Source organism: Durio zibethinus, chromosome 26 (genome assembly GCF_047325235.1).
Source record: "Durio zibethinus cultivar Kanyao isolate XHJ-2024 chromosome 26, ASM4732523v1, whole genome shotgun sequence".
NCBI classification, from domain to species: Eukaryota; Viridiplantae; Streptophyta; class Magnoliopsida; order Malvales; family Malvaceae; genus Durio; species Durio zibethinus.
The window spans coordinates 15147250-15269171 of NC_143187.1; the positions used below are offsets into that span (position 1 = coordinate 15147250).

Sequence of the window (121922 nt, forward strand, 5' to 3'; positions counted from 1 at the left end):
TGATGTGCAGGCCAATGGACTACTATGCTCTTATACCAAAATTATGAAAATATCCCTTTTCCTATAGTTATTTGCTAAATATTCTCTTATGAAATTACCAAAATACTATTTTCATTATATGATAAGAAGTTAACATGTGTCCAAATTAACTATTATATCATTATATCATAATTGCGAAATCCCTACTCTTATAATTTTTTTAATAAATGATCCCTATGAAATTACCAAAATATATTTTCTATTATATGATAATAAATTGACATGGAGACAAATGGACTATTATGCCCTTATACCAACATTACGAAAATGGCCTAATCTATAATTATTTACTAAATAATCCATTATGAAATTACTAACATATCCTTTCCATTATAAGATAAGAAGTTTATATGTGGGCAAATGGACAATTTTGCCCGCATACCATAGTTGCTAAACTATCCCTTCTCGCATAATTATTTACTTAATAAACGCTTATGAAATTATCAAAATCCTATTTCCATTATATGATAAGAAGTTAACATATGTCTAAATTGACTATAATGTCCTCATATCATATTTATGAAAATATCCCTTCTCTTATAATTATTTACTAAATAATCCCTATGAAATTACCAAAATACCTTTTTCCATTATATGATAAGAAATTGACATGTGACCAAATGAACTATTATGTCATAACACCTTAATTACGAAATTACCTCTTCTTTTATAATTATTTACCAAATAATCCTTTATGAAATTACCAAAATACCTTTTTCCATTATATGATAAGAAATTGACATGTGACCAAATGAACTATTATGTCATAACACCTTAATTACAAAATTACCCCTTCTTTTATAATTATTTACCAAATAATCCTTTATGAAATTACCAAAATATCATTTCCATTTTATGATAACAAATTGACATGTGGTTAAACCGTAATTACAAAAATACCATTTATCTTATAATTATTTACTAAATAATCCATATGAAATTACCAAGATACACTTTGCATTATATGATAAGAAATTGACATGTGGCCAAATGGACTAGTATGCCTTCGTACCATAATTACGAAAATAACATTTGTTTTATAATTATTTACTAAATAATCTCTAAAAATTATCAAAATATTCTTTCCATTATATGATAAGAAATTCATATGTGGCCAAACATATTGTTATATCTTAATAGCATAATTACGAAATTACTCCCTTTTTTATAACTATTTACTAAATAATCTCATATGAAATTACCAAAATACCCTTTTCATTTTATTATAAGAAGTTGACATGTGGCCAAATTAATTATTATGTCTTTATATCATAATTACGAAAATACCCCTTCTCTTATAATTATTTACTAAATAATCCCTTATGAAATTATCAAAATACCTAAAATTACCAAAATACCTTTTCCATTATATGATTAGAAATTGACATGTAGCCAAATGGATTATTATTCCTTCATATGATAATTATGAAAATATTCTTTCTCTTATAATAATTACTAAATAATCCCTTACTAAATTACCAAAAATACCCTTTCCATTATATGATAAAAAGTTTATATATGGCCAAATGGAATATTTTGCCCTCATACCATAATTACGAAAATATCCATTTGCTTATAATTATATACTAAATAATCTCTTATGAAATTATCAAAACGCCATTTCTATTATATGATAAGAAATTAAAGTGCAGCCAGATGGACTATTATGTCTATGTACCAAAATTGCAAAAATGCATTTATCTTGTAATTATTTACTAAATATTCCCTTATAAAATTACCAAAATAACTTTTTCATTATATGATAACAAATATACATGTGGCCAAATGGACTATTATTCTCTCATACCATAATTATGAAAATACCCTTCTTTTATTATTATTACTAAATAATCCAATAGGAAATTACCAAAATGCCTTTCCATTGTATGATAAGAAATTGACATGTGCTCAAATTGACAATTAAAGCCTAAAACCATAATTACGAAAATACCCATTCTATTATAAATATTTACTATGTAATCCCTTGTGAAATTAGGAAAATACAGTTTCCATTATATGGTAAGAAATTGATATGTGATAAAATGAACTATTATGCCATCATATTATAATTACGAAAATATCCCTTCTTTTATAATTATTTACTGAATAATTCCTCAAGAAATTACTAAATTGCCTTTTCCATTATATTACAAGAAATTGACATGTAGCCAAATTTACTATTACTCTTTCACATCATAATTACGAAAATGCCCTATCTCTAATAACTATTTACTATATAATCCCTTATAAAATTATCAAAATACCTTTTTCATTAGATGCTCAGAAATTCACTTGTGCTGAAATTGATTATTATTCTCTCATACCATAATAGGGAAATACCATTTTTCTTATAATTATTTCTAAATAATCCCTAATGAAATTACCAAAATACCCTTTTCATTATATGATAAGAAATTAACATGTAGCCAAATGGATTGTTATGTCCTTATACCAAAATGACGAAAATGCCCTTATCTTATAATTATTTGCCAAAAAATCCCTTATGAAATTATCAAAATACCTTATCCACTATGTGATATGAAGTTTATATGTGGGTAGATGGACAATTTTGGCCTCATACGATAATTACAAAACTCTCCCTTCTTTTATAATTATTTACTAAATAATCTCTTAAAAAATTATCAAAATACTATTTCCATTGTATGATAAAAAGTTAACATGTGTCCAAATTAACTATTTATGTTCTCATATTATAATTACAGAAATACCTCTTCTTTTATAAATATTTACTAAATATTCCTCGAAGAAATTATGAAAATGCCCCTTCCATTATACTATAAGAAATTGATAAGTAACCAAATTTACTATTACGTCCTTAAACAATAATTACAAAAATATCCCTCATCTTATAATTATTACTAAATAATCCCTTATTAAATTATTGAATCACCATTTCCATTATATGATAAGAAGTCTATATGTGACCATATGAAAAATTATGCCCTCATACCATAATTAGGAAAACACTCATTCTCTTATAATTATTTACTAAATAATCCCATATAAAATTATGAAAATACCTTCTCTATTATGTTATAAGAAATTCACATTTTGAAAAATGGACCGTTATGCCTTTATCCCATAATTACTAAAAAAGGCCTTATCTTATAATTATTTACTAAATAATCCCTTATGAAATACCAAAATAACTTTTTCCATTAAATAATAAGAAATATACATTTGGCCAAATGGACTATTATTTTCTCATACTATAATTACATAAATATCCTTTTTTATTATTATTACTAAATAATCACATAGGATATTAGCAAAATGGCCTTTCTATTATACAATACGATATTGACATGTGGTCAAATTGATAAGTACACCTTAATATCATAATTACAAAGTAACCATTTTGTTATAATTATATACTAAATAATCCCTTATGAAATTAAGAAAATACACTTTCCATTATATGATAAGAAATTGACGTGAAGTAAAGTGGAGTAGTTTGCCTTTATACCATAATCACGAAAATACCCTTTCTCTTATAATTATTTACCAAATAATCCCTCATGAATTACTAAAATACCTTTTTCATTATATGATAAGAAATTGACATGTGGCCAATTTTTTTGTTATTCCTTCATATCATAATTATGAAATGCACCTTCTCTTATAATTATTTATTATATAATTCCTTATGAAATTACCAAAATACCATTTCATTATATGATAAGAAATTGCATGTGCCCAAATGAACTATTATTCCCTCATGCCATAATTAGGAAAATACCTCTTCTTTTATAATTCCTTTTAAATAATCTCATATTAAATTATCAAAATACCCTTTCTATTATATGATAATAAGTTTACATGTGGCCAAATGGACTATTTGCTCCTATACCATAGTTACAAAAATACTATTTTCATTATAATTGTTTACTAAATAATCCATATGAAATTACCAAACTACCCTTTCTATTATAAGATAAGAAATTAACATGCGACCAGATGGACTATTATGTCGTTATACCAAAATTATGAAAATACCCATATCTTATTATTATTTACTAAATAATCCCTTATTAAATTTCTAAAATACCCTTTCCATTATATGATATTAAGTTTATATGTGGGCAAATGGACAATTTTGCCCCCATACCATAATTACTAAACAATCCCTTTTTTTATAATTATTTACTAAATAATCCTTTATAAAATTACCAAAATAGACTTTCCATTATATGATAAGAAGCTAATATGTGGCCAAATTAACTATTACGCCATCATATCATAATTACGAAAATACCTTTTCTCTTATAATTATTTACTAAATAATTGCTTATAAAATTACCAAAATACCTTTTCCATTATATGATTAGAAATTGACATGTGGCCAAATGGACTATTATTTGCTCATACCATAATTATGAAAATATCCCTTCTTTTATAATTATTACTAAAAATCCCTTAATAAATTACTAAAAATACTCTTTCCATTATGTAATAAGAAGTTTATATGTGGACAAATGGAATATTTTGCCCTTACACAATAATTAAAAAAATACCCTTTCATTTACAATTATTTACTAATAATTCCCTATGAAATTACCAAAATACTATTTAAATTATATTATAAGAAGTTAACCTGTGTCTAAATTAATTATCATGTTCTTATATCATAATTATGAAAATACATTTTCTCTTATAATTATTTACTAAATAATTTTCATAAAATTACCAAAATACCTTTTCCATTATATGACAAAAAATTGATAGGCAGACAGATAGACTATTCTGCCCTTATACCAAAAATTACAAAAATACCCTCTTTTTATAATTATTACTAAATAATCCCTTATGAAATTATCAAAATACCATTTTCATTATATGATAAGAAGTTAACATGAGTCCAAATTGACTATTATCTCTTCATTTCCTAATTACAAAAATACCCCTTCCTTTATAATTATTTCCATTATATGATAATAAATTACCATGTGGCCAAATGGACTAATATAATTACGAAAATACCATTTGTCTTATAATTATTTACTAAACAATCCCTCATGAAATTATCAAAATACACTTTCCATTATATGATACAAAGTTAACATGTGACCAAATTAACTAATATGCCCTCATATCATAATTATGAAAATACCCCTTTTCTTATAATTATTTACCAAATAATCTCCTCTAAAATTACCATAATACCTTTTCCATTATATGATTAGAAAGTGACATGTGGCCAAATGGACTGTTATTCACTCATACCATAATTACGAAAATATCTTTTTTTTTATAATTGTTACAAAATAATCCCTTATTAAATTACCAAAATATTATTTCCATTATATGATAAGAAGTTAACATGTGTCCAAATTGACCATTATGTACTCATATCCTAATTGTGAAACCCCTTCTCTTATAATTATATATGAAATAATTCATATGAAATAACCAAAATACCCTTTTATTATATGATAAAAAAATTGACATGTAGGTAGATGGAATATTATGCCATTATATCAAAATTATGAAAATGCCCTTATCTTATGATTATTTACGAAATAATCCTTTATGAAATTTCTAAAATACCCTTTCCATTATATGATACTAAGTTTATGTGTGGGCAAATGAACAATTTTGCCCCCATACCATAATTACTAAACTATCCCTTCTCTTATAATTATTTACTAAATAATCTTTTATGAAATTACCCAAATAGACTTTCCATTATATGATAAGAAGTTAACATGTGGCCAAATTAACAATTATGGCCCATATCATAATTACAAAATATCCCTTCTCTTATAATTATTTACTTAATAATAACCTATAAAACTATCAAAATACCATTTCCATTATATGATTAGAAATTGACATGTTGCCAAATGGACTATTATTCTATCATACCATAATTACAAAAATATCCCTTCTCTTATAATTATTACTAAATAATCCCTTAATAAATTACCAAAAATACTCTTTCCATTATGTTATAAGAAGTTTATATGTGGACAAATGGAATATTTTAGCATTATACAATAATTATGAAAATACCCTTTCGCTTATAATTATTTACAAGTAATTCCCTATAAAATTACCAAAATACTATTTTCATTATATGATTGTAGACACTGAATTTTGTCCGAAACATTTTTAACATGATTAACTATGACTCATTTACAAACATGGGCTAGAACCATTAATATAGGACCATTACTTAAACTATTTAGGAGGTCCATTTACAACCCATAAAGAGCTCACAAATCCATTTGGAGACCTAAAATCAACTCGGGTCAAATCCAATCAAACTTGGTCAATAAAGTTAAAATTAGTCAAACAGTCAAAATTGCACAAAACTTAGTCAAAATGGATAGAAGCCATGTTAATTCTCAAAATTCGTAACCTGGTTGGAATCAATATGGTTTAAAGTTAAAATTAGTGATTTTTAAAACATTAAAAAGTTTTATAGCACTTAGGGAATTACAAAATTACTAAAATACTCTTTAAGGGTATTTTTATAACTTGGCCTTTCCGAGGTCAAATTTTCATGAAACTTTCCAAATCTTAATTTCATAATATTTCATGATTTTTGGTGCATTTGAAATCACAGGAATACCCCAGGATGTGTGAAATTACCAAAATACCCTTTATGGGTATTTTCATAATTTGGCCTTCCCGAGAATGGATTTTCATGAAACTTTTTAGATTTTAATTTTATAATATTTCTTGATTTTTTGTCATTTAAAATTCCTAAAATGAGCACGGGAACATTAATTTCTAAGAAAATGGCTTAAATATTGCAAACTTTGTACTAAGGGTAAATAGTCTTTTCATTTAGTTTAGGGGCTATAAAAATCCAACCTTTACAGTGAATAATGTGGACCATTAGATATTGAATCTTGATCTAATGGCTAAAGATTGTTCCTTGAAAAAAAAGGAAGGAACTTTGGCCATTGGATGAGATTTGATTCAAAGGCCTATTTTTAATCTTTTAAAGATATTTTGGTGGATTTTTTCTTTACAACTTTTGCCAAAAGAAAAAGGAAGTTTTTGGACTTTAAGGAGAGTAGCCAAAAACCAAATAAAAGAAAGGGGTGTAGGATTAGTGGAAAGGAAGGTAAGCAAGAAGGGAAGTCATGTTTTTGGAAGAAATTAGTAAAAAATGTGACCTTTTTTTCTTTTCTAGCTTGATCTCAAACATGCGAATACTATAAAAAAATTATGCACTTTCTCTTTGCTCATATGGTTTCACATAAAAATGGAAAACTTTCTTTAAGTTTCGGTGAGCTTTTACCAAATGATAGGAAAAGGTAGAGTTCATAGTTTTTTAAAAAGCTTTAGTTTAGGTTCATGGTGTGGAGATTTAAAGTTCTTTCTTTTGGCCTATACTCCTTTGGTTTACTATGAAATGAAGCTCCTTTAAAAAGTTTTTCTTTTTCTTCTTTTAAAGCCTTTTTTGTTTGTTTTTATATGACAATGGCATGTAGAACCTTAAAGCTTCATCTTCATTTCCATATTGATGTTTCTCATTGCTTGTGATATTTTGCAAGAGTTTAAAGTCCCAATATGATCTTGGTTTTTTTTTTCATCTTAGCTATTATTTATAAGAAAGTTGAAACTTTTAAAACTTTTTCCTATTTACTAGTGGATTAGTATAGGAAATGTGTCATCATTTTTTTTTTTTTTGGGAAAATGCAGCCATGCTTTGTAAATATTGAAAGCCAAAATGTGGGGACTAGGGGGATAAAGCAATTGGATTTTATGTTTCCTCTTTGGTCCTGACATGAATAATAAAAAGTAGAATACTATTTTAGAAAATTGCTTTAGTTGGAATTTTGTGACAAATAAAATTTTATAAAAATATAAGGCTTAAAGTTTGTTTCCAACAAAGTTTATTTCTATGTATGTTTGATTTTAATCATACTCATGCAATTTTTATAATTGTTTAAATTTAATTGTAAGTTTAATTTCATGCATTGTTTCTTATTGTTTGGATTCGCATGCTCATTTTAATTTAAGCTTTTGAATTTAAATCCATGTTTGATATTTTTATTTTTCATGCACTTTAAAGTTGTTAATAATAATAATAATAATAATAATAATAATAATAATAATAAAATAATGATTTTAAAGAAAAAAGAAATATATACGAAATATGTAAGAATACAAAAATTATTTCTTAAGAAGAATTATAAAAATGAGCTTGTTTCGAAAGTCTGCTTAGATGTTAGAGATTTTTAAAGAAGTTCATAAATTTTTAAACTTACCCAAAACCCTAAACTTGTTTTAAATTTCTAAGGATTTGCATGAAAACTTTTTTGAAGTAATTTGTTCTCGAATGCCACATAGATGATGGGATATTTAAGAAATTTTATTTCATTAAGAATTTTCATACATTTCCACAACTCAAAATAAATTCATTTTGTTAAAACCATGATTATAAAAATACAAAATAATAAAAAAATAGGATGGGATTTTATATATAAAAATTCATGCTCAAACTTTGCCTAGATGTTGGAGAGTTTAGGTAGTCTCTTTATATTTGAAAATCTAATTCTTAAATTTATAATTTATCATCATCTGTATAACTTTTTTTTTAAGAATAATGTGTACATTCATGATTCATATATGTTTGTTAATATTAATTATATATTTTTTTTACTACATTAAAAAGTTTTCTTAAAAATTTTTAGTTTTGAACAAATAAAATTAAAATAGCATTTTGTAAAGTATAATTGTTAGTACTCTGCTTAGATATTGAAGAGTCATCAATAATTATCATTTACAAAGATTGTTATTTTTTTATTTTAGAAGAAATGTTATGATAAATCTTAAATGGAAAGACTATATTTGAATTCTACATTTATGTCAGAGACTTTGAAGGTATTTTTTTTAATTTGAAGATTTTCATAATATTCCTAAATAAAGATTTTTAAAACTAATTTTATTTCTTAAAAACAAAGGGAATTGTAATTAAATTTCATATAAAAACCATTTTTGTTTAAAATTACAAATAGTGCATAATTAATTGGTACTAATTCTATGGGTGTTGTTAGGGTGATAATCTTTCCCCACCATAATCGACTCCTGAACCTGATTCTATTTTCGTAGATCAAAATTATCTTTTTGCTAAACTCATTGTTTTTATTCAAACTAAAAAAATTTTTTGGTGGCCAATCATACTCTAAAAAAGATTGTGATGACTCCTTGTATTTTTCACGATTTTAAATTTTTATGTCTAACGATTGAGTCTCCGGACTGATATGTTATGACAATGATAAAAAATTAACATGTGTCCAAATTGACTATCATGCCCTCATATTATAATTATGAAAATATTCCTTCTCTTATAATTATTTACTAAAAAATCCTTATAAAATTACCAAAATACCATTTCCATTATATGATAAGAAATTGATGTGCTAGCAGATAGACTATATTATGCCCTTATATAAAAATTATGAAAATACCCTTCTTTTTATAATTATTACTAAATAATCCCTTATAAAATTATTAAAATATCATTTTTATTATATGATAAGAAGTTAACATGAGTCCAACTTGACTATTATCTCCTTATATTATAATTACGAAAATACCTTTTCTCTTATAATTATTTACTAAATAATCTCTTATGAAATTATGAAAATACCATTTTCATTATATGATAAGAAACTGATATATGGCCAACTAGACTATTAGGTCCTAATAATGTAATTATGAAATTAGCCTTTCTTTTATAACTATTTACCAAATAATCCCTTACGAAATTATCAAAATACCCTTTATATTATATGATAGGAAATTGACATATGACCAAATGGACTAGTATGCCCTCATACCATAATTATGAAAATACCCTTTGTCTTATAATTACTTAATAATCCTTTATGAAATTACCAAAATACATTTCCATTATATAATAAGAAGTTAAAATGTGACCAAATTAACTATTATGCATTCACATCATAATTATGAAAGTACCCTTTCGCTTATAATTATTTACCAAATATCTCTTATGTAATTACCAAAATACCCCTTCCATTATATGATTAGAAATTGACATGTGGCCAAATGGACTATTATTAACTCATACTATAATTACAAAACATCCCTTCTCTGATAATTATTACAAAATAATCCCTTATTAAATTATAAAAAATACCATTTCTATTATATGATAAGAAGTTTATATGTAGCCAAATGGAATATTTTTCCCTTATACTATAATTATGAAAATACCAATTCACTTACAATTATTTATTAAATAATCTCTTATAAAATTACCAAAATACCTTTTTCATTATATGATAAGAAATTGACGTACGACAAGATGGACTATTATGTCCTTATACTAAAATTACGAAAATGCACTTATAATTATTTACTAAATAATCCTTTATGGAATTATCAAAATACCCTTTCCATTATATAATATTAAGTTTATATGTGGGCAAATGGACAATTTTGCCTTCATACCATAATTACAAAACTATCCCTTCTCATATAATTATTTACTTAATAATCACTTATGAAATTACCAAAATACTATTTTCATTATATGATAAGAAATTAACATGTGCCTAAATTGACTATCACGTCCTCATATCATAATTACAAAAATACCCCTTTTTAATTTTTACTAAATAATCCCGATGAAATTTCCAAAAATCTATTTCCATTATATGATAAAAAATTGACGTGCAGGTTGATGGACTATTATGTCTTTATACCAAAATTACAAAAGTACCCCTTCTCTTATAATTATTACTAAATAATCCTTTATTAAATTACCAAAATACTATTTCCATTATAAGATACAAAAGTTAATAGGAGTCCAAATTGACTATAATGTCTTCATATCTTAGTTACAGAAATACCTCTTCTCTTATAATTATTTACTAAATAATCCCTTTTGAAATTATTAAAATGGCCTTTCCATTATATAATAAGAAATTGACTTGTGACTAAATTGATTATTACATCATCAAACAATAATTAAAAAAATGTCCCTTCTCATATAATTATTACTAAATAATCTTTTATTAAATTACCAAAATACCTTTTCCATTATATAACAAGAAATTTGTATGTTGCTGAAGGGATAATTATGCTTTCATACCATAATTACAAAAATACTCATTTTCTTATAGTTGCTTACTAAATAATCCCACATGAAATTATGAAAATATCATTTCCATTATATGATAAAAAATTGACATGTAGCCAAATTAACAATTACGCCATCATATTATAATTACAAAAATACTCATTTTCTTATAATTTTTTACTAAATAATCCTTCAAGAAATTACTAAAATGTCATTTCCATTATATGATAAGAAATTTATATAAAGGCAAAAGGAATATTATGCCCTTATATCATAGTTACAAAAATACCGTGTCTCTTATAATTATTTACTAAATAATCTCCCAAGAAATTACTAAAATGCCCTTTTCATTATATGATAAAAAATTGACATATGACCAAATGGACTATTATGCCCTTATCCGATAATTATGAAAGTGCCCATACTGTGTAATTATTTACTAAATAATCCCTTATGAAATCACCAAAATATCCTTTCCATTATATGATTAGAAATTGACATGTGGTCCAATGGACATAATTACGAAAATATCCCTTTTTTATAATTATTACTAAATAATTCCTTATTAAATTACTAAAAATACTCATTCCATAATATGATAAGAAGTTTATATGTGGCCAAATGGAATATTTTGTCCTCATACTATAATTATGAAAATACCCCTTTGCTTATAATTATTTACTAAATAATCTCCTATAAAATTATCAAAATACCTTTTTTATTATATGATAAGAAATTGACATGCAAGCAGATGGACTATTATGTCCAAAAATGCACTTATCTTGTAATTATTTATGAAATATTTCCTTATAAAATTACCAAAATACCTTTGGCATTATATAATAAAAAATATACATATAGCCAAATGGACTATTATTCTCTTATACCATAATTATGAAAATACCTTTCTTTTATTATTTTTATTACATAATCATATAAGAAATTACCAGAATGCTCTTTCCATTATTTAATAAGAAATTGATACGTGGTCAAATTGACTATTAAAGTCTAAAATCATAATTACAAAAATACCCACTTTGTTATAATTATTTACTAAATAATCCCCTATAAAATTAGGACAATACACATTCCATTATATGATAAGAAATTAACATGTGGTAAAATGGATTATTATGCCCTCATACCATAATTATGAAGATACCCCTTCCTTTATAATTATTTACTAAGTAATCTCTCATTAAATTACTAAAATGCCTTTTCCATTATATTATAAGAAATTTACACATGACCAAATTGACTGTTATAGCTTTATACCATAATTATGAAAATACCTATCTCTAATATTTATTTACTATATTGTCACCTATGAAATTACCAAAATACCCTTTCCATTATATGATAAGAAGTTGACATGTGCCTAAATTGTCTATTATTCCTTTATATCATAATTATGGAGATACCCTTTCTTTTAAATTATTACTAAATAATCTCTTATTAAATTACCAAAATACATTTTCCATTATATGATGAGAAGTTTGCATATGGCCAAATGGATTATTTTGCCGTCAAACTATAATTATGAAAATACCCCTTTATTATAATTATTTACTAAATAATCTTCTATGAAATTACTAAAATACCTTTTCTAATATGATAAGAACTAGCGAGCGGCTAGATGGACTTTTATGTCCTTATACCAAAATTATGAAAATACCCTATCCATTATATGATATGAAGTTTATATGTGGGCAAATGGGCAATTTTGCTATCATACGATAAGTACAAAACTATCCCTCTTCTTATAATTATTTACTAAATAATCCCATATGAAATTATCAAAATACTATTTCCATTATTGATAAGAAGTTAACATGTGTTTGCATTAACTACTACGTCCTCATATCATAATTATTGATTAAATAATCCCTATGAAATTACCAAAATACACGTTCCATTATATGATAAGAAATTAACATGTGGGCAAATGGACTATTATGCCTTTATACCAAAATTACAAAAATGCCCCCATCTTATAATAATTTACTAAATAATTCCTTATGAAATTACAAATACACCCTTTACATTATAAGATAAAAAATCTATATGTGGGCAAATGGACAATTTTGCCTTCATACCATAGTTACTAAACTATCCCTTATGAAATTACCAAAATACTATTTCCATTATATGATAAGAAATTAACATTTCACCAAATAGACTGTTATGTCCTAATACCATAATTATGAAATTACCTGTTCTTTTATAATTACTTAGCAAATAATCCCCTATGAAACTACCAAAATACCCATTCCATTATATGATAAAAAATTGACATATGGTCGAATGGACTAGTATGCCCTTACACCATAATTATGAAAATACCCTTTGTCTTATTATTATTTACTAAATCAACCTTTATGAAATTACCAAAATACACTTTCCATTATATGATAAGATGGTAACATGTGGCCCAATTAACTATTATCCCCCCATATCATAATTATAAAAATACAGATTCTCTTATAATTATTTACTAATTAATCCCTTATGAAATTACAAAAGTACAGTTTCCATTATATGTTAAGAAATTAACATGTGGCCAAATGGACTATGATGCCCTCATACCATTATTTGAGGGGAAAATGACGTGTCCAAATGTACTATTATGCCCTTATATTATAATTACAAAAATACTCCTTCCTTTATAAATATTTACTAAATAATCCCTAAAAATTATCAAAATACCATTTTCATTATACAATAAGAAATTGACATATGGCCAAATTGATAATTATGATGTTATATTATAATTACAAAAATACCAATTTTCTTTTAATTATATACAAAATAATCCCATAAGAAATTATCAAAATACCCTTTTCATTATATGTTAAGAAATTGACATGTGGTCAAATGGAATATTATGCCCTCATACCATAATTACTAAAATACCTTTTTTCTTATAATTATTTACTAAACAATCTCCTACAAAATTTTCAAAATGCCCTTTTCTTTATATGATAAGAAATTGACATGTGTCCAAATGGACTATTATATTCTCATATCATAATTACAAAAATACCCCTTTTCTTATTTTTGTTTACTAAATACTTCTTTATGAAATTAGTAAAATACCCTTTCCATTATCTAATAAGAAGTTAACATGTGGCTAAATTGAATATTTGCCCTCATACCATAATTACGATAATACCCCTTATCTTAAAAATATGTATTAAATAATCAGCTATGAAATTACCAAAATGCCATTTCCATTATATAATAAAAAATTTACATGTGGCCAAATAGACTATTATGCCCTTATACCTTTTCCATTATTTGATAAGAAATTTACATTTAGCCTAATGGACTATTATTTCTTCGTACTATAATTACCATATTACCTATCTCTTATAATTATTTACTAAATAATGCCCTATGAAATTCCCAAAATGCTTTCTATTATGTGATAGGAAATTGACATGTGGCTAAATTAAACAATTACGCCATCATATTATAATTACAAAATATTCATTTTTTTAATTATTTACTAAATAATCTTTTAAGAAATTACTAAAATGCCTTTTCCATTATTTACTAAATACTCATTTTCTTTTAATTATTTACTAAATAATCCTTTAAGAAATTACTAAAATGCCTTTTCCATTATATAATAAGAAATTTACTTAAAGGTAAAAGGAAAATTATGCCCTTATATCATAGTTACGAAAATACCTTGTCTTTTATAATTATTTACTAAATAATCCCCGAAGAATTGTTAAAATGCCCTTTCCATTATTTGATAAGAAATTGATTTGTGGCCAAATGGACTATTATGCCATCATACCATAATTACAAAGATACCTCTTCTCTTATGATTATTTACTAAACACTTCCTCTTAAAATTACTAAAATGACTGTCCAATTATATCATAAGAAATTAACATGTGGTCAATTGGACTATTATACCTTCATATTATAATTACGAAAATAGCCATTCTCTTATAATTATTTACTAAATAATTCCTTATAAAATTACCAAAACACCCTTCCCAATAGATAATAAGAAATTGACATGCGGCCAAATGACTATTATATCCTCATACCTTAATTACGAAAATACGCCTTCTAATCCCTTATGAAATTTTCAAAATATACATTTCATTATATGATACGAAATTGACATGTTGCCAAATGGACTATTATGGTCTCATATCATAATTACGAAGACACCCTTCTCTTATAATTGCTTACTAAGTAATCTCTTAAGAGATTTTCAAAATGACCTTTCCATTATATGATAAAAAATTGACATGTGACCAAATTGACTATCATGCCCTCATACCATAATTACTAAAATACCCTTTGTCTTATAATTATTTGCTAAATAATCTCTTAATGAAATTACCAAAATACCTTTTTCAATATATGATAAGAAATTGACATGTAGCCAGATGGACTATTATGCCCTCATAGCATTATTACAAAATTACTTGTTCTTTTATAGTTATATACTAAATAATCTTCTATGAAATTACCAAAATACACTTTCCATTATATGATAAGAAGTTAACATGTGGCCAAATTATCTATTACGCCCTCATATCGCAATTACGAAAATACTTTTCATCATATAATTATTTACTAAATAATTTTCTATGAAATTTTCAAAGTACCTTTTCCATTATATGATTAGAAAATTGACATGTTGCAAAATTGAGATGTTTCTATTATATCTCTTCTCTTATAATTATTACTAAATAATCATTTATTACATTACCAAAATGCCCTATGCATTATATGATAAGAAGCATATATATGGAGAAATAGACTATTTTACCAACATACCATAATTACGAAAATACCCTTTCCATTATAATTATTTACTATATAATCTTTTATGAAAATTACCAAAATACCCTTACCATTATATGATAAGATATTAATGTGCGACCAAATGGACTATTATGCCCTTATACTAGAATTACAAAAATGCCCTTATCTTATAATTATTTACAAAATAATCCCTTATGAAATTACCAAAATACCCTTTCCATTATATTATAAAAAGTTTATATGAGGGCAAATGGATAATTTTGCCCTCATACCATAATTATGAAATAATCTCTTATAATTATTTGCTAAATAATCCCTTATGAAATTATAAAAATACCCTTTCCATTATATGATAAAAAATTAACATGTGACCAAATGGATAGTTATTCCATCATACTATAATTATCAAAATACCCTTCTCTTATAATTACTTACTAAATAATCTCTCTATGAAATTGCCAAAATGCCATTTCCATTTTCTAATAAAAAAATTGACATGGAGCCAAATGGACTATTATGCCTTTATGCCATAATTACAAAAATGCCCCTTTTCTTACAATTATTTACTAAATAATCCCTGAGGAAATTACCAAAGTGCCATTTTCATTAAGTGAAAAAAATTACATGTAGTCAAATTGACAATTATGCCTTCATATTATAATTACAAAATACCCCTTTTTATAATTATTTACTAAATAATCTCTCAAAAAATTACTAAAGTGCCATTTCCATTATATGATAAGAAATTTACATAAGATCAAAAGGACTATTAGGCCTTATATCATAATTATGAAAATACCCCTTCTCTTATAATTTTTTACTAAATAATCCCTTTAGAAATTATCAAGATGCCCTTTCCATTATACAATAAGAAAGTGACATATGGCCAAATTAACAATTATGTTTTCATATCATAATTATGAAAATAGCCATTTTCTTATAATTATTTACTAAATAATCCCCTATAAAATTACCAAAATACCCTTTCCATTAAACGATAAGAAATTGACATGTGGCCAAATGGATAATTATTCACTTATACCATAATTATGAAAATACCCTTCTCCTATAATTATTTAATAAATAATCCACTATGAAATTAGTAAAATGCCTCTTTTGTAATATAATAAGAACTTGACAAGTAGCCAAGTAGACTATTATACCCTGATGCTATAATTATGAAATAATTTCTCTTTTAATTATTTACTAAATAATCCTATAAGAAAATACCAAAATATCCTTCCCCTTATATGATCAAAATTTGACATCTGTTCAAACTGACAATTACATTGTCATATCAGATTTATGAAAATACTCTTTTTGTTATAATTATTTACTAAATAATCCCCTATGCAATTAAGAAAATACCCTTTCCATTATATGATAAGAAATTGATAAGTGATAAAATGGACTATTATGCCCTCATACCATAATTATGAAAATACCCTTTTTGTTATAATTATTTACTTAATAATCCCTCACGAAATAACTAAAATGCCTTTTCAATTATATGATAAAAAATTGTCATGTGGCCAAATTGATTATTATGTCCTCATATCTTATTTACGAAAATACCTTTTCTCCTATAATTATTTACTAAATAATCCTCTGTGAAATTACCAAAATACTTTAGCCATTATATGGTAAGAAACTAACATGTAGTCAAATAGACTATTATTCTTTCATACCATAATTAGGAAAATATCCCTTCTTTTATAATTATTTACTAAATAATCCACCATGAAATTACCAAAATACCTTTTCCATTATATGATATACATTAAAAGAATCATTTACAAAATTACAAAACTGCCCACCCTATTAATTGATGGGAAAGTGACATGCGACCAAATGTACTATTATGCCCTTATATCATAATTACAAAATTACCCCTTCTCTTATAATTATTTATGAAATAATCCCTAGGAATTAACATGTGGCCAAATGGACTATGATGCCTTTATACCATAATTAAAGACATACCTTCTCTTATAATTATTTACTAAATAGCTCCTTATGAAATTGTCAAAATACCCCTTCCATTAATGAAAAGGGCATTTTGCTAATTTAATATGGAATTATTTAGTAAATAATTATAAGAGAAAAGGTATTGTAACAATTATGGTATGATGGCATTATAATGCATTTGGTGACATGTCAATTTCTTACCATATAATAGAAAGGGCATTTTGGAAATTTCATAGACAATTCTTTAGTAAATAATTATAAGACAAGGGGTATTTTAGTAATTATAGTATAAGGGCATAATAGTCAATTTGGCCACATGTTAATTTTCGTAGGGGATTATTTAGTAAATAATCATAAGAGAAGGGGTATTTCATAATTATGATATTAGCCCATAATTGTGAATTTAGCCACATATCAATTTCTAATCATATAATGGAAAGGTCATTTTTGTAATTTTATCAGGGACTATTTATAAAAAAAATTCTAAGAGAAGGGGTATTTTCATAATAATGGTGTGAGGGTATAATAGTAAATTTGGCCAAATGTCAATATCTTATCATATAATGGAAATGGTATTTTCATAATTTCATAAAAGATTAATTAGTAAATAATTACAAGAGAACGGGTATAATTTCCTAATTATGTTATAAGGGTATAATAATCAATGTGACCATATGTAAGTTTCTTATCATATAATGGAAAGGGTGTTTTTGTAATTTCATATAAGATTATTTAGTAAATAATTATAAGAGAAGGGGTATTTTAATAATTATGGTATGAGGGCATTATAATACATTTGGCAACATGTTAATTTCTTATCATATAATGGAAAAGGTATTTTGGTAATTTTATAGGTGATTATATAGAAAATAATTATAAGAGAATGGGTGTTTTCATAATAATGTTATGAGGGCATGATAGTCCTTTTGGCCATATGTCAATTTATCATATACTGGAAAGTAAATTTTGCTAATTTCATAAGGGATCATTTAGTAAATAATTATAAAAGTAGGGATATTTTTGTAATTATGGTATGACGACATAGTAGTCAATTTAGCTACATGTCAATTTCTTATCATATAATTATAAGAGAAGGGGTATTTTCATAATTATGGTATGAGAGCATAATAGTCAATTTGACCACATGTCAGTTTCTAACCATATAATGGAAAGGGTATTTTCATAATTTCATTGGAAATTATTTAGTAAATAATTATAAGAGAAGAAGTGCTTTAGTAGTTATGGTTTGAAGGCATTATAATCCATTTGGTGACATGTCAATTTCTTATCATATTATAGAAAAGGCATCTTAGTCATTTTTATAGGCGATTATTTAAAAAATAATTATAAGAGAAGTGGTATTTTTGTAATTATGGTATAAGGGCATAATACTCCATTCGGCCATATGTCAACTTCTTATCATATACTAAAAAAGTTATTTTGCTAATTTCATATGGGATTATCAATTTGAACACATGTTAATTTCTTATTATAAAATGGAAAAGGCATTTTAGTAATTTTTTGAGGGTTTATTTAGAAAATAATTATAAGAGAAGAGGTATTTTTGTAATCATGCTATGAGAGTATAATAGTCCACCTAGCCACATGTTGATTTCTTATCATATACTGGAAAGGAAATTTCACTAATTTCAAAGGGATTATTTAGTAAATAATTATAAGATAAAGGGTATTTTTGTAATTATGTTTTGAGGGCATAATAGTCAATTTGGCCACATGTCAATATCTTATCATACAATGGAAAAGGTATTTTCCTAATTTCATAAGAGATTAATTAGTAAATAATTATAAGAGAATGGGTATAATTTCGTACTTATGTTATAAGGGCATAATAGCCAATTTCACCATATGTAAGATTCTTATCATATAATGAAAGGGGTATTTATGTAATTTCATATGAGATTATTTAATAAATAATTATAAGAGAAGGAGTATTTTAATTATTATGGTATGAGGGCATTATAATACATTTTATCATATAATGGAAAAGGCATTTAGGTAATTTTATAAGTGATTATTTAGAAAATAATTATAAGAGAATTGTTATTTTTGTAATTATGGTATGGGGGCATAATAGTCCCTTTGACCACATGTCAATTTTTTATTATATATTGGAAAGTAAATTTCACTAATTTCCTAAAGGATTATTTAGTAAATAATTATAAAAGTAAGGATATTTTTATAATTATGGTATGACGGCATAATGGTTAATTTAATCGCATCTCAATTTTTTATCATATAATTATAAGAAAAAGGGTATTTTTGTAATTATGGTATGAGAGCATAATAGTTAATCTGACCCTATGTCAGTTTCTAACCAATAAGGGAAAGGGTATTTTTGTAATTTCATAAAAGATTATTTAGTAAATAATTATAAGAGAAGAGGTGTTTTAATAATTATGGTTTGAGGGCATTATAATCCATTTGGCCACATGTCAATTTCTTATCATATAATAGAAAAGGTATTTTAGTCATTTTCATAGGTGATTATTTAGAAAAAAAAATTATAAAAGAAGTGGTATTTTTGTAATTATGGTATGAGGGCATAATACTCCATTTGGCCATATGTCAACTTCTTATCACTTTCTGGAAAGGTTATTTTGCTAATTTCATAGGGGATTATCCATTTGACCACATGTTAATTTCTTTTATATAATGCAATAGGCATTTTAGTAAATTGTTGAGGGCTTATTTAGAAATAATTATAAGAGAAAGGGTATTTTCATAATTTTGCTATGAAGGTATAATAGTCCATTGGCCACATGTCAATTTTTTATCATATGATGAAAGGGAAATTTTGCTAATTTCATAGAGGATTATTTAGTAAATAATTATAAGAGAAGGGTATTTTTGTAATTATGGTATGGAGGCATAATAGTCAATATGGCCACATGTCAATATCTTATCATACAATGGAAAAGGTATTTTCATAATTTCATAAGAGATTAATTAGCAAATAATTACATGAGAACGGGTATAATTTCATAATTATGTTATAAGGGCATAATAGTTAATTTGACCATATGTAAGTTTCTTATCATATAATGGGAAGGGTATTTTTCTAATTTCATATGAGATTATTTAGTAAATAATTATAAGAGAAAGGGTGTTTTAATGATTATGGTATAAGGGCATTATAATACATTTGGCCATATGTCAATTTCTTATCATATAATAGAAAAGGCATTTTGGAAATTTTATAGGTGATTATTTATAAAATAATTATAAGAGAAGAGGTATTTTTATAATTATGGTATGGGGGCATAATAGTCCCTTTGGCCAGATATCAATTTCTTATCATATACTAGAAAGTAAATTTTGCTAATTCAATGGGAATTATTTAGTAAATAATTATAAGAGATGGGGTATTTTCATAACTATGGCATAAGGACATAATAGTCAATTTGGCCACATGTCAATTTCTTATCATTGAATGAAAATGGAATTTTCATAATTTCATAGGAGACTATTTAGTAAATAATTATATTAAAAAGGGTAATTTTCTAATTATGGTATGATGGGATAATAGTCAATTTGGCAATATGTCAATTTCCTATCATCTAATGGAAAGAAAATTTTCATAATTTCATAGGAGATTATTTAGTAAATAATTATAAAGAAAGGTATATTTTCATAATTATGGTGTGGCAGTATAATAGTCAATTTGACAACATGTCATTTTCTTACCATATAATGGAAGGCTATTTTCATAAATTCATAGGAAATTATTTAGTAAATAATTATAAAAGAAAGGGTATTTTCATAATTATGGTATGCTGGCATAATAGTCCATTTGGTCACACGTCAATTCTTACCATATACTGGAATGGGAATTTCGTAAATTTCATAAAGGATTATTTAGTAAATAATTATAAGCGAATGGGTATTTTCATAATTATGGTATGACAACATAATAGTCAATTTGACCATATATCAATTTCTTATCATATAATGGAAAGGGAATTTTTATAATTTCATAAGAGATTATTTTGTAAATAATTATAAGAGAATGGGCATATTCTTATAATTAGGATATGAAGGTATAATAGATAATTTAACAACATGTCATTCTCTTATCATATAATGTAAAGGGTATTTTCATAATTTCATAAGAAATTATTTAATAAATAATTATAAGAGAAGAGGTATTTTCATAATTATGGTATAAGGAGATAATAGTCCACTTAGCTAAATGTATATTTCTTACCATATAATGGAAATGGCATTTTAGTAAATTCATAAGAGATCATTTAGTAAATAATTATACGAGAAGAGGTATTTTCATAATTATGTTAAGAATGCATGATAGTTAATTTGGCTAGATGTCAAATTTTTATCATATAATGGAAATGGCATTTAGTTAATTTCATAAGGGATTATTTAGTAACTAATTATAAGACATAGGATATTGTCATAGTTAGGTTATAAGGGAATAATAGTCCATTTGGCTACATGTTAATTTCTTATCATACAATGGAAAGGTCATTTTGGTGGTTTCCTAGGGCACTATTTAGTATATAATTATAAGAGAATGGGTATTTTCGTAATTTTGGTATGGTAGCATAATAGTCAATTTGGTCGCATGTCATTTTCTTATTTTATAATGAAAGGCTTTTTTTTGTAATTTTGCAAAGGGTTATTTTGTAAATAATTATAAGAGAATAGGTTATTTTGTAATTATGGTATGATAGCATGATAGTCAATTTGACCACATGTCAGTTTCTAATCATATAATGGAAAGGGTAATTTTGTAATTTCATATGAGATTATTTAGTAAATAATTATAAGAAAAGAGGTATTTTAATAATTATGGTATGAGGGCATTATAATCCATTCGGCCACATGTCAATTTCTTATCATAAATGGACAAGGTATTTTAGTAATTTTCATAAGCGATTATTTAGAAAATAATTATAAGAGAATGGGTATTTTTGTAATTATGGTATAGGACATAATACTCCATTTGGCCATATGTCAATTTCTTATCATATACTGGAATGGTTATTTTGCTAATTTCATAGGGGATTATCCATTTGACCACATTTTAATTTCTTATGATATAATGGAAAATGAGTTTTAATAAATTTTTAGGGCTTATTTAGAAAATAATTATAAAAGAAGGGGTATTTTTGAAATTATGGTATGAGGACATAATAGTCCATTTGATCACATGTCAATTTCTTATCATATATTGGAACGGGAATTTCGCTAACTTCATAGGGGATTATTTAGTATATAATTATAAGATAAGGGTATTTTTGTAGTTTTGGTATGACGGCATAATAACAATTTGGCCACATGTTGATTTTTTATCTATGAATGGAAATGGAATTTTCATAATTTCAAAAGACATTATTTAGAAAATAATTATAAAAGAAGAGGTATTTTTGTAATTATGGTATGACGGCATAATAGTCAATTAGGCCACATGTCAATTTCTCATCAGACAATGGAAAAAGAATTTTCATAATTTAACAGGAGATTTTTTAGTCAATAATTATAAAAAAAGGATATATTTTCATAATTATGGTATGCGGGTATAATAGTCAATTTGGCAACATGTTATTTTCTTATCATATAATGGAAAGGGTATTTTCATAATTTCATAGGAAATTATTTAGTAAAAATTATAAGAGAAAGGGTATTTTCATAATTATGTTATACAAGCATAATAGTCCATGTGGCCACATGTTAATTATTATCATATACTAGAAAAGGAATTTCGCTAATTTCATAAGGGATTTTTTAGTAAATAATTATAAGAGAATGGGTATTTTTGTAATTATGGTATAACAGTATAATAGTCAATTTGGCCACGTGTCAATTTATTATTATATAATGGAAAGGGAATTTTCGTAATTTCATAAGAGATTATTTAATAAATAATTATAAGAGAAAGGATATATTTCATAATTACGGTATGAGGGTATAATAGTCAATTTAATGACATCATTCTCGTATCATATAATGGAAAGGGTATTTTCCTAATTTCATAGGAAATTATTTATTAAATAATTATAAGAGAAGGGGTATTTTCATAATTATGGTGCGCAGGCATAATGTCCATTTGGCCACATGTCAATTTCTTATCATCTAACAGAAAAGGCATTTTGGTAATTTAATATGCGATTATTTAGTAAGGAATTATAAAAGAAGGGGTATTTTTGTAGTTATGGTATGAGAGGATAATTGTCCACTTAGCCACATGTTAATTTGTTACCATATAATGGAAAGGGCATTTTAGTAATTTTTAAAAATATTATTTAGTAAATAATTATAAGAGAAAGGATATTTTCATAATTATGTTAAAGAGGGCATAATAGTCAATTTGGCCATATGTCAATTTTTTATCATATAATTGAAAGAGTATTTTGGTAATTTCTTAGGAGATTATTTAGTAAATAATTTTAAAAGATAGGATATTTTCATAGTTATGCTATAAAGGAGTAATAATCCATTTGGTTGCATGTCAATTATTATCATATAATGGAAATGTCACTTTGGTAATTTCTTAAGGCACTATTTAGTAAATAATTATAAGAGAAATGGTATTTTTGTAATTATGGTATTAAGGCATTATAGTTAATTTGGTGACATGTCAATTTCTTATCATATAATGGGTAAAAAATTTTGGTAATGTCTTAGGGGATTATTTAGTAAGTAACTATAAGAGAAGAGCTATTTTCATAATTATGCTATGAAGGCATAATAGTCCATTTGACCATATGCCAATTTCTTATCACATAATGGAAAATGCATTTTAGTAATTTCTTAAGGGCTTATTTAATAGATAATTGTAAGAGAAAGGGTATTTTCATAATTTTGGTATGAAGGCATTATAGTCATTTTGGCCACATGTTAATTTCTTATCTTATAATGGAAAGGGTATTTTTTTAATTTCATATTGGATTCTTTAGTAAATAATTATAAGAGAACATGTATTTTAATAATTATGGTATAAGGACATAATAATCCATTTGGCCACATGTTAATTTCTTATTATATAATGGTATGAGGGTATAATTGTAATGCCTCCAATCCCACACTAGAAGAATGAGCGGATATGGTATGATATATATGTAGAGATCTAAACTTAAACACTTGTGAGGCACCTTTTGTGGGTCAAAATCGTGAGACCTTTGGGTCCAAGAGTACAATACCTCACAGGTTGGGTGCAGATCTCCACAAATAGTATCAGAGTGATCACTAGTTAACGGGAACTAAGTGCTACTTCGTGAAAGCCACTAAGTACTACACGGTGGGGCCATGGGAGTCACTAAGTGCTACACCATGGGGAGCCACCTCTAAAATTCCAAAGTCTGGTGTGATCTTGATCCTATGGTTAGACTTGGCTTGATAGGGATGTCAAGCTTTAAAGGTGGGAAGATTGTAACGCCTCAATCCCATATTGAAAGAATGTGTGGATATGGTATGATATAGATTTAGAGATCTAAACCCAAAATCTGTAAAGCACCTTTTGTAAGAGAAAACTATGAGACTTTTGGATCAAAGTGGACAATACCTCGTAGCTTGGGTGCGAATCTCTACAATAATAGTCCATATGCCCACATGTCAATTTCTTATCATATACTAGAAAGGGAATTTTGCTAATTTCATAGGGGATTATTTAGTAAATAATTATAAGAGAAGGAGTATTTTCATAGTTATGGTATGATGGCATAATAGTCAATTTGGCCACATGTCAATTTTTTATCAAATAATCAAAGGGTATTTTTATAATTTCATAGGTATTTATTTAGTAAATAATTATAAGATAATAGGTATTTTCATAATTATGGTATGAGAACATAATAGTCAATTTGACCACTTGTCAGTTTATTACCATAAAATGGAAAGTGTATTTTATAATTTCATAAGAAATTATTTAGTAAATAATTATAAGAAAAGGGGTACAATTTTGCAATTATGGTATAAGGGCATAATAATCAATTAGACAACATTTCCATTTCTTAGCATATATGGAAAGGTCATTTTGGTAATTTTTTAAGAGATTATATGGTAAATAATAATAAGAGAAAAGGTATTTTCATAATTATAGTATGAGGGCATAATAGTCCATTTGGCCACAAGTCAATTTCTTATCATATAATGGAAAGGACATTTTGATAATTTCATTGGTGACTATTTAGTAAATAATTATAAGAGAAAGGGTATCTTGGTAATTATGGTATAAGGGTAAAATAGTCAATTTGATAACATGTTAACTTCTTATCATATAATGGAAATGGTATTTTTGTAAAATAATTATAAGGGAGCGAGTATTTTCGTAATTATACTATGAGGGCATAATAGCCCATTTGCCCACATGTCAATTTCTTATTATATATTGGAAAAAGATTTTTTGGTAATTTTGTAAGGTATTATTTAGTAAATAATTATATAAGAAGGGATATTTTTGATATATCGTATGATGGCATAATAGTCAATTTGGCCTCATGTCAATTTGTTATCATATAATGGAAAAAGCTTTTTGGTAATTTCATAAGGATTTTTTAGTAAATAATTATAAGAAAATGGGCATTTTCATAATTATTTCTTATAATTATGGTATGAGGGCATAATTTAGTTTTGGCAACATGTCAATTTCATATTATACAACAGAAAAGGTATTTTTGTAATTTCATATGTGATTATTTGGTAAATAATTATAAAAGAATGGGTATTTTCATAATTATGGCATAAGGGCACAATACTCAATTTAGCCACATGTTAACTTCTTATTATATAATGGAAAAGGTATTTTGATAATTTATAAAGGATTATTTAGTAAATAATTATAAGACAAGTATTTTCATAACTATGGTAGGAGGGCCTAATAGTTCGTTTGGCCACATGTCATTTTTTTATTATACATTAGGAAAGGTATTTTGGTAATTTCATAGGGAATTATTTAATACATAATTACAAGAGAATGTGTGTTTTCATAATTATGGTATGAGGGCATAATAGCCAATTTGACATCATGTCAATTTCTTATCATATAATGGAAATGGTATTTTGGTAATTTCATAAGGGATTATTTAATAAATAATCATAAGAGAAAGGGTATTTTCATAATTATGATATTAGGGCATAAGTGTGAATTTGGCCATATGTCAATTTCTTATCATGTAATGGAAAAGGCATTTTCATAATTTTTTTCAGGGATTATTTACTAGATAATTCTAAGAGAATGGGGTTTTTTGTAATTATGGTATGAGGGCATAATAGTCAATTTGGCCACTTATCAATATATTATTGTACAATGGAAAGCGAATTTTGATAATTTCTTAAAGGATTATTTAGTAAATAATTATAAAAGAAGGAGAATTTTCATAATTATGGTATAAAGGCATAATAGTCCATTTGGCCACATGTTAATTTCTTATCATATAATGGAAAAGGCATTTTAATATTTCGTATGAGACTATTTAGTAAATAATTATAAGAGAAAGGGCATTTTCCTAATTATTGTATGAGGGCAGAATAGTCATTTGGCCACATGTTAACTTTTTATCATATAATTGAAAAGATATGTTGGTAATTTCATAGGGGATTATTTAGTAAATAACTATAAGAGAATGAGTATTTTCGTAATTATGGTATGAGGCCTTAATAGTCCATTTGGCCACATGTGAACTTCTTATCATATATTAGAAAGGGCATTTTGATAGTTACACAAGTGACTATTTAGTAAATAATTATATGAGAAAGGTTATTTTCGTAATTATCATATAAGGGCATAATAGTCAACTTGGCTTCGTGTCAATTTCCCATCATATAATGGAAATGGCGTTTTGATAATTTCGTGAGGGATTATTTAGTAGATAATGGAAATGGCATTTTGATAATGGAAAAGGCATTTTGATAAGAGAATGGGTATTTTCATAATGATGGTATGAGGGCGTAATAGTCGTTTTAGCCACATGTCAATTTTTTATCATATAACAGAAAAGGTATTTTGGCAATTTTATATGCGATTATTTGGTAAATAATTATAAAAGATTGAGTATTTTTGTAATTATAGTATAAGGGCAAAATTAAAGTCAATTTAGCCACATATTAACTTATTATGTAATGGAAAAGGTATTTGGATAATTTCATATGGGATTATTTAGTAAATTATTATAAGACACGTATTTTTGTAATTATGGTATGAAGACATAATAGTCCATCTGGCTACATGTCAATTTCTTATCATATATTGGAAAAGGTATTTTGGTAATTTCAAAGAGCATTAGTTAGTAAATAATTATAAGAGAAGGGATATTTTCATAATTATGGTATGAGGACATAATAGTCAATTTGGGCATATGTTAATTTCTTATCATATATTGGAAAGGGTATTTTGGTAATTTAATAGGCGATTATTTAGTAAAGAGCTATAAGAGAATGGTATTTTCATAATTATGGTATGAGGGGATAATAATTCACTTGTCTACATCTCAATTTCTTACCATATAATGGAAAGGGCATTTTAGTAATTTCATAAGTGATTATTTAGTAAATAATTATAAGGGAAGGGGTATTTTCATATTTATCGTAAGAGGGCATAATAGTTGATTTGGTCGTATATCAATTTCTTATCATATATTGGAAAAGACATTTTGGTAATTTCATAGGAAATTATTTAGTAAATAATTAAAAGAGATATAGTATTTTCATACTTATTTTATAAGGGAAAAATAGTCCATTTGGCTACATGTCAATTTCTTATGACATAATGAAAAGGTCATTTTGGTAATTTCCTAGATGACTATTTAGCAAATTGTTATAAAACAAGTGGTTTTTTCATAATTATGGTATGAGGGCATAATAGTCAAGTTGGCCACATGTCAATTTCTTATCATATAATAGAAAGGGAATTTTGTTAATTTCTTAGGGGATTATTTAGTAAATAATTATAAGAGAAAGGGTATTTTCATAATTATGGTATGACAACATAATAGTTTATTTGACCATATGTCAATTTCTTATCATATAATTGAAAAGGTGTTTTAATAATTTTTGTAAAGGCTTCTTTAGTATATAATTATAAGAAAAAAAGTATTTTCGTAATTCTAGTATAAAGGCATAATAGTCAAAAAAAGTATTTTCGTAATTCTAGTATAAAGGCATAATAGTCAATTCGACCACATGTTAATTTTTTATCATACAATGGAAAAGGTATTTTCATAATTTTATAAAAGATTATTTACCAAATAATTATAAGATAAGGGGTGCATTTTTGTAATTATGGTATGAAGGCATAAAAGTAAATTGGATAACATGTCCATTTCTTATCATATAATGGAAAGGGCATTTTGGTAATTTCATATAATTATTTATTAAATAATTATATGAGAAATGGTAATTTAATAATTATCGTATGAGGGCATAATAGCCAATTTGGCCTCACGTCAATTTCTTATCATATAATGGATAGGGTATTTTGGTAATTTCATATAGGATTATTTAGTAAATAATTATAAGAGAAGCGGTATTTTCATAATTATGATATTAGGGAGAATAATCAATTTGGCCATACATCAATTTCTTAATGGAAAGGGCTTTTTGGGAAATTCATGAGGAATTTTTTAGTAAATAATTATAATAGAAAGGGTATTTTTGTAATTATGGTATGAGGGCATAATAGCCAATTTGACCTCATGTCAATTTCTTATCATATAATGGAAATGGTATTTTGGTAATTTCATACGAGATTATTTAGTAAATAATTATAAGAGAAGGGGTATTTTCTTAGTTATGATATTAGGGCATAATAGTCAATTTGGCCACATATCAATTTATTATCATATAATGAAAAGGGCATTTTGGTAATTTTCTCAAGGATTATTTACTAAATAATTAGAAGGGAATGGGTATTTTTGTAAGTATGGTATGAGAACATAATAGTCAATTTGGCCACATGTAAATTCTTATCATACAATGGAAACGAAATTTTGGTAGTTTCTTAGGGGATTATTTAGAAATAGTTGTAAAAGAAGGGGAATTTTAATAATTATGGTATGAAGGCATAAAAGTCATTTTGGCCACATGTCAATTTCTTATCATGTAATGGAAAAGGCATTTTCATATTTCATAAGCAACTATTTAGTAAATAACTATAAGAGATAAGGTATTTTACTAATTATTGTATGAAGGTAGAATAGTAAATTTGGCCACATGCTAACTTGTTATCATATAATGGAAAAGGTATTTTGGTAAATTCATAAGGATTTTTTAGTAAATAATTATAATAGAATGAGTATTTTTGCAATTATAGTATGAGGGCATAATAGTCCATTTGCCCACATGTAAATTTCTTATCATATATTGGAAAGGGTATTTTGGTAGTTTCATAGGAGATTATTTAGTAAATAATTATAAGTCAATGGATATTTTAATAGTTATGGTGTGAGTGTATAATAGTCGTTTTGGTCACATGTCAATTTCTTATCATATAGCAGAAAATGGCATTTTGGGAATTTCATATGCGATTATTTGGTAAATGATTGTCTTTTCCTAATTATGGCATAAGGGCACAATAGTCTATTTAGCCACATGTTAACTTCTTATTATATAATGGAAAATGTATTTTTATAATTATATAAGGAATTATTTAAATAAGTATAAGACAATTATTTTCGTAATTATGGTATGAGCGCATAGTAGCCCATTTTGCCATATGTCAATTTCTTATTATATATTGGAAATGTTATTTTGATCATTTCATAGGGGGGATTATTTAGTAAATAATTATAAGAAAAGGGTATTTTCATAATTATGGTATGAGAGCATAATACCTAATTTGGCCTCATGTCAATTTCTTATCATATAATGGAAAGAGTATTTTGGTAATTTCATAAAGGATTATTTAGTAAATAATTATAAGAGAAAGGGTATCTTCATAATTATGATATTAAGGCATAATAGTCAACTTGGTCACATGTCAATTTCTTATCATATAATGGAAAAAGGGCATTTTAATAATTTTTTTTAGAATTATTTACAAAATAATTAGAAGAGGAATGCTATTTTTTTAATTATGGTATGAAAACATAATAGTTAATTTGGCCACATGTCAAATCTTATCATTCAATGGAAAGGGAATTTTGGTAATTTCTTAGGGAATTATTTAGTAAATAATTATAAGAGAAAGCAAATTTTGATAATTATGGAATGAAAGCATAATAGTCAATTTGGCCACATGCAATTTCTTATCATGTAATGGAAAGGGCATTTTCATATTTCATAGATGACTATTTCGTAAATAATTATAAGAGAAAATGTATTTTAGTAATTACTGTATGAAGGTAGAAGAGTCAATTTGACCACATGTTAACTTCTTATCATATAATGGAAAGGGTATCTCGATAAATTCATAAGGGATTATTTAGTAAATAATTATAATAGAATGAGTATTTTCGTAATTATAGTATAAGGGCATAATAGTCCATTTTGCCTACATGTAAATTCTTATCATATATAGGAAAAGGTATTTTGGTAGTTTAATAAGAGATTATTTAGTAAATAATTATAAGTATATAGGTATTTTCATAATTATGGTATGATGGCATAATAGTTGTTTTGGCCATATTAATTTTCTATCATAAAACGGAAAAGGCATTTTGGTAATTTCATATGCGATTATTTGGTAAATAATTATAAATGATTAGGTCTTTTCTTAATTATGGCATAAGGGCAAAATAGTTGATTTAGCCACATATTAACTTCTTATTATATAATGGAAAATGTATTTTGATAATTCTATAAGGAATTATTTAGTAAATAATTATAAGACAAGTATTTTTGTAATTATGGTATGAGAGCATAATAGTCCATTTTGCCGCATGTCAATTTCTTCGAAGATGATTATTTAGAAAATAATTATAAGAGAAGGGTATTTTTGTAGTTATTATATGAGGGCATGATAGTCTCTTTGGTCTCTTGTTAATTTCTTACCATATACTGGAAAAGGAATTTTGCTAATTTTATAGGGCATTATATAGTAAATAATTATAAAATAAAAGGGCATTTTCATAATTATGGTATGATGGCATAATAGTCAATTTGGCCACATGTCAATTTCTTATCCTATAAGAAAAGGGCATTTTGGTAATACCATAGGGGTTAATTTACTAAATAATTACAATAGAAGGGGTATTTTCATAATTATGGTATGAGAACATAATAGTAAATTTGACCACATGTCAGTTTCTTACCATATAATTAAAGGGGTATTTTCATAATTTTAAAGGAGATTATTTAGTAAACAATTATAAGAGAAGGAATATTTTCGTAATTATGGTATGAGGGAATAACAATCAATTTGGCCACATGTAAATTTTTTATCATATAATGAAAAGGCATTTTGGTAGTGTCATAAGGGATAATTTAGTAAATAATTATAAAAGAATAGGTATTTTTGAAATTATGGTATAAGAGCGTAATAGTCAAATTGATCACATGTCAGTTCCTTACTATATAATGGAAGGGGTATTTTCATAATTTCAGAGAAGATTATTTAATAAATAATTATAAGTGAATAGGTATTTTAATAATTATGGTATGAAAGCATTATAATCCATTTGGCCATATGTCAATTTCTTATCATATAATAGAAAAAGCATTTTTGTAATTTTCATAGGTGATTATTTAGAAAATAATTATAAGAGAATGAGTTTTTTCGGTAATTATGGTATGAGGGCATAATACTCCATTTGGCCATATGCCAATTTCTTATCATATACTACAAAGGTTATTTTTCTATTTTCATTAGGGATTATTGAGTAATAATTATAAGAGAATGGGTATTTTAATAATTATGATATAAGGGCATAATAGTCAATTTGATCACATGTCAATTTCTTGTTATATAATAAAAAGAGCATTTTGGTAATTTTGTCAAAGATAATTTTGATAATAATTATAAGAGAAGGTGTATTTTCATAATTATGGTTTGAGGGCATATTAATTTCTTATCATATAATGAGAGGGTATTGTCATAATTTCATTGGAAATTATTTAGCAAATAATTATAAGAGAATAGGTATTTTCATAATTATGGCATACAGGCATAATAGTCTATTTGGCCATATGTCAATTTCTTATTATATAATGGAAATGGCATTTTGGTAACTTAATAAATGATTATTTAGCAAAGAATTATAAAAGAAAGGAGTATTTCCGTAATTACGATACGAAGGGAAAATAGTCTACTTGGCCACATGTCAATTTTTTATAATATAATAGAAACTCCATTTTATTAATTGCATAGGTGATTATTTAGTAAATAATTATAAAAAAATGAGTATTTTTAGAATTATGGTAAGAAGGCATAAAAGTTGATTTAGACACATATCAATTTCTTAACATAATTTTGTAGGGGATTTTTTAATAAATAATTATAACAGATGTATTATTTTCATAGTTATGTTATGAGGAAATAATAGTCCATTTGGCTACATTTCAATTTCTTATCATATAATGGGAATGTCATTTGCAAATTTCCTAGGCGATTATTTTAGTAAATAATTATAAGAGAAAGGGTATTTTCGTTATTACGGTATAAGGGCATAATAGTTAATTTGGCCATATGTCAATTTCTTATCATATAATGGAAATGAAATTTTGGTAATTTCTTAGGGGATTATTTAGTAAATAAAAAGAAGAAAAGGGGTATTTTCATAATTATGATATAAGGGCATAATAGTCTATTTGACCATATTTCAATTTCATATTATATAATGGAAAAAAATGTTTTAGTAATTTCTTGAAGGCTAATTTAGTAAATAATTATAAAAAGGGTATTTTTGTAATTATAGTATAAAGACATAATAGTCAATTTTACCATATGTCTATTTCTTTTCATATAATGGGAAAGGAATTTTCGTAATTTCATAATAGATTATTTAGTAAATAATTATAAGAGATGGGGTATATTTTCATAATTATAGTATGAGGATATAATAATCAATTTTACAATATGTCAATTTCTTATATATAATGGAAAGGGTATTTTCATAATTTAGTAGGAGATTATTTAATAAATAATTATAAGAGAAGTGGTATTTTCATAGTTATGGTATGAGGGCATAATAGTCCATTTGACCACATCTCAATTTCTTATCATATAATGGAAAAGTCGTTTTGGTATTTTCTTATAGGCTTCTTTAATAATGATTATAAGAGAAAAGGTATTTTAGTAATTCTGGTATGAAGGCTTAAAAGTCAGTTTGATCACATGTCAATTTTTTATCATATAATGAAAATGGTATTTTCATAATTTCTTAGGAGTTTATTTAGTAAATAGTCATAAAAAAAGGGTTATAATTTTGTAATTATGGTATAAAGACATAATAGTCAATTGCACAACATGTCCATGTCTTATTATATAATGAAAATGGTATTTTGGTAATTTTTTAGGAGATTATATGGTAAATAATTATAAGAGAAGGGATATTTTTATAATTATGGTTTGATGGCATAATAATCCCTTTCGCCACATGTTAATTTCTTATCATATAATGTTATGAAGGCATAATAGTCAATTTGACAACATGTTAACATTTTATCATATAATGGAAAGGGTATTCTGGTAATTTATAAAGGATTATTTAGTAATGATTATAAGAAAATGAGTATTTTAGTAATTATACTAGGAGGGAATAATGGTCCATTTGCCCACATATCAATTTCTTATCATATATTGAAAATGGTATTTTGATAATTTTATAAGAGATTATTTCATAAATAAGTATACGAGAAGGAAAATTTTCATAATTATCATATGAGGGCATAATAGTTAATTTAGCCTCATGTCTATTTCTTATCATATAATGGAAAAGGCTTTTTGATATTTTCATGAGGGATTTTTAAGTAAATAATTATAAGAGAATAGGTATTTTCATAAATATGGTATGAGGACATAATGGTCATTTTTGTAATTATTTAATAAATTATTATAAGAGATGTGGTATTTTCGTGGTTATGTTATAAGGGAATATTAGTCTATTTGGCTACATGTCAATTTCTTATCATATAATAGAAATGTCATTTTCATAAAATATCGTATGAGGGCATAATAGTCAATTTGGTCCCATGTTTATTTCTTATCATAATGGAAAAGGATTTTTGATAATTTCATAAGGGATTTTTTAATAAATAATTAGAAGAGAATAGGTATTTTCATAATAATGGTATAAAGGCATAATAGTCATTTTTATAATTATTTAATAAATAATTATAAGAAATGTGGCATTTTTGTAGTTATGTTATAAGAGAACAATAGTCTATTTGGCTACATGTCAATTTCTTATCATATAATGGAAATGTCATTTTTGTAATTATGGTATGAGGGCATAATAGTCAATTTGGTCACATGTCAATTTCTTAGTATAGAATGGAAAGGAAATTTTTGTAATTTCTTAGTGGATTATTTAGTAAATAACTATAAGAGAAGGGGTATTTTCATAATTATGTTATGAGGTCATAATGATCGATTTGACCACATGTCAAATTTCTTATCATATAATTGAAAAAGTGTTTTAATAATTTCTTAAGGGCTTCTTTGGTAAATAATTATAAAAGAAGGGATATTTTGGTAATTTTGGTATGAAGGCATAATAATCAATTTGACCACATTTCAATTTTTTATCATATAATGGAAACAATATTTTTGTAATTTCATAAGAGATTGTTAAGTAAATAATTATAAGAGAAGTGTTATATTTTGGTAATAATGGTATGAAGGCATAATAGTCAATTGGACAACATTTAATTTCTTATCATATAATTGAAATAGAATTTTGGTAATTTCTTAGGAGATTATTTAGTAAATAATTATAAACAAAGGGTTATATTCATAAATATGGTATGAGGACATAATAGTCCATTTGATTACGTGTCAATTTCTTATCATATAATTGAAAAGGCATTTTAGGAATTTTTTAAGTGCTTTTTTAGTAAATAGTTATAAGAGAATGTGTATTTTTGTAATTCTGGTATAAAGGCATAATAGTCAATTTGACCACATTTCAATTTCTTATTATAAAATGAAAAAGGGTATTTTTGTAATTTCATAGGACATTATTTAGTAAATAATTATAAAAGAAATGATATATTTCTATAATTATGGTATGAGGGCATAATAGTCAATTGGACAATGTGTCCATTTCTTATCATACAATGAGGGGCATTTTGATAATTTCTTAGGGGATTATATGGTCAATAATTATAAGAGAATATTTTGAAAATTATGGTATGAAGGTGTAATAGTTTAGTTGCCTACATGTCAATTTCTTATCATGTAATAGAATTTGCATTTTGATTATTTTATTGGTGACTATTTAGTAAAAATTAAAAGAGAAATGGTATTTTCGTAATTATTGTATGAGAGTATAATAGTCAATTCGGCCAAATATTAACTTCTTATCATATAATGGGAAAAGTATTTTAGTAATTTCATAAGAGATTATTTAGTAAATATTTATAATAGAATGAGTATTTTCATAACTATACTATGATGCCATAATAGTCTATTTGCCTACGTGTCAATCTCTTATCATATATTGGAAAGGATATTCTGATAATTTTATAAGAGATTATTTAGTAAATAATTATATGAGAAAGGGTATTTTCATAATTATCATGTGATGGCATAATAGTCAACTTGCCCCATGTCAATTTCTCATCATATATTGAAAAGGGCATTTTGATAATTTCATTAGAGATTATTTAATAAATAATTATAAGTGAATGGGTATTTTCATAATTATGGTATGAGGTTATAATAGTCATTTTAGCCACATGTCAATTTTTTATCATGTAACAAAAATGGCATTTTGGTAATTTTATAAACGATTATTTGGTAAATAATTATAAAAGATTGGCTCTTTTCTTAATTATGATATAAGGTCATAATAGTCAATTTAGTCACATGTTAACTTCTTATTATAAAATGAAAAAGATATTTTGATAATTTCATAAAGGATTATTTAGTAAATAATTATAAGACAAGTATTTTTGTAATTATGGTATGAGGGCATAATAATTCATTTGGCTACATGTCAATTTCTTATCATATATTGGAAAAGGTATTTTGGTAATTTCATAGAAGATTATTTAGTAAATAATTATAAGAGAAGGGGTATTTTTGTGATTATGGTATGAGGGTATAATAGTCAATTTGGTCACGTGTTAATTTCTTCTCATTTAATGAAAAAGTAAATAATTATAAAAGAAGGGTTATTTTCGTAATTATGATATTAAGGCTTAATTGTCAATTTGACCTAATGTTAATTTCTTATCGTATAATGAAAAGAGTATTTTCATAATTGCATATGAGAATATTTAGTAAATAATTATAAAAGAAAGGGTATTTTAATAATTATGATATGAAGGTATTATAATACATTTGGCCACATGTCAATTTCTTATCATATAACAGAAGAAGCATTTTGGTAATTTTGTATGTGATTATTTAGAAAATAATTATAAGAGAAAGGGTATTTTCATAATTATGGTATAAAGGCATAGTAATTCATTTGGCCACATGTCGATTTCTTATCATATACTGGAAATGGAATTTCACTATTTTTATAGGAGATTATTTACTAAATAATTCTGAGAGAAGGGGTATTTTTATAATTATGATATGAGGGCATAATAGTCAATTTGGTCATATGTCAATTTTTTATCATACAATGAAAAGGAATTTTGGTAATTTTATAGGAAATAATTTAGTAAATAATTATAAGAGAATGTGTATTTTCATAATTATGGTATAAGAGTATAATAGTAAACTTGGTCATATGTCAATTTCTTATCATATAATGAAAGAGGTAATTGCATAATTTCATAGAAGATTATTCAGCAAATAATCATAAGAGAAGGGGTATTTTCGTAATTATGATATAAGGGAATAATAATCAATTGGGCCACATTTTGGTAATTTTGTAGGAGATAATTACTAAATAATTATAAAAGTATGGGTATTTTTGTAATTTTAGAGGATATTATTTAATAAATAGTTATAAGAGAAGAGGTATTTTAATAATTATGGTATGAGGGCATTATAATCCATTTGGCCAAATGTCAATTTCTTATCATATAATGGAAAAAGCATTTTTGTAATTTTCATAGGTGATTATTTAGAAAATAATTATAAGTGAATGGGTATTTTTATAATTATGGTATGAGGGCATAATACTCCATTTGACTACATGTCAATTTTTTATCATATACTACAAAGGTTATTTTTCTATTTTTATAATGGATTATTAAGCAAAAATTATAAGAGAAATGGTGTCTTCATAATTATGGTATTAGGGCATAATAGTTAATTTGGTCACACATCAATTTCTTATCATATGATGGAAAGGGCATTTTGGTAATTTCATAAGGGATAATTTTGTAAATAATTATAAGAGAATGTGTATTTTCATAATTATGGTCTAAAGGCATATCAATTTCTTACCATATAATGGAGAGGATAATTTTGTGATTTATTAAGAAATTATTAAGTAATTATAAGAGAATGTGTATTTTCGTAATTATGGCATGTGGGCATAATAATCCATTTGGCTACATGTCAATTTCTTATCATATAATGGAAAAAAAGGGTTTTAGTAACTTTATAGGCAATTATTTAGTAAATAATTATAAGAGAAGGGGTCTTTTCGTAATTATGATATGAGGGGGATAATAGTCCACTTGGCCACATATCAATTTTTTATCATATAATGGAAGGCTTGTTTATTAATTTTATATGTGATTATTTAGTCCACTAGGCCACGTGTCAATTTCTTGTCATAAAATGCAAGCACCATTTTAGTATTTTCATAGGTGATTATTTAATAAATAATTATAAGAGAAGGAGTATTTTTATAATTATGGCATAGAGGGCATAATAGTTGATTTAGCTACATATCAATTTCTTAACATATAATGGAAATAACATTTTCATAATTTCATAAAAGATTATTTAGTAAATAATTATGAGAGAGGTAGTATTTTTTTAGTTATGTTGTAAGGGAATAATATTCCATTTAGCTATATGTCAATTTCTTATCAAATAATAAAAATGTCATTTTTGTATTTTTTTAGGCGATTATTCAGTAAATAATTATAAAAGAAGAGGTATTTTCATAATTATGGTATGGGAGTATAATAATCTATTAGACCACATTTCAAGAATTTTTAAATAAACAAGGCTCGTATTTACTTTTCAAAGTAAAAATAAAAATATGTTTTTTTACAATAAAAAATTAATTTTTAAATACCAAAATTAAGACCATTTTCGTTAAAAGTAAAGGACAACACATAATTATTGGTATCATTTTAAATGGACACTGTGAGAGTGTTAATCCTTTCCTATGCGTAACTGACTATTGAACCCAAACTATTTTCGTAGACCCAAAAAAATTATCTTTTTAATAAGTTTTGATTAACTTTAAAATTTTATTAAAATGATAAATTTTAATAGGTGGCCAATCACACCTAGTGAAAAAAGATTGATAGTGACTCCTTTTTGTTTTCAAATTCATCTAGTAGACCCCTAAAACTATTACGACAACTTGATGACTTCACTAGATATATCATTTTTTTTAGAGAGTCAGGCTAAAAAAATTAATTATGTGTTATCCTCAATTTTGATTTAATGGTCTTAATTGATTTTAACTTTAATTTTCATGATTTTGATTTTATTTTTTCAAAATAACAATAGTAATAAAAAATTTTACATGCATTTTATTTAAATTATGTCATTTGTCCATTATTTATTATATATATATATATTATTCTTAACAAATTGTGGGGCATGTAGGATAGAAATTGTGATGTCATTTTCTCTCATACACACGATGACATATTTTTTTTATCATTCATGAGCTCTATATTTGGGCTTCGTCCTTTTTTGGAGGGAGTAAAGTACCTATGCTCTCATGAGGTAATAACTTTTATAATGGCAAGCGAAATACTCTTACTCAAATTGAACCTTTTTTATTTGTAGCCTATGATGGGAGAGGGGTAGGGTGCCTTACTAATCCTGTGCGGACACTAGTGAGGAACAATTTGAACCTTTAGACGAACAAATCTTTACTCAACATATAGTGAACCTTAGAGGACCAGCCTTCGATAGAGCATTATCGACCTTCTTGTAGAAATAACCCAAATATGCATTAAAATTTTGAAAAGAAGAAATAGATAATAAAAGAAAAGCATTTTCTTGAAAAAAAGAAAAAGAAAAATTTCTTTTGACATGTAGTTCATTCATTTGGTGGTTATCCAAAATTTGTATTTTTAGAAAAGGTTTTAAAATAAAATGAAAGATTTTTTTTTAGCATTATCCAACCAAAAAAAAACAAACAAACAAAAATTTTCAAGCAAGAACAAAGGTTTTTCTTGAATTCTTTTTTTATTGGCCAAATAAAAATTAATGAAAAAGAGAAAAATCTTTGAATCAGTTATTTTGTGTAATAAAAAATGTGTGTTCTTGAATTTTTCCTTTTCTTAAAAAAAGAAGAGAAGAACTTTAAGGTTAAATGTTGTTTCATGTTTTGCATTTTCATACATTTTTATCATTTTTAATGGAAATAATAGGATAGTATATACACCCTCGTCCCATTTATCCTAATAGATAGTACGTGCATCACATTTCAAGCATTTTAATAGATAATGCATGTACCATATCTCCTGCACATCATAATAAGATAATATATGCATTCCATCTTATCCACATCAATAGATAGTACATGCATTCCATTTCATGCACATGCATTCTAACTACATCTTAATAGGTAATGCATGCACTCTATCTCATTGCATATTTTAAGGCAATGTCAACCTCATTAAGCCAACATAATATATGCATTTGCATTTCATGTAGACATATCTCATGCACATGATAAGTTAGTGCATTTCATACAAATAGGTGGCATTAGTTATAGGTATATATCCCATCACTCATGTAGTATATTGTTACATTTCATGCATATGGATTCATGAATGGTAAGGTTTTATAGAACAAGCATTGCATCCCTTGCATACACATTCATGGATGATGAAATTTTTATCATTTGGGGCCTGGTACATATGAAAATCTGTTCTCTTAGGCATATTTGCATTTCATGACATTCTTTAGGTGTCATTTTCATATTCATAAGCATGCTTTATGTGCCATATAAGTTAGAAATTGTTTTTGTGGCATTCATTCAATAAAGGTAATAAAATAGAATTTTTTTTTCTAAGTCCCGGAATAAAATGTCTATCATAGTAGGAATCAAAATGGTGAAAATAAGAGATCAATTAGAAGCAAGAATTACTGCATTGGAATTGAATCAAGAGAAATTTTGGCACAAGTTTCTGGAGATGAAACAACAGATTGCTCAACTAATAGAAATGGTTAAAGGTAGTGGTATGGTTAAGTTTGTTGCTCCTTAAGGGTTGATGTCACTTTTGATTCCATTAAATCAAGATCAACTGGCTTTTGTTGGTTCCAGCACTTTTCCTGAGCATACTAAGGCATTAGGTGATTCAAATAGTGATCAAAGTTTGGGTGAGCTCAAGACATGAATGAGTGAATTGGCCACACAAATGACTAAATTCAAAAGTTTGATTTCCAACATAAAGTTACCTGGCTTTGAACAACTCTCACCAACTATCCTAAGTCCAAATTCACACCTAAATCCTTCTCATGATTGCTTTCGACCTCCTTTCTAAGAGCTTAGGATTAGGCCCTCATATTTCATGCAACCTTCGAGAATTCCACACTTGAATTCATGTCCACCACCTCACATTTTACAACTACTTATTTAGCATGCTATCCCATCACCACTTTCTCAACCCAATTTTTGACCTAGAGTTTCTCAATTCACTCTAACACCAGCTATACCACCATTTTTCTAGCAAAGTAACCCAACCATAAAACAGAAAAACTCTTGCACCACCAACACCAAAGGAAAAACCCCTATTAATCCAATACCCATGTCTTACACAGATTTATACCCACTGCTCTAGGAAAACTACCTCATTGCCTTTATCCCTATTGAACCCTTCAAACCAACTTATCCCAAATGGTATAACCCCAATGCCTGATGTGAATACCATTTTGGTGTTATGGGCCATTTTTTGGAAAACTGAACGTCTTTGAAATACAAGGTACAGGGATTGATGAAAGTTGAATATTTGGGTTTTAACGTTGAAATAAAGCTAGTTGTTTATAGGAATCCTTCATCGATCCATGTCAAGATAGTAGGCAATGTTGTAGGCAATAGTAAAGTTGACCAAGACAATGATAAAAAGTAGAAGCTTTAAAGCAAAGGGTTATCCCCACTGGCAATCACAATCAACTTCTTTTGGATTTCTTAGATAAGGCAAGGGGGAGTATAAGCTTGTTCGACACTTTATATCCCTAGTCTTAGGATAGTTCATGATGTGTAAACTTGAAACTTTTGGGAATGAATGAAAAAGTCTCTTGACTTGAATTTCTATGAATTGATGTCTCTGTTTACATTTTATTTTTTAAAATAATGGTACGCCTAAAAGAGCTTGTGAAAAAGAAAGTTGGTTGTAAATATGCTTTCATCAAATTTTTGAGGTGGAAAGAATGTTTATAATAACTTGACTTGATTATATGATGGAATTATAGGATGAAATTTAAGCTCATTCTCAACAATAATAAAATTTAACTTGCCATGCATCATTTGTTTGAATTCATTTTTTTCAATGCCAACTAAGGACAAAGGAATGGTGATTGTAAATATACTTTTGTCAAACCTTTGAAGCAAAAAGATACTTTTGAAAATTTTAATAACAGAATCATTCAATGCATTTTTTACTTTTGGTAATTAATAAAACGTTTAAGGATAACACATCCTAAGAAACAAGTTTAGTTAATTTTGTGCACTTACTTGAGCCTATACCAAAATCTAGAAAATGAAAATGCAAGTAGGATGGATAGAATGGCAAGGGCCCAAGGAAAGATCAAGGAAACAGCTACGAGAATGCAACAAAATATGGATAGATATTTGGCAAAATTAAAATAGATGTTAATAGGTTTGACAAAAAGAAAAGGAATTGTTGAAATACATGGGGTAAGGGAAGAAACAGTTGTTGAAGAACCATCATATCCACCTGGGTTCACATATCCATAGGTTCGAGACCCACATGTTTCACAAGCACATCCAACAACCTATAAACCTTATATTGATGTTTTTGCCAAGTTGCCCCAAATATAGATGAATGCCAATCTAAGGTTTACTCTGAACGACCTTATTATTGTGCCAAATTTGGATAATCTTAAAGAATGTGGGCAACTAAAAAATGTGCTAAATCCATCAAGAGATATGGTGATGAAGAATAAATATGACCTATTGGAAAAGAGACTGAAGGCAATTGAACCCCTTGATGTATATGAAAGTGTTGACGCAACGAACTTAGTTTAGTGCTTGATCTTGTCATTCTGTCAAAATTTGAAGCCTAAGATTTTGAGAAGTATGATGGAACAAAATGCCCCTTAATACATATTACCATATACTGCTAAAAGATGACATGCCACACTCATAATGATAAGTTGTTGATCCATTCTTTTCAAGATAATCTTATCGGGTCTACAGCGAGGTGGTATACCTAGCTAGACTGAAGCAAGATTTACTCTTGGAATAATTTAGCTAGGGCCTTCCTAGCACAATACAAGCATATTGAATATATGGTACTAGATAGGTTGTCTATGTAGAACATGGAGAAAAGGTCAATCGAAACTTTCAAGGAATATGGACACAGATAGAGAGAAATGGTAACTCAAGTACAACCACTCCTATCAAAGAAAGCAATCACTGTTCTATTTGTCAATTCTCTGAATACTCTTTATTATGAAAGAATGATTGGAAATATCTCTAAAAACTTTGCTGATATGGTGATCATCGGGGAAATGATAGAAAATGTAATCAAGAATGATAGGATTAAGTTAAAAGATGCAATTGAGGTTGAAAAGGAAAATACATAAGAAAAGAATGAAAGAGAGGTGTAAATAGTCACACCTGGGAGGCATTTACCTAAGAACTTCATCCCATGCGATCCTTATCCTCTTCATTAACCCTATTTTACTGTCATTGGCAATATATTTGCTAACATTTGGGCTTTTTGGTGAAACCTCATCCTTAGATGACCATTCATAATCTTGTTCCTACACTTGAGTCTACCACCTGACCAATAAAGAACCAAAAAAGACCAAGAAAGGACCAAAAGAAACTTTCAATCCATATTTTTTACCATTTGCCTTTGCTAATAGAAGCCAATACGTCACTCCTGTGCCTTTGAAAACAACACAAAATCCATCGGCAAGGAGTTATAATCCTAATAGCAAGTGTGATTATTATATGGGGGCAATTGGCCACTCGACTAAAAAATGTAGATAGCTAAAGGAAAAGGTTGAGAATTTTATCAAGAATGGTATTCTGACTGCAGAACTAATGGAACAATGGAAGTTGACTCATCCAATTATGAAATGTGAAGAGTTGAAATGTTTCAAGTGTTGAAAGATCAGGATAGGATGATTTTCTTTTAAACCTTTGACTTTTTGTGTATAATATGTGTTCTTAGGAGTTATTCAGATTAATCTTGTTAGAATTTATTTTGGAAGAAATGAATGCTTTGGATTTTTCTATGAAATTTTATTTTTATGCATTTGTTTGAATAAAAGTCTCATATAATTAATTTCCAAAATCATAAAATGAAAAGTGCTTTGCAAAAAATAAAAATAAAAATAAAGAAAAAAAAAGAGAAATTGATTCGCAATTATTTAAGAATAAAGTCCCATATAAGCAATGTTCAAGATCAAAATAAAAACAAAACAAAAATTTTAACAAAATAGGCATTTTCAAAAGGAAATATACATTTTCTAAATCATGAAAATCTTAAAGTTATTAGTGATTACTATTAAAAAATATACTTATCCAACACCTTCACATCTTTCTTTGACCGTTTCTATGCTTCAATCTTTTTAAATAACTTCACTCACTGGTCATAATCCTTTAAGAGGCATGAGTTTCAACTTGCAAACCATGTCATCATTTGATATATTAAGATAATAATATTTTATTAGGCAATGAACAAAAGAGGCTAATTTTGAAAATTCATTGTGAATTTCGAAAACCAAGCAAGATACTCTTTCAAATTTTTAACTAATAATTCAATGTGTGTCAAATTTTGCCAATTATAATTGAACCATCTAAATTCTTTCGATGACCATAGACACGAAAAGTGCTTGAACCTTCTTTTTGTTCTTAAGTAACCTTTGTTTAATGTCTTAAGGCATGTTGACTAAAAGAAGCAAAATTCCTTCTCACCTAAGACAATTTGTTTCATGCGTTAATACCTTTTCCCCTCATTTTACCAAAAATGCCAAATAATTTGGAACCAACATGAGCCTTTTTATAAACTATGTAGTAAATCAGAGATCATTAAGTAACCATGGGCAACAAGAATTGCAATGATTGAATCATGACAACACAAGCCTACAAAAATGAATCGGAAAGGCCTAAGCTTTCCCATGAACAACCAATGGGCAAAGAGAATAAACCAGAAGCAATGGACATGTTGAAGTTTAAAATTTTTTCACAAACAAACCTCATACAACAAACCAGTAAAGATGTAAAGTTTTGCCAAAGTCCAAACATACAAGAACCAAAAAACCATACAAAGGTTGAAGCTTTATGCTTTTACACCTAGGGCACACCTAAGGAGAAAAACAGCAAGCATGAATGATGTTTTTTTTATGAAAAAAAAAAAAGAGCTTTCATGGATAATGGGACAAAACATAACCAAAGCATGTTCGGGCAAAATAGATTTTTAATAGCTCAAACTTCCTTTTTTTTTTAAAAGAAATCCTATTTACTTTTTTATATCCTAGGAAGCTTAGGTTTTCTTAAATAAAACAACCATCTTTTAATGCAACAGCAAGTATCAATCAAGGATGAAGCTTAAAGTTTCCATGTAGAACAAGATAAAACCAAAACCTTTCTCCAAAGGAAAAAAATAAAAATAAAAAGCTACCGTAAATTTTTTTTTAATTTTTTAACAAAACCCTCCCCATTTTGTTTAGCAAGCTCATGTCTTTAATGATTTTTCCACTACATTAAAAGCATGTATACACTATATGGTAAACATCCAAACTTATCATATTGAAAACCTTATATGGAATGCTAGAAAGTTGTTTTATCCTCATAAACCTTATATGGAAGGCATGATGACCATCACATGCATGAAAACAAATAGAACAAAATATAAAAGAGCTACCTTTCTTTATAATATGTCTTCCCAAAGGTAGCAATTTTTTTTTTCCTTTCAGTTAAGCTCTTTCTTTTTTTGACTTTTCTTCCTCTTTTAAAATACCTTTTTTTGTGTCAAGCTTTCTCCTTTCATTTCTTTTTCAACTCCCTTCTCGACCTCTTTTTTTTTTTCTAATTAAAAGAGCCCCCTTTTTAAACTTCAACCCAGTTTCCCTCACCAAGCTTTACCCTTTTATTTTTTCTTCTCCACTAACCTGCCAATGATCCACCATGGCAATGATCCTGTTGCTTTTGTCTACTGTAGGTTTGATTGTCCTCCATCTACTATAATAGCCAACTTGTCTTTAATAAAATGCCTTCTTTTTACTTCTAGGTTTTCCAATCTCACATAAATAAGGAAAGGTCCTTCATAAAATCCCATGCAAAGGATTTTGATATCATTGCTATGGGCCTCCTTCTTCTTTGTTTATTATAAGCCATAATATTGATGTATTTCATAGGCTCTTAAGTGGGCCTTTTTATAGGCTTCAAAAGGGATTTGTTTAAGTCCTTAAAAAGGCCACATTATAGTCTATGTAATGGTCCTAAATTAATGGTTTTGGCCCATATTTGAAAATAAGCCTGGGTCTACAATGTTAACAATGTTTCGAATAAAATTTAATGTCTACAGCTATCCCTTTTTCCATATTTTTTAAAATAAAAAATATTACAAAGACATAGACGACAATTTTGTCCAAATTACGCTTATGAGAGAGAGAGCCTTTTTCCTTTTTTTTTTATTTTTTTTGTTTTTTTGTTGTTTTTGTTTGTTATTTTTATGTTGTTTTTCATTTTTCATCTTTTTTGTTATTTTGTGTTTTTGTGTTTTTTTTTTTACAAACAAATGCTCAACAATTTTTGAAAATAAAAATGATATCATATCCGAAGGTCTTACAAATCTCAAGATCTTTGAATGCTCATCTAATCAGAGGCATTGGAACTTTGAAAATGTAAAATAACTTGCCCAAAGCTCTTTAGAGATTATGCCTGGAGGTTTTATAAATCTCAAAACACGTAAAAGCTCATCTAATCAAAGGCCTTGAAACTTTTGAAAGAAATCTCGTTTGAAAATGGCTCATCCCCAACAAAGGCTTTAGAACTTTAAAAATTTAAAATATCTTGCTCGGAAGTCTTAGAGATTATGCTCGGAGATCTTATAAATCTTAACATCTTTAAATGGTCTTTCTAATTAGAAGCATTGAAACTTTGAAAAATTAAAATATTTGCCTAGAGGTCTTAGAGATTATGCCCAAAGGTTTTAAAAATTATCTTGCATGCTAGCTTAATTAGGCTTAGTTTGATATGGTGCCAACTAATCTGGGCTTAAAGTGCCAGCTGATTTGGGCTTAAAATACTAGCTACACTGCGTTTAGGGTACCAGTTGGACTTAAATATCATCAGGTTCTAACTGATCTGGGCTTAAAATGCTAGCTAATCTAGGCTTAAAGTGCTAGCTAATCTAGGCTTAAAATGCCAGCACCAACTAATCTAGGCTTACAGTGCCAGCTAAACTGGGCTTAAAGTGCCAACTAAACTAGGTCGAAAGTGCCAGCTAATCTGGGTTTTGGATGTTAGCTAATCTGGGCTTAAATCTTGTATCATATCTTATCTTTTTCCATTCATTTTTTTCAACAACCTTTCTCTTTTTTGTAGATCATTTTTCATTCAACTCTTCAAACCTTGTTTACATTTTGGTCTTTTGTTAAACTATTTCTTTTTTCTTATTTCTCTCTCATCTTTTTCATGATAGACTTTCTTATCTTTTTTCCCCCTTTTCTTTGATTTTTTCTTTTTTTTCTCTTTTTTCCATTTTTTTTTATTTCACTACTTACAATATTTCTATTTCCTTTCTTTTCTTTTTTTTTTTTAATATTTACAAAATTGACAAACACAATCATGATACAAATGTCTATTTCTATAAAATGATGTGAATACAAATGCAAGAATGCAAATGCTTGATGTAAACACACGTGACTTTTTCATAATGCAAATGTCAATGTTCCTTTCATGTAAATGCCCCTACAAATACTTTTTCTATAATGTAGATGTGATGATGGAAATCCAAATTGCTTTCTTATGGTGCAAATGCAAATATCTTTTTCATGAAGCACATGCAAGTGATGCAAATAAGAATGTCTTTTTCATTATGAGGATGCGAATGCAAATGTCGTTTTCATGATGCACATGCAAGTGATGTAAATGCACTTTTCTTTCTTTTCTTTTTTTATTTATTTTTAGATCAAATGTTTTTCTTATGATGCATATGCATGTGATGCCAATGCCTTTTTTTTTTAAAAAAAAAAAGATCTCTGTTCAAATTTTCAATATTTACTTTTTACAAAAAATATGATCTCAGTATTCTATACAAAATGCTAAACTAATCTCTAAACTTTTTGAAAGTAATCATAAAATTGCCACACATAAAGTGTTTTCATAAACAATAGGAAAATTTTAAAACACATAACTTTTGAATCTTTTGCAAATCGATGATTACTATTTGGAATGCTTATAGATAGGGTGATTGATAATTCAATTTTTTCACTAGTAGGCATATTTCAAAGAAGGCTCGACAAGGGTTGCAAGGATTTCCCTTGGGCTTACAAAAGAGATAATTTTTCTAAAACACTTTTCTTTTATTTAAAACATGATACTTTAATTTGTGTCAAAACTAATCATTATTTTTTGAAAAAGATTTGGGAAAAGAAAATTGTTGGTTTTTTATTTTCAATCTCTGGTTAAATGCAAAGTCTTTAAAAAGTTTTGCATCGTAACTTTCTATTCTAGATAGAACCTTGGAACTTTAAAATTCTTTTACGGTTTTAAAAGTGGCATTAGCTCTAAACTACCTTTTTTGGATTTTTACCTTAGAGTTATATTTTCTAACAATGATAAACTTGGTAACATCTTGCCAAATAATAGGTATATACAAATTTTCAAGGATATAGCTTTTAATGCAACCATCTTTTAACAAATCAACAAGCATTAATCAAGGATAAAGCTTAAAATTTCCATGTATGACTACATAGGACCAAAACCTTTCTATAAAAAAAATAACTAGCTGTTTTAAAGACTATTTTTATCTTTTTTTACTAAACCCTCCTTATTTTGTTTAGCTGGCTCATGTCCTTAACGTTTTTTCCACTATATTAAAAGCATATATACATTATAATGTAAACATCCAAACTTTTTCATACTAAAAATGCTATATGGCATGCCAAAAAAGTTGTTTTATCCTTCTAAACCTTATATGGAAAACATGATGACCATCACATGTATGAAAACAAATAGAACCAAAAATAAAAGAGTTACCTATCTCCATAGTCTATCTTTCCAAAGGTAGCAACTTTTTTCTTTCCTTTCAACTAAGCTCTTCTCTTTTTTAACCTTTTTTCCTCTCTTAGAATACCTTTGTTTTTCTATGTCAAGCTTTCTCCATTTGTTTCTTTTTTAGCTCCTTCCTCAACCTCATTTTTTTTTTTCTAATCAAAAGAGCCCCCTTTTAAATGTCAACACAGCCTTTTTCACCAATCTTTACCCTTTTGTTTTTTCTTCTCCATTACCCTACCAATGAACCGATTAGCCACTAACCTTATTGCTTTTATTTGTTACAGGTGTAACTATCCTTCTTTTACTACAGTAGCTAGCTTGTCTTTAGTGGATGTCCCCTCTATACCTTTAGGTTTTCCAATCTCACATGAATGAAGAAAGGTCCCTCATAAAATCACATGCAAAAGATTTTGACATCATCCCTGCGGGCTTTTTTTTTATTTATTTATTATAGGCCATAATATTGAAGTATTTCATAGGCTCTTAAGTACATTTTTTTATGGGTTTCAAATAGGCTTTGTTTAAGTCCTTAAAAGGCCATATTATTGGTTTCGACCTATGTTAGAAAATAGGCTTGGGTCCACCATGTTAACAATGGTTTATACAAAATTTGGTGTCTACAGCTATTCCTTTTTGTATATTTCTAAGAGTCAGAAATAATGAAAAGACATAGACAACAATTTTGTCTAAATGATGCTCTTGAGAAAAAGAGAGCCCTTCTCTTCTTTTTTTTTTGTTTGCTATTTTTTTTATTTGTTTTTTGTTGTTTTATTTTTCTTTTTTTGTTATTTTTTTTTGTTTTGTTGTTTTGTTTCTTTATTTTTTTTCTTTTATTTTTTTTTACAAACAAATGCTCAAGAATTTTTGAAAGTAAAATATGAGATCATACCTGAGGTCTTACAAATCTTAGGATCTTTGAATGCTTCTCTAATCAGAGGCATCGAAACTTTGAAAATGTAAAATAACTTACCCTGAGCTCTTTAGAAATTATGTTTAGAGGTCTCATAAATCTTGAAACATGTAAAAAGTTCCTCTAATTAGAGGCCTTGAAACTTTTGAAAGAAATCCCGTCTGAAAATGGCTCTTCCCTAATAGAAGCTTTGAAACTTTAAAAATTTAAAATATCTTGCTTGGAAATCTTAAAAATTATGCCCAAAGATCTTACAAATCTTAACATCTTTGAATGCTCCTCATAATCAGAGGCATTGAAACTTTAAAAATTTAAATATTTTACTCAGAGGTTTTAAAAATTATGCAAGGAGGTCTTAAAAATTATCTTGGGTGCTAGCTTGACTAGGCTTAAAATGCCAGCTAATCTAGGCTTTAATATCATCTGGGTGCTAACTAATCTAAGCTTAAAGTGCAATTAATATGGGCTTAAACTGCCAGGTGACTTGGGCTTAAAGTGCTAGTTAATCTAGGCTTACAGTGCCAACTAATTTGGGCTTAAAGTACCAACTAAACAGGGCTTAAAATGTCAATTAATCTAGGCTTAAAGTGCTAGCTAATCTAGACTTAAAGTGTCAACTAATCTGGGCTTATATTGCTAGCTAATTTAAGCTTAAAGTGCCGACTAAAATGGACTTAAAGTGCCAGCTAATTAGGCCTTGGGTGCTAGCTAGTCTGGGCTTATAGTGCCAGCTAAATTGGGCCAAAAGTGCTAGATAAATTAGGCTTTGGCTACCAACTAATCTAGACTTTTGATGCCAACTAATCTAGACTTAAATCTTATATCATATCTCATCTTTTTCATTTTTTTCAACAACCCCTCCACTTTTTAAAAATTATTTTTCCTTCTACTCTTCAAACCTTGTTGACATTTTGGTCTTTTGTCAAACTATTTCCTTTTTCTTATTTTTTTCTCATTTTTTTTATGATAGACTTCCTTATCTCTTCCCTTTAATTTTTTTGCTATTTTTATTCTTTTTCTCTTTCTTTTTTTTTCTCTTTTTTTTTTCATTTCACTAAAAATATTTTTATTTCCTTTCTTTCCTTTTTTTTAATATTTACAAAATTGACAAACATAATCATGATAAAAATTTCTATTCCTATAGAATGATGCGAATGTGAATGTTTATGTGAATGCAAGAATGCAATTGTTTGGTGCAAATACAAGTGACTTTTTTCACAATGCAAAGGCCAATGTTCTTTTCATGTAAATGCCCTTACAAATACTTTTCTGTGATGCAGATGTGATGATGCAAATGCAAATTGCTTTCTTATGGTGCAAATGCAAATGTCATTTTTTGATGCACATGCAAGTGATGCAAATAAGAATGTATTTTTCATGGTGTAGATACAAATGCAAATGTCTTTTTCATGATGCACATGCGAGTGATGCAAATGTGCTTTCTTTTCTTTATTTTTTTTTCATTTTTAGATCAAATGTCTTTCTCATGATGCATAAGCAAATGATGCAAATGCCTTTTTTTAATTTTTTTTTCTTCTTTGAAAGATCTTTATTCAAATTTTCAATATTTACTTTTTACCAAAAATGATCTTAATAAAGTGTTTCCATTATCAATAAGAAAATTTTAAAACACATAGCTTTTGAATCTCTTACAAATCAATGATTACTATTCGGAATGCTTATAGTGGGGTGATGGCAATTCAAAATTTTCATTAGTAGGCATATTTCAAGGAAGGCTCAATGAAGGTTGCAAGGATTTCTCTTGGGCTTACAAAAAAGATAATTTTTCTAAAACACTTTTCATTTATTTAAAACATGATAGTTCAATGTGTCAAAACTAATCATTATTTTTCAAAAAAGATTTGGGAAGAGAAAACGGTTGGTTTTTATTTTCAGTCTTTGGTGAAATGCAAAGTCTTTAAAAGGTTTCATATCGTGACTTTCTATTCTTGATAGAACATTAGAACTCTAAAATTCTTTTGGAGTTTCAAGATCTAGCTCTAAACTGCCTTTTTTAGGTTTTCACCTTAGAGCTATATTTTCTAATAATGAAGAACATGGTCACATCTTGCCAAATAACAAGTATATATAAATTTTCAAGGACATAGCTTTTAACATAACCATCTTTTAACTTTACAGCAAGCATCGATCAAGGATGAAGCTTAAAGTTTCCATATAGAACAATATAGGACTAAAACCTTTCTCTAAAGGAAAAAAAAAAAACAACAAGCTGCCTTAAAAATTTTTATTTTTTTTTACAAAACCCTCCCCATTTTGTTTTGCAAGCTCACTGCATTAAAACATGCATACACTATATGGCAAAAATCTAAACTCTTTTATACCAAAAACCTTATATGGAATGCTAGAAAGTTGTTTTATCCTCCTAAACCTTATATGGAAGGCATCATGACCATCACATGTGTGAAAACAAATATAACCAAAAATAAAAGAGCTACATTTCTTTGTAGTTTGTCTTTCCAAAGGTAGCAATTTTCTTCTTTCCTTTTAAATAAGCTATTTTCTTTTTTTACATTTCTTCCTCTCTGAAAATACCTTTGTTTTTCTGTGTCAAGCTTTCTTCTTTCATTTCTTTTTCAACTCCTTCCCTATCCTATCTTTTTTTTTCCTTTTTTCTTTTTCTAATCAAAAGAGCTCCCCCTTTTAAACTTCAACCTAGCCTTCCTCACCAAGCTTTACCCTTTTTTTTCTTCTCCATTACCCTACCAATGATTTGACTGGCCACTAACCTTGTTGCTTTTTTCTACTGTAGGTGTGATTATCCTCCTTTTACTACAATAACTTGCTTGTTTTTATCTAGATGTCTCCTCTATGCCTCTGAGTTTTCCAATCTCACATGAATGAGGAAAAGTCCCCCAAAAAATCCCATGCTAAAGATTTTGATAGCATCCCTATGGGCATTCTTCTTCTTTGTATATTATAGGCCATAATGTTGATGTATTTCATGGGCTCTTAAGTGGGCCTTTTATAGGCTTCAAATGGGCTTTGTTTAAGTCCTTAAAAGGGCCACATTGTGGTTTACGTTATGTTCCTATATTAATAGTTCCAACCTATGTTCAAAAATAGGCTTGGGTCGACTGTGTTAATAACAGTCTAAACAAAATTTGGTGTCTACAACTATCATGAACATAACCATCAGTACAACTACAAATCACAACATAATACATCAATCCAAGCAAGCAATAGATAAGAAACAACCAAGGGAAGGTTCAACCAAGCTTTGAAAAAGCATGGGGCAAAACTTCCATGGTGGATTTATGGTTGATTTTTGATTCACCTAACTTCAAACCATATCATTGAATTGGTTGGTTGAATTTATTGAATTATAGATGGAAATATGGAAAAAAACTACAATGGGGAGAGTTGTTTCTTCTTGAAAAATAAAAAATTTAAAAGAAAACTATATGAATTTATATCAAACTTACATGAAAATGCATAGAGGTAAAGAGAGAATTATACCTTCCAAGCTATCTTATATTTTTTTTTCTTTTTTCTTCCCTTTTTGTTGCCTTACACACCACTTTCCTTGCTGCCTTTTCCTTTCTCTCTCCGTTTCCAACCCCTTATGATGAATTTAAAGGCCAAGCAAAGATCTATCAACCTTTTCATCAATTCTCCATCGAATGGCTAGCATAGCCATTCCTTTTCTCTTTAAGCCTAATGATTAAGTAACCACCTTTGACCCTAAGATTTAAACCCTTGAAAGAAAAATGGCTCAGAATGGATACAACACAAAATTGGACCTTTGGTGCAATTGTCTTGAAGGAAAAAGACTATTTTACCATCATTAGTATTTTTAGCCCTTTAGCATGATTTTGTTGAAAGCCTATGCTCCCATCTTTCTTTTATTGATTTTAGTGCACCAAAATTTATGAAATCACAATCTAGAGCTTATCATGAAAAACTAACCTCGAGAATGTCAAATTACGAAAATATTCCTAAATGATATTTTAGTAATTTTAACCCTTCCGAGGTGTGATCCGAGTTTTTGACACATCAAAATTTATGAAATAATATCAAAGTATGATCTGGAGATTTTTATGAAAAACCAACCTCAGGAACGTTAAATTACAAAAATACCATTAAAAGATATTTTGGTAATTTTAATCTTTTTGATGTCTGACCAGGGTTTTTAATGCATCAAAAATTATGAAATAATATCAAAACATGATCTGGAGCTTTTTATGAAAACCAATCTTGAAAAGGTCAAATTATGAAAATACTCCTAAAAGGCATTTTGATAATTTTACCACTTTCGATGTGCCATCATGGCTTTCAATGAATCAAAATCACAATTTTATAAATTTTAAGCCTTAATAATCCTATTTAGTTGTGAGTTCCAAGGGTTTAGTTGAGTTTGACCAAGTTTGACTGATTCTAACTAGGTTTGATTTTGTATGACTACGTTTAACCAAGTTTGACCATGGAGCGTTCGGGTTAATTTGATCTAAAATTTAGTTTTAAGAATTTATCAATCTTAAGGAAATATTAGTCATGAACTGGGTATGACTTTAAAACGTCTCACAATTGGCTAGAACTTACCCAAACAAAATTAAGTGTTTATGATTGCACTAAAATTTTAGTATTTTATCACATGTTTTTAGTGCAATTTCTCTTGATTATTGGCTTATTCCTTGACAAATTTGGCAAAAATACTCCTAAATGCATAAATATTCAATATGTAGGTGAAAATATGAAAAGCAAGAAAATTGGAAGCTTTTGGATCCCTTTTAGAGAAATTTTGTTGCAAAAAGCTATGAAAGGCCAAAACTAGTGTGCTTGTGCTATATTGCTACTTATGGGAGTTTTTCTCATTTCTTTCTTCTATGATTTTTTTAACTCAATTGAACTTAATTTAACTTTATTTCAAGCTTTTAACTCTTATATTTTTCATTTAAAAATGTCCTTCTTTGCTCACTAGTGTTTTGTCATCTTTCTAGTATTTTTACCTATGCTAAAATGGTGACTAGTGCATTAGTGTGGTTTGAAGCCATTTTTCGAATTGAGAATTTTCTAAAATTTTTTAAAATTTTTCATGCATAAATTGGTAACTAATTGGGCTGTATTTCGTTAGAAATTGAAGGTGATATTAGTTACAATTGGCACCAAAAATTGAAAAGCAAGATTCAATGTGAACCGTGAGATGCATTTGGCAAGGTGATCAAGATTTGTGGCACCATTTTGGAGGTACAAAGAAGGATCAAATGTAGCTATTTAGTTGGAAATTTGAAGGCTTCCTAGTGGACATAATGTTGACCTTTTGGAACTTACTAGTTCAAGGGAATAAAGCCTGAAGTGAAGTGAAGCAAGAAGAAGAAAACAAGGAAGCTAAGAATGCAAGTTAGTTGAGTTAGAAGGATCTAGAAAAGGTGGCAACTGAGCTACATTTTTCTTGCATTTTGATTAGTTGAACCTCATGTTTACCTATAAATAGAAGGGACATACCAGCCATTAAGAAACTTTAGCTAGTTTTTACATTTTTTTTAGATTTTTCTTTTCCTTGCATTTACTTTCTTTTTTCTCCAAGTAGTTTCCTCTTTGTTCATTTAGAGAGTTATTTGGAAGAAACTTGCATTTATTTTACTTTTCTTGCCTTTATTTTAAATGTTAAGAACTTTTCAATTAAAGTTCATGATCTTTAAGTTTTCAAGTTTAATTTGATGCATTTCATTTAAATCTCAATTCTATTTGGCAATTCTTGGTTTTAACCTAGCTGTGATTTTTACATTGGATCTTGGTCAAATCTTGCTAGTTTCAATCTTTTTTTTTTTTTTTTTATAAATTCTTAATTCATTGTTCTATAAATCTGGAAAAGATCATAATCAAATTCAATCTACAAATTTCTAGAAAAATCTTTAAAATTTTGATTAGATCCAAAAAGTGAACTAAAGCTTGAGTGACTGATAGCACTTCAAGTGTCTTTTCTCCTAGCTAGGCAATTGGTTTTGCTATCTTCTTACTTTACACTCATTACTTGATCAGTTCACTTGTTAAATTTCATTTTATTGCATTTAAATTCAAGCATTTAAATTTCTTTTTGGCTAGATTTCATTGTAACTTCTCTAAGTTGCTTTTGTATTTGGTTTGTGATCTAGTTCATTGAGCTTGAATTTTGATTGTTATGCAATTTCTTTGTTGATCTAGGTATTAAACTTGTAGATCTATGTTGTTTTAGCTTAGTTTAAGTACATTCCATATAGAGAGTTGTAGTCCAATTTTTTTTTCAAGAATCGGTGTTCCAAATTCAGTTTCTTGCATTCAATTTTGTGTTTCTAGTTGATTTTCATGTTTTTTTTCTATAAATGCTCTTCAATTACCTTTTGTGTTTGCAAATTATAGTTCAACTTCAATTAATTTGTAGTAGTTTAAATCTAAGTTTCTTGTTACACATTCAATTGTTCTATATTGGCACTTGAGTTTTGGTTTTACTTGTTCTTCTTAGGTTTGCAATTTTGCTCCTCTAATTCACTTTAATTACATTTTAATCTTCATTTACATTCTTCTTTTGTAAATTTTCAATTTGTTTGGATCTTTTCTTTAAGAAGTTCTAGATGTTTCTTTTGTTAGAAGTTAGTTAAGGTAGTTATTTTTCAATTATTAGTAGTTATTTTAGTTTGTATGTTTGACTACTATTTTACTTGTTAAATGCTCTTATTATTTTTAGTTCTTTAGTTTAGGATTACATTTAAATAATGTTGAGTTCCATTCAATCTATTTTAGTTACTATTCTTGTTGATTTTTCTACTTTGCTTATTTTACGCATTACAAGTTTACTTTTTGCAAGAATTACATTTTGTTCATTGTTCTATTCTACTTTTCTAGTTAGCCTAGTCTTGTGCCAACTTTTTGATTGAGCCAACTCTAGAGGGAGTGTCAGGATAATAAGTAGTTAGACTAAGAATCTCTTTAGCTAATCCTTGTGGGAACCATATTTAGACTTTCAGTCTTTATTATTGCTTGAATAACCTTTGCACCAGCAAAAATAGTCCAATTACTCTACAACTTTTATTTATTGTCATAATATCACACAATCTAATAAGGAACTATTTTCTATTAAAGACAAAAGACAGTTTTGATCCTTAACTATCATAACAATCTTAGGTATAAAAACCTTTTTCAATAGCATGAGCATTTTTTACAATTTTAGCTTCTATGACATTACTAACTAACTATGTAACCAAAAGCCTTGTACCATTGCATAATCTAGAAGTTTGATTCATGTTTCCAAGAAGCATAATAACATAGTCTATTTTCAAATTAAGTTTATGATTCGAAATGCTTGGAAATGTCAGTGAATTGAGGAATTCAAAGGATAAAACAAATCAACATCTGACATAGAATTTAAAGCTTTTGAAATTGTATCAAAATCTGGAACTAAAGTAAGCATGTGTGCATTGATCAAATCAATTATTTCATTTTATGAAGTGACAAAAGCTCTTTGACTTAAGTAAGACGGATCACCAAAATTAGTCTGAAAGTTGGTATAAATAGTTGTAGAAATAACTTTAATAGGATTGTCGCTTCCAGGAACCAATTAGTCATTTGATATTGTAATCTAAGATGGTTCATCTTTGTCTCCATATGAAACTATTTCAATCTTACCATCACCAATGTCTAACAATCATTTTGCAAAAACTTCAAGTTCAGTTCTAGATTGTTCATTCAAATCATTCATAAGCAACCTTATATTCTTTTCAAGTCTGAAGTTCTTACAATGTTGCTATAAAAAATATCTATTAATTGTAGCATTGATTATATCATTCCATGTTCCAAATTTAATCATAAGTAAGGTTTGTGTAAAATTTCCTCCTAACACCATAGTTAATCCTTTGAAGGGCTTTTAATTTTCATTTGTTGAGTTAACATTCTAGACATTTCTCAAAGATTTATCCAAAGCTTAAAAATAGTTGTTATGTATCATGGTAACTTCATCCCATACAATAAAATTGGTATTCTACATTAATCATGCTAATTGTGTACCTTTCTTAATTTCATATATTGAGTAGTCAGTCACATCTAGAGAAACTCTAAATGTATTCTACATTGTCATGCTAATTATTGACCTTTCTTAATTTCACATATTGAATAGTCAGTCAATCTAGAGAAACTCTAAATTGTTAATAAGCTATTCTACCTCTAGGCAAAAGCCAAGAGGCTATGCTGGATAAAACCATAGTAAGAACAATTTTGCTCACTGACCTTACCCCAGAAATTATTATATTCCACAAATGTCTTCCCAGTTCCCCTATACCCATAGAAAAATATATCTTACCTACATTCCCATCAATGGATAACTTAATTGCTTCATAAACTCACATTTGATCTTTATATACTTGCTTTAATGTCACAGAACATAATTTTTTAATTCAAAGTCTGGAATCACATAATGATCCAGTGAAAAAGCTTACTTCAACATATGTTCTACATCTTTGGATAACAATTTTCAATTTTATTCCCAAAATGCATTTAGATCAACCACATGACAAAATATATACTTGTTGCTTACAATTTCCTAAGTTCATGACTTGTTGCCCTTTACAATGCTTGGGTCAAAACTTCATCACATTTTTTATCGTCTCCCAAAAGGACCAAGCATCTAGCAAGCTTGTTGAAAAGTTGGATACAAAACTGTATTAATAATCCTTAATTATTCATAATTTCTAGGTCCCTTAATGATATTCAATGACATTTTTATTGATTTAATTCAATAATTCTCCCAAAATGATTTTTCTTCATTAAAGCATCAATTAAATGCCGAACTTTGATTCTAAAAATTCTAGATACAATATCCAATTCATCTTCAACTCTTTGTCGAAGAATTAAAGCTAGTGCATTTCGGATCTTATCCCATCTAGCGTTACATGTAAAAGTTATAAATAAATCGAGATAGTCAAAGTACTTGCAAATAGCCATAGCATTTAAGTAATTCTGAAATAAATATTGAGGACTTCCTATGGAAGTTGCTGGCAAAACCACACATTTTCCAACTACATCTGCTTGTTCATCTCATCTTTCCATTGCATCGTTTATCCCTTTGTATATTTTAAATCTCAATTATTTCTAATTTTGTCTGATATATTGAAATATCATTTTTTCAACATTGCAATATGCATCAACAATAAACTACTGGAATAGCCTACCACCTTTCAACAATGTGTTTTGTTGCACAGCCTATTATTGAATAAGATAAACATAGTACTCTTGTATGGTTACTATTTCTTGCTTAATACTATTTTTGTTAATAGACACTATATAAGGGATAGCAAGACTAAAATAATTTTCTCCATAGGTAAATAACAATGGATATTGTATTGCCATAAATAATGGATAAAAATTAAAAGTACGCTTTAAACTTTTAAATTTATACTCCACCACGATATCTTTCTACCTATCAAATTCTTTTATGTCTCCAACAATCAAACCAACAACTTCAAATGCTATAAGAGCATTATAATTCGAGACGCACTCACTTCTACCTCCTACTAACTTCAATTGCATTGGCAAATAATTTAAATTTACAAATCTATCTTAGACCATCCTAAAAGTTTTAACTATTTCATTATTTTCATTAACCATTTTAAGTAAACTATCAACAATTACATTGTCAACATCAATTTTCTCACCATTTTGACTCAAAGCTAACATTTTATTCAACAACTCATCTCTATATCATATATAAAAAGGTGAGTAAACCTTGACTTTTGAACCATAACATGATACAATGAACTAATTCAATGGTGATTCTGTCCACTAATTTTAAAAGCATATAGTTCTTGTGAATTATTAATAGAATCATTGATTTTACCTATATTGAACTAACCGAAACATCGAATTATAACCTCTCATTTTCTCTCTAAATCTTAGCACCCCAACCATAATCTCAGAATGGAGAAATAGGCTAAAAAAAGGTAATTTAACCATACCTTATTTATAATAAAGAGAGAATGTAAGGTGAAATGTGTTTTTAGATATGTCAACTCATTATTTATACCACATATATGCCTTCACAAAAAAAGCAAATATAATTTGGACTTCTAAAACTATAAGATGCATGATATCTTCCTATTAAAGAAATAAAACATACAAACTTAACAATATTATTGGTTTGAATAACAATTCATTTTATGCTATTATGATAATACATTGTTGAAAATCCGATTCACTCACTTAAATGACTTTGGTTAGTGTTTTCAAATAGGTGGCTATTTATGTCATTCATTGGTTCATTGCTAATATCCCATGAACCAGCAAAACTTTAATATAATGCAAAAAAAATTACTTAGCAAAATGAATTAGCAGATAACACATAAGCCAAAAAAAAAAAAGAGAATAGACTAATGGTTAGAAAATATTAATGATGAAATCCACCAAATGATTTGAACAAACTGGTAATAGCTTTAGCACTTTGACCATCCAAAGTACACTCCTAGCATTAGTCAAATTATTTACATTTGTAGTATGGCTACTAGAGCTAACAAAAAAATTACAACCACATAGCCAACCAATAGGTAGACTCAAAGTTTTATAAGCTCTCGAACACTTAAATGAAATAGTGTTCAATTCACCATCAGATCTGACAATTAAATGCAATATTATATGACTTGTATTAATATAATCTATATCAAAAATAGTTTTGTGGGGATTAGACTCAAAAATGAAAAAACCAAACACAACATCACTTTTACTCACAAGATCACCAATAAAAATTATAGTAGGAGAAGAATGATTAAAAACTTGACCCAATAAAATGTTCCCCATATGAAAATTAAACAAACCTTTTCATCGTTGAAATCTATTCGACTTAAGCACAATTAACCTCTTAAGTCTATTCATAGCCCATTAACTTCTAGCATCAACAAAGATAGGAATTTTGTAAAGATCAGATTGAAAAGCTAGCATTCTTGCTAACCTTATAAGTCTCTTTTGCCTCAAATTTTGATCATCCACCATCTAACTTAATGTTAACTCTTCACATAAATAGTTAACAAAAAAAACCTACCTTAAAAATCTATAAAGTAAAAATAAAACAAATCATGTAACAATTGATATCAAACAATCACCATAATGTCTTAATATCAATAAACAATCAAATTTCAATTGATGACATGTTGACATTCTATCTAACATAGTATCCATCAAAGCAATTAAAAGTAAGACATTGAAATTCTACTAGATTGCAATATCTTTGTTTCCTATCAACTTGTGAAACCAAGCTTTAAAACAAAAATATCTAGAATTGTTACAAAGGTAAAACAAGGAAATAAAAGCTCAAATTAAACAATCATAGCAGAGTTCTAAAGTGAAAAACCAATAATATTACAACTTTATCCAATCACATCAAAGAAAACAAAAATGCCAACAAAACATAACTGGTAAAAAAAACATAAACAAGCATTCATAAGGAAAAAACAACATTATAGAAATAAAGTATGAAAACTCAATTTGAATACCTTCAACAACAATTCCTCAGCCAAGAATAAATGAATCAAAACTACAATAGAAAACAAAAGTAGGCAAATATAATGCGTTAAACCTCAACTATTTATCTTTAGTAAAGATTTTTTAGTGAATAATAAACAAACAATTAGTTGATAATTAAAACTACAACTCCTTCCTAAAAAAGACGCAAAACATAAAAAAGAAAAAAAATCAACATGGACAACAAACACAAAATTAGAATTAGCATTAATTCTATGTGCAAGTCTACTTTCGTCAACCCATAAAGGGAAATTGCAATACTTTAAAACAAAAAAAAAAATCAAATCCTTATTGAATCACTTAAAACATAAAGCAATAAGAAAATATAACTTATACAAGAAAAAAACTAATTGGAAGACTTAAACAAAGAGTTAAAATAAAAAAAATGAATATATGCAAATAAAAGCATAAATAAAATAAAAAATATAAAACCTCAGCTATAATTTACTGACCAAGCATTCTTCAGTTCAACATAAAAGGAATAACAATTTTCTAACCAAAAATCTTCCAGCAAACTATAAATGAATTACTTGCTTGAAACCCAAACTACAAAAGTTTGTTACTAAGAATTGTCTAGCAAACCATAGATAAGTAGTTTACTTGAAATCAAAATTACAAAAAAAAAAAAGAAAAAAAAATCAAAAAAATATGACTAGAAATAAAAATAAACATAAATGCATACACAACAATAATATCAAGGTGGACAAAAAGAAAAAAGATAAAGTTGTAACACTCTTACTGAAAACCCTTCAACCACCATTCCCAAAAGCAAATTGGCAACCTGTATTGTAAAAGCTCAACTACCAAGCTATAGAAAATCTTTCAAAAGCAATCTCAAAATGAAATATTCATTACCATGAGAAAACAAAAAAAAAAAAAAAACACATGGATATAAAAAAACCAACACCCTTTATAGAAAACCTTCCAAACACCAACTTTAAAAAACAAATTAACAACCCACATCCTAAAAACTTAGCTTCCAAAAAACAATAAATCTTCCTAATATCATCCCAAAAACAAACATTCAATACTCACTAAAAAACACATAGAAAAAAAAATTGAACATAAAAGTAATAGCCAAGAAAACATCTATGAACACATGGAAAGAAAAAAGCACTCCAATAATACACACAAGAAGCCAATGCATGAAAAAACACAAATGAAAAATAGCAAAAACCAAGCTTTACCACAAGAACCAAATAACCAAAAAAAAAAAAACCCCATAAAAAATAAATAAAGAGTCATCTAAAACAAAAAGAAAAACAAACACTCATCCTATGAAAAAATTGAAAAAAAATGTATCTTTGATTAATGGTAAAACAACAGACAACTAACCTGATATAAAAATAATGCAAGGCAAAAAAGTAGCAAAATATGTTAGAAAAGAAGTTAGACTATAAAACCACAAATTTAACTTTTTGCACAAATTTTGTTTTTCCTCTTTAACCCTTCAATAATTTTTTTATGACATGAATGAATTGTCATAACATCAATGGACAACTTACAACAAACACCTGTAGAGCAATGTTTCTATCCCCAAATATACCATTCAATTTTTTTTTAAGACATAGAATAGCCATTCCCTAAATCAGAGCTTGAAAGAATATAGGGATAATTTTAATTATTTTTATATATAATTAAGGTGTATAATTTAATAAATACATAAAATTAACATAATTAGATTCAAATCAATCTAATAATAATAGTAATAATAATAATTAATAAAGTAAAACATGAAATTATATTAAATGTCAAGAATTTTTATTTAATAAGATTATAAACTAATAGATTAATTTAAAATTTTATTCACTACATTGAAATATACTCAAAATGTAAAATTAAATTAATAAACAATAAAATTAATATAAACTAATATGAATCATTTAACAATTTTTTCTATCTCAATCATAAAAGCATGTCTTTTCCAAATTTTCATCAAACCATTCCATCCAAATTTATCAATCTAAATTAAAATGAATTCTAAAAAATTTTAAATTTTAATCAATGATAATTTAACCCTTTAAATTTACCTAAAAATTTTAAACTATTTTTTATTGGTCAACCCCTAACAAAACTTAACCCTACCAAACTCCCCACCACATAAAAAAATTTGTCATGAACTTAAAACAACATGCCCTCCTCTCTCATGACTCAAACTTCTGTTTTTTTTTCTTTCAACTCTCAATCCCTACATCTTACAATTCTAGCTAACCAGCCATCACCATTAGCCACAACAAGCTTTCCCTTTCCTCAAGCTTCCACTGAAGCCATGACTCCTTTGATTTTTTTTTTTTTTTCAACTTGAACAACCACCAAACCCATGCCCATTGTGTGCTTATGAATGGGTTCTTGAGATTTTGGAGTTTGAAGCAAAAGTTTTCAAGGTCTCATTTCCTCCAAGTCCCATACAAAATCAATTTATAGAAATTTAAACAAAGAAGTAAAGTTTATTTCAAGTTTTTGTTATTAGTTATTTTCAATAATTTTTCCTGATCTTGATTAAGATTTATTTTTCAATGAATTGTTGTAGATATACCATAACCTATGAAATGGGGTTATTTAAACTTTTTTTTAGTGCTTAAATGAGTTACTTTTGTTTTACTTTTTGGTAAAATAACTCTTTTTTTACTCTTAATGTGCTTAATTTGCTATTTTGTAGGAAATCACAAAGAAAAGATTGAATCTTGGTGAATCTTGAAGAATCTTAGAGTTTTTTTTATCAATCTTGGATGATTCATGATCATTTGGAATAATCTTATATTGTTCTTGATGTGCTCTTATTGATACTTGGAAATTTTAAAGTTGGGTTGAGTAGTTTTTGCAATATTTGCTCTACTAAACCTAATGGAGTTAGAATTGATGAATCTTGTTGAAAATTTCATAAAATTCATGCAATGTGTAATTTTCAAGTTAAATGCAAGTCCACAGTAGCTTATGTTGGCATGTATACATAGGATTACTAATGGATGACATGGCAGTAAGTTTTTTCTCATTGACCAAGAGAGATGATTTTGAGACTTAAGTGGTATGATGACATGAAAGTTTTGTCCATACTTCGAAAAGTCCATATCACCTTTAGTTTTCCTATTTCAAGAAAGATTTCTCACTTTGACTTGAAATTTCTACATTGACTAAAAAGAGCACTTGGTTATCCTATTTAGAGTTATTTTTTCTAAATTAACTAGAAAATTTTCGTTTTTAAATTATTGGTAGGATTTGCATGAAGATAGAATAGTACTAGAAAAAGAGTGCAGTAGATGAAGAGAATATATCTCAAAATTATACTTCTTTCTTTTCCAAGAACTCTTCAATTGGAAGCATAAGTCTAAGAGCTAAGAAACTAAAATAAGACCAATTGATTTCAAGATTCAATTCCAATTCAAGAATGGCTAATAATTGCTAAAGTCTAGTCCAAGTTGGAGCTCTTATTCAAGAAAGTTGCCAAAAGTTTAAAAGTAATTACAAGGCATTCTTTTCTATTGAAAAAAACCCTAACCACCACCTACCTATCCTTCTAACTTTATGATTCTCTGTATGCTTATTCTATAAACATGTATCCTTTATTTAGGGAAACATGGAAGTAAGGTTTAAGGTGACAACCCAACCTGAAATAGTTAGCTTTTTTAAGATTTCTTGTTATTTAATTTTCATGTTTTTAAGCTTTCTTTAAGTTATTTTAAGTTTATGCAAATTTCAATTTCAATTTTATTTTAAATTCAAGTTTTGTTTTGTTTTCAATTCAATTTAAGCTTTTTAAAATTTTTATTGTTGCTTTCAATTCAATTCAATTTGCATTTTCTCTATTTAAGTTTAATTTAATAAATTTATGCTTTTAAAGTTCTGTTCTAGATATAATTAAAGGTGAACGATTTCAATACTTAGTTCTTTTTTATATATTTCAATCTCCATAGGAATGATACTATACTCATTCTATATTACTTGTTTCGATTTTGTGCACTTGTAGATTCTCGATCAATTTTTTAGCACTATTGTTGGGGATTAAATAAGAGGAATTAATATTGACATTAACACACCTTTTTGAAAATTTAGAATTTATTGTCTTTTACTAATCTATTTTTATTTTCTTTTATGTCAAGGTTCTGTTCATATGAGGCCGTGAACCATGAAGAATATGCTACACCTTATTTGGAAAATTTCAAGCCTAATGATCATCTAATTGCTTTGAGCCTAGGTGAGCTACTAATGGGTTAAACTTAGATGCCTTTAATGCTCTAGCTTCAGAAGTAGCTATTCTAGCTAATAGGATTAATGCCATTAGTGATAACTATGATCCTAATTTTATCCACATTCATTTTATAACCAATATGATGTTTATTGTGAGGATTATAATAGGGGTGGATGTTTTTATAGTCAACAATCACATTTTTTTCAATCACCTATAATCAAGGTTAAAAGGGTTATCCTTATTACTTATGGGATAAAATAGTCAACAGCAATCCTTTAGCTTAACACTTATGTATAACCTGACTTATCCTACTGAGTCTCCATACCTTCCACCACTATAATATTCTTATCCTACACAATATAAATTACCACTATCCCAATATTCTCCCCTACTTCAAAAAAAGAAACCTTCATTGAATAAGGTGTTAAACCAAATCCTTCAAAACCAGGCCACCTCTATTTTTCAAAACCAAGCCTCCATTAAGAACCTTAAGGTGCAGGTTGGACAATTAGTAAATATCTTTAGCATAAAACTTTAAGAAACCTAACCTAGAGATATCAAATCTAACACTTGATGAAAAGATGAGGAATACTATGGGAATAATAGGTAGAGGAAAATGAAGATGAAAATAGTAAGAAGAAGATGTTAATCCTAAGTGTGGTTAGAGCTATGTAGCAATTTTAGGCAATTTAGGTTTATAATAACTTTAAAGGATGATGGATCAATTAAGAGATGAATTTCAAGAAATGGTTAGCATTAGTCTTGGTCAACCAATTTTTGAGCCTTACCATCCACGCTTACCAATTTCCTAGCCTTGTGAAGATCAAATGCATTAATTGGAATTAAATAGGATAGATAAGCATGTTGATGACGATTTTCTACTTGAAAACTTGCTTGAACCTATAGAAATACCCTTTGTTAAGCCTAGTGAAAAGGATGATGACACATCATGCATTGCACACACTTTGAAAATATCACCCATGAAGAAACCTTTATTTTTAAAGTCCAACCTATACTTTCCATGTGGTACATCTTTTACTAGTACTAAAACCAATGCTAACCTATCTTAGCCCATGTAGTGATATACTTAAAATATTTATAAAGATGGAGAACAAATTAACAACTGTAAAGCACTAGCACCATTTAGTTTTTACTGATTGGAAAGAGGTAAAAAGAAAGAGAATCAAGTGGGTGGATGTTGGTATTAAGTGTGGGGTAATCACTTAACCCCAATGGGAAGTAATCTGGCTATAGACTATAATTAAAGTGCTATTTGAGAGGCAACCCAAGTTCTACTTTTAAATTATTGGTAAGCTTTAATTTTGGTTTTTCTTTTTTTAGGAACATGCATGCTTTGATTTGATTTGTTTTGTTTTTATATAAAAGAAAGTGGAAGGAAGGGAAACTTAAGAAAGCTTGAGACAAGGAAGCTAAACTACAATTTGTTATCTTAAGGAAATGTACAGCAATATGGTGTTTCTACAAAGTTCAAATTCAATCTTAGTGAATTAAAAGAGTATTCTTCATCCTTTAGTGCTTTATTGATTAGTTTTTACAAATTGGGGATAATGTGTGACTTAAGTTGGAGGTGAGAAATTTTGTTCCAAATTTGTTTTAGATTTTCTATTTTGAGGTTAAATTGTCATATTTAGAATCAGTATATTGTGTCATTTAATTATTTTCTCATAACCTAATTATAGAAACTTTGATTGACTCTGAATATAGCTTTTTAGAAAAAAATGAATGTAGTGAAAGCATAATGAGTTTTTGAGTTTGTTTCTTTTTAATTGTGATATATCCAAAATTTTGAGCATTTAGTCTTGATCATTGAGATATATGCATGTTTAGTTCAAGCTTATGTAGATATGGGATTGCATTGATCTTTTAAAGTTATATTCTTTTTTTACAATTTGTTTGATCATCTTTTAAGATGAAACCATAGACTATGCTTAACTAAGGAGATGATTAAGGCTATTTTTGGATCGTTCGAGCCTTTCAAGCTAATCTTTAAATTGTTTATCCTTAATTACCCTTTTTTTAGCCTATTATATATCCTTTCTTTGTTTTTAACCTATATGAATTAGCCACCCTTTGATTATTATCTAACAACCTTACCTGATATGCATATGGATCAATTAATCAAAATATGAGAGTTATGTTACAGCGAGAAGGAAGGGTAGAGTTAAGAAAAAAAGAGGAAAAGAAAGAAAAAGGGTGCAAATTATGAAAAGGCTTAAAAATAGTTTGAAATTAAAAAAAAAAAGTAGTGTGCAAATTCTATTTAAACAAAGAAAAGCTGAAAAAATAGCTTGAAACAAAAGAAAAGAATGATTGGTTTTTTAATGCATACTGATTGAAAATAGCAAGGTATATATGAAAAAGTTTCTATTTGAAATAAAAGAAAGAAAAATCTAAGTTTAAGGGTGTAAAAATCTTTTGAAAGATTTTTCATCAAATAAAAAGATCATAAGTAATGCATGTGTAAGGGTTGTGAACCTAAATTTTCCTTTATCTTACCTTAACCCTAGTTTTACATTACAAGCTTAATAAAGATCTACTAATCTTTAGTTAAGTGTGGCTACATTAGTGGAAAGAGAAGTTGAAAATAAACATATGAAATTTGTTCATGCTTTAAGATGATGTGTTAATTTCATGTTTGTATGACTTTAATTGTATATCTTGCGTTAATATGAGATAGATGGAAATTTGCAATTGAAAAAGAGCTTATTATTGAAAGAGTCTTCTGTTTAATCTACATTTAAGATTTTTTATTAGTTATCTTCATCATGTAATTTTTGAGGGTTTATGAGAATTTGACTATGGGAGTTTATATGATCTCTAGCATTTTTTTTTTTTTTTGGATCTAGTGTAGTTTTATTTTGTTTGAAGACAAGCAAAAGCTTCAAGTTTTGAGGTTTGATATCTCTATGAAATAGAGTTATTTAGACTTGTTTCAGTGCTTAAATGAGTTACTTTTGCTTTGTTTTTGGTAGAATAACCTTTTTTTTACTCCTAATGTGCCTAATTTTATGCTTTGTAGAAAATACTAAAGAAATTGCTTTGTTTTTGGTAAAATAATCTTCTTTTTACTCTTAATGTGCTTAATTTGATGCTTTGAAGAAAATACTAAAGAAAATATTAAATCTTGTTGAACCTTTAAGAATCTTGGAGTTTCTTGATCAATCATGCATGATTCTTGTACATTTGGAGTAATCTTGGTCTATTCTTAATATGCTCTTGTTGATACTTGAAAATCTTGAAGTTAGATTGATGAATCTCTATAATATTTGCTTTACCAAATCTAATGGAGTTATTGATGAGTCTTGTTGAAAATTTCAAAAAATTCATTCAAGAATTGTGTAAAGGATGTTTGGCTATGATTAGGGATATACGTGTAATTTCAAGTTAAATGCAAGTCCATAATAGCTTATATAAATGTGCATGCATAGGATTACTAATGGATGACATGACAGCAAGTCTTTTTTCACTAGACAAGAGAGATGATTTGGAGGCTTATGTGGCATGATGACATGGAAGTTCTGTCCATACTTAGAAATGTCCAAATAACTCTTGGTTTTCCTATCTTAAGAAGGATTTCCCACTTTGATTATGAAATCCTACTTTTACTTGGAATTCCTACTAAGAAGAGCACTTAGTTATCCTACTTAGAGTTGGTTTTCCTAAGTTGACTAGAAAATCCTAGTTTGAATGGGTATTCCTACCAAGGGCAGGATTTGCATGAAAATAGAAGAGTATTATAAAAAAAAGGGGCAACAAATGAGGAGAACATAACTCAGAACTTTACTTTTCTTTTCTTTAAGAACTCTTCAACTAGAAACATAAGTCCAAGAGTTAAAAAACTGATATAAGACCAATTGATTTCAAGAAGAGCACTTGGTTATCCTACTTGGAGTTGGTTTTCCTACGTTGACTAGGAAATCCTAGTTTGAATGGGTATTCCTACCAAAGGTAGGATTTGCATGAAAATAGAATAGTATTATAAAAAAAGGGCAACACATGCGGAGAACACAACTTAGAACTTTACTTTTCTTTTATCTAAGAACTTTTCAACTAGAAACATAAGTCCAAGAGTTAAGAAACTAATATAAGACCAATTGATTGCAAGAACAAAGGCCAATTCAAGAAAGGCTAAAAAGTGCTAACGCCTTATCCAAGTTGGAGTTCTTATTCAAGAAGGCTATCAAGGTTTTAAAAGTAATTACAAATCATTCTTCTCTTAAAGAAAGCCCTAGCCACCACCTACCTATCCTTCTAACTTTAGGATTCTTTGTATTCTTATTCTATAAATAGGTACCATTTGTTTAGAAGAAAATGGAAGTAGTGTTTAGAGTGATAGCCCAACCTAAAGTAATTAGTTTCTTTAAGTTTTCTTGTTCTTTACTTTTCATTTTTTAAGCTTTCTTGAAGTTATTTTAAGTTTATGCTAAGTTCTATTTTAGTTTTATTTTAAATGCAAGTCCTATTTTGTTTTCAATTCAATTTAAGCTTTCTTAAATTTCTATTCTTGCTTTCAATTTAATTCAATTTACGTTTTCTCTCTTTAAGTGCTTTTAATTCAAGCAATTTGTGCTTTTTAAGTTCTGTTCAAGATATAATTAAGGGTAAACAATTTTAATACTTAGTTCTCTTCCATATATTTCAATTTCTCAAGGAAACAATACTCTACTCATTCTATATTACTTTTTTTGATTCTGTGCACTTGTAGATTCTTAATCAATATAAGCTTTCTTTTCTATGTTGAGACTTTTCTTGTTTGATTTATACTAAAATTTAATGCTTGATGATGAAAAAAAATCTACTTTTATATTAACATTTAGACAAAAAAAGGAAAAACAGGCAATTGTGTTTTGTTATTGGCAATTTCATCGTTACAGTGCTATTTTGAGGCTACCAAATCTCATTAAAGACGTGAATTTTGAACACACTTGATTTTGTTGAATAACAATATCAAAAGGGGCTACAACCACAAAATAGGAGCTGCGATACCTTGCAACTGCTTTTTGAATCCCCGATTGATCACCATTACTACCATTCTATGCTTGCCTATATATTCTCATGTTGCTTTCTTAGCCAGCATCTTTGACATTGGATACCATTTCTGTCACCCCTTCCATTATTCCAGATCTATCTAGGATGATTCACTAAAGGCTACTTTGGTTTCAAGATCCCTATTAGGGTTAGGCACACTTGCTTATATAAAGGAAGTTAGTAGTGACTCAGCATCATAAGCCTGGCATTGGCTGTTCTGGTAGCCTTAAGCATGTTGAGTGTGCCCTGAACCAAGGATATAAATAACGATCGTGGTCGCATTTTCAATTGTGTCACGTTTATCATGATTGTGAACAAAACAAATGCTATCATGGTCATTATGTTGATTGTGATCATGAAATTTTTTTAGTTTTGCACAACTTACTATAAAATATAATAATTATAATTATAATCATAAAAAATCTTTATTAATGATTTCTAAAATAGTTTATAACACTCCATAATTTTTTATTTATATGAACAAAATATTATTCACAAAATTTTTATATTATGTTAAAACATTCATAGTGAGAAAAACAATCATTTTTATATCTAAAAATTTTTATAAATACAATTATTAATAATTAACAAGGTAGAACATGTTAAATGTTTTTTATGCCTATGAATTGTTATAATTCACAATGTTATTCATCAAAGATGGCTAATGTTTAAATTTTGGATTAATAATAAACTTTTTAAATATTTATTTAATCATTTAAGAGTATGAATCTGTATAAATATAAAATTTTACTTATTAATGATTTAAACACTATAATTACTTATTTATATAATTTATTTTACCATATTTGTATACATAAAGTGATTAATTTTACATGATTTTTATAGATTATCATTGCCCAAATGTAAGGTAATGGGCTTTTTGAATGTAAAATATCCATTTAATTTAATTGGACATTGAATTTTAAAAAAAAATAGACATTACAAATATAAAGGAATGGGCCCCTTAAGTTTTCATTAGATTATTTTCCTCAAGTTTCACTTCCCAAATCTCCCTTTTCTATTTTCATCTTCCTTTTTGGGTTTAGATTCCTCTTATCTTTTCCCTACCACATTTCCCCCCATTCTCCCTAGTTGCACTAAAATTTTAGCTTTTTTATACTTATTTTTAGTGCAATTTTTCTCATACTTTGGCTTGTTCCTTGGGATTTTTGGCAAAATTATTCCTAATTGCACATTTTTCTCATGTGTAGATAAAAATAGAGAAAATGAGGAATTTTGGTCAATTTGGATACATTTTTGGAGGATTTTTGGTGCAAATTGTGAAAATGACCTAAAGTAGTGTCATTAAGTTACATTGATCATTGAGGGAGTTTTCTTGATATTTTCTTCTATAAGTTTTTGAGCTTATTTCTAGAATTTTTCTAGTGATTTAATGATAAATTTTTTTATTGAATAAATTGAATTCTTGGCAGCCAAAATGAAAAAGAGTGATGCAAGAATAAGCACCTAAGGTAGCAAAGCTTGTAGCATGAAATGTCCATGTGAAGTTAGCGCCATTTATTGGTGATTTGAAAAAGATTTCAAGGGATGACTACATGGCATTATGGAAAGCTCCAATTGGCTATAACTTTGACTTTTTGGAAGTGAAAAAATGCATGAAAAGAAGGCTTGCAATTGAGGAATAACAAAAAAGCCTACATCTAGTAGTGCATAAAAGATGAGGAAAGAGCAAAGAAGTCTTTAGAATACCTATCATTTTTAGATATGTTTGAGAGATTTTTTTATCTCTATTCACCACTCACATGCTTATAAATAGAAGTAGCCATTTCAAGGACATTTTAGCTTAAGATTTTATTTTTCTCGTTCTTTAATTTCTGCACTTTCTTTTACTACATTTTACTTTCTTAGCAACCAAATGGCCTTAATCTTCATGTTTTTCTATTAATTTTGATTGCAATTTTACATTTCTTAAAGTACTTTTCAGTGTTCTTTACGATCTTGGCAATGAAATTTGCACATTTTATTGATTTTCAACTCAAATCTTCAAGTTTTCTAATTGATCTCAAATTTGTTACTCCATTTTAACACTTGACCTAATTACAATGTTTTAATTAGAACTCAATCATTTTGTACTTTTTTTTGCTCTAAATTTTTCATAATTTTGTAACTCATTAGGCTTCAACATAATAAAAAAAAGTATCAAATTCATTCCTAATCAATACAATTAATTCTCATAAATTGTAGTTGAAATCCTAGACGCTATGAAGATCAGGTGTGCAATTCAAGTTGGAACTTAATTCTTCTCTCCTCTAGGCAATTTGTTTGCTTCTTTTAACCTTTGATCTCTTAGATTTACATGTTAACTTTCTCATTTTCATTTTTTTTGCAAATTAATTCATAGATTTGTTGGCTGTTTGGATGAATTTTGTTGACAGTGTTTTATTTTACTTTATTTTGAGTTAATCTAGAATTACTACTTCATTGAACTTGATTTCTTCTATTTTGCTATGATTTTCTTATTTTTATAGTAAACTTGTTGATTTAGCTTACCCTAGCTCAGTTTAAGTTCATTCCCTTTAAAAATTGTAAATCTAATTTTTCTTCTATGAATTGTTAGTTTCTAGTTTTCAAATGTGCTTTCTATTTTCATTTTTTTAGCTTAGATCTTGCAATTTTCTTTCATAGCATGTACTTTAATTCTATTTTTACTTTAGTTCACTTATAGTTCTTGTAATTACAATTCAATTTTACTCAATTTAAAGCATGTTAGATCCAATTTTGTTGTTGCTTTTTTTTTTTTCATGTTTAGCATTAAAGTATAGTTTCCAATGTCTTCTTTAATTCTTGCATTTACATCACTTTAATTTCTATTTTGTTTCAATTCATTGCCTTATATTTTAGCTATTGTTTTTTCAATTTCCTTTAGTTTACTTAGTTTGCATGTTGCATTCTTTTACTTTGTTTACATAAGCATGTGTGATGTCTTATTTGATTTTAGTTTTTTAGAATAGCTTAATTTTCATGTTTATTCTTTGATCAAACCAACTTTAGAAGGGTGTGGGGATAATAGATACATACTTAAAAATTTCTTTACCTAATCTCTGTGAGACAATATCTTGACCAAATGATCACTATTATTACCTATACGACCTGTGCACTTGCAGATTTGTCTAATTATTCCCTTGCTTTTATTTTTCCATCTTTTTTCTCCATATTCTACAATTCTACCAACCACTATGAACTAACAACCTAATGGCCACCACCTCTCAACAGCAACAACCACCATCTTCTTCTTTTTTCTCCGCTTGGCATCAAATTTCTAACCACTACGAGCATGTTGAAGTCTAAGATTATATCACACTGTTAAAGCCAAATTAGCTCAAGTTAGATTATTTGTCAATGTTACTTACCTTCAATTATTTGTTCTTGATCTTTATTGAGTTTGATTGAGGCTAAATTTTGAGTGGATTTTGTAGGTCTAAGGTTCTTTCTCTATGTTTTTCAGGTTTTTTGTTATTGAATTAGACAATGTTTGGTTATTTTATAAATTTTTTTGGATGAAAAATAGATTAACAGTAATAACAGGTCGTTATTTCTGCTATCAATCATTACTCTATTTTTTTACCGCTATTACGCCGCTACAAATGTGAATAAAATTTTTAATCATTTTTAATGGAATAGTAATGGCAAATAAAAAGTGGTGCTACCGCAAAATAGTGGCCACTACACCGGTATCATGTTGCTATTCCAAATCATTCCCTAAACAGCTGACCACATGAGCTCTCTTTTATTGTCTTTCAGATCCTCTAGAGTTCAGAGAGAGACCACATGGAACACACCCTGGCATCCTTCTACTGCCTTGAGGATGGTGTTGTAGTCCAAGTCTTTTGCCTCATAGATCTCTAGCCTCGCGTTTGGAAAAATGGTGCCAAGGAGAGACAACAGATGTGTAAGGCCTAATTCTCGATAAATGGATGCAAAAATACTGGTGTGATTATCTTCAAAGAGGGTGTGAACCAGCCATCTTTGGTAACTTCAAGTCGAATTAATTAAACATAAATTTTGAAGCCCATAGTCAAAATTAAGCTTGACATTGTCAAGCACGCATCAGATCAGCACAAGCTAAATCGGCCAAGACTACACTTAATAGTTTAAGACTTAGACTGCTCAGTGAAAGGATAAAATGTTAGGGGCATTTTTGGGTCTTAAAGGAAAAATGGCATTTTTTCCCATTAGAGACTACCAACAAATAGCTAGAGGCATTTATGACTTTTAGGTTGACCTGACATGTATAGTGTCACATCAACTCAGCCACCTCATCAATCCATCCAAAAAGCTTCATTTTTATGTTGATTTGTCACTTCCTGAATAGATGATCAACGTCTAGGCTAGCTCGACCAACCAGATCATCCTAGCCACAGGCCTAACTGTAGGCAGCCTAGGTTGCCTCAAAACCTCTCACCCTCAATTATAAATAGGATTACTTAAGTATTATCTAGATATCTCATACTTTTCTATTTTTACACTTTCTCCTTCCTATCTTCATTTTAACCTACCTTTGACTTGAGCATCAGAATGCAATTGTTAGAAAAACTCCTAGTCTTTGCCTTTAACTGCTCTCTTTCTTCCTTTTGTGATTTTAGAGTTTTACCCATCAGCTTGGAGCTCGGCATAAACACATAGATATTTCTCAATGCTTTTTCTAATCAATGTATAAAGAAAAAAGAGGAAAGTCTTTCCAATGTGAAGAAAACATTGGGACAAATATGTGTATAGTACAAAGCAGATAAACATAAGAGTGCTTGATATAAGGTGATTTGTCTAAAAACCACAATGATCTGCATTTAGTAATTACATCTCCTTATTTGGTAACAATTTAAAAATCCTATGTGGTAGTAATCTTAAATTACTGGGGTGATAAGATCACTACATTTAGGGTTATATGATTCTAAATCTAGAGGATGAGGAAATTTTAAGACCATGGGAAAGTAATTTTCAATATTATTATTTTTTTACTAATTTATCTGAAAGATATACTTAACATTACCTTAGAAAGCTAACTAGTAAAATTTTTCAAAAATCTATTTTTTAATAACTTATTTTAAACAATTGAATAAATGTTTATTGATTATAAAAATAATAAATTTATTTAATAATTTTTTATGAATTATTTTTCATCAAAATTGATTTATACTTTATAGTTGTCTATAAAATAACATTTAACTATTTTATAAATTATTGATTCAATAAGTATTAAATTTTTTACTTTTTTAAAAGTTATTTTCGATATTTTATATTCTATGATTTAATTTTTCATCCAATACCAAATACAGTAATTTAAAATCACTAATGATTTATAATATTATACTAAATATGATAATCTAAGATCACTGGTGATCCAATCACCTTGGTAATCTTATCACCATGGTAATTAGATCACTATAGTGATTTTGAAAATGATACCAAATGCTACTTAAAAGTTTTGGCTAGTTAGGTAGATAATGAGTTGTCAATCCATATAGGATCAATTGCTAGTTTAGGAAAGTTGAAAAAAAGTGCTACTTAGATTTGTTTGGTTTACCTTTTCTCACTTTGAAAGAGAGAAAAGTCTTGCTTTGCCTGCTTTCGTCCTTGTTAATGGAAATATGTAGAGAAAAAAAATGGAAAGAGGGATACAAAGTTAGGATAAAACTCAACTCCCTTTCATTTTTTTTTTTTTAAACTCCCAAATTAAGAATATGACATGGTAAAAATTATGCGATAATGTTATGAATAGTCTTTAAATTATAATAAAATATTTAATGTAGTATTTGAATTTTAAAAATCTTGAATATGATATCTGAACTATGAATTTATTAATTAATGTAGTACTTAGAAGGTTATTTGTCTGTTACGTATCATCATTTGAAACTAAACACTCTACGAGTGAGTACTACATTAGTTAATAGATTTATAGTTCAAATACCACATTAAAGATTTTTAAAGTTTAGATACCACATTAAACATTTTATTATAATTTAAAAGTCATTTATGACACTAACCCTAAAATTATTATAAATTGAGAAATAAGTTCAAAAGCACGATATATAGTGAAATAAGTTTTTAAATCATAATAATTGGGTAAAAATCTCAAGGAAATCCTAATTTGTTAATATTATCCGGTTATTAGCTTAGAGTAAAATTTATCCTAATTTGTTAACGGAAATTACAACCCAACCATTCAATTAAGCTATATATAAGTAAAACCTTCCATTAAAATAGTATTTATGCTTATATAAAATTTAAATGAACGTAAATAAATATGTTAAAAGTTTACTTGTTTAACACAGTTTAATCAAACATGTTATATGTGTTTTACATATGTTAAACATGTCAAACATGTTTATGATTAAAAAATTATACACGTCTAAACACAAAACATATTTTTGCAAGATCCAAATATGTTCAGTTTTATATCATTTTCATTTTGTATCATCATATTCTATTTAAAATTACCTATTTTTTAAAATATTTTAGTTTATTGATTTTTTAGTTTTAGTGACTTTAGTTATTTTTAATAGCCTATGTTTTAGACTCATATTAGTATTTATATTTAATTTTAGAATATGATTTTAATAATTTGAGTTGGCTCTGTGAATTACCTTAAGGTTACAAAATTTTTAGTGTAAGGATTTGGATTCTACTGGATTTCATGCTGCATCAAAAGAACATCATGTAGTTTTGGAGTATCAGAAAATTATTGTTTTATTCTTTTCATCCAACTTTGATTCTGTTTTAGTTGTATTTATTTGATTTTATTTACTGATTTTGACCTTAATTTTTTTTATTATTCTAAGCGAGTAAAATCACTTTAAATACTATTATTATATGAAGATATTGCATTGAGGTTTACAAATAAGTTGATTTTTTTTTTTTGTAAAAATTGTGATTTAAAAAAAAAAAATCATTCCCGCGAGAACTTCTTGTGTAACTTTGTTATCCTCGTAACTGCTATAGAAACCACGATCACGATAGAATAGAAGTATGGTTCTGGTATGACAAATAAAATTTATTTGCTCTGACTGGATTAGATGATAACTTTCAAAAACTATTGGCATAACTGAATTAGAATAATAATAAATTATAATTCATAATAAATGCATAAAAGTAACTTCCAACAATTCAATTGGGCAAATATGATTTTTTGCTTAATAATAATTTAATATACTTAGATTTATTAAAGATTTTTTTAAAAAAAAATTACAAATTATAAGATTTTTTCTTTAAATAAAAAATAGAAATGAGAAATATACTATTTCTCTAGTCAAGTTTTTTTCACAAAAAATATTTAATTTTCAAAATTTTATTTCAGTTAATCAAACAGAGCCTTAATATAATAGGAATTAAGAATTGGCCAAACTTCATTTAATAAATTACTAAGAGCATTTGTATAAAATATTGTATTGCCTATTTACATATAAAGTATTCATTCTAATTACAGTTTAATCATAACAAGAAAAAGATCCCACATAATTAAAGAAGTAACAGTAAAAAAAATAGAAGCAGCTCTTACTCACTGTTACTAAGTCCATTGCTGATAAAACATAGTAAAAGAAACCCACAGTCAATGGGGCTCTATCTTGGAGGCTGGGAGGGCCCCACTATAAGCAAAAGACTCATCACTGTATGGATGGAGAGAAGCTCCCTTGGTTGCATCCTCATATGTTGCTGACGTTGAGGCTGATTCTGCATTGGGATTCATGCCAGCCAGCTGCATAATGCTTTCAATCTCTTTCACCACTTCACCCATTGTAGGCCTATCAGCCCCTGATTCTGCTACACAACTCATTGCTAAGTCCACAAACTTTTCCAAGCCTTTGGGCGTTGTACTCAAACCAATGGTCGGGTCAAGAATCTCTTGGAGATTATACAAACTTTTCGTTTTGACCATTGACATTCTCACCTCTCTTACAATATACTTCCCTCTCTCTATTGGTCTTCTTGCAGTTATTATCTCCAACATCAGCACTCCAAAGCTATAAACATCACTCTTCTCAGTCAACTGCTGGGTCATATAATATTCAGGATCCAAATAACCCTACAACAGTAACAAAGTAATTCTTAGGACATCACATACTATTTGCATTTATATAGAGTTATCAGTAAACACCTTATCCAATAGTCAAACAAATTTCATGAAGCACTTTACTTTATCCTTCTTTTTTCTGAGGAAATTTGTTAAACTCAAAATCCAGTTTGTCATAATTATAGAAATTGTTGCATTTTTTATTTAAAATCCCAAATCATGCATGCATATTATACATATTTGACATGGTGTTTTGCAAGGTGATTCCACTTTGGAGATAAAGAGGCTTAGACAGTTTTTAATGTCCGCTAATTCTCCTCTCCCTTGGAAACTTTTAATCATTGCCTCTTTGGTCCCTTTAGAAAAATCGAATTCATCTAGAGAATTATTATGCAAATTTCATATAGTAAAACTACTGTGGTTGCAGCAGATGCTCAAATGCATGAATGAATACATCATCTATAAAAGAAGCAATGACTAAGGGGTAGAGAATATCAGTCTCTACTGCAGAAAGAAAATAAACTAAAGATAACTACAAAAAGTAGCAGGTTTCTACCATATAAAAAGGCTATATTATCTACTTGAGAACGTGTATGGAAGAACTCACCATTGTACCTTTCACTTGAGTAGTAACATGACCCTTTTCACTATCACCCATAGGTTTGGATAGACCAAAATCAGAAACTTTAGCATTTAAGCGTTCATCTAATAAGATGTTGGTCGACTTGATGTCCCTATGAATGATGGGAGGATTTGCAAGCTCGTGAAGATATGCCAGACCTCTAGCTGCACCAAGGGCTATTTTAAGTCGCCTGGTCCAGTCCACTCTGATTCCTGACTTCCCTGCATTACTAGAATGTTATTTCTCAAAGAAGCAGAACACAAGTGAAGAAAAAGCTCTTGATAAAAGTAAAAGATACTTATTTAGCAATAAACTGGAATGGAAATTAACAAGTAAAACCATCACTAGGGATAATGGTAAATGCTTTCCTGCATTGAACTTAAAAAGTGAAATTCTTTGTTATGAGGATGGCATAGTGACAGAATGGTTGAAAGATGAAACTAAAGAAGCATTGGAGCTATATTGTTGAGACTTTTAGGTTCTATTCCTACCTCCAGAATAGCACTGTAGTGCAGGCTCATAAAAAAATTATTTCATTTCTTGGTGCAGTTAAGGACATTGTTAGATAAAAAGTAATATGGTCAGGTAATGAAGAATGTGAGCATGTCTGCACTGAAAAATGCCATTTAATTATTGATAATGTAACTCAATTTGGATCAATAAAGTGAGGAAACAGAGGAAGATACCTGACAGACTGTCACTAAGAGAGCCATTAGGAACATACTCATATATTAGCATTTGTTCACCTTGCTCAAAGCAAAATCCCAACAGACTGACAACATTTTTATGATGAACTCTTGATAAAAGCTCAATCTCTGTTTTGAATTCGAGCCCTCCCTGCATAGATCCTTGCTGAGCTCGTTTGATGGCAACAAGTTCCCCGGTGGGTAGAGTTCCTCTATAAACCTGTAACTAAAGAAATTCAGAATTGTTTGGAAAAACAACTTTAAAAACATTGACATAGTTAGAGAAATAGTTAGAGACAGAACAAATGAAAACACAGGTGAGTAGGAGCAAAGGTTGGAAAATAAATACAGAAGTAGTCTTGTTAATCTATTGGTTTATTCACAAAAGTTTGCAATTCATGGCATATGATAACAGTAAGCAGATTAATATAGCATCACTGTATTGCGCGATTGAGATCAATACACTGCATGTAAACTTTTATGAGCACAACATAGCATGAAAAGGAATGCATAAATTATCTAATATGTAATCTGGCCTACGGCATACTGATTGGCTGTCATCTACTTACAATAGTGCTATGTAATAGTGAAAGAACGGAGCAAGAGTACTTTATGTGAACATAGACATATCCTGGATGCATAGGTGTTTATACATGCACAAGCACAAGCGCCACAACTACAGAAAAAATCTTACATACGTCATTTGTGGATCACAGTCAACTATTCCAGTTGACATTTTAAATATGTAAGCAAACACTCTCTACATGGTCTTGGAGCACACAAATGAAGTTACTAACTTATTCTTTGTTATTATATCTTTATATGCAAAGTATAATTCTCTGTATGGTTATTATCACTTTCCTTTCCCATTAAGTTTTTTTTTTTTTGGCTAAAATAATAAAATAGCCCTTGAACTTTATAACTTTACCTAGATAAGTCCTTATTCTTTTATTGTATTTAAATAAGTCTTCAATCTTTAATTTGCACCTAAATAAGCCCTTAAACTTTAATTTGTATCTAAATAAGCTCTTAAACTTTTAATTTGTATCATAAACCCCTAACATAAATCATTTTTTAATTTAAAATAAGGGCTTATTTGGATACAAATCAAAGTACGAGGGTTTATTTGGACACAATAAAAGTGTCAAGGTTTATTTAGAAAAGTGAAATAGTTCACGGGCTTTTCTGATATTTTAGCCTTTTTTTATAATAACATAGTAATCTATTTAAAACCTCCCTTCTTTAAGGTAAGAAATTCAATGAAAACATAGTGCGCAAAAGGGGCTAGTGCTAGGGGCTTAGATGAAAGCATGGATAAAACGACAAATTTATTTCATATATATACTAGTAAATATTTCTGAAAATCATGCATCTAAATATGTGCCTGTTTGACCACATCCTCTGTTGCCTTGACCACCATTCGCAATAAGTTACAAATTTCAATGTGTCTCACTGCAAACAAACATTAGTCCAAATAAACAACAGGACATGGAGTTGGGCATGTGAGACCACCTCAAGGAGCCAAGGTGTCATAGGGATGCATGTTTTTGATGAGCACACATGCGATACAAAGGGAGAATGAGAGTCAAAATTAACCTTTCCATAACCCCCCGATCCAATATCATTGGCTTCCGAAAAATTGTTTGTGTATTTCTTAAGCTCTTCAAAAGAGAAGCATCTTGCTCCTTTTAACTGAGGTATGTTACCACTGCTCTTCTTAGAATCCCAGTGTGCTACGTTTTTACAAAATAGAATCGGTCATAAATCCGTGATATTCCATAAAATCAACTGGAAAAGGCTGAATGAAATACTTATCATACCAAAAGGATTGTTCTCTTTGGTTGCTCTTTCTGCTCTCTTCCTCTGACGATAACCATAAATCCCAGCAAGCAGCAATAGTAGAAAAAGCACTGAAGCACCAGCTACCGCTCCTATTATGGCAATGCTTGATTTTTTTGAGCTTGCAGGTTCATCTAGATGACAACACACATGCAAGTAAAATGATGAACCTAAATAAACAAAAATTTACAAATTCATTTTAGTTCTATTGCATGTGCTTTACCAGAAAACTGTTCATATGTGTCACCATGAAAAACATAAGGTCCAAAGAACTCTGGAGGAGGCTTGAAACTCTGGTTGCTAAATGCAAATGCAATCATTGAAATTCCGGTTCTATTGAAACTATTTGGACCAAATGGAAATACACTAAGGTTCACGAGAAGATATTCAAATGAATCCATCCGTGGATTACTTAGTGAAACAGTATCCACAGGAACCTGGTGGGACTGGAAGAACTGCATCAGAGACTGCTCAAGAGTTTCATATGGAGTTCGGTTTCTCAAGTCGGAGAAGAAAAAGCCTCTGAATTGTAGTGTTCCTGTATATGGATATGCGCATCTGCATGTGGGACTAGAAATTTGACCAGAACTGCATGAATTAGGCTGACAGTTCTTTGGAGGGGTTGAATACAAAGGCAAGGAATTTGATGGGGGTAGTGTGCAGTAAGTGTTTGTTGCTCCTGTCTCATCACACACTGGGTTACCCACAAGTCTGCAGAAATTGGTAGAAAGAACTTCAAAAGCATTAATAATCTTTAACATCAACTACATATCTGCAGGCAATTCAACTTCCAAGGAGTATGAATATACGGAGCCTGGCTATTCGGCAAAATAAAAGAGAAAACAAAATGCCCAGACATTTGGTCAAAGAATTATGGCTTACATTATGTCAAAGGTGTATGTTCCTGCACTGTTTTTGAAACCAGAAATGAGATTAGTTTGCAAATCTATCATTTGCAGCTGGTTGCTAACGCCTGGGCCAATATTCAACGTACCATTGAGTTGGTTGTGTTTTAGTACCCTGTCAACAATATAACAGCAAAAGGGGGGAAAATCCAACTGTCATTTCAATTTTGTGACAACTATGTGACAAATTTTGTTTAGATCCTCATTTCTAGTACAATCGGTTCTACATAAGGTCAAGCATACTCACACAGTCTGCAAATTTGAAAGCGTAAAGAATGTGGCAGGAACTTGACCTTGAAGTTGAGTATGTTCCATCATTCTGCCATACATATGATTTGATTATTCTCCCAACTCCAGAAAGAAGATATACAGACAATAAGGTGTTGTGAGGGGAATACTAATGCAGACAGAAATACTTTTGCAGACACATATATGTTGAAAGAGGCAGACAGAAAAAGTAAACAAAGAAAGCTTTTTGCATCATATCATATCCAAGGTTAGATTAATAATCTTACAATTCCCAGGCGAGCACTATATTTAAGCATATTTGATAATATTATCATTTTAAGGGAAGATGGTGGACATGCTAAATGATGAGCAAGTGTCAACAAGGCTATAAGCTACCAGCACAGTAACACCACCGTGGAAAAAGATGTGGCTTATGATATAGAAGAATGCATGGTCCTAGATTATATCAAACGGTTGAAGAAAAATTTTGGTTCTATACTTAAAACAGTAAAGATATTTCAATCTTCAGTTAAATTTCATATATCTGTGTACAAAGAGAGAGAGAGAGAGAGAGAGAGAGAGAGAGAGAGAGAGAGAGAGAGAGAGAGAGAGAGAGAGAGAGAGGAAAATACAGTGTTGTTAAGGACGGCAGGGCTGCAAGCCACGAAGGAAAATCTGATGAATCGAAACTATTATTACTCAGGTATCTGCCCATCATGTAATAGAACAAAGATTAGTAATGACAATAAAATTGTGTACTGTTATTAAGCAAGACAACTATGATAAGCAGAATTTCACTTGGAGACACCCAAAAATATGCAAGGAATAAGAATAAGAGAACGGGCATTGGAGTGTAGTTTGAGAAGACTAAAAGACTTCACTATATTACGGTAGAGTTACTAAAGCATTTGTTACTTACAAGGTGTTCAAACTGTTCAGACCAGTAAGGTCAGGCAGAGGGCCAGTCAGCACATTGTTGGACAAAAACCTAAAAATCAACATCAAATACTCTTAATTAAGGGAGGATAATAGTTCCTTTCCATCCTAGATAAATAAGTGCAGAAGACTATCAGTCATTTATGTTCATAGCTTACAGATCTTGAACACTTGTAAGATTGTTGAGATTCAATGGAAGACGCCCATTTAGTGAATTGTTGTCAAAGCGTCTGTAGCCAGCACAATAAATTTATCAGTCCTCATAAAAAACCCTGTAGCAATTCACTTCATTGAAAACCTCTGCATGAATTCCATCTTTTACTTGATCTAGATACTCACACCACCTCCAGAGTTTTCACCAGTCCAAGGGTGGAAGGAAGAGTTCCAGAGAGTTGGTTGCTTTCAAATAGCCTGGCACAGAGAGAGGAAAAGAAATGTTTCAAATGTACACAAAATCATGCTGTTATTTCTTGAATTTCATCACATTAAAGAAAAGATTAGGCAGAAGGAGCTTTTACAAAAATTTGCATCTACTTAAAAAAAAAAAAAAACGAGAGCAAGAATTCATGTCTAGCTCTCCTTCAGAAGGATGGTTTCAAATATGAAGAAGCACCCTTTTATACAGGCTGTTAAAGGTTGAGACAGAAATCATCGTTTACAGAAGAAATTAGTTATACAAAAGCGTCCTTTTCTCTAGTTCAGAATAGATTTTGTCTTTTGCAAAGCTCTTTCCAGGAAAGTCAAGTAATATACTGCAAAACCACTTGATAGAAAACTGAATCGAACTTACACATGTATCAGAGTCATTTCTGAACTGAAAAGTTGAGATGGAATTTGGCCATAGAGTTTATTCTTCCCAAAATGGCTGTGGATGATGAAGAACATTACAATAAGGAAAATAGAACCATGGCAAGAAAAGCATCTAAACAGATAAAACTACAAAGAAATTCAGCATACAAGTGTCCGGTATTAATCAACATGTCAAGCCCTGGTGTAGATCCATTTGAAACTGGGATTGGTCCTTCGAGCTGGTTGTCGGCCAGGTCTAACCAATAAAGATTTGATAGGTTACCAATGGATGGAGGAATATGTCCAGTGAAGCCATTAGAATTTAGAGATCTGCAGGTAGTATAGCCCAGCATGAAAGTACTCTGATTAAAAGAGGTAAAAGAATAACAAGTAGAAATAGTGAATTCAAAACATTATACAACCCATCATCATGGAGCCTCAAACCAAAGTTATACTGGAAGCCGAGGTAATGCCCTTTACTTAATAGTAAAACATGGCAAATCACTAGAATCCAAATGGAATTGAATGTTTGTTAGTCACTCCAGATGAATAAGTATTAAAGATCAAATTCTTACAGGAACCTCAGCAGCAGCAGGGATCCTATCGTATCGGGAATTGGACCAATGAAACCACAACCAACCAAGATTCTGCCATTTATAAAAATTAAATAAATAAATAAAATAAATAAAAGAGGTCTTTTAAGAGAGTTGCATGAAGAAATTTGCTTCCAGGTGATGCTTTGGCAGGAAATAGATCTCCTTACAAGTTTGTTAGCTTCTTTAAATTTCCAACTGATGATGGAAGAGATCCTGTGAGACCTTTATTGTAAGATAGATCCCTGAAAAATGAAGCCAAATCAGAGATGTTATACTAACCATGGAAACTACTGCCTCTAACTATTCATAAAAAATTGATATATTATTCATTAAAAAAAATCAAAGAAAAAAATTTTATTTTTATTTGTAGGTCTATAAGAATTAGCATATCCCTTGTACCCAAAGAGCAAACCTTTAAATACCTAAACATTGAAGTCTGCAGAGATGAATCTTTTAAAAATAAAAAACTAACATTTACATGTTGAAAAAAAAAGAAAACCTTTATCTAGAAGGATGGTTAAAAAAAAACCAGTTGCATAATGACATCCATGAAGAATGGAGGCAGACAGTGGGCAAAAGGACCTACAATTGCTGTAATTCAGATAAGGTTGAAATGTCTCCTGACAGCCCTCCCACCAAGTTCATGCTTGGCAATGTTCTGAAATAGATAAATGTTAAATAAAATCCCAAAGCTGGAAGAACCAAACTAAACAATGTTTTAAAAGGTCTGAAGCCGCAAAAACTTACATTGAGGTCACACGTAAACCAGTGCATCCAATTCCAACCCAACCATCATCACAAGGGTCCCCACTCCCCCAACTGGGAGGTACGTTTTTCCACTCATTCCAGAGCGATCTTAGAGCAGTAGCTGCAAAAGAATTGGACAACAGTATCCCTTGATCAAACACCAAAGCTGAATTCTGAGGTAGCATTTCCAAATCATTCGACTCATGGAAGGATTACAAATAGATTTAGCCCTCCAATTTGACTCAGATTCAGGCATCTTGTGTTTGTGGATTTGCTTAAAGGGTTGACCCCGGACCAAGTAACTAAGAGCTACAAGCATTTTAGAGTCAAGACCATCCTCTTTCCATGAAGGTTTGACTAAATTCCAATATCCAGTTCTGAGTAGGCAAGTTCATCTTTGCAAACATAGGTAGATCACATATTCTCATCTACTCAACTTAACCAGCACTATAAGTTTTTTATGCGAGAATGTTCAATCTTCAAGAAAAAATCAGCTTTGCAACAAGTTAAAAAAAACTTGGATAGAATATATATAATTAAATTACATTGTCTCCAAAGCAAAGCTAAAGAACAACAAAACTATACTATAGGAAAAAGAAGTAATAATTAGAGGCAAACTTACAATCACCAGCATCAGTTGTAGCTACTATGGTATAGATTTGAATAAAAACATGTAGCGAAAGAAACCAAATGGCAGAACCCATTTCTGAGATAAACCAAAAGCTTTCAGAGTTGAGAGTTGAAGACCTTCAACTATTTCGTTTCTGTTTCTAATTTGGCATAAAACAGAACACCCATTTGATAACCAGTTTGCAATTCAAACTGCAACTTCCTTATGTTCAAATGAGAACACAATCTATTTCTGATGTATCAAAATGATATGAAATACTTGACTTTGAATGAATCTACAAATTGCTATTTAACCAAATAGCATCAGAATTAGGATAAAAATGACCGCCCAAATTTTGGCCTTTTGTGCCCCTTTATTATTGTTTCACTCCGAAGAGGAGGACAATTAGAAAGTCAACAATCTCAAGTATGGATGATGACAGTAAAGGTAGAGATGTAATCGAGTTAAGTGAATATAATGAAAAATTTAAGCTTCATTTAAAATTTATTGTTAAAAATTCAACAATTGAGTTTTAATTTTTAAATTTGAACCAATATAAAAATGGAGGTACTTAATTCATTTAATTAAACTCATTTATCCCATAAAAAATAGCTCAACTTCCTTAACTTAAGTTGATTTTTTTTGCGTTAAAACTCAATAGGCTAGTATTATATAGTAAAATATAAAAGTCCATTGTTTGTGCGGTCATAACCGTGTCCTATTCCTAAACGTCGTTTCCAACCAATAAACCAGGGTAGACAAAAGTTGCACTGACAACTTTTCAAGACTTTGGTAAAAGAGAGAAGGAGAATCAAAGCTACTGCTAATATTTTAACTCAGAGCTTTTGAATTCTTCTGCCGTTCCCGCTTGCGTTGGATTCATCGTTTGTCTTTTTCCTGCATAATCTCGGAAATTGTCAAACAAAATGGGATGATGTAAGAAATGCGTAGGCAACGGCCAATAACGGTGGGCTGACAATTTGATGGAATACCAAGCACAAAGTCTTCAAGCCTTGAAATTGACGAAAGAGAAAACAATTTGTGCAAGCGTTTAGAGTTGAAAATCAAGTAATGCCTAAGACATGAAAAGCTAAAAGAATATTCGTAATTTACATTCGCGATCCTCTTAAGTCTAAAGCCCTTAACAATTTTATCGCGGCTGTCCTGCAGGCTCCTACACATTGAAATGTTGGAATAAGGTTGGCATTATTATACCGAATAATATTTGGATTTTTTTTAAAAAAATTATATATATTAGTTTCTGTTATTTTCATATATTAGAATATAAATATATTTATAAATATGTATGAATTTATACATTATAATAATATTAATAATTTATAAAATAAATATGTAATATTTTTAAAAATTAATTAAATAAATTTAAAAATATAAGAAATAATATTATAAAATTTTCATAATATTTTTAAATACTTAATTTGATCATATAATATTTAAATAAATATTTTTTATATAAATATTAAGATAAAAATAAAGTGATAAAAAAAATAATCAAGATTTTATTATTGTTAAACTTTATAAAAAGAGTATAATTATTTTCTTGAAAGAGATTGAAATATTTATAAATTTTGATTGAAAAAATAAAGTATAACAAAACACAAATTATAATAAAAATTAAAAAACTCAATTTTCAAGAGTTATTTTGTTAATTAATTTTATTTTTATTTGATTAAAAATAATTAAATAACAAAAAATAAGTTAAAAATTATAAAATATATTTTATATTTACATACTAATTGAAACATGCTAATCTACCAAAATTAATTGAAACATATTGAAATTAATAAAAATAATTGATATTATCTGATATCAAATATTATACAAAAGATTAATTTTAAATATATTATATTTTGATTTAATTAAAACATATCGACCAATATAATTGATAAAAATAAAATTAATAATTTGGATCGCATGAACAAGACTATCTTATTTGGAATTTTGGTAAATCTAAAATGAAATTTGGCATCGTTGAAAAAAAGTTTTATCCTTTTACCGTGTTTCTTTCTTAATAGTGTTTGAATATAATAACCAATGAACAACGCCGTTATTGGCTATTGCGGTATTACCAATTGTCACAAATACATTGCAATGAATTTTCATATGATAACAATGCTCGTGTGACAATGACCAAACCTATAATTAATTAGTAAAAGTAATTAATTTGTGACTAATTAAATATATCACTTACTAATTAAATATAAATACACTTACATTGGTTAATCAATATTCAAAGATTAATATTTCAATAAAAATTCAAAGATTCATAGTTTGATTAATCAAAATTCATTTATGAGTCATCTAATTTATTTTTAAATTAAATTCAAATAATTTAGAGATGAATCTAAATTTTATCTAATCAAAATTCATTTATGAGTTATTTTCTTTATCTTTAAATTAAATTAAAATTATTTATAAATATATTTAAATTTTTGACAATCAAATTTAAAAAACTCACGAGTTATTCAATTAAGTTTAATACGATGAGTTATCATTTTTTTATCTTTAATTAAATTAAAATAATTTAAGGATAAAAAAAAAATCTTAAGTTCTTCTAAAATTTTGTCACTGCTAATAGATTGGCATTACAAATACGACTTTCCTCCAGGTCCTTTGACACAAGTTTTAATTTCTAAAAGAACCAGAAGATTTTGAAAATTCAAAGCCTTTACAAAATCTCAAGAATTAAGCTCTAAAGATTGAAGAACTAAAAAAGTTTCAAAAAACTCGGAAGGAAATCAATTTTGTTTGTTCATGAACAAATTTTGGAACTTTTAAAACGGATTTTTCATGAAATAAAAAGAATCAAAAGATTTTTTTTCTTTATTTTAAGAATTTTTTAAGGTCGTAATTTTCATGTCTAATAAATAAAATTGTTATTTATCTCCAATTTTTTCAATCTTATTTTTTATTCAAAAATTTATATACAAATTTCTAACACATTCAGTGGGACAATCTTTACCTTAAGAACTTTCTAACAAACTAACTCTTAATCCTGCACAAGTAAATCTTGTAGTTTACCCTATTTCATCATCAAGCCCTAATGTTCCTACTCACCTGTATGGTACTAGAAGAAACACAAAAGCTCTTGAAGAAATGAATGCATGCTTAAATTCTTTTATCGCCAACCTAAATCCACTCTATGACACTTTTTGTTCAATTCAAGGTTTTGAAGAAGCTTTTGTTGGGCTACTTCTTTTCATAGATCAACTGCAAGCCACTAGTAATTATTTGAGGAATAACATAACTATTCAAGCAACAATTCTATTTCATCATCTTCTTCAAAAGAAAATTTTACAGTAATTGCTACATCATTAGAAAAACAAGATACGCTTATTACAAAAACTCTAGAATCTCTACATAAAAACAAAAAAGGATAACCAGATTGCCTCAATGATGACGAATATTAGTAATCTGATTAGAAAATGACCCACCACTTCAAACCAAAATCGGCACTCAATCCTTTAAGATGATGTGAGAATTCTAGCACTGAAGTTGCCAAAGATTCTCAAAAAAACACTCAACAAAGTGGTCATTACTAGTCAACTCAAAAATCTTATTAGTGAAGCTATTAAGAATCAGGTTAACAATGTCACTTAACTTCACACACATATGCCAAGCCATATTCTCAAAGATTAGTCATCTTAAGATGCCTGAATTACCGATGCCTGAATTAGTAGAAAAATTTATTTTACCAATGCTTAATGTCATAGCGAAATAGCAATTTTCGTTGCTAAAACCTTTTCTCAATGAAAAATTATCATTGGAAGGCTGTTGTCATTACTTATGTTGTTAAAAATATGTGCAACAATTTTCATCGTATGAAAAAGCCGTTTTAAAAAATGTTTATTAAAGCAACATTATCTCATTGATAAATAAATTATGTTTAAATAACTACTTAATGTGGTTGTCAAAACTTTCCTTTAACAACCACATATTTGGTTACGAAAACTTTTACGAAACAACATTAATTTGATTGCTTAATTTTTTTTCTTTTGCAATGCAATAATTTTTTGTTTTAAATCATCTTTGAAAACAATTACTTTGTCATTACAATAGTTAAATTAATAACAAGAATAATTGTTGCCAAACGACAAACCACAATTTTGTCATTTCTAATTTTTTTTCAAATGACATAAAAAACTCAAATAATCGATATTATTGTTGTGAATAATCTTTTCACAAAATGATAAATTATCAAAGAATGGATAATTTAAATATTTACAATTAATGAATTTCAAAATTTAATAAAATTTCATGAGTAGAAAAAGAAATTTAAAAGAAAATTAACATTAACATATTAAAATATATATTGTTCTCATTTACAATATATTTATCCTAAAATATATTAGAACAATTAAAATTCCTAAATTAGTAAAATAAAAGATTCTGAATGTAATCTTGCTCTAATGTAATGAAACAATAATATTCCATGGTAAAAATAACTTGAAAGAATGAACAGGTTGTTTGTAGAAAGGACTCAACTTGCATGACAAAAACAAAAGTCTTGGTAAGATAATATTTTATATTGACATGCTTTGTAAATTGTTTGACAATATATAAACCTAACATCTCCTAATATTGTATACTATACAGGAATTTGATTCCACCACCTGGATCTACTCTAAAAAATAATTTTATTAATGAACTAATTTTATTCTCAAGAATAACTTGCTAATTTAAGATTTAAAACTTACAACTCCATTAAGTTGGTTTCACAGTTGATGGTGTAGCAAATCCATGTACTTACTCATTTCGATGGGGTGGAAAGTCTATAAAACCAACATAAAGAAAAAAGCAAGTGGCTTTCAAGTCAATGCTAAAAGTTACAACATTAGTATCAAAAACATGCACACACTAAACCATATATAAAGAAAGTTGAAAAAAAAAAAATTGTTATGTTGATATACAATTTGATATCAACCTATATATGCACTTTTGACAGGTAAGTTGTATTTGCCAAGTATTTGCATTTGACTGGTTCTTGCATTTTAAAAAGATTACCCTTAATGAAACATTGCTATTAAGTATTGACTACTTCAAACTAAGTTCTAAAATATTAAAAGATGTAGGAAGACAGATAAAAGCCCACTAGTAAAATGAATAATCTAATGTTACAAAGTAACCAAACATGATAAAAAAGGAATATAAGGACAAACCAATTACAATGAAAATTTGGAAAATCATCAAAAGCACTTACGTCGATGTTTCTCTTTGGACATAGAACGCTTTAGGCCTGACAGTACTGAAAAAATTGTAAAAATAGAGAAATTCTCAAGTACTAATCAACCACCCAAACTTCCAAGTAAAACCCAAAAACCCAGATTTTATCTTGAGTGTGAGCACCTCATCTTCAATAACCATGCAAGTTCCAATCAAAGCTAATACAAGCAACACCCATTGCAATATTTATGTTTCTCTAAAGTTGATTTAAAACTTAAGCCAAAAAAAAAAAAAAAACTCCTATTATTTGTCATTATCTCATATTTGTTGTACTTTATTGGAGAAATGCTTTAAAATTAAGACAGATAAGTGAACTTCTATATGAAAACTATTGAGTAAAAATGATCAAGCAATGCTAATAATCTACTGATCAGCATTATCAAATATAAACTATCTTCAAGTGAGAAGTTCACAAGAAGAAAACTCGAGAAATTGAAGTTCAACCAGAACATGAAATAATCACAAAATCCAAAAAAATCACCTTCGAACCTCCTAAAGAGATTTGACAGACTAACCATATTGAATTGAAGAAGTAAACAAGCAAACCTATAGAACCAAATTGAAAGATCTCGATTATAGATAAAAAGAAAAACCAAAATCAAACAAAAAAGATAACAAACAAAAATTGAGATTGAGAAATCACGGAGAAAAGTAATTTTTTAAATCAAAAAGTATAACTTGAAATCAGAGAAAAAAGAGAGAAAGAATTGAAGAGATTACCTAAATGGAAGACATAGGAACAAAATTGAAAGTTAAAAGAGATTACCTCCAAAGCTTTTTAATATAATCTTCAAGCTTTTTCCCATATCTAGTGGTCAAGCAGTGAAGGTGTGTAGCTTGCATAGGGGGTAGGCGCTGGCTAGGGTGGCTGTTAGCAAAAGTGCGAATGATGCAAGCAACGGCACAACTAGAAGTGAGGATAGAGGCGCCATCAGATGGCTTGGAAGGGAGGTTCGAGAAGAAAAGAAAAATGAGAATTGAGAAATGAGAAATATGAGAAAAATTAAGGTTTTATTAATTTACTAGTGGGAGTTGCTAAATAAAATTCTTTAAAAGTAAGTTTGGTTCAAGAGAATTTATAAATTTTTTTTTTTTTTAGAGTTTTGATATTGGATATTTGATTTTTACGTTTGGTTTAAAATAATTTAATTACATGAAAAAATATCAAATTTTTAATAGTATTCGAAGTTTTAGAATCAGAAACTCACTTATCCTAGTGATATTTTAAGATTCTGGAGGAAAAAAGTTACCTTATTTTTAAATTTGATCTAAATAAAAAATAATGAAATAGTTATTACCCTTTTGAAAAATATATTTGGAAGTAACTAAAACTCAGTTGTAGGTTTTTGTACAAAAAATTAAATATTTTCTATATTACAATTAAGGTGTTTGGCATAAAAAAATAGCTTAAATAATCTTTTTATATTTTAGGGTTTGGGTTTAGGATTAATATTTTTATAAAAGAATTATTTAAGGCGTTTTTATACAAAAAAATATTTTAAATAATCTTTTTATATTTTAGGATTTTTTAAATATTCTTTTTATATTTTAGGATTTAAGGTTTAGGGTTAATATTTTTGTAAAAGGATTATTTAAGGCATTTTTTGTACAAAAACGTCTTAAATAATCCTTTTATAAATTAAAGAATAATTATTAAATGATCCATAATACAAAAAAATAAAATGATTATTTAAGGCGTTTCTGCACATAAAATGTCTTAAATAATAAAATGATTATTTAAGGGGTTTTATGTACAAAAATATCTTAAATGATCATTTTATAAATAAATTAAAGGAATATTTTTAATTTTTTCATCATATAAAAAAAGTGACAAATACATTAATTGATCTTTTTTCTAACAATTTTTCTTATCAATTTCTGTTACTAAAAAAAATGCCAAATGCCTCAATTGATGATATTTTTATAAATAAACATAGTAATTTTTTTGCTGCTAAAGACGTTATTTGTCATTTGGGTATTTGTTATTTATAAAACAAAATAAAAAGTTACCATCATATATGTCAAGGAAATTATGATAATTATATAAGAAATAATATACGTGGATTTTCTCCAATCAAATGAGTAAATCTAAACAAAGGATGCCTTGAAAATGGAAAAAAAATTTGGGTATCACTTTCTCAATGATCACATTTTTCCTCAAAATCTAAATTTTCGGGAACCAAACACCCTTAAGTTTTTTTGTAATTTCTTAATTGATATTAAAAATATATAAAACTAAAAATAATTCCCATTAAAATTTCATCTATAATGAGAGTATTATCAATGTAATTTTCTACAAAAAAAAAAATATATGTTGGTATTGTTTGATACTATTAAAAATTATTTTATTATTTTTTTTGTATATAATATTATTATTGTTATTTAAATATTAACAATAATTTTATTAATAAGAAATTAATTAGATTTTTTAACCGTTATTTTTGTTGGTGTATAAAACATTAAAAACATTCAATTATGCAAAAAATTTTAAAAATTTGTTATAAATATAATTAGATTTTGTAACTATATATATTTTTTCTTTTTAATAAAATAAAAAGATTTCATATTAACTATTTTTATCGTTGTATAAAGTATTAAGAAATTTTTAATATGACAACTATGAGAATTTGTTGTAAATATGATAAGATTTTGAAATGATTTTTTGGGTCATTATGAATATGGTATAGATATCACAATATCTTTTTTGTCATTGTATAAAATATTTAAAAAAATTACTTAGAATGACAATGAAAAGTCATTGGAAATATAATAGGATTTTGTAACAATTTTTTTTTTATCATTTCTTATTTGATAGGAATTCGCAACAAAAAAAATTATCGTTGTTTAAAATATAAAAAATTTAAATAAGCAACAACTATTGAAAATCATTACAAATATAAAGACATTTTGTTATGATATTTTTAGTCATTGCAAAATTACTTATCCTCAAGCAAAATAAAATCATGCTAGAACCAAAATATACTTCCAGTGGTTATGGCTTCCTCATAGATTGCTTAATGAGTATAATTCAAGGAAAATCACAAACATTGGCTAAACAATACAAATCATCCTAGAGTAGGCTTCTACATAATTAAAGTTCTATTTTGTGCAATACTCTCTCATTTTATCACACAATATCTTATTTTGATTATGCAAACATGAAATAGGAACAAAGCATCTTTAAAAAGTAATCACATTTCATATGTTTGCTTGTCATATCTCTCTACTAATGTAGCTCAATAAAAACCAAAGATCAAAAGTACTTTAATAAGCTTATAATACAAGGCTAGGGTTAAGGTATGATAAAGAAAACTTTAAACTCAAATACCCTAATCATGCATTACTTTTATAGGACAATGTCACAATGTATAAGTCTGAAAACTATATCATTAGATACAAACATAGAGTCTTTACCAACCTTTTTGTTTATGTGTAAATGGGCTACCTAATTGAATCTATCCCTTTTTAAAAAGATCTAAATTTGACTCAAGTTCTTTAAAGGGGTAGATTCTAATACGATTACATTTAGGGAATGTTATAGTAACCCCACAACAACCATCTAAAGAACATTACCAGTTGATTTTGTGTCATCCAAAACTTAAAAAATTTACCAAATAATTTAATATTGGAAAATATTCTTAAATTATTCCAATATGTTGGTAAGAATCTAAGAATGTTTCTTCACCTTAAGAGTATTAAAAAAGACTATTTGTCATGTTTGAAGAGGTTTTTTCGTCAAATTCATTAAAATTAAAAAATATTATTAATGAAAAATCAAATTTTTATGAAAATCTTTGATATTAGAGAAATGAGGTATAAGGAATGAAATAACCACCTTCCAATAGTTTGATGGCGAAACATTATATGATGCGTGGGAAAGGTATAAAGAATTGTTGTGCAAATGTCCACACCACGTTTTCCACAATGGCTATAAATACAAATTTTCTACAACAGGCTGACACCACCAATGAGAACAACTTTAGATTCAATTGTTAGAAGAGCTATCATGGGTAAGTTAGTGAAGGAAACTTACGAATTAAATGAGGAGATGACTACAAATAACTATCAATGGGGAAACAAGTGAAAGGTTCATAAGAAAGCTAATGAGGTATATGAGCTTGACACATTAACCTCCATCACATCCCAACTAGTTAGCTTAACCAAGAAAATTGATGCCTTAGAAACCCAACCCCTAATCACTCTTGTCCAAGCCATCCAAAGCCCATTCATGGTTTATGATATTTGTGAAGGACCACACTCTTCAGATAGGTACCAATTTAGGGTAAAAACTGTACAATATGCCCAATAAACCAAACCTACCTACAATCCTTATAGCAAAACCTATAACCCAAGCTAAAGGATCCACCAAACTTTTTTTTGGAATCAAAACCAACCCAACCACCAAAACACCAACCAAATCTCAAATTTTCACCCAAACCAACAAACCTACAATCTATCCCAAGAAAAGAAGCCTAGCTTTGAGAAGATGCTTCTTCAACTCATGCAAAACCATAATGCCACCATTTAAAGCTAAGTCACCTCTATCAAAAACCTAAAAGTTCAAATTGACCAATTAGCCAATGCTTTAGCCAACTACCTATTAGGATCCTTGCCAAGTAATATCGAGTCAAACCCTAAGAAACAAGGCAAGGAGGTGTGCAATGCCACATACTCCTATAATGAAGAGGGGACTTATTTATTTGATGATGATGAGGATGATTTGATGGATGAGCTTATAGTGGTAACTTTACCAAGTTTGTAAAAAGGTCTAATAATGAATTCCTTAAAAAGGAATCAACCATGGGAGATAAAGTATTACTTCAGTTTGGAAGGGAAATTTTACAAAGTTTTAACCCAATGGTAGTTGAAGTTTGAGAAAACATTTAAAGAAAATGAGCCTAAGGAGATGAATAAAAACTTCAAAATTGAAAAAAACCTTGAAGAAAAGTTCAAGAAGAGGATCCACAACAAATTGAGGAGGAATATATGAATTTGGCTAGCGAAGATGAAGAATTCATACAAGTTAGAAGGGCTATCTTGAAAAGTATAGAACTTGAAGAGAAAGTGCAAAAAGAAAATCATGAAGTAAAAAGAGTAAGAATGACTCCAAGAATGTCGAACCAAAAAAAAAAACATTTGAAGTATCCCAATCAATGCCAACTCTTAAATGGAAATAGCTAGTTAAGGAGTTAAAGAATGTTACACTTGCTAATGTGTGTAGCCTAACACTTCAATAACATCTTCCAACTAAGTAAGATGACCTAGGGAGTTTAAGCATTTTATGTTCTATTGGTCACTTATATTTTGATAAAGCGTTATGTGATTTGAGGTCTAATATAAATTTAATGCTTTTGAATTTTTTTTATAGCTTGGAGCTAATGCACTAAGACCTTTAAATTTCAACATCAAATTTACTGATAGATCTACAAAGAAACCACAAGAAATATTGGAGAATATTTTTTTTTAAATGGGTAAACATGCTATTCTAGTTGACTTTTTTGTTTTAGATATAAAAGATACATAGTGATAGCATCTAAAAATATAGTAATTTTACTAGTAAAAATTGATGCTAAAATTTAAAATTTGGTCAACTTTTGGTGCCTTAATGTTATTTTCATACATTTTAGGGTTTAAAGCCTTTGTATGAGGAAAACATGCAATCCATGCATGCAAGGGAACTTTCGATCATGCAATATAATGCAGTCGTTAAACCTTCTTGGTTCAATGTCATTCAACCATGTAACAAGAGAGGAATTTGCATCCACGAAGTACTCATACACCATTCGGTTAATTTAAATTACAAGAAAAGATAAAGCTCACTTGGATAATTTGGCATGCATAATGACACTAAAAGCCTTATCATATTTTCGGCCTTATCACATGCAATTTCAAATGCACAATGACTTTATTTATTCGACCAAAGGAGGTGAAGCATAATTGAAAAAGTTCAAGCTCACAAGAACACTAGAGATATTTGGCCAAAGATGGTTTTATCCAAGGATGACTCTTTTTGCTTAGCTTTTAAGAATTTCACTTGAAAGAGGACTTATCTTTTTGAATTTTAAGAGTTCGAATAAAAGAGCAAATTATCCTATCTTGAATCCATCTTAGCTGAACCAAAAAAGGAGTTTCAAATTAAGATTGTAGCAAGATGATTATATGGCCAAGATTGCTTCCCAAGACCCCTATTTGACTATAACTTTCCAAACCTGAAGAGTCCCATTCAGCCAAGCATTTTTAGAAGATTAGCATAGCCCTCATCTTTAGTATTTGAATAAAAATTAAACACTTGTAATCCTTACCCCCTATGACCGAACCCCCTCTATAAATAAAGAGGCCATTCACCTCATTTCATCATCTCATTCTTCTCTTCTCTTTTCTTTTTTCTTAGCTCTTTTCTTTAGTTTTTCTTTAGTTTTAGTTATTGGCTTAGGTGATAGAATTGCTAACAACAAAATATTGTTTCTTTAATTTTTTCTTTAATTCAAGAAGCATTTATTTTTCAAGATCTTTTTCTTTTTATTTTCAGTTTTAAGCTTTATTTTTTATTTACAAGTTTTCGGCATTCATAATATTTTCTCCTAATCTATTGCTCTTTAAGTTTTCTCATAATGCAATCATTGTTACAAGTCTACTCTTTTCTATTACAAGTACTCGGCAATCACAAGTTTTCTTTATTTTCAAGATTTCAATTCTTGTTATTTTAGATCTAGTTTGGCTACACTTTTTTACTTCCCAAGTGATAGTTAATGAAGTCAAAATCTAAGTTTACATTGCTTTTCAATCTTCTATTTTCTTACTTTTACAATCAACCCTAAAGTTTCATTTGTTTAGATGTAAAAGTTTAAGATTTCATCTTTGGTACTTAAGAACTAACCAACAATTACAATCTATAATCCCTTAGGAGAAGATACTAGAATACTTCTATTTTATTACTTGATATGTGCACTTATAGGTTATACAAAAAGCAACAATCAAGTTTTTGGCACCATTGTCAGGGATTATAGTGGTGTTTTCACTATCAATATGGATTTATTAAACTTTTATAATCTAAACTCTTTTACTTTTATTTGTTTTTATTTGTTTTTGATCTTTTTTGTTGCATCTACATATTCAAAAGTGTTAATTTAGCTCTAATGGATCAAGAAATTGAAAAGACTTTTAGAAAAAAAAAAAGAAAAGAGCAATTAGCATCACCTGCACCAACACTAATGATCAATGCAAACAATGAAGCTCAAAGAATTTTGAGGGATTATGCAGTTCCCAATTCTGAAAAGTTTCCAACCATCAATTTAAAGGCCAACCATTCAAGCAAATAATTTTGAGATCAAGCTTTCAATAATCCAAATGTTTCAAAATTTTGAATAATTTGGAGAACTACCTAGTGATGATCCTAACCTTTATTTTTCAAAATTTTTTGAATTATGTGATTCTTTTCATTATAATGGTGCTTTTAACGATATTATTCGACTAAGACTTGTTTCTTTTTTCTCTCAGGGACAAGGTGAAAAGTTGGTTAACATCACTACCACCAGGCTCTATTTCAACATAGGATAACTTGGTACAAAAATTTTGGCCAAATTCTTCCCACCAACCATGACAGCGAAGCATAGAAATGAGATCACCACATTTATGCAAGTAGATGGTGAAAACTTTTATGATGTATGGGAAAGATTTAAGGAGTTACTAAGGAAGTGCCCATATCATAGACTACCCAAATGGCTTTAGATCTAGATCTTTTACAATGGTCTTACACTACTTATTAGAATCATTTTGGACTCAGTTGCTGAAAGAGCAATCATGAGTAAGACTGTTGAAGAGGCCAATGAGTTGATCGAGAAAATGGCGGCCAACAACTATCAATGGGGCATAGAGAGAATGTAAGTAAGAAATCTACTAGTTTGTTTGAAATTGATGCAATCATCTCTATAAATTCTCAGTTAACCCACCTAACTAAAAAAGTAGAAGCCTTAGGAACCCACTCCCAATCTAACTATGTGAATACAATCTAAAGTCCCTATGTTTCATGTGATATTTGTGAAAGGTCTCATTCAAGTGAAAAATATCAATTTAAGATAGAACTTGTCCAATTTATCAACAATCCAAGCCTAACTATAATCCATATAGTAACACCTATAACCTTAGATGGCAAAACCACCCCAACTTTTCTTAGAATCAGCCTAACCAACAATCTACCAATATCTAAAATAATAACTTCTGCCTCAACCTACCAACTTACAATCTACCTAAGAAAAGAAAACAAGTTTTGAAAATATGTTGACCTAGTTAATGCAAGCCAATAATGCTAATATCTAAAGTCGAGCTACATCAATCAAGAATCTTGAAAACTAGATAGGGCAACTAGCTTAAATAATAGCCAACTGCCTTGTAAGTACCTTGCCCAGCAATAATGAGTCCAACCCCAAAAGACAATGTAAAACAGCTTGTAATGCTATCTATTCATTTGAAAATGTTAGAATTGAAGAATCTTATAAGGAGGATGATTTCATGGATGAACCAATAGTGGTAAACCTCCTTAGTTTTGTGAAATAGCCTGAAGTAAATTTCATTAAAAGAGAAGACATCTTGGAAAATGAAGAATTATTAAGGTTTGAAAGATAGATTTTGGAAGGTTTTGACCCTATGGCATTAGAGGTCTTTAAGAACATTAAACCCTATGAGGAAGACCCTGAGGAAAAAAAATTTTAAGATGGACTATGAGGAGGATCCTAAAGAATACATTAAAGGATTTGCTTAAGAAGGTTAGATGCTATTGCAAGTGGGACAAGCATTAGTAGAAATCATTCGACCTAAGCCCAATGAGGTAGTTCAAGAAGAAACAAATCAAAATGAAGTAGATCAAGTAAAGAAGATACAGGAAAAAGTTCAAGCAAGACCAAGGATGACAGTAAGAATGTATAGGCAATGTTTTAATATAGCACCACCTACCCTAAAACCTATGCAAAAGAGCTACTTAAGGAATTGAACGAGGCCACATTTATGGAAGACTACAAGCTTGAACTTCAACAACTCTTGCCCAAAAAGTAAAAAAATCTAAGGAGTTTTACTATTTCTTGCAAAACATTTAAAATTTGATGACGCTATTTGTGATATTAGATCTAGCATAAATTTAATGCCTTTAAATGTTTTTATGCTGTTAGGATGTAAAGAGTTGAAGTTTACAAAATTCAACCTGAAATTTACTGATCAATTTGCCAAGGTACCACAATGGATGTTGGAAAATATGCTTGTGAAAGTTAATAAGTATGCATTCTTTATAGACTTTTTTATATTAGATATGGAGGATGATGAAGCTCTATTACTGTAAGGTAGGCCTTTCTTGTTGACTACTAAAGCCTTAACTGAAGTATACAACTTAAACATTACCTTTAGATTCAAAAACAAGAAAATGCAACTTATAACTAAAGATGGCAGCCCAACCAATCCTCGACAAGTTCCAACCCGATCTAACCCTATAGGGTTAATTTTTTTTTGAAAATCGAGATTTGGGTCGGGTCAAGTCATGTAATAGTAGTAAAAAAAAGTCAAGGTCAAGTTTTAAGTAAACTCGCCCCGCCCCGACCTGACCTAGTATGTATGCAAAAATTTTGTTTTTTAAATTATTTATTTAATTTTATATTTATATATATTTGTATACTTTTATATTTATTTAATTTTATATTTATATTAAAAATAATATTTTATATTTTAAAAAATAATATTTTATTAATTTCAAATCAGGTCAATAGGATACAATTTTATACAATGTCGGGTTGGGTCGGGTTTGGGTATTATTAGTATAAAGTCGGGTTAAGTTTAGGGCGAGTAAAAACCCACCCTAGCCTGATCCGTTGTCATCCTTACTTATAACTAAAGGGTTTGGTATCCTTAGGGATAAAGATGATGTGAATGCAGTAAAGGTAAAGAAAAACCTTAGAGATTCTGACTTAATGGCTAAACCTCTTAATCCTCTAATACAAACCGCTTGGCAACACCTAGCTCCAGTAGTAACAAACACATGATGAACTCATGCTCAGCTTATGTGATTCCTATTAGGAGGGTTAATACACCTCTTAAGACCAGTTCTATTTACGTCATTCCTTAGAAAAAGATGCAATAAGGCAAACTCCCTCATAAAGGGATAAGATGATTTTGTTAGATTTAGGTATGGTTAAGCTTGACCAAAACTAGCGCTATTTGGGAGGCAACCCAAATTTTACTTTTATGGTTAATATTTTCTTTTTTTTTATTGGGACATGTATGTTTTGGTGTTTTTGTGTTTTGAGTTTGTTTTCATAATGATGAAATGCATGCAAAGATGATGCCTCATGCAAAAGAAAATTTGGTCCTGAAGTTAATTTAGGGAGTTTTTCCCTTGGTTTCAATCAATTTGATTTATTATGTTGTTTGAAGTAAGTTGGGGGGGGGGAAAGAATGCTTTGTGAACTTAAAACTATTTTTGAAAATTTTTAACCCATTTTTGCTTTCAAACCAAATTGGCATGCTAGATTTTATTGATATGCACACTTAGCTAATTTTACATAAAATTTCAAAGAATCACTTGAGCATGATATGAAGTTAATTATGAGCATAGTGGAACTTGAAAGGAATTCATAAGCATGTTTTTCTTTGGATATATTTTTGTATGTATGTTTTATTCTTTTTTAATGAAATGCAATGATTTTTTAAAAAATTTTGTGAGCTGTTGATTTGCATGAAATTTAAAGATTTGAATAAGTACTCTAAAATTCATTTACTTAGCTCTCGAGATAAAATCCTAGACTGTATTTGACTCAAGAGATAATCTAGGCAATTCTTTGGACCATTTGAACTTTTTCAACCCACCTTTTAATGATGCATCCCTAGTGCCTATATTTTGAACCTATATATTATTCCCTTTTCTTTCTTTATTTTAGCCACATAATAAGCTCAATAAGCTTTTTTCTTTGATTAGTATCCCTTCTTTTGTTTTGACTTAACACAATTGAGCTTACTTATGTATTATGGATATTTTTATGTGTTTAGGAGGAAGGGATGTGCAAGGAATGAAAAGAAAAAAAAGCGCAAATGCAAGGTAAAGCCTAATAAAGCCAAAAATATCTAAAATAAAACAAAAAAGTTGTGAGTAAAGAATAAAGTGATGCCTCAAAAGTCAAAGTTTCAAAAGGTTCTCAATTGTTCAAACCAAAGTCCATGAAATTCAAGATAGTAAGCTAAGGGTTTTAAGCCTAAATTTCTTTTTTCCAACCTTGAAGCCTTACATTACAAGCTGAAAATACCTTTTGATCTTAAGTTAAGTATGTAACTCTAACATTTGTGGAAAGGGAAGGGAAAAGTGAACATTTGATGTCTATTCTATCTTTGAGTTGAAATGTGATGAGATGTTTTCCATTCTTTTTACTTAAGTTATATGCATGGATTAAAGATTTAGTAAATTTATATGTGTAAAAAACATAAGATATTGGGAGCTCGTTTTTGAAAAAATTTCTTATAACTTTATGTTTATAATTTAGCTTTGTATTATGCAATAGTGCACGAAAGGAATTTTATGTAATTTTTGACTTTGTGACTATGGATGATGGTTTTTAGTTATATTAATTTAAGGGTTTTGCTTGAAGATAAGCAAAGATTCAAGTGAGGGGGTATGATGACGCCTAAAAATATAGTAATTTTACTAGTTAAAATTGGTGCTAGAATTTAAATTTTGATGCCTTAATGCTATTTTCTTGCATTTTAGGGTTTAAACCTTTGGATGATGAAAACATGTAATCCATGCATGTAAGGGACTTTCAGCCATGCAAATGGAGTAGCTGAAACTCATTGGTTCAATGCCATTCATCCATGCAACAAAAGAGCAATTTGCATCCATGAAGGCCTCTAAACAATTCAGCCAATTCAAATTGTAAGAAATGATAAAGCTCACTTGGATAATTTGGCAAACACAAGGACACTCAAAGCTTCATCACATTTTAGCCATGTATATTTTTCAAGAAGAATTACATGCAATTTTAAATGCACAAGGACTTTATCTATTCGACCAAAAGTGACGAAGCATAGTTGAAGAAGTTCAAGCTCACAAGAACACTAAAGATATTTGACCAAAAATGGTTTCATCCAAGAAGGGCTCTATTTGCTTAGCTTTGAAGGATTTCACTTGAAGTAGGACTTATCTCTTTGAATTTTGAAAGTTTGGATAAAGAAGAAAATTATCTCATCTTGAATCCATCTTAGCCAAACCAAGGAAAGAGTTTTGAATCAAGATTGCAGCAAGATGATCATACAGCCAAGATTGCTTCCCAAGACCCCCATTTAGCTATGACTCTCCAAGCATGAAGAGTCCCATTCAGCCAAGCTTTTTTGGAAGATTAAGATAGCCCTCATCTTTAGTATTTGAACAAAAATTAAACTATTGTAACATTTACCCCTTATGGTCAAACTTTCCCTTTATAAATAAAAAGGCCATTCACCTTATTTTATCATCCTATTCTTCTCCTCTCTTCTTTTTTTTCTTAGTTCATTTTTTTAGTTTTTCTTTAATTTTAGTTATTAGCTTAAGTGATAGATTTGCCAATAGCAAAAGATTGTTTCTTTAATTCTTTTCTTTAATTTAAGAAGTATTTATTTTTCAAGATCTTTTTCTTTTTATTTTTGTTTTTAAGCTTTATTTTCTACTTACAAGTTTTTGGCATTCATAATCTTTTCTTTTGATTTATTACTCTTTAAATTTTTTTTAATGCAATCATTATTACAAATATACACTTTTCTACTACATGTATTTGACAATCACAAGTTTCCTTTATTTTCAAGATTTTAATTTTGGTTTTTTTATACCTAGTTTAGCTTCACTCGTTTACTTCCTAAGTGATGGTTGGTAAAGTCAAGATCTAAGCCTATGTTGCTTTTTAATCTTTTGTTTTCTTAGTTTTACAATTAACCCTAAAGTTTCATTTATTTAGATATAAGAGTTTAAGATTTCACCTTTGCTACTTGAGGACTACCCAACAATTATAATCTATAATCTTTTGGGAGACGATACTAAAATACTTTCATTTTATTACTTGATTTGTGTGATTGTAGGTTATAGAAAAGCAACAATTAGTGAGGTATGACCTCTAAAGATTTAATTGATGTCTAAAATTATGAAGTAACATTAAGATTCAAAGATAAAAGGATAACTTTTAAAACTAAAGAATAAGGTATCTTAGAGATAAAGAGGATGTTCAATTAGAGATAAAGAGGATGTTCAAGGAATATCTAAATTAAAGGATAAGGAAAAACCATTTATTAAAGAGCCCAATTAAATTTGAAGACTAGCCTATGAGTCTAAGTTCGAAAACCCACTTGGCTAGCCCATAAAACCTAATTCTGTGCAAGCTTAAGACCCATTTCACTAGTCCAAATCCGCAAAGCATGTTGAACCTCAAACTAGTATATGTTATCCCTACTAGAAGAGTTAGTCCACCTCTTAAAGCCAAGTCAGTTTATGTGGTACCATTAAAATGCAAACAACAAGGGAAACTCCCTTATAAAGAAAAGTGGTAGTATTAGATTTTTAGGTATGATCAAGCTTGACTAAAACTAATGCTGCTTGGGAGGCAACCTAAGTTTTACATTTTCAAGTTTTAAATTTCATTTGTTATTTGTTTAATTTTTTTAGGACCAGTATGCTTTTATCTCATGTTTGTTTTTGAGTTGTTTTCTTATGAATGAGGAGATGAAAAGGATGCTAAAGCAAGTTATAAGATTTGACCTCCAAAAGTTAAAGATAGGGGAGTATTCTTTTTCCCTAATCTTTTACTTGTTTCATTTGAATTTATTATGCAATTCAAGTGTAGGAAGGGAAAACACTTTTGTGTTAAAAATTGTTTTTGAAAAATTTTCAAGATTATCCCTAAAATTTTTTGTTTTCAAATCAAGTTAACATCCTAAAAATCATTATATTGCTATCTTAGTAAATATTTCATAAGTTGTTCATGAATGACTTAAGTATGATGTAGGACAAGTGTGAATGTAGTGAAACATGAAATGATGTCTTAAATATGTTTTTCTTTGGATTGTGATTTTCTATATGTTGTGCATTTTAATCTTGATCTTTGATATGCATTAATTTTTTATGAAAAGCATGTAAAATATAAAGTTGCATAAAGATTTGAAGCATGAGTATAACTTTGAAATTTACCTACTCAACCCTTGAGGTAGAATCTTAGACTATATTTGATTTAAGAAATGATTTAGGCATTCTTTGGATCATTTGAACCTTTTCAAGCCCACTTATAATAAAGCATCCCTAATATCTTATTTTTTGGCCTTTATATTTCATGTTCTTTGTTATTTAACCATATTAATAGCCAAAGCCTTTTTTTTTATTTATCCATCTTGTTATTTTTACCCAACCCATATTGCTTATGTATGTAAGGGACAAAATAAAGAGAAAACTTTGTATTTGGAGGAAGGGCGGCACAAGGCAAGGCAAAAAGAAAAGCTAAAAATGGCTATTTAAAAAGATCAAAATAAAGATGCCTCTACCTTGAAAAGTTTCAAAGTTCTCAAGTCTAAAAGTTTGAAAAGTAAGCAATGGGTTTTTTAGCCAAAATATTCTTTTTCCTACCTTGACCCAAACCTTACATTTAAAGCCTACAAAAACCTATTAATCTTGAGTCAAGTATGAAAGTCTACATTAATGGAGATGGAATAAGGAAAGTAAACATATGAAATGTGCTCTATCTTTAAGTTGATATATGATGACATATGTTGCATACTTTTTACTTAAATTGCATGCATATATTAGAGATAGATTGATTTCATATGTATAAAAGTTACATGAAGTTGAGAGTTTACTTTGGAATATGTTCCTTGTCCAATTATATTTATAACTATTTTTATATTATACCATAGTGATGATTGATAACTTGTAACACTTTGACATTATGTGTATTATTTTGATTATTAGTATTATTAATTTGAGGATTTTGCTTGAGGACAAGCAAAAAGATAAGTGTTGGGGTGTGATGAATGTTAAAGCTATAGTGATTTACAAGTCCATTTTAGTTCAAAATTTTGAAATTTTGCTTGAATTTAGTACTTTTAATTGTGAATTCTTAATTTTTAGGGTTTGGTATATGTGGACATGTAAGCCATGCAAACCATGCAAGATTCGGCCAAGCACAAGATCAAGCAACATTTATCATGCAATGGGAGATATAATCAAACCAATTACCCGAGAGATTTCCATCACATGTTCAGCCAAACAAGAGTTGTGATTGCAAAAGGACTCTTTTGTTTATCTTAAAAGAGTTTTACTCTAAGAAGAACACATTAAAAGAAGATAAAAGTTAGAGTTTTGATGCAAGAAAGGCTCTTTGAATTTTTATCCAAAGAGTTTAAACTCAAGTCAACCTAATCCAAGAAAAGTTTGTCTTAGAATTACCTTAGCCAAATATGTATTTAAATGACAAAATAAAGATGACATGGCAAGACATATAAGCAAAAAGGACCAATCAAGAAATTTTATTTAGCCACAAAAGCTCTATCTCACTTTTTGAAGACTTTCATATTCGGCCAACCTCTATCAAGATCAAGATTGCATGTTATCTCTTAGGAGTTTGAGTTAAAGTAGGACTTTGTAATCTTTATCCCCTTATGGCCAAACTTGGTCTTATAAATAAGCCATGCATTCTCACTTATAAACACATCTTATCCAGTATTCTTTCTTTTTCTCTATTTGTCTTTTTTTTTCGATTTTACTTAGTTTTCTTTATGAATTGGCTAGGGTGACAGACTAGCCTAAATCTTGTTTTCTTAAGCATTCTTTCAATGCAAGTTCTTTTTTGCTTTCATTCAAAGATCTCTCTTTCTCTATCTACATGCACAACTTTGTTTTTTTTTTACAAGCATTCTATTTTCTTTTGTTTCTTGTATAATCAACCAACTTTTGGAGTTACCAAATGACAGTTGGTTAGTTTGGCATTCGGTTATCATATTTTTAGCACTTTACAATTTCCATTATTTTATTTTTGCTTTTAAATAATGAACCATTCTTTTTTATTTGTTTAAATATAAAGCTAGTAAAACATCACCTTTGTACTTGATTTCACACCTAACACTCAATCCTAATCCTTATAGGAACAATACTCTACTTACTCACTTTATTACTTGATACGATCCATGCACTTATAGGTTATATAAAAAGCAACAATTAGCAAGCTAGAATAACCACAGATGCTACTACTAGTGGAGCTTTGATGAGCAAGTCAATTGATCAAGCATATGACTTGATAAAGGAGATAGCCAAGAATAACTATGAATGATCTAATGAAAAGGTAGTTTCAAAGAAAACAACTAGGGTATATGAACTTGATGCCTTAACTACCCTTGCTTCTTAAGTTGTTGCCTTAGCTAAAAATTTTGATTTTTTAGGAACCAACTATACACCCAACCATGTTCAAGCCATATAAAGTTCCCTTGCCTTGTGTGAAATTTGTGGGGGAAACCATTCTTAAGATAGGTGTCCTATTAAAGCCATATTTATCTAATTTATTACTTAACCTAAACAACAATTTAACCCATATTCAAACACCTATTATTGGTATTTGCCTTTCAAACCGAATCATTTATGGCTAAGACATTATCATATTTGTAATATTTTGATATTTAATATCTTATAAAGATCCTATTTATTTATCATCGAGCTTATTTACATGTATTTCACTATTGATGTTTATATGATAAAATTCTTGGAATATAAATAAAGCTTTGTAAGGAAATTACAATGTGATTGTAATTATGATATCATTACTATGTAAAAGTTATATGTTCTAAAATTAGTTCATAGTTGATGCTTTATTAATAATAGGATATTAACAAAAGCTGTTAAGACTAGTACATAGTTATGCTATTGCTTATGAAGCAAGTCATCAATCTTACAGGTTGAAGTTTGAATAAATTTGTGCTAACATATGGATACTTGTTCCAAGAACAAGTTCACTGAACATGACTCGATATGAGAATGCTATATGGTAGTTCACATAGTTTCTATAGCTACATTCTCATGTAATGATTGTATAAGTGATCTTTTGACTTAAGATTACTTATAATCATATATGATGAATGTTATACTTTGACTAACTTATGGTTCTAACCAATCGAGTATTGTTGGATATAATATGAGGCATATAAAGATGTATGAAGTAATCAAGATGAGATTCATCATCTTGTGTGATCAAGAGAGTATCTCAACTGATCTTGATTGAATTAACTTGAAAAATTTTTAGGCAAAGTGAAGTAAGAGTTTAAAATTATTCTAAAGTTTACTTGTGAGTTAATGTCAAAGATAAGACCTAACATGATTGAACAAGATTGAGTAGATGCTAAATCATACTTAATGTTCAAACCAAGATATTATATGAAGAAAGGGTATTAACAATACACTGAGACCATTGATCATGATCTAAACATAAAATTGGCTAATTGAAGAATTAGTGATAAAGTTCAAAGTTTATTCCATTTATAGTCAAGTACTAAGTCTAACAATGCTTGTGTTTATTGCTATCATACTAAAGAACCTAATAGGTCACACAAAACAGGACAATTTGTGAAAGATTAAAATTAGGACAAATTAAGTTGGACTTAAAGTGCTTTTGGTATGACCAAAAGATAAAGGAAATAAAATAACAGAAAAAGACTTTCTTTGTTTAGACTATTTAGTTAAGCATGAGATTTTTTTGAAATATACATGTCTTGCATTAAACCTAATATGGCCAATTGTCCTTCTATAAATAAAAACACTAGCCATCACACCTCTTGCAAGATACAAGGCATACTTGATGCAAATTAAGCTAAGAGAAAGTCTAAGCAAAAAGTTGAGAGAAAATAAAAGCTTTTGTAAGCACTCGCTAGCTAAAGTGTGATTTGTGTTCATCTCTACCTTAGAGAAAGTTCTTTCATAAAAGTTCGTGTAGAGCAACATTAAAGGCTACACACTTGGATAACTTTATAGCTTAAGAAACTATTTGGAAAATCACCACTTTGAACCAAAAGTGTTTTGGCACACAAAGTACACACCACAGCTGAAACCTACATAGTTTGTATATTTTGAGTTTTATATGATCTTATTAATTGATCTTGCCTTTAGGGAATTAAAATTTTAAAATTTTGCTACTTTAACTTTATATATTGATGCATAATTCCATCAAGTATAACCAAGGTTGGAAACACCATCTAAACTTTTCTTGCGGTAATAACCAGAGGCAAACATCCACTTATCATTCTAGACCTATACACCCACTTAGTTTCCATTAACCACAACAATCCCAGTACTATTTACCTCCCTTAACCTAAGAAAAGAAACCTTTCATAGAAGAGATAATCACCAAAATCCTACAAAACCAAGCAGTTTCCATAAAAAACCTTGAAATTCAAATGGGTCAACTTATTAGTGCCTTCACAAACTACCCTCAAAGAACCTTGCCTAGTAATATCAAGCAAAACCTAAAAAGACAAGGTAATGAACAATGTAATTCCATCATCACCCAAAAACATGAAGAGTTGAATGGAGTTGTAGGGAAAGTTGAATATGATGATGAGTTTGAGATGAAAGAACCTATTTTGGTGAATATGCCTTGTTTTGTCAAGCTTGTGGAAGAAAAAATTGAGGGAATTAAAGAGCATCCACGTGAAGATTAAATTGAAAATCCAAGTGAAGATGAGCTTGAGGTAGATTGCATGGCTATGAAAAGGGAATTAAGCTACATCTTATTATCTATAGCTTCTTTCCAAAAAAGCTACATCTTTGGACTTCATTGCCTTATCAAATGTCCTAAGATTTGTTCCACATTGAAACTATGTTTAAGTGTTAATTGATTATTTCTCTTGTTCCTATAACGAGGAATATATATAAATCCAAGCCAAAGGTTTTAGTTTTCTTTGCTCTTTTACTTGGTTTAGGTACAAGGTTCTCTTCTTTCTTTATCAAGTTTTCTTTTCTTACTCTTTTGAGCTATCTAGAGCATTGCCCTTAGGATTAGATTTTAGTTTGAATCAATATTCATCAAGTATGGCATCTCTTGATTCACTTACCATATTAATAGGTATTGAATAATTTGGTTATATTACTATGAACTTATTTTCCCTTGCTATTTTAAGCATATCTAATTAATATACATTTAATTCCCTTTTTCACCTTTTTTTTCTCTTTTAGGCTTAAGAACTATTACAATTGCTCTATAGCCTTATACTTGAAGATAACTTACAGTAGGTTTTCTTTTCTTCCATAGTTTATATGGGGATAACTTTTTTCTTTTATTAGGAATAGTATTTTGAATATGGCATGAAGTGCATCACCCCAAAACTTTTATCTTAAATCAAAGTAAGACAACAATGCATTAACCATTTAGGTTAATGATCTATTATTCATTTTAGCCATGCCATTTAATTGTGGACTATAAGGTGCAGTCACCTTATGGATGATTCTATTAGATTCAAAGTAATAAGGATTATAGAATTCACCTTATTTATTAGTTCTTAATATTTTTATTCTAGAATTACAGTGCAATTCTATTTCATTTTTATAACTTTTAAACTTATATAATGCTTCATCTTTAGAATACATCAAGTAAATGTAACAATATATTGAATAATCATCTATAAATGTGATAAAGTTTTTCTTACCACCTGTAGAAAAAGTTTCATGTAAATAAGATATATCATTATGTATTAATTCTAAAATTTTTGTACTTCTTTCTAGTTATCTTAGTTAGCATACTTGTCCTACATTTTTCATCATTCTCTTGAACATATGGAATTAAACAAGATTTAAACATTGCATCCATTCTATTAAAATGAACTTGTCCTAATATAAAATGCCATGAGTAGGCATATGAGTCAAACTGTATGCAACAGAATTATTATTAATAATTAGGGAATATATTGACTTTAAACATGTCTAGACAAAATAAATTTGTCCCTTTCAAATATTGACTTGAAACCATACTTATTAAGCAAGTTAGTAGACAAGATTTATCCTAACTTTTGAAACATTCAAAACATTTGTAATTGTTAATGTTTTTTTAGAGGTAAATTCTAAATCAATTGTCTTTTAGCCTCTGATTTTAGTTGTTGAAGCATCCTTAATGTATAGCACATTGCCTTCTTCTTTTTAGAAAGTTTTAAACATAGCCTTGTTAGGGCATACATGTTTTGTGACGTCAAAATCAATCCAGATGCCTATTTCTTTTTAATAACATTAATTGTAAAAATCATAGCAATAAGGTTATCTTTAGTTGCATTTGGTTCATCTTTTTTCTTTTTGATTTATTGACAATCTTTCTTGAAATGTCCTTGTTTTCCATAATGAAAACATGCACTTTTCTTTTTCTTGAACTTCTTCGCATTAGATAAAAATTCCTTGGTTTTTTTTTGGACATAATTAGCTTGACATCTTCTACTATATAGACCTTGGAAAAATTAGCCTATTTATCTATTCTATTTTCTTTATGATATTGTTCTTCTATGCGAAGATGTCTTACAAGTTCTTCAAGAGACACATCTTCTATTTTGTGTTTCAATGTTCTCTTAAAATCCTTTCATGTAAGTTGGAGTTTGTCAATTATAAAGGGTATAACAAAAAAATATCCACATCCATCTTATAATGGTTTAACTTGTTCAAAATGGTCTCAATTTTAATGAATTGATCCATGACTGGTCTTGAATCAAACATTTGGACATGTTCCATCTTGAAATTAGAAACTTTTTGCTTATAGCTTCTTTCATGTACCTGGCATACATCTTATCCCAAATATTTTTTGTCAATTATCATGTAATGTATGTATTAAACAAAGTATTAGACATATCATTCAAAATGCATCCCATGTATGTATAGCATTCTCTTACTTTTATCTTTTACGAGCTTCATTATTAGTCTTATTCTTTTTCTCATTCGATCTAGTGATGGTAAGAACGTATGCAATGTTTAATATGGTGAGAAGGATGTGAATTTTTTGTAGCAATCTTAGGAAATTGCCTCTATCAAATCATTCCAACTTTTCAAAATGTGAAGCCATCATCTTTATAGAATTGAATTTGTCCACTTTGCAATAAATAAGCCTCAAGAATGTTAGAAAAAATACAAGGCTTAAATATTACAAAATAATGTAAAATTGTATATAAACTTGTGATCTTCATGTAGTATTTTCTTTTACACCTTGAATAGAACAAAATGAAACCTTTAATGCTAAATAGTAATGGCTTCAAGGCATGTTGTTAATGCCACTATCCTTAAGACTTCTTTAACCCCTATCAATGATGGTATGCAAAAGAGGTTGAATCAAAATTCTAGATACGATAAAACCTTATTTAAATCATCTTGTACTAGTGAAAACAAACCAATAAAAGCTTTTTGATGAAAGATGTAAATACCTTGTCCTTAATAAAGTTTTCTATGGCAAACAATGTCAAAGAAACAAGCTTTTATTTGCATAAGAATGGGAGAAATAAGAGAAAGAATTATGAGTTTTTGAATATCTCAAATGAATTAGATCTATCTTTATTTACAAAGATTAAATCCTAAGTTTATGGCCCTTTTGTTGTGTTGTTTCAATTAAAAATTAGTTTTTTTGATTAGAAATGTGTCATTCTAAATAATTAAGGATGAATTGGTTCATTAAATTGATCAAACCTTTCATACCAATGAAACCATTTTTCACATTTTTAAAAATTACTAATTTTCATGTAGAGTAGTCAACTCCAACTAGAAGGCAGTCAACTGTCCCTTTGTATTTTTACTTTCCAAAATGCTATCTAGAGTAAGCCAATCAACTCTTCTTTAAAGCAATTGACTCATTTCAACTTATAGAATGCATTCATACTTGAGCAGTCAACCGCTTCTTAGAATAGTGACTTTTTTTGTTTCCAGAATGGTTTCAACTATAGGGCAATCAACTTCTCTTGAAGAGCAATCAATTGTTATAGCCTAAATAAATTTCTAAAAGACTTTACATCAATAGCAGCCAATTTCTTTAGGGTTTGGAATCGACTTAACTAATTCCCAACCATAGCAATTGATTGCCTGAGGCTGGGTAATTGATTACCTACATAAACTTTCATTAGCTTCTATTTATCATAGTAGTCGACTTCTTCACCGTAAGTAGTTGGTTGCTTTTCTCAATAGACTAGTGTAGCTAACTCTTAAGTTTATAGTAGTTAACTACTTACATAATCAGCATTCTTAATTAGATTTTTTGTGTCTAGAATCATGTCATTGATCTTGGAACCATATCTTAAGCTATTCTATAGCTTAATATGATTCTTAGATTAAGTCTTAATCATATTATTTTCATATTTTTGAAAATTTTTTTGACATTCCCTTACTATTTCTAAAATAGGGCTACTTTTGATACCTTTAGAAATCTTATGTATAGATGAAGATATCATATAACATAATTTAAAATCTTCACTTTAGTCATAAAAGTGTTGTTGGTCTAGCAAAATTGAAAGGTAGATTTTAGACCTTTGAAGCAACCAATTTTTATGACTAGTCATGTACTAAACCGCATATAAGATTTCATATCCCACCAAAGTGTCATTTAGCATATGCTTTGACACAATTTCAACGGTCATGTCCTATATATTCATGAGTGCTTTCATTATTCCTAAAAATGGCACACTTTAATTCATATAGGTGGACTCCATAAAAAATGACACCATATAAGCATTCTAACACTTTGTTTTACATCTTTTAGATCCATTAAGATTTTAACTTAACCTTCCTTTACAATAATATGTTTTAAGTACTTATCTACCTTAGGATGATTTAAATTTGGCTAAATACTCAATTTGGGATTAAATATTTGGGTGGTTGCTCAATTTAGGACTAAACGTTTTAATTTGTACAAATAAGGATTAAACGTTATCGACTTATAATAATATAGAATTTTTTTAATGAAAACCATGCTGTGAATGTTACGCGTTGTTAAAAGCTCACGTAGAATGACAAATGGAATTAAGTTCCCACGTGGAATGACAGATGGAAAGGCTCTTGCCTTTTTATCATTTCATTTCTCTTTTTCTTTATCAAACTGAGAGAACTTAGGGTTTTCTTTATGAACTGCAAGTTTGTAAGTCTACAAAATGGATTATTTAGCAAGCACCCTATTGAAGCCTCTATGTTGCTATTTAAGGCTACCTTAATACATTTTTTGTTTACCTGGTCATTTCTTGTTTTGGGTTCTTCACTGGTGAATTTAGGCAAGTTTTAATCTCTTATTGTTTCTCCTTCTAAAATGGTTTAAGGCTTATTTACTTCGAACCCAACAGATTTACTACGAATCCAAAATGGTCATTTGAAATTTACCTTGATCAAGAATAGGGTTACTACTAGCTTTTAATCGCTTATTATTTCTCCTTCTAAATGATCTGGATGTGGGTCTAGTTGAGTAAAAAGAAGAAAAAGAAATGGAATAAAATTGATGTGAAATTGAAGTGGAAGATACTATGGATAATGGGTCAATTTGGGTAAAGCTGAAAGAGCTTTGTTTAGGCTTAAATTCATTAATAAAAGGGATTAAGGTAAAAAAAAAATCAAATTGATAAGAAAAATAGTGGAATGGGTTCATAAAGATAAAAATCTTTGTTTTATGGTAAAAATTCCTGAAGCAATTTCTGTGAAGAGCAATCATATTAGTATTTATTAAAAGAAATTGTAGCTTGCTTGATTGCTAGAAATATAGAGAGCAGCAAGAAAAATTGTTCTTCTTTTATTTCTCAGGAAATCAAAATGAAAAGAGAGACAAAGAAAGAATGGTGTTGCGAGCAAAAACAATAACTCCAAACTGACAACATCGAGCAGTAAACATCTCATCTTTGACTCTTACCTTCCCTCTTATTTTTGTTTTTAGCAAATTTGGAAACCAACAACAACCACACCATGTATAAGAACAGCCATAATCGTTGTAGCAAATTAATCCTTTACACTAACAATAGCAACTGTAACAGGTTGTTCAATGGGATAAGGTTCCAAGGCCTATTGCTATAGAAAATTTGCAATCTTAGGCACCATGATCAAGAAAGAGGTAAACAACTGGATCTTGTTTTTTTAAGTTCTTTTTTTTTTCAAAAGATTAAATCATATACCATGTAACAACAGTTAGCATTATAATGACAGATTAGCTAGCTTTTAAACTTTTTAATCATTGTTACTATGTGTATCTTTCACAGAAAACTTTCTATTAAAAAAATTCTATATTGTTATAAGTCGATAACATTTAATCTTTATTTATATAAATTAAAACTTTTAATCCTGAATTGAGTGATCACCTAAACATTTAATCCCAAATTGAGTATTTAGCCTTTAAATTTTAAGTACTTATAGTTATATTTAAAAGATGTACTTTAACTCATTAAAACTCAAGACTTAATGTATAATTAAGTAATAAGTTGATGTTCCATCATGCATGACTCATTTTATAGGCTTAAGTCCTATCCTTTTGAATGTTTTAGAGACCATATCTCTTAAGACCTTTGGTCAATGGATTCAACGAGTTTTTACTTGATTTGACAAAATCAATGGTGATCACCCTATCTTTTATGAGTTGTCTAATATAGCTATATCTTAGACCAATGTGTCTAGGCTTTCCATGGTACACATGGCCATAACCTTTGATAGCGTAGCTCGATGATCACAAAAGATAAAAATTGGTGACATCATTTTTTTGCCATAAAGGAATTTCAAATAATAAATTCTGTAACAATTCCACTTCTTTGCAAACTAAAGCCAATGCCATAAATTTTGAAGCTATAGCAAAATCTATTATACATGTTGGTTTCTTAGAATCCCAAGAAACTACACTTCCCATCACACATGAATATCCATCCTCTTATGAATGAATGATATTCTAGTTAGGTTATTCAATTTGCATTGGTATACCTTTCTAATCCCAAAAGATCTCCACTATATGAAATGCCATAATTCATTGTTTTCTTTTGATATCTAAAAACTCTTGAAATAACATTCTAATGCAAATTACTTTGGTCGTTTGTATATCTACTAAGCTTACCAATTGCATAAGTAATATCTGGTACAGCACATGTCATTGCATACATTAAATATCCTATAAGCTTTGCATATTTAAATTGTACAACTGGCATCCTTTATTTAGAATTAACTTCAAATTGAAACTGATGCACCAATTATATGATTAAATTTATTAAAAATTTTCTTAAAGTAATGTGATTGGGTTAGGATTTCATTAGAGTTATTTCTAATTGTCTTGATTCCTAAAATTGCAATTGCAACATCCAAGTTTTTCATAGCAAAATTGCTAGACAAAAATCTTTTGGTACTTTCAACTTATTTTAAGTTTGTACCAAATATCAATATGTCATTAACATATAAAAAAATGATAACACCTTTGTCTTTTTCAAATTTACTGTAGACATATTTATCATATTCATTAATTTTAAGTCCATTTTCTAGAACTATATCATTAAATTTTTAATGCCATTATTTGGAAGCTTGTTTAAGTGCATATAATGATTTAATCAATTTACACACTTTCTTTTCTTGACCTAAAAATACAAACCCTTTCTGTTGTTCCATATATACTTCTTTATCTAATTCACCATTCAAGAATATTATTTAACATCCATTTGATGAACTTTAAGTTTATATATAGAAACTAATGCCTTAAGCATTCTTATAGTAGCAATTCTTTCCACTAGTGCATATGTATCAAAATGATTGATTCCATGCTTTTGTGTTAATCTCTTAGCAATATATCTAGCTTTAAACTTGTCTATAGTTTCATCAACTTTCATATTTTTTATAAAAATTCATTTGCAACCAAGAGGTAGATCCACTAAGATTCATGTGTTATTTCCTGTAATTGAATCCATCTTATCATTTATAGCTTTTTTCCTAAAAGCTATATCTTGAGACTCCATTGCCTCATAAAAGATGGGGTGATCATCATTGCTTTTATCAAGTCAAGTGGAAACTTGACAAATCTATTGACAAAAGATCTTTTAAGAGAAATGGTTTTTAAAGCTTTCAAAGGGATGGGACTCAAACCCTTAAAATGAGTCATATTTTATCGAACATCAACTCAACGGTTAATTACACATTTAGTCATGAGATTTAATAAGTCAAAGAACATTTTTTTACTATAAGTACTTAAAATTTAAATCATCCTAAGAATCATTTCTATAACATGTAAAACAAAGTGTTGGAATGCTTATATGATTGCATTTTTTATGGAGCCCAACTATATGAGTGAAAGTGGTGGCACTTCAATAGCAAAGGACTTAACTTTAAATGCACTCATGAATATACAAGATACACAACCATTAAAATTATGTCAAAGCATTTGCTAAATGACACTTCGGTGGGGATATGAATTAGTTTTATAAGTGGTTTAGTGCATGACTAATCACATAAATCGGTTGGTTTAAAGATCTAAGATCTACAATTCAATTTAATTAGACCAGCAACACTTTATCATTAAAGTGAAGATTTTAAATCATGTTATATGATATCTTCATCTATGCATAAGATTTTCAAAGGTACTAAAACTAGTCTTATTTTAAAAATAGGTGAGGGAATGTTAGAAATATTTTCAAAATATGAAAATAATGTGATTAACTAAAAACTTAATCTAAGAGAAATCATATTAAGCTATAAAATAGCTTAAGATAAGGTTTTATGATCAATGACATAACTCTAGACACAATGAATCTAATTAAAGAGACTGATAATGTAAGCAGTTAATTGCCATGTACTTAGGAGTAAATTGCCCTAGTTTATTAAGAAGAGCAATGAACTTTTGTGTTAAACACAAGCTAATATGTGATTATTCGGTAAATAATTATAAGAAAATGGGGTTTTTTTTCGTAATTATGGTACAAGGGTATAATTGTTAATTTAGCCATGTTTAAACTTTCTATTATACAATGAAAAATATATTTTGGTAATTTCATAGGAGATTATTTAGGAAATAATTATAAAACAAGTATTTTTATAATTATAGTATGAGTGCATAAAAGTCTATTTGGCCAAATGTCAATTTCCTATCATATATTGAGAAATATATTTTGGGAATTTCATAGTGGATTATTTAGTAAATAATTGTCAGAGAAGTGGTATTTTCGTAATTATGAAATGAGGGCATAATAGTTAATTTAGCCACATGTTAATTTCTTATCTTATAATGAAAAATGTATTTTGGTAACTTTTTCAGGGATTATTTACTAAATAATTATAAAAGAAAGGGTGTTTTTTGTAAATATTGTATGAGAGCAAAATAGTCTATTTGGCCACAAGTGAATTTGTTATCATATAATGGAAAGGATATTATAGTAATTTTTTAAAAGATTATTTAGTAAATAATTATAAGAGAATGAGTATTTTCCTAATTATAGTATGAGGGCATAATAGTCCATTTGTTCATATGTAAATTTCTTATCAGATAGGTTCCATTTGTTTTGCAAAAAATGACTTTTGAAAAATGATTTTTGAAAAATGTTTACATTTTTTAAATTGAAAGAGATTTTTTGTTGTTTGGATGAGTTAATAAAAAATATTTTCTATTGTTCAATTGCTTTTTGGAAATTTTGTTTTTTAAATAATATTAATATAACTATTAAAATATTAAAAATTATTTGTTATTAAAATATACTTAAATTATTTATTATTATAATTATTAATATTAAAAAATAATTATATTTGAATAATATTTAATATTAAAATATTATGTTAATATTAAAAATAATTAAAATAAAACTATTTATTATTCTTTATATTATTTATCAATATATCAATATATTATTTATTAATATATTATAGTATTATTTATTAATATATTAATATATTATAATATTATATATTAATATACTATTATTTATAAGTAAAATTATGGTTGAATGTATTGATAAATAGTTCTACTTATAGATTTTTTTTTTGGAAAAATGTCTTCCCCTTTTCAAATTCGTAAGATAATTTCTAGAAAAATGGCCTTATTTTCCATTGACTAGAAAGTCATTTTCCGTTGACTAGCTTGTTTTCGGCAAAAAAAGACCTGAAAATGTGAAAATAATTTTTTGGAAATAATTTTTTGCAAAACAAACGGAACCATAATTGAAGGAGTATTTTTGTAATTCAATACGGATTATTTAGTAAATAATTATTAGAGAAGGGATATTTTTGTAATTTGGTATGAGGGCATAATAGTCCATTTGGTTGCATTTCAATTTCTTATCTTATAATGGAAAGGGTATTTTGGTAATTTCAAAAGGGATTATTTAGTAAATAATTATAAGAGAAGAGTATTTTCATAATTAAGATATGAGGGCGTAATAGTTAATTTTGCCACATGTCTATTACTTTATCATATATTGCAAAGGTTATTTAGTAATTTCATAGGTAATTATTTAGTAAATAATTATAAAAAAGGTATAATTTCGTAATTATGTTATGAGAGCTTAATAGTTAATTTAACCACATAACAATTTTTTATCATATAATGGAAATGATATTTGGGTAATTTTATAAAGGATTATTTAGTAAATAATTATAAAAGAAAGGTATTTTCGTAATTAAAGTATGAGAACATAATAGTTAATTTTGTCATATGTCTATTACTTGTCATATATTGCAAAAGGTATTTTAGTAATTTAATAAGTAATTATTTAGTAAATAATTATAAGAAAAGGTGTATAATTTTGTAATTATGGTATGAGAGCATAATAGTTAATTTCTTATCATATAATGAAAATGGTATTTTGGTACTTTCATATGGGATTATTTAATTTATAATTATAAGAAAAGGAATATTTTCGTACTTATGTTATAAGGACGTAATTGTCAATTTAGCTACATATCAATTTCTTCTCATGTAATGGAAATGCCATATTGGTAATTTCTTAGGAGATTATTTAGTAAATAATTATAAGAAAAAAGGTTTTTTTGTAATTTTGATATAAAGTCGTAATAGTCTATTTGTTCACATATCAAGTTCTTATACAATAGTTTCTAGAAGACTAATTTAGTAAATAATTATAAGAGAAGAAATATCTTTATAATTATGGTATAAGGACATAATAATCCGTTTGATCACATGTCACTTCTTATAATATAATGAAAATGATATTTTAGTAATTTAATAAGGGATTATTTTGTAATAATTACAAGAAAATGAGTATTTTCATAATTATGTTATAAGGAAATAATATTCCATGCAACTAAATGTCAATTTTTTTATCATATTATCTAAAAGGATATTTTTGTCATTTTATAAGGGATTATTTAGTAAATAATTTTAAGAAAAAGTGTATTTTCCTAATTATTGTATGAGGGCATAACAATCTATTTAACCACATGTCACTTTCTTATCATGTAATGGAAAAAGCATTTTAGTAATTTTATTAAGGATTATTTAGTAAATAATTATAGGGGAAGATGTATTTTAATAATTATGATACGAGAGCATATTAGTCGCTTTCGCCAAATGTCAATTTCTTATCATATAA

At 28.2% G+C, this 121922-nt stretch overlaps 1 protein-coding gene, 1 long non-coding RNA gene and 2 other non-coding genes across 5 annotated transcripts; all 4 read right to left on the reverse strand.

Moving 5' to 3' along the window:
- Window positions 1-78533: 78533 nt before the first annotated feature.
- LOC111275307 (leucine-rich repeat receptor protein kinase HPCA1-like) lies at window positions 78534-87616 on the reverse strand. 2 transcript variants are annotated; one of them, XM_022860560.2, is made up of 19 exons: window positions 87180-87616; window positions 86558-86678; window positions 86397-86468; window positions 85978-86052; window positions 85790-85861; window positions 85383-85544; window positions 85216-85290; window positions 84765-84836; window positions 84584-84655; window positions 84409-84477; window positions 84122-84196; window positions 83509-83580; window positions 83239-83376; window positions 82580-83067; window positions 82338-82490; window positions 82114-82250; window positions 80518-80737; window positions 79817-80052; window positions 78534-79221 (listed from the first exon to the last, which is right to left on the reverse strand). In XM_022860560.2, exons 1-19 carry the CDS (start codon window positions 87259-87261, stop codon window positions 78748-78750), a joined length of 2865 nt encoding a protein of 954 aa, XP_022716295.2. In that variant the 5' UTR covers window positions 87262-87616; the 3' UTR covers window positions 78534-78747. The 2 variants fall into 2 exon arrangements, with proteins under 2 accessions (XP_022716295.2, XP_089611007.1); XM_089754881.1 differs by having other exon boundaries at window positions 80578-80737; window positions 87180-87517.
- Window positions 87617-91678: 4062 nt separating this feature from the next.
- LOC111275308 (uncharacterized) lies at window positions 91679-93655 on the reverse strand. The gene is made up of 2 exons (XR_016333917.1): window positions 93178-93655; window positions 91679-92433 (listed from the first exon to the last, which is right to left on the reverse strand). It is a non-coding gene; the product is annotated as an uncharacterized LOC111275308 (long non-coding RNA).
- A 2568-nt stretch (window positions 93656-96223) lies between these two features.
- On the reverse strand, window positions 96224-96330 carry LOC149511384 (small nucleolar RNA R71). The gene has a single exon (XR_016334454.1). It is a non-coding gene; the product is annotated as a small nucleolar RNA R71 (small nucleolar RNA).
- A 3686-nt stretch (window positions 96331-100016) lies between these two features.
- On the reverse strand, window positions 100017-100123 carry LOC149511385 (small nucleolar RNA R71). The gene has a single exon (XR_016334447.1). It is a non-coding gene; the product is annotated as a small nucleolar RNA R71 (small nucleolar RNA).
- Between the last annotated feature and the right edge of the window lie 21799 nt (window positions 100124-121922).

What these genes read in the sequence shown, in the direction of transcription:
- LOC111275307 (XM_022860560.2), bottom strand. Translation starts at nt 87,261, where the DNA reads ATGGGTTCTGCCATTTGGTTTCTTTCGCTACATGTTTTTATTCAAATC. An exon ending in TTATCTGAATTACAGCAATT is followed by an intron (nt 86,053 to 86,396) that starts GTAGGTCCTTTT and finishes TTCATTTTTCAG; the next exon opens with GGATCTATCTTACAATAAAG. An exon ending in TCTTAGTGACAGTCTGTCAG is followed by an intron (nt 80,053 to 80,517) that starts GTATCTTCCTCT and finishes CTAGTAATGCAG; the next exon opens with GGAAGTCAGGAATCAGAGTG.